The 144,179-nt window shown below is 47.7% G+C and overlaps 4 protein-coding genes across 4 annotated transcripts; 1 reads left to right on the forward strand and 3 right to left on the reverse strand.

Annotated features, from left to right (window-relative positions):
• Positions 1–4,791: 4,791 nt before the first annotated feature.
• Positions 4,792–14,491, reverse strand: LOC144145007 (uncharacterized). Its single transcript, XM_077676507.1, has 3 exons — positions 14,467–14,491; positions 5,535–5,828; positions 4,792–4,862 (listed from the first exon to the last, which is right to left on the reverse strand). Coding segments are annotated over exons 1-3 (321 nt in total). The 3' UTR covers positions 4,792–4,860.
• Positions 14,492–23,749: 9,258 nt separating this feature from the next.
• On the forward strand, positions 23,750–25,723 carry LOC144145008 (solute carrier family 13 member 2-like). The gene has a single exon (XM_077676508.1). It carries the CDS (start codon positions 23,750–23,752, stop codon positions 25,721–25,723), a length of 1,974 nt encoding a protein of 657 aa, XP_077532634.1.
• Positions 25,724–28,253: 2,530 nt separating this feature from the next.
• On the reverse strand, positions 28,254–30,783 carry LOC144144474 (uncharacterized). The gene is made up of 3 exons (XM_077675933.1): positions 30,673–30,783; positions 29,090–30,194; positions 28,254–28,389 (listed from the first exon to the last, which is right to left on the reverse strand). Coding segments are annotated over exons 1-3 (1,116 nt in total). The 5' UTR covers positions 30,682–30,783; the 3' UTR covers positions 28,254–28,387.
• Positions 30,784–46,631: 15,848 nt separating this feature from the next.
• On the reverse strand, positions 46,632–107,744 carry LOC144145009 (uncharacterized). The gene is made up of 9 exons (XM_077676510.1): positions 107,741–107,744; positions 104,184–104,284; positions 88,429–88,910; positions 87,920–88,374; positions 72,377–72,706; positions 69,148–69,178; positions 59,320–59,915; positions 55,877–55,896; positions 46,632–47,471 (listed from the first exon to the last, which is right to left on the reverse strand). The coding sequence occupies exons 1-9, from the start codon at positions 107,742–107,744 to the stop codon at positions 46,632–46,634; spliced, it is 2,859 nt and encodes a 952-aa protein (XP_077532636.1).
• Positions 107,745–144,179: the final 36,435 nt, after the last annotated feature.

A 144,179-nucleotide genomic window follows, 5' to 3' on the forward strand; every position in this document is an offset into this window, starting at 1 on the left:
TGTCTTGTTCATGTTCAACAAAGATGACAACTATCAACATATAAACCGGGCTTAGACGTTTACATTTGGCTGTGAGTGAATAAGACTATTGCGCAGTATAAGCATTCTACTTTGGCCGGGTGGCTGAATCGAGCCACAGACAGACGGACGGACAGACAGACAGACAGACAAACCAAAATTTCTGGGTTTAAGTAGCCCAAGAAAGAGAGAGAGCGAGACAACTTTATTACGCAATAATGCGAGAGTGGGTCCTCAGTCCAGGAGCCCATGTGCTGTCCAGGCAGGAGCTGGTCCTCAGGTCGACAGCTGGACAGCAGTATCTCCCACTGCTCAGGGGAAGGGGACGGGTTCAGAGGCGGAAGGTCCGAGTTTTTTGAGCAGTCGAATAATATGTGTGCCAGAGTTCCTGGTTCGTGGCATAATGTACACTTATCAGAGTACTGTGTAGGGAAGAGTAAATGCAGACGGATAGGGTGGGGAAAAGTACCTCCTTGAATTTGTCTGAGTGTGGTTTCTTGGCTTTTGGTCAAAGATGTGTGAAGACTAGGGAAGGTCTGTCTCGTGGTTCGGTAGTATTGGGTGATTTCTTGGTAGGTGAGGAGAGGTGCGGAAACATCCCCGGTCTCAGCTGCTCGGTGAGTGAGGTCTCGAGCCTGTTGATGAGCAAAATTGTTGCCCGTCAGTGCAGAGTGGGCGGGAGTCCACACAATGTCCACCCGATGGGCAGGCGGATGTTCATTCAAAAGTCGGTTTGTGGCGGGGGCCACCCGTCCCGACAAGAGCCTGCGGCAGGCGGCTTGCGAGTCCGTCAATATAATCTTGGAGGTGGTTTGGGTAAGGGCGGGCGCAATAGCTAATTCTTCAGCGTCCAGGGAGGAAGTTGTCCGGATTGAAGCGGTGGTGATGAGGGCGTTCTTAGATGTTACCACTGCCACCATAGTTTGGTTATCTGAGTAACTGGCCGCATCTGTGTACATTACGTCGGATCGGCTGCTGTAAAGTTTTTCGTGGGCTTTGCTTCGGGCTTCGTCGCACTGGCCCTGCTTAATCCCCCAAGAAAGACTATCGTCTTTAAAACACGTGCGTCCACAACACCATGTCGCGCGCCGCTTTCAACGAATGCTTGGAGGAGCGTCACGTGCGCGCATGCAAGCAAACGTGCTTCGCATGGGCTCTGAGATCTTTCCCTATTGTGGCGTAAATTCCACGACCAACCTTTTGAAAGCTCCGTTATCGTGTACCGAAGTCTTCCAGGTCTTCCAAGAACCAACTACGACAAATCCTGGCCCACCGGTAGGCTTTTTACACCCATTTCACCGAGCGGCCACGCCGCAAGAAGCTAACCATAACCAGCGCTTTGGAACCACCGCCTTGCCTGGTCGATGGCGCCGGGCGCCACGGGGCTTTCGGACGTGACCGCGGGGAGGACGCACCCCAAACCGCGCCGCGGACTTCTTCGTCGTGCAATATGGATGTCGTTTAAGTAGGGGGTGAGACTATTTCACCCGAAGACTTCGAAAATGATGCTGGTTGGCTCTCGAGTCACCGGAAAAGAAGTGGCAAGGCACTCGCACGGCTAAACCTAGCCCAGAACGACTCCCAGAGGCAACCATGCAGGCGCCGGTAGTGCCTCATCTGTCAGCAAGACTCCAGAGCCAAAGCGCAACCAAGCAATACGGTTGCAGCGCCAGCCGCGGCTGCCGAAAGAGGGCATAAAGATCGTCCTCACACCGCGGGCCGGATTTGACGTCGCCAAATTGAATGACGCACAGATCAGAGAGAGTGTTCTCTCCGCCGCAGCAATCAAGAAGGAAGAAGCCGGAGACTATTTACTTTGGACAAGCCCCAAACAAAACATCATAGTCGTCGGCACCCCAAAGGTGGCTCACGCCTAAAAGTACAACGGAATCCGACAGCTCCGTTTCGGCGAGCACAGTTACGAGATCACCGCATACGCCCCCCCGGAGGACACTACCAAGGGAGTGATCCATAATATTCCTGACTATGACACCGCACACGACATCACACGCAGCCTCGTCTACAAGAACTACAAGAAGAACCCAGCGGTTTTACAGGCCCGACGCATTGGCAAAACGAACTCAGTCATTATCGTCTTCGAGGGCCGCCGCGTCCCATACTAGTCTACTATAGAGGTGCAGAGTATCGCTGCTTCCTCCATTAGAAGAAGCACGAATTCTGCACGAGCTGTGGTCGACTCGGACACCGCGCAGATGTTTTCCCCCAACCGGACAAGCCCTTCTGCAAGAGCTGCAATCTCGATAACCCACCAGACAATCATATTTGTGAACTGAAGTGTGCAATCTGTGGCGAAGGCCACACGACTGGTGACAAGAAGTGCCGTAAAAGGTTTAAGACTCCTTTTCTCCTCAAACAGCGCCAGTGGGAGGAACAGCATCGTGGTTCCAGACAAGGACAGCTCCACGGACACGAGCAACATCGACAACTGTGCCGGCCCGGAAGGGCACCACCGGGAAGCAAGAATCGCGGAGAAGAGGAGCCGCTCTGGTTCCTTTGAATGAATGAATCAATGAATATACGAGGGTGTGCAGTTTAGGTACACTATGTCGTTCATATCGCTTGACTTTTTTTTCTCATCCACTCTGAGGTCAACGATACACGGAAGGTGTTCATAACATTTAGCATGTTTCCGTCTGAAAGTCATAATATTGCAATTTCAATTATAAAATATGAAACCCTTCGTCCATGTTCGCCTGCTCGCCCTTTTAACGCCCAGCTTTAATTACAAGGGTTCCGGGGCCTTTTCCTGTGAGCGAGAAAATACATCTCGTCGCAAAGTCAACTTCACCCGAAATGCTAGTAAGAAAACGGCTGTAACGCTAGTTTTGCCACAACAGTACGAAAAACAATTGCATGTTAATCGTGCGCTAAGACTACTGTATTATTACAAGGAGTTCCATTTGCTTGTCATAATTACTTAGAACACAGTAATGCTGTAGGCGTTTCAGAATTCCCGTCTGCTGTCGGCACATGGCCATCTACGGAGAGAGTATGGTTACAGAAAGTGGCTGTAACTGTTCTTTTATAAAAGATGCCCCGAAACAAATTTTCTTGGAAATAATTTAAACTATGTTTTAAGAAACGTGTATACGTGTCTGTGTTCGGTCAACATAGTTGGTCACCATGCACAACTCGATGTTATCCGCCAATACAGCTTCGCTGGTCTTCCATCTTCCTAGGGTGGGCTCTACATTTTTACAGCACGGTCAAACCCGGTTATGGTGAACGGAAATATGCGTCCCCATTAGTTCGATATATCTTATAGTTCGAAATAGCCGAACCCGCCAATAACGAGTTTTTTGTTACGAGTTCGCTGTACGCGGGACCCCTCCCCCCCTCCTCCTTCCATCCCCGCATGCAGAAACGAACATAATAAAGTATCCCATTACCATACAGAAAACTATCTTTATTGCAAGCAATGAAGCTGCTTTCCGCTGTAACTACCTACTTTCCCCAAAAAGCGGTGATTCTTTTTTTCACTTTCGTTTTGGTGGCGTCAACTAGCACAACATTCTCTACATGAGGCGTCATTTGCATCAGTTGCAGTCCGTGTCCTTCAATACCGAAGCAATATTGGTGGAACACATTGACTGCCGAGAGCGCCTCGTTAAGCATCGGACGGCTTCCGCTCGCGACATCCCCCGCCTCTACGGTGCTTCCAGCAGCGCCAGCAGCCATGACATCGGCGACGGTATCGGCGTCCGAGGGGCAACGTCGTCAGGCAATCCTCGAAGGGCACTCCTTTCAGCACCACATTGGGAACGTTGGCGGGTTCTTCCCACAGTTCGCAGATGCTTCCATGCTGGACCGGACTCGCTCACTGGGAAGGTTTAATCGTGGGTCAGTCACATCGTTAACAGTTGCAGAAAGTGCCGGGAGTCACGTCGCTCCATGGGAGGCTAAAAATCGCCATCGCAGCCTATCGACATCTCGATCGCCGCTCCGGTACCATGGATTTTGGTGGCAATTCTAGGATATTTCGAGCGTATTTTCGTAACGGATCTTTCTTTGTTCGATATATAGCATGATTCGCTCTATCCTGGTTCGTTATACTCGGGTTTGACTGTACAGCTGTATACCTCTACCGACTAACGGTTTTATCTCCGTGGGCGGAAACGCCAAGGCGCAAAGGCCTAAGACGCCGATCACATGCATCCGGCTAATCAGGCATACAGCAAATGGCTCAGAATTCGTTTAAGAAAACCACAAGACCACATATCCTACAAATTGTTTTCGTGCTGAGCTTCAACAAATGCAGCAACAGGGAAAAGTTTTACATTGAAAGAGAGGATATTTATTGTACTGGCAGTGGAAGGCCTGGAAGCAGAAACACTCGAGCCCACGCGGCACGCATGCTCTCTAGATGGATGGCGATGTGGACGCCGAAGGCGCATGTTAGAGGGCCTGGAAAAATTACCGCGTAATATCGTCGCAGTTGCAACATTAGGGTTCGCCTGTAGCCTTGTTCGGTATAGTGATGCCTGAACATTTAACTCTGAGTGTTGAAAACATTTATCCCCGTTGGTGATAGCTGACTAGTCGCTCATTTTAACTAGGATAAACAAATAGACGCCGCATTCGGTAGGTTAAGGGATAATTCCTGGCATGTGTACATATAGAAAGTATGCAAGTAATAACGCATTATCGCGAGCACAGGACCCGCGTAAGTACATATGAGTAGACACCAATTGTTCCTGTATATTTCAAGTTTCGGCTAAATTCAGAAGGAAAGAAAGAACACCAGACGAAGAGGGAAATATTGAACGCTTTATTCAACAGTAACAGCCCCGTGCGCCATGGTTTCTTCTATATCCCGTGAGTTCCTGCAAAAAATACAAGCATTAGTAATAACAAAAAAAAAACACAGCCGCAACTGCGAAGGGAAAGTGCAACGCGTTGCACGAAAGTGTGTTGTTTGGTCTCTAGGTTTACCAATAACATTCACTTCAGCGTCCGCCTGACTGAAGCGAAAAACTTTCAGCTCCTTGTTCGCTGTTGCTTCATAATTGATTATACATACATTTCTCCGCTTTGCCTTGTAGTGTTAACAGTGCGGTGTAAGCTTAAACTAGTACCACGATGTCTGCATAGAAAAAACTCCAGTGCAGCTCTGAATACGAGTACTCTATGCATTCGCCTTTCACCCATACTTAGCACTTATCAGAAGCACCGCTACATGTTTTTTTTTCCTTTCCTTCACCGTACTCTTTCGGCTACAAGCATCGCCGCAAGGAGGAACCAGCCACTAAAAGTAACCGTGTCACATGATCCCGGCGGACCATTAATATATTCCAACTATGGAATCATCGTCGCCAATGAAGCACGTGGTGGAGGAGAACCAGGCAACCTGCCAGAACTTTTTGCACCGCCCGTCACCGCTACCTGTAAACTTTGGTGACCCGACCGCTATCAGCCAGCTTTGAAGGAGTACGCGCCAGGTATTTAAGGGACATAAATTTTTTAGAAAATTCGACTGATAAAGGCGAATTGTTTACATTTCTTGCCCAGAAGGGTGGTGTAACCGAGCTCTAGGAGGCCGTATCCGTAGCTCAGACCGTAGCTGCCGAGTCCGTAGCCATAGGCCGGGTATCCGAATCCGTAGCCGTAGGCGGGGGCGTGGTGCACGGTGGCCACAGAGGCCAGTGGAGCGCGGTAGGCGGCATAGGTTGGAGCGGCCACGGAGTAGCTGTACGGGTAGCCGAGGTAGCCGGCAAAGGCGCACGAGGCTAGGGCCAGGAGGATGCAAGTGCGGATCTGAAGAAAAAAAAACAATAAAATAATTCCAGATTCTCAATCTTTTAATGAAACACTGTAAACACTCCTGCTAATCAATTTTGTATGCTTCTTTAATTTTTAGCAGTGCAAGCAATGCAAATAATAGATGGAGTTGAGTTAATTTCGTCTGGCCATCTGTAAATATAATTGAGCTTGGCCTTATCGCAGTAGTTCTTTAACAAGACTTATCCCATATTTTCTCTCAACCGCCTTCCTCGATGCTGGGGTAAAATTCAACTTTTCAGACTATTTTTCAATCCTAAGCTAGATCGCTCTGAGGATTGTCGATGCTACCTACAGCTTACATCTTAAATTCAGGGCGTTCAGAGCTCTTGCTAATGCCTTAAGGATGCACCAATCAACAAGTACCATCGCCGAACGTAATTACCTTCTTTCTTCCCGCGTCACTCAGCACTCTATATGCTAAGACTATATTTGCAATTGTTCGTTTCCATGGTTTTAAGGCACCTCGCCTATTAGCCTATTAGTCCTCGTCTTTCTTGCGCTGGCTATTTTCTATCACCATGAAATGTTAACAGTGGATAACGCGGGCATGTTCGGGAAGGCATACAGATGAATACGTGTTGTTGACCGCGACTGCAGTGAGTACGTCGCGCGGCGCTTATGTTTGGCAACGACCCCTGGCTGGACATCTCGATCTGCAGGTATGGAGATTTCCATGTACGACGGCGATGCACTTTGAACCTTCGGATTCTCGTCACGTCCCCACGCGATGAGTTCGAGTACTTAAAGTGCCTGTTTTTATGCCGGCGTTGTCTGACCGCGGAGCTGCAGCCGTTTAGGTATATTTCTGGTTTTTCTCTTTCAGTCTCTGCTCAAAGCCGGCAATGCATGAACAAAATTTAGGCTCTCTGTCCGCGCATAAGAAAACGCAAAGCTCTCCGCACTGCAAATGATGCGGTCGTGTTTTAGTAAGAAGTGAGCATGCAACGATACTGGCAAACGAAACTATTGAGTTTGGCGTAGCAGTTAAACTCACTCGTCGAATTACAACGAAGCAGCAAAAAAAAAAAAAAAAAAAAGTTTCGGACCACTGCTAGGATCTGTGCGGGATTACAGCTTTGTAGAACGCAGTTTATCTTGACCTTACGCATAAGTAAAAGCTAAACACTTCAGCTTTAGAAAATAATTAGAAAATGTTTTACAATGAGCTGTCACGTGGACAAATTACCGGACTACTCTCAGCCCAGAGAACCGAATCACCGTACGCTAGGTATTTGACGAAGCTGAATACGCCTTCGCTATACTGCCCAATCGTGGTGATTTTTTGTCACTCCATCTGTCACGCATTAAAGTAGGAAATATTAACCACTGTGACGCACTATTGATGCTGTAAGTTCAGTCAAATATGCGTACCTACGGGTTCCTGTTTCAAATTCAGCGCACCCTCAGACAGTCCCGTGGTCCATCTTCACCGCAATACACACAAGTCCCGAATTCATGCAGCCAACAATAAAATTTCCGCTAATGTAGGATATCGAGCATCGCATAGAAACAGCAGATAGAAGTTTTCGTAACAAAACTGCGAAATATAATTATTCATACAGTAGAACCTCGATATTGTGAACCTGCATATATTGAAGACCTGTATATAGTGAGAGCGAACCGCGGCCTTAATTTTACATTCCTAGACCTGTGTGTATTTTTTTCCCTTTATAGTGAAGACGGTTATAGTGAAGAAACGGATATAAAAACACATAAAACATCAATAATTCACTAAACTAAGGTAAGAAATTTAGAAGCGGTGTCCCCGTTAAACGAGCGGCAGGGTTTAGAGGATAAGACGCTGAGTCTGGCAGTCTGGCATCTAGTTCCAGAGCAATGAGAACTTGCCTGTACCCGCACGAAAGCCCTACCATTTTCAGATTTCGACCCCGTGAGCTGCGTCTGGGAACGTGCAAGTGAAGGGAAGCACAAGTACGGCAGTCGTCGTGCGGCAGTCTAAACACAGACGACCATTACAGGTTCGAAGCCTTCGTGCAATGCGGCAGGGAGAAGTAAACTTCCGAGGTCTTCATAAACAATGAAATATGCGATGACATCCCACGCAAGATTGGCAGCAGCAAGTAATCACGCCTGACAAAACGTGTGATGATGAAGCGACGATGCCTGCATTCAGAGCTCAGGTCATATCGGCCCATGGCATCAGAACGGCACTGCACACTCAACAGACGAAACGGGCTGACTACCAAGCCTTCGTACGCGTTGAGACACTTTTAAGAGCTCGTGATTGAGCATCTGTGCAAAGAACGATCCTGGAGCTCTCCCGACCACTGCACTACTTATGCCACATTTAATAAAATGGTTCTGTGTTGGGAGTCTAGGGAAAATCAACTATTCTTAACTAAAAGGAATTTCAAACGGAGTATCCATGGTAAAAGAGCCCATACTGATATAGCAAGGACACTAATATAGTGAACTCTTTTTACTGTCCAAGCCACTTCACTATATCGAGGTTCTATTGTAAAGGCTAAGCTTATCTAGCCAGGTGAGCAGTCAGACGTAATTGATTCGGAATAGTTCCGATAAAACCCGTTGTTTTCTGTGACAATACTCCTCCCGTGGAAGCCCATGTGTTGGCAGCAGACGGCGATTCCCAAGCGTTTACAGCTCTACAGTGTACTGACTAATCGCGACAGATAATATTGTTCGCGTGTTTCCGCACTCCTCCGTAAATGTAGTCTTTTGACGACATTTACAGAGAGGTGAATCTTCTCTTGCGATCTTCTACCGCCCCTGCCACGTAAATGCTTTTTCCTCTCCCGCTCACGTCTCGTGTTCTTTCTCGCCCTTTCGATCTTCCCACGTTAAACACGGAGGAGGTTTCCTAAAATCAATTCAATTTTCCCGCGTGCTACTGCTTGCGCCCTCAAATGGAACCTTTTGTTCCCGTTAGACTCGGACCCCGAGTTGGACCCCGAACAATTGCGTATCCAGAGATACTTTTCAGGGGGTGTTATACCCCGCCGGTAACAAAAATTTGAAAAGATAGTCTGCGCCCGAGCAATACCTTATTTTTGTTTTCTTATCTTATTCTAGTTGTTACGTTTAAATTTATAGATGAAGTAAAAAAGTATGGGAGGGAAAAAGCTGAAAGGAGGGGAGCATGTGCCACTTATAAATCTTCTGGCACCTAAACACACCCCCCCTGGCTAGGCCTTCGACCCAGAGTTACCGTTGGACCTCAAACCTAGACCATGAGGTCCGGGCTCACGCGAGCTCTTATTATATTATTGCGTCAAAATATTGTTTTCGACGGGTAATTCTTTGTTTGCCATTGCAAATATCAAGCACACATTTGTTTTCAATTAATAGAACACCACGAGTAGCACGTGCGCATTGATGTTTGGCTCAAATATTCCTAATGTTTTCTTTTTTCTTAAGAATATCGACAAGTACGAAGTATGTTTCTGGTTTTAGAGGTTCGGAATAGTTTTGGCTACGTAAACTTCTCGTTCAAGTATTCTTTTTACTTTTAGCCGGAAGGCTGAATCAAGGCCCAGAGACGGCCAGACAGACAGACAGACAGACAGACAGACAGACAGACAGACAGACAGACAGACAGACAGACAGACAGACAGACCAAACTTTTAGGACTTAAGTAGCCTAAGAAATACTATAATCTTGAAAATGTAGCTCGGTGATGTGCAAGAGCCATATTGGTGGTTAGTTGAGCTATATATTTTTCCAAAGTATCAATTTTAGATTGATAATTACGTAGCTTTAGGAGGATAATTGGCTTCGCCGGCGAAACCGCCGCAAAGCGTCTTTTGGTCCTGATGACGACGACGACGACAACGTGAAAATTCCGAACAACGCACCGCTAATAGCTCCGCCGTAAGGAAGCTAATTGAGGGGATTTTTATAGCTGCCTGACTATAATACTTTAAAACGATGAAGAAAGGTGGTTGACAACAAAGAGATAACCACATGTTTAATTCAATGTAGAACGCATAAACTTTAACTTAATGTTTTTAACCACAGAACTCAGTCGAACATTTTCCATTACAAGTTTACAGCCCCAAAAGGAAATTCGCACGCAGCTGCAAATACGTGCAAATTATAGAAGATATTGTGAAATCAGAGTAGACCAAGGGCCGTGACATCCCGGTGACACGGTGGGGTTGTACTCACAAAATGACTATATGCGAAAGACAAAGCAGCTCGAGCTAAAACTGCTCACGTGAGGACGAGCAGCGGTGATAATGATCTCATCGGTGCAGCGATTCTGACTACAGAGTTTCTACATGTCCTCCACCCAGAAAGAAACTGTGGTCAGTCCGCGTCCGTTGAGTACATCAAGTTTGTTCCTGTCGAATTCATTGAAGTAGTCAGATGTTGAGACGGCTGTCCCGTCTTTTGATCACACCCCAATAGTGTCCGTGCAGTCGACGTAGCCGGGTCTTCGCTGGTTGTCTTCGGTGCTTTTTAACTCTGATTCGAATTCAGGTTTTTTCAAAGCGGCCTCAAAACAGTGTCTTGGAGGCATCCGCATATCTCTAGAACTCTGTGCTGCGGTAATTAGATATTCTTCATGAAATTCATTCTGATTCTCCGAACGGTCCCTCCAGCGTATCATTTTCGTTTGAGTGCGTTGTTGCGTACGTGATGCGGCAATCTTCTTTCCACGTCTTTCAAAAACTCCAGATACGCATCTTCTGCCAGCTTCACGGGGTTCGATGAGCAGCATATTTCCCCCTCCATCATCCGGGGAAATTCTTGAAGCGAACACGAAAATAAGGAATCTTCCAATTAAAGGTCAGGCGACGCCAATAAGAAGGTCTTCCTTTCACATTCGGCTTTGGATAACAAGTCACACGGAGGCGAAATTTCTAGCAAGAAGGCTTCTTCATTCCAAGTTTTGAAATCACTTGGGTTATAGCATTTCTCTGTCAGTTTCAAAAACTCTCCGGAGTCTGTGAATGAATTCAATGCTTTAAGATCTGGCCCTGCTGTAGCGTGTCACGTTTTTTACCTTTCAATTGATAATACATTCACCCCATAACGAATAATTTCGCCTTCATATTCGAAGTTGGTGGCTAATTCCTCGTCTAAGTTATCGAGTTCTATGAACAGTTCAGTTGCTCGTTTAACAATCTTAATACAATTTTACTCTTCCATAGCTGGCGCAGAAAACTTGCCTACACGTCGCAAACATCACTCATCATTACGGTCAATCCTAATGTGGCGTACGTGTTCCTGATGCAGGCGCATCGTAGATTGAGAAACACTTTGTTCGTGCATCAAAGGTAATCTGTCTTTCATTGCGCGGTGAGCTGCGACATTACCCTCAGCTTTTGCAGTACAGTATAGCCCACTTATAGCGAACCCAGTTTTAACGATATAGCGGCTATAACGAACACATCTTCGTTTCCCGTTACCATTTGTATACATAGATTTTGAGTCCACTTAAAGCGAAAAGCGGATATAGCGAACTGATTTCAGTTTCCCGATGTATTCGTTATAAGCGGGCTCGACTGTATAGCATTCTAGACCCATCGAAAAAAATAGTCGGATAGTCGGAAGTGAGGATGCCGCGTCGCCTTGTCTGCTCATCGCGTCGGGCGGCCTCGGGTAGCACCATCGTCGATCTGGCCATCAAAACGGTCCGTCGTTGGCATCCAGGGGTCCAAAATTCGGACGGCTCCGAATCGCAGAGAGCAAACTTCCCGGGATTCGGCACCAAAATGTAAAATAACAGGAGACCAAGAGGCGTGGCATCCCGGTGACATGGTGGTGTTCTACTTATAAAATGGCGATGAGTGAAAGGCGAATCAGCTTCAGCTGCTCACATGATCACGAGTACCGATCATGATTATCTCACCGGGTGCAGCGATGATGCTTACAAAGTTTCGACAGATATTTTATTATTGCTGATTGATATAACGCACCGATTCAAGCGGCAAGACTCCACAGGACCCATCGCTGTACAGCGTCCCATGCGCTGGTTATAACACTGGTTATCACCGTTTATCACTAAGCGCACGCACTCGCAATTGGACGTCGATCATATGCTGCCATACATTTTTCACATAAAAATACACTTTTGTGTGTGGTTCATTGCAGTCTCGTAATCTCTACCCAATTATTAGAATTTCGCTTCCATGCTCTGCAACTTTATAAATGGCTATTTTTGGCTATGCTTGCTCGATGTAATCGTAACTTTTTAATGGAACAAATTGAACATAGTTTTGCCTGAATGTTTACTTAACAAGAATGCAGATACCGTGTGAAATGATGCCCGCCACCTGAAATAAGATACAATGCTTCTAGATTAAATATTTGTTCCAGGTGCGTGTACCCCCTCTGCCCTGTGCAGACGAAACGGTGCAGGCATCTACATCCACCAATGAGAAAAGCTTTCCTCACACCAGTCCGGCCCCTGTTTTGTGCGCAGCCCATAGCTGAATTTGTGCGCCAAGTTAGTTTCCTGGCGCCCGCGCATTCTATCGGCGCGAAGACGACACAGTTTACTCACTAGTTTCTTCCTGGCACCGACAGAGTGCCCCACCAGTCCTTGCAAAGTAATGCTGGCAAAATAAAAACGAAGCAGCGGCCGGTGGCCAGGCGATGGAAAACTGGTCTCTTTCCGGTGACGTTGATGAGGATCTCCCGGCCGGATTGCCCATGTGTGCAATCGTAAACAATTTGGCTCAGGATTTACCCGTGTAATTACACAAAGCTCAATCCGCCCTCAGCAACCCTGTCTTGCGCCATGATGGCTCAAAACGGGGCGGTAAAAAAGAAGCGCCAGCGTTGCCAGATGGTGAAATTCGGCACCAGATTTTGAAAATCTGGTGAAATTTGGGGGCGCCTGGTGTTTATGTCCCGAAATGGCTACACCAAATGATATTTGGTGAAAACTGGTGAAACATTTTGTGACATGGCTTGTCACCTAAACTATTCAAATTTATGCCGTTTTGTTAGCGGTTTGATTTGCATCCCGTAGCTACCGCTACATTCTTGCCCACATACACACTCGGTCGCACTAGGAAGTGACCATTGGGGGGACAATTTCCAGCGCGCATTTCAGAGAGGGAGACTCTTTCTCTTTCTCCCTCTTTCTCTCTCTCTCTCGCATGCTGTGCGCGCAGACGTGAGTTGGAGTGTGAGAGAAAAAACTACATCACATGACCTTTAAGGAGGCGTGATGTATGATGCCATTTTTTTTGCGTAAGGAGTGCGCGAGAGAGAAAGAACCACGTGACCTGGGAGGATACGTTTTGTGAGACGTAAGGCTTGTTATTGTTTTGTTCCTCTCCGCTGTTTCCCCGTTTCGGGCATTGTATTTGTGCCGTTTGTGCGCGGCGGTCAGTGGGAAGTTGGTGCTCCATCACATGTGGTAGTAGTCAAGCTTTCTATTGTCGCTTCTAGCTCCTAGCTCTACGCGCAGTTTTTGCTCGCATACGGTGTTGGTTATATTGTTCCCATCTGTTCCTAGCTATCCGTTCGGGTCGGTGCTTTACGTGTGCGCACGCGGATGGACGCTCTCACGTGTGGTGATTGTGTACATTCCAGAAAGCAAATACTTTTGAGGCTGACTAGCGTGGGGTCGGCAAACGGAAGGCCACCGTTCTGCAAGCTCTGCCGTAAATCCCTCAAGCTCCATCGTGGAACGCTGACACGACACGCCTAAGGAGCGCGACACAAGAATCATTGTAACAGTAAACTCAGGCGATTGTTCTATCCGTTTGTTTTTCCGTGTTCTTATGAATTATCAGTGGTGAATGTGCGTGGTGTCAACGGATATTTGATGTCTGTGTGACTATGAATTACCTGTAATGTAACTGGGTTTCATGCTTAGCAATTTTTGCCTGAAATCTTGACTTCGAACCCTTTCATGAACCGAACTTTGTCATTTTGTGTTTGAACTTCGTTCTTATGCGTTTGTTTTGCTTACTTCTGAACAAAAAATGTGTCTTTAAGTGTCGAAGCTTTCAATGTTAAGAACTGTATTCTAGTACGTGTGTTTGGACTCCTTTCTTATGCGTTTAGTATTTTATCGAGAAAATGATTTAATTTAGGCTGTAAGAGGGCAGTGAAAATGAAAAAAAAAAAACAGTAAGAAGACGTGATTTGCTGCCGACGATTAAAAATAAGTGAAGTAGCCGGAAATACGTCATATCTGACATTTTTTTATTGCTGGTGAAATCTGGTGAAATTTTGGCATAAAGCTGGTGTCGAAGCCTCTTTTCAATCTGGCAACGCTGAGAAGCGCTCCGCAGTTTAAGCAGATACGGTGCGAAATTTCATAACGCGTAATTCCCTGTATGCGCCCTGCCCAAACTCGGCTGGATGCTGGGCGTGGTTGCTGTTATGCTGATGATGTGAAAGACATAAACATATTCCGCACATTTAATGTATCACCATTCGCGTAATTCACAGGGAGAAAACAAACAGAGGCCTCGGTGAAACGGGCTGATCGAGAGGGGCTCTGGCCACATCAACGATGCGGGGCCCGTCCCGAGCAAAAGGAATCTTTGGCAATCGTTTTCTGAGTCTATAGATGGACAAACAGACTGTAGAGAATCTACCGAAAACACGAACGACCTTAAGCTCATGAGTAGGCGCTGTTTCAGTGATTAAAAAAAGCAACGTTTCACTTTTTATTTGTTCCGCGTAGTCGCATACCTCCGCAGCACTTGCACCGCTTCATGCCTTCTTCAGCAATGGCGGTATCCTTTCTCACTCGACGGATAGGTTCGACTGTGGGGTCACATACAGTAGTGTATTAGTACACTGTAGTATTAGACTATGTGGTCACATACAGCAATTCTGCAGTGTGGGCATGAGCTAAACACCAGTGGGGTGGAGGGTGGTACAGAAAACCGAAGAAATGTAACTAAAGGGTGCATGTTCTCGAACATATGTTCGAGAACATTCCCCCAATCCTGCAACAGCATCCAGAGTTGAGGCTAGCAGTATCAATAAATTAAAAAAAATAAATAAAAATAAAAAATTCCGTCATGTTGCTGTCGCTCTTTTCGCGATTTTGTTTCAGCGCGAAGAAAGAAGAACTTTCAGGGTGCCCACAGGAAGTTGTTCTCTTCTAGCGGACCCGCGTAAAAAAACTGCCCTATTTAGGTTGTTACGCAGTTTGAAAGTGGCTCCTCCCGACCAGAGTGTTGATTCTGTTAACAACGCCCCGGATGAAACACAAGATTTTCTCAACCGTACTGCTCTAGGATTGCATACGCGTATTACATCAGCGGTGCTATCCGTCCTCACGGTGATATGGACAGGATGACTAGGAGGAAGCCACCCTGACAGAACTCGAGGAGCGATTCCGTCGAGCCCCCAACTCAGCTCCAGGACCTGATAACATCACAGGACCTAATAACGTGCTGAAAGTTCTGTTCATTGAGTCCCCCGCCTCTTTACTATACATGTGGTTAATCACTCTTTACGGCATCTGAGGGTTCCACCTGAGTGACGGCTGGCTAAGGTGGTCCTCCCTCCTCCTTAAAAACAAGGTTTGGGATTTGTGATTGATGATATTAGACCCATTCTGGTCCCGTCGAATCTAGTAAAAACGGTAGAAAGAATTGTACTCACTCAAATCGAAAAAAAATTCGAATGTCATAATATCTTGTGCGGCAAACAGGGAGGTTTCAAGCAGGGCTGTTCAATACAGTCTGCTTGCAGTGATCTGCAGAGCCACATTCAGTTGGCATGCTCACGAAGAGAAGTTGCCGTCCTAGTATACCTTGGATGTCACCAATGCTTACGACAGCGTTGAGAACCAAATTTTATTTGATAGGCTTAAGCGTTACCCTTTCCCAAAATACATCATCTCATGTATTTGCAATTTTCTGTCTCGCAGAAATTTTTTTTTGTTCAGAGCGAAGCCTGTTCTCTCCGGGGCTCTGTTTTGTCACTGTGCTTTTTAATATTCTAATGAGCTCCGTTCGAACACATCCAGACGTTCAGGTGTACGCTTACGTCGACGTTGCTTTTTTTTTCTTCAGCCAGTCATTCACACATTGTACCAACGTCTGCAGACCAATCTACACGCCTTAGAGGCTTAGCGATGGTCTATGCTTTAACATAAATGTGGGCAAATGTGCTCTCCGTGTCTGTCCTGTGGGTGGTCTAGGCCCCGTTTTCCTCATTTATCGACAACGAAAAATTCCCCAGGTCCATTTCTTAAAATACGTAGGAATGATATACGAATACATTCTCAGTTGGCGTCCACACATTGACCATATTACTGCTAAGGGTGCGAAGTCTGTTTCGCTATTGAGAAGCTTAAGTCACAAGAGATTTGGTATGCGCTGTGACCCTTTATTAATGATCTACCGAATGTACGTCCGGCCAATCTTAGTATTTGGATGTGTGCTTTTCCCGAGAAGCCCAAATTACCAGCTTCGGCGGCTGGTAACGCTAGAACCGCAAGCCCTAAGACTGACTAAGTATGGGTCTTCCACGATATGCGTCAACGTTTTATACATGGAAGCTCGAATTCCCCCACTGGTGTCCCGCCGGAACGCGCTCACATTTGTTGCTTTTATAAGAGTAATGGAACCTTTCTTGCCTCTATAGTAATGGCGTCGCCAATACCCAGACCGCAAATTGTCTTTCTATGATGGCTGTCGTTGTTTTTCAGCAGCCCTTGGCCCCGGTTCAAACGCCCACAAGTGATTTTTGTACAATTCGTACTAGACCCGTTACATATGGCCGCGAACCATGCATGAGTTTTTTTATTTACTGTTTGTTTTTACTGCCCGGCCACGCCCGGGTCTGTTGTCCGTATCCCCAGCGAAGCGCGTCTTCCATGCTTTATTTTTATGCCGCACGGGCTATCTCATTCAGATAAGCAGACTGTTTCGCCCTAATGTCACTAGCCCAGAATAATCTTCTTTGATCTAAACACTCGCGTCGAAAGATAAAAAGCTGCAGAGCAGACGCCGCGGCTTTCTAATCAACGACGCTCGCCTTCGCACGTCACTTTGTTGATTGCTGCTTCGTCGCCTGTGTATTCTTTGAGTTCTTAGGGAAGCACAAGTTGGCTCTAATAAACTTGTTTTCCTTGAAGACAACTGCGTCGTCTCTGGCTTCGTGACCTCTGGTGAAGGTGCGGGGTATCCATCCCCGTAACGAACGCCGCAGGGTACGTTGTGCCGTGTATGGTGACGCGCGATGTGCACGTTCCACTTGGCGTCACGAGGTGGCCTCCTGCTGTGCGTATGTGCGGACCGTCCCATCTGGTCATAACTTTCTTCAGCTTAGACACGAATGATACGCTCATTACTGAGTAGTCGGCTCCAGTGTATATGAGGGCGACTACATCAAAGCCGTCGATTGACAGCTGAACGTCGGACGCCGCCTTCCTCGAGTTCCGGGTGCGTCGTGGCGTCGTATCTCTGCTTGGAGGTGTTGACGGTCGGCCACTATGCGTCGTCGTCTTCGCCGGATCGGCAGCAGCAGGTGCGGTCATGTCGGGTACGCGTCCCGCCGTTTTGCTGTCGTCGCGTTCGGGAGTCACGTCAGGGTTTGATCGGGCCGTCGGGCTGAGGGCATGGTGTTCAGCGAGTCGCTGCGTCGTTGGAGGGTTTTCATTTTTCCGCGATCGTGCAACATTACCTCCAGAATTTTCTGCTTTTAGTTTCCCCCGCGTAGGCTCGGGGACTTTCCACGTGAGAAGTCAGCAGTGCTACGGTGGTTCGGAGACTGGTACGGGTAGGGCGACGATGAAGGGTTGAAGTGGTCTGGTCCTCGGTTGGTGTTGGAGATTTATTCTTCTATCTCAGTAGGGCGCTGGCCGGGTCGGAGCGTGGGGTGTCGACGGAGAACCCTCGAAAACCGAGCCTCTTGTAGGGACAGTGATGGTATACATATGGTCGGCCTCTCCGCCGTGGTAGCACAGCGGACGATTATCGGGGGCTCGCCATACGTCCGTATTCCTCGGCGTCTGGTTTTGGGCTGCAGGGGGTCGTACGGGCGACAGTGGACGGCGGCACGGCGGGGCTTCTTGAAGACGCGTTGGAGAAGGACGGGGTCAACGAACAGCCGCGGAGTAGGTCATTGCTTGTGGTTCGCGGGGCGCGTCCGACGGCGTAGAAGTCCTATACGTTCACGGTAAACAATTCAAGGTTGTTACAGACCACCATGCGCTGTGTTGGCTCGCCAATTTGAAGGACCCCTCTGGCCGTCTTGGTAGGTGGAGCTTGCGCCTGCAAGAATTCGACGTTACAGTAGTCTATAAATCCGGGAGGAAACACTCCGACGCCGACTGCCTGTCCCGCGCTCACGTCGACTCACCACCACAAGACTCTGATGAAGACAGCGTGTTCGGCGGATTCGTGACAGAGAGCGACCTAGCCGTCCAGCAGCGTGCCGACCCCGACTTACGCGTCAGAATCAACTACCTCGAAGGAGGCAACGTCGCCGTGCCTGGGACCTTCAAACGCAACCTACCAGCAATCAGCCTGAAAAGCTCCGTTCTCGTGAAGAAGAATTTCAGCCCCGGAACGAGAATGAATTATCTTCTTGTCATCCCTGCAGACCTTCGTGACGAAATTTTGGAAGCGTGCCACGACGACCCGTCTTCCGGACATCTCGGCACAGCCCGCACAATTGGAAAAATCAAGGCAAAGTACTACTGGCCCCGCCTTACATTCGACGTCACCCACTACGTCTGGAGCTGCCGTGACTGCCAGCGACGAAAAACGCCACCGACGAGACCCGCCGGACTTCTGCAGCCGATGGCCGTCCCATCGAGGCCCTTCCAACAGATTGGAATGGACCTTCTGGGCCCGTTCCCTACATCCCGATCTGAGAACAAGTGGATTGTCGTAGCGACAGACTACATGACGCGCTACGCAGAGACCACCGCTCTTCCGAGGGGGACGGCACAAGAAGTCGCAAAGTTCTTCATAAGGCAAGTTGTGCTGCGACACGGAGCCCCGGAAGTCCTAATCACGGACCGCGGAACAGCCATTACTGCGGAGCTGATGCAAGGAATATTACGCTACAGTAACACGGATCACCGAAGAACGACGCCATACCACCCCCAAACGAACGGACTAACAGAACGTCTGAACAAGACAATCGCAGATATGCTGTCAATGTAAGTCGACGTTGGACACAAGACTTGGGACGAAGAGCTCCCGTGGCTATCCAGGAAACTACGCAGATGACGCCGTTGGAGCTTCTCTACGGAAGACGGCCGACTACGATGCTTGATGCCATGCTTCCGCATGCAGAAGACGGCGACCTCAACCTCGACATCCAAGGATACCTTCAGCGTGCGGAGCAGGCCCGCCAGCTCGCTCTACTTCGTACAACGGACCAGCAGCTGGCAGATGCTGGCGGCTACAATCTCCGACGACGAGACGCCGAGTACCACCCAGGGGATCGCGTTTGAGTTTGCACTCCCATCCGACGACGCGGACTGAGTGAGGAGCTTCTGCGATGGTATTTCGGACCCTACCAGATTCTACGACGTGTCGGGCAACTTACCTACGAGGTGATCCCCGATGGTGATTCCGGAACATCACGACGACGCAAGCGGCCCGAAGTCGTCCACGTGGTTCGCTTGAAACCTGACTTTGCACGATGACGAACGTTTTTGTTGTTTGTTCGGACTTCCTTTTATTTTAGCATCGGGTCGATGCACTCTTAGAATGGGGGTAATGCCGCGAACCATGTATGGGTTTGTTTATTTATTGTTTGTTTTTACTGCCCGGCCATGCCCGGCTCTGTTATCTGTGTCCCCAGCGAAGTGCGTCTTACATGCTTCATTTTCATACGGTACGGGCTATCTCATTCAGATAAGCAGACTGTTTCGCCCTAACGTCACTATCCCAGAATAATCTTCTTTGATCTACAATGTTCTGAATGTAAATCGATGGTTCGAGAAACACTTGCGCCGTAAGATAAACGCCTGCAGAGCAGACGCTGCGGCATTCGAATCGTCAACGCTCACCTTCGCACGTCACTTTGTTGATTGCTGCTTCGGCGCCTGTGTATTCTTTGAGTTGTTAGGGGAGGAGCAGAAGTTCGCTCCAATAAACTTGTTTCCCTTCAAGACAACTGCGTCGTCTCTGGCTTCGTGACAATATGGCCCTCTTGTCTGTTCCCGTAACTCATCATTCTGTCTCATCCTTAGATGAGTCTTTCGGTACAGTTTTTTTCTAGGAATGATAAATTACGTCAATTGAGTCTCTTATCAGGCCTTTTGCGGGATCACCTTACTGTTTTCCCCTCCCGTGTAATCATTGCAATCGACGCCTCTGTCCGGGAAGAAGGCAGGAGTGAGCATTTTCTATCCCTGTTTAGACTGGGCCTTCTCCCTCCGATTGTCTGACTTCACTAGTTCTTTTCAAGCAGAATATTTATCAATCGTCCTAGCTTTTCCAAAGCTAGATTCTGCTAAACGACGTGCAATAGTGCTTACTGACTCCCTCTGTACTTGCACTGCTCTTTCGTACCCAAACACATTTTCTCTACGTCGCCACCAGCCTTAGGCCAGCAGACACCACGCATTACTAGCCAACTTGCTTGGAAAATAAAGTAATTTCTCTCTCTCAAGGCCTTATTTATTGTCACTATCATTACGGTAACATCGGCTGGTATGGGTGCCTGGACACGCTGGAACCTGGTTTGACGAATCGGCAGGCACTCTGGCGGGGCTTTCGTTGGGTGGCCCGGTGGTGGAAATCCTACCGCCCATAAATTTCCCCACTTCGGCACGTTTAGAGAAGGTCTCCTGCAATGCATGGCTGAATCTGCGTCTCAATGCTCCGTTTCATACATCAAGTGCAACGCTGTCGAAGGTAGCGCTCTTGTTTGCGCTGTGTGCTTCCGTGACCAAAAGTAGTGGGTTGCTTGCGGTGAGCCAGAAACAATAAATGCTTCGCCGGCAACCTTAAAGCATAAATATTTATCATCAGCTTGACAAAAAACGCCCGTGCTGCCGGACAAATGGTCGAAATATGCGAGGTTGTATTTTATGTTTGTCGCTTTCGCATCAGGTTTTCGCTCCCCGCGCAACCTTGAACGCCGTTTATTGTTTACATTTTAAGGCAGCGTTGAAAAAATGGCGTTCAGTTTGCGGGCTTCGACCACGTCTCCTGTACGCATTTTTTAGAGGGTTTGCACATCAACGTTGTCAAAGAACGCCAAGCAAGTAATTGCAAATGTGTACGCCCGTACCAGGATGTGTTTCCCGGCGAAATCTGTGCAGGAAATACTGAGTGTTGTGAGCGAGGACACCAGAGTATCTCTTCGTGCCGTGGCGAAATTGAAGGCGGAGTGTCTGCGTGGGAAGTTGGTGTCTCCAAAGAGAAGACCTCGCTACGTGACGATATCAAGCACGCGAACCGTCAAGCATGACAGCTTCACAGTCTATGCAATCCGTCTGGAAGTGCAGAGCATGTACGCCAAAAGGGAGATTCCAACACTGGACAATGTGCGAAGGGCTGTCAACGAACACGACAACTTGCAGAACTTCACGAAACCCACCTTGTGGAGGTTAATGAACATGAGCTTTACCTATGATAAGAGAATACGGAATCTTGGCATCATTGTCTGGTGCCGCAGGTACCTGCGGGCGATCAAAGAATTCCGAATACAGGGCAGGGGGAATTGTTGATGAACTTCCCTGGAATGTGTGACCTGTCAGTGGCGGCTTTGTTCACGAGGGTCAACTGGCAGAGATGTAGCGTAAACACCTTTCTATCCAGCCTGCTCGCGCTGCTTCATGCGGAGCCGATTCCCCGAGAAGGCTTTGTTACCGCGACAAAGCAAACTGTGTTTCCTCGTCGTGTGGTTTCGTTTGCGGGGTTTAACGTCACCAAGTGACCCGTGCTATGAAAGACACTACATTGTAGTGCTGTCCTGTTCGGTCGTGAAGTGTATACAGCCGGAACAGTCATATAACTTCTGCAAAAACTGAGTGGAAGAAAGGAATGAAAGGAAGAAGTCGGATCCCACCAGGAAATAGACCAGAGGTGCTCTCCTATAAAAAAAAATTGTTTTTTAAACCGCGAAAATCAGCCTCCTCTTGCATTATTTGTGTATGACACAAAATCCGTATTGCCCCTGTATGCATTTATGTATGGCAACAAATCTCCATTTCATGAGCTAGTACTGTTTTTTGTCACAGCATTAACCTATACCATAGACATTTCCCTAACACAGAAAAACAGGCCATATCAAGGTTCCGTATGTACAAACAATTGACCGATCCATGATTCTCTTGCAAATAAGAGCCTAGCTTAAAGAACTCTCTTTTCACTCACAAAAAAAAATATAACTCTTGTTTCCGGGGTGAAACATTGTAGTGAAGAAATAAATAAATCACGCACAAGAATTCCAAAAATGTTGCATATATTCGCACTGGAAAGGGCGAATAACAAATTTAAAATATGTATTACGCGTTTCTGTGCCAGAACTTAGTATTATAAAGTACAGAAATCTGCTTTCTGGCTTTTCCCATGAATACCAAATGATACGTTATTCGCACCAAGTGCTTCGGGCTACTCCACAGTGCAGTGCCAAAGTCGGTTTCGAACTGTTTCGGTAAAAACTAAACCCGTTGCTCTGCTGGCGGCCCAGTATAATCAATAACATGCTGAGCATTTTAAGAGAGGCCCAGAAAGAAGTGGATCATCAGGGCAACGGCGAAAACGAAAGTTAAAAGTGAGCACCTATTGGTAATTCACCCTGGTTGGAGCAGCTGTGCTAACTAATCAATGAATTAAACGTGTTTTTCTTACACAAAGTTCTCGCTAGAATCAACAAGGTAAACTGACAATGCTGCAGAATCGCGACAAAATCGCCATTGCTGGTCAAACATCAGTGCGCGCTTGTTTCGGCCCGCACAAATGAGCACGGTATGCATCCAATGAACCCATACGTGCAGTTCATTCCCGCATGCGGGTAGTGTTTGAGTTACTGGGAACGAAATAAGATTTAGAATTGAACTCGCAGAAGATGTGATAAAAAATATAAAGAACCGTCGGAACGCGGTTTCGAACCCATGTACTGCAAAATTCAGCGCCTTCTCTCCAGAGCGACGCGTTAGACCACACGGCTACAAAACCGCGCGCAGCGATAAACCTTCTTTCTTTGCGGACTACTTGTGTAGCCTTCACAGCGTTGCACTTGATGTATGAAACGGAGTATAGGTTCAGAGCTTGAGCACCTCCGGTACTCATGGTAGTGCAGGATTGGTCAATCACGGGCATGCGAATTTACTTAACTAACGTTCGCTGTGGCGTACCAAATTTAAATTATTATTCGCACCGCTGCGATCTGGTCCCCTCACCCCTTTGTGCATTTTGTAACAAGTCAGAGATAAAATATTTTTTCCCTCTTCTGCGGAAGGTACACCTCTATACGAAAAAGGTACTTGAAAAATACTTTTATTCAACTGGCCCATCCACTGCCTGTTCCTCTAATATGATCATTCAGGGCGAAAGTCCTGGGTTTTTGCCGTCTACCGTGCTAGCCGGTAGAACGTCATGGCGGACTTCTCTAAAAAACATGCCAGCGCCTGTACTCACAGCTTTCACTGCTGTATCTTTTTGCTTTATTCCTTTACGTACTTTTCACGGTTCTCCTTCTTTCTATCCTTTCCTTATTTTTTAACTTTAATTTTATAGTTGGTTTACTCATTTTCATGCTGTACCTCATTTTCGGGCAGTTTACTTATTATCTTTTTTATGTCCGTTTATATTCACTTTTTTCCCCTAAACGCCAACTTCCAGTGCATTCTGCATAGATTTATTTAAATTCCGAGCGCAGTTTCTGTCTCTCAGTTAGCCCACATTTCCTCGCTAATCCTCCTAAGTGGGTACGAGTCATTCTTCTGGCACCAACCAACCAATCTGGCTGAGAGCGAAGTGAAGAAGAAGAAGCAGAACAAGGAATCTGCAACCTGGACGTGCCACAGAGCTAATGTTTCACCATGATGCAGGAGACCGAGCCGGTCTACAGCCGCGCTTTTGTGTGCGCTGTCTCCAGCTGCTTGGTGACGGTGGCCGCCACGCCAATCCTCCTGTTCCGGGACCAGAGCAGTTCCTGCGTGTACGTGGTCCTGGTGACGTCCGCGTGGGCGCTACTCGGTTCGGTACCGTCGCCCATCACTTGGTTCGCGCTGCCTTGCCTGCTGTTGCCGCTCACCGGCCTAGCTACCACCCCCGACATCGCCGTCTACTTCCTACAAGACAGCCGGGTGCTGCTTCTGCTCGGAGCGTCCATGCTGTCGTCCGCATGCGAGGACGCCAAGCTCTACTCCAGAGCCGCACTGGCACTGCTTTCGCTGTTCGGCTGCCGCATGCGCTCGCTTCTCGTCGGGCTCACCCTCGTCACCTTCGCCGTCTCGCAGGTCCTGCCACCGGGCGTGACCACGCTTCTGATGGCAAGCGTGGTGGAGGCAGTCATGTTCGAGCTGGAAAATGACCTCATCTCGGCCTCATTGGCTCGCGGCCTACAGAGGCACAGGCGGGTGAGAACCGTGCTCGATGATGACCTGTTCCAGACGGCTGTCTCGGTGCGCCTCATGTCGGCCGAGAACGCCCCACCTACTCCACCACAGCAGCAGGTGGGCTTCGTCCAGCCTCCGGGCGCTCCCGGTTCCAAAGAAGACCTGAGCCCAATACCAGGGTCATGCGCTGGATCTGATGCACCGGAAGGCTCCCCTGATTCTCCAGACGAAGATGAAGTGTCAAGTCCTGAGGAAGAGGAAGACTCGGAGGTCGTCCCCGACGGTAGCGTCCAAAATCTTCCGGGGCTTGTGCCTTTGGTCGTTAGCTCACCCCGCTCAGACGCCGGCATACCGCGGCACCGGCCTTCTGTGTTCAAGGCTCCCACAACCAAGTCTGCTGCCCTAGAGCCCTCCCGGTTGCTACACATTAAGAGAGCACTGCTGTTGTGCGTGGCGTACGCTTCTACTGTGGGCGGCATCAGCAACATCTTTGAGAATACGGCCAGAGGTATCCTCGTCAGGTTCTTCCGAGACCACTTTCGCTGGGAAGAGTCGAACAACGCGAACTGGCTCGCTGTGGCTCTTCCAGTGTCCGTGGCAGCCACTGTCTTCTGCGCGTGTGTCAGCTACTTCGGATACTTGAACCTCTACGACCTCATCGACGAAACCAGGAACAAAGAAGCCATACGGACACTAATACGCAAAAAGAAACGTGTTCTCGGCCAAGTTACGTTGAAAGAGGTAACACTTCTCACGGCTATTATCGTGATCCTTACACTCTGGTACGTTGTCAAGTCCGGGAACCATCGTGATGAGCAACACATGAAGGGAGCAGTTCAGGCGGCCGCGCTCTTCCTGATAATAGGTCTGCTGTCGGCAATTCCGGGTGGACGGGCCAATGGCTTCGTTTTCTCCAGGAAGAGCATGCCGCTCAGGCTGCCCTGGAGCGTCGCCTTCACAATTGGCGGTGGACTGAGCATCACCGCAGCCATGGAGACTAGCGGGCTGTCGTCACGAGTGGCCGAGCAGCTGCTGTGGTTCGACTTTCTGACGCCTCTGCAGACGCAGGTGATTCTCGCCACGGCCTCAACCCTGCTGACCGAGCTGCACGCGCACACGGCCATCGTCAACTTCCTCGTGCCCATCGTGACGCACCTGGCGCTGCACACGGGCGTCCACCCGCTATACTATGCCCTACCGGTCACCATGGCGGCTTGCGTGTCAACCGTCATGCCATCATCGGCCATGGCCATCGCTATAGTGTACTCCGTTGCCGACGTTGAGGTGCCAGACATCCTCTTTTCAGGCCTGGTGGTGAAGTTTGTGCTCCTCGTGATCATTACGGTCTGCGTGAACTTCATAGGCGACGACATCTTCAAGTGGGACAGCCGGCCACCCTGGACGTACGATTTCCGGAACGACTCACGCTTCGGGTCTGACGTGTCTCATGTGTAGGACTGTTAGTGGTCTGAGGGACGCGCAGGATACCGCGCTTGCGTGGCTTCGAATCGGTGTTACAGCAGACTCCCGACGCATGAAAGGCGGGGACACTTATTGTGGAATTGCCTAAGTGAAGGAAATTATTATTTTACGAGGACATTCAATTGTGTCCATTCTAATCCTATTAACTAATTTCATGCATCAACGGCTCGCACGTTCTGGCGACGAATTCTATTGAAAACCGCCAAATAAACATATTTTCTCTGCCAAGGTTCGGAACTGCTAAGAAGTGCTGTTTAGAAGCTCTTGTAGCAGACAATAATTCCAGGATATCAGAGCTAATCACAGAATGAGCTGTAACTCATCAATATAATTTTTTTTTTAAACATGGCAGTTTCGATACAAGCGGCCTTTTAATGGTTATAATGGTTCTGTAACTAGTAACCTGGGATGTTGAGGAATTCGCTCATTTGTCCTTTTCCTGAGGCGGTGGGTATTCCTGGCGTGGACGGCTTCCATATAGTGACCGTCAAGACGAAATATATATAGACAAAACGTTTCCAAAGTACTGCCAGTGTTGTAACAGCACAGGTGTACCTTTGCGCACATTTAGTACAGGACAGAATCGCTTAAAGAAAAATTACATCGTAATTTTAACCAAATTTACGTCGAATTTATTTTTATGAAAACCAGTAACCTTGCTTTATAAAACAGCTTTGGGGAGAGGTTAGGTAGCGGCAACGCAAAAACAGAGGACATAGATTCTGCCTCCTGCTGTATATATATGCTGATATGTTCCGCCCGTATTTGCAAATCAAGCGAGATCGGTTTTGCGCCTTTTCAAAGCAGTTTTTTCTCGCATACGTCGTGGGTGCCTGGCGCTAAGACACAGAAAAAGCTCGTTAATTCTAACTCGAAGGGGACCATAAAATTGTTCGAATTAAGGGCAGTTAGATTTAGCGAACGGGCGCTAAAATGAACGAAAATCGCGCCACACTGCGTGGGCAGAACACAAAGAAGCCACCTCTGGAGTCGTCACAGCGAATTAGCCGCTACTACACGTTTGTGGCAGGTGATTTTGTAAACAATGTTTCGTAAATAATAATGGCATACGCGGGAGCATTGGAGCCGCTGGCGCGGTGCCCTCTGTAGAAGTTAAATGAGCTGTTGATCTCTAGTAAATTTGGTTTAGTTTGGACTTGCAACACATTGTAGCCACTCTGGGCGACTTCTGCGAGGATCGATGAAAACCAGGGGATCATAGTTCAAATTAACCGTACTGGATACCGACGCTTTCGAATTATCGGGAGTTTTCCCCCGTCGAATTATACAGGGCTGTACTGGGATCAGCGCGTGAGTTCGAATTAACCGGAAGTTCGAATTGACTGAGTTCGAATTAACGAGCTTTTACTGTACGGTCTTCTTGACGGGGACGAAATAATAAAGCATCTCGGAGCATTTACGAGGGTTGCGTTCCCGATGGTCAGACAAAGTGACCCGCATACATTTCTCTAGCATGGTTCATATCCAGCTAGCAATTGGTTCAAAACATAGAGTTTCATACTAATATATACTATTAGTATGAAACTCTATGGTTCAAAACAAAACTACACTAATTTCAACCATTGGCTGCGCGTCACCAGCATCTATGCTAAATTCCATCAGTGGCTAAGATGCTCTTGCGAAACGAACGAGGGCCCAATTCATTTACCGTACGCAGGCGCCTACGTCAGGAGGACGAAAGTGGGGGGGGGGGGGGGGGGGGGGGGGGGGGGGGGGTAACTTTTGAAATTTATTCGAGAATTGTAAAACTACGCGTCAGAGTGTTATGAGGGACCGCACCAGCTTGTACGTCGTAGAAAAATGTGCTTTACAATAAAGGTTTTTAGACAGATAGGCTTTAAGAGACCCACTTTACGAGGTGGATGCTTCTGGGCAGTGCTCGTAGTAGACGAAGCCAAGGCGACGGGTTAATTTGCGCACTGCTTTCATTGAGGTGAGCAAAATTTGGAGCAGGTCCCTCGATCTACTCTTCTCCTACGTTAGAAATCCGTACGTTATCTGATTAACTGCTTTTCCAACCTTTGGAAAAATCCACCAGTGTAAATTTGGGCTACTGGGGTTGAATGTTAAAACGGAGAGAACCGGACGCCTGACACACCTGAGGTGAAATGCCGCTGGATTTACATTATTTGCTAGTTTCGTATGAATAACATCACATTTGCAATGGTGGAGGGGGGGTAATAATAATGCCAACGAATGAACCGGGTCATCACAGAAATTGGCCCATTCAGCTTCCCGCATAGTCCTATCCAAACCATATTCCATAGATGGTCTCTTTTTATGATCTACAGGGCCATGAAAATCTGGCCTGAAAAGAATACGCTGACAACGCACGCGTGTGTCGCTTTCTTGGTGTTGTAGCTTTACTATATTTATCAACCCTTTAAAAATTCCAGGATAATATTAATATTGACCACCGCAGTGACCACTGACTCATAATCCGCGGGGGGTGTATACTTGGGGTAAAAAGCACCACACATGATTCATCATTTTCTCAACTGTCAGTTTATTAAAAATACCAACTTGAGGGGTGTCGGTACTTTCAGAGCAGTGATAGGTGTCTTCTGAGCATAATTTGTCTTCTGAGCACACTCTGTCTTCTGGGCGTAATTTGGCTTCTGAAACAAGCAAGCCAAAATGGTATACGGGTCACACTTTTAAGACTTCAATGAAAAGTATTTAAAAAACGATATTTTCCTGGCTGTAGCAGAGCTCGGGAACACTACTCTGTCTCTCTTAAAATATTTACTTAATCCCGACATGGAAAACACAAAGAAATCCGCATGCTGTCATGAAGTTGCTTGTAGAAACAAATATCAACTGGCCCAAACCAGTAATTCTTCATGGAATGCCTTCGGGACGAATGAGTAATGAGGTTCTTTCCTAAGCCCAAGCAACGTAGCCTTTGGGGATTCGTTTAGCACATACAAAAGTATTAGCACGAGACCAAAATCTCTAGGCATCTGTCATCATCTTAAGCTCAAAACCATTCTTCCTCATTTCTGTTTTGAATGATGGAACTGCCCATCGGCTGTTTAGTAAAAAAAAAACTAGCTCTTATGTCTCTGTTTCCCATATACCTTTTACACTGATTTTCAATTTGCGCGATAATACGGGCAAACATGATTTCAAACTATTTGAAATATTACACCCCGAAAAAAAAAAAACGGGAATGACCACAATTCTGAAGATACCAGGGGCCTCACCGAAACTACTTTTTGCGAATTTCTGTTCGTATTCGTCCCCCTCTAGGGCATCGCAAGAATACCACGCCAAAACAAAGCGGAAAAATTAAGAAACAAGGTCACCGTAACTTACACTTCTTCTTGCGAAGGAGGTTGGTGTAGTCGAATGGGGAGCCCAGACCATATCCGTAGTTGAGGCCGTAAAGACCCAGGCCATGACCATACGCGACGTGGCCAACGCCGTATCCGACGCTACCGACGCCGTACCCGTACACTGGCGCGGTAGCGACGACTGCGGCTGGCTGGTAGGCAGCGTAAACCGGGGCAGCGTGGCTCACGGTGGCGACTCGGGCCACAGCTGGGACGGCAGCAACGGTAGCCACGGCTGGCGCAGCGTGGTAAGTGGTGTCAACGCGGGTCACGGCGGGAACAGCCACCTTGGCTACAGCTGGCGCCACGGCCACCGCTGGGGCGGCAGCGACGGTAGCGACGGCTGGAGCGGCGTGGTAGGTGGTGTCAACGCGAGTCACGGCGGGAACAGACTGTACAGTGGCCACCTTGGCGACGGCTGGAGCCGCGGCCACCACTGGGGCAGCTGCAACGGTAGCGACGGCTGGAGCGGCGTGGTAGGTGGTGTCGACCCGAGTCACGGCTGCGGGAGCAGCAGCGGCTACGGTGGCCACCTTGGCTACGGCTGGGGCAGCCGCCACGGTGGTGACAGCTGGGGCAGCGTGGTAGGTGGTGTCGACCCGAGTCACGGCTGGTGCAGTCTCAACAACCTTGGTAACCGCGGGAGCTGCGTGGTAGGTGTCGACCTTGGTGACGGTGGCTGGAGCAGCGGCCACAACTGGAGCGGAGTGGTAGGTGTCAACGCGAGTGACAGCTGGAGCCGCGGCCACCACTGGGGCAGCGACGGCTGTGTCGTAGCGGGTGACAGAGGCTGGCACGGCGTGCACGGTGTCGACCCGAGTGACGGCTGGAGCGGCAGCGACTACGGGGGCAGCGACGGCGGTGGCAACTGCTGGGACAGCGCTGTACGTGTCGTAGCGAGTGATGGTTGCTGGGGAGGCCACCGCAGCCACGGACGGCACGGCGTGCACGGTATCAACGCGGGACACAGCGGGAGCAGCAACGTAGGAAGCTCCGACGGCGAAACCCTGGCCAAATGCGACGCCAGGTGCGACCACTGGGTGGCTCACAGCACTGGCGACGAGAGCCAAGATAAGGCTGGCACGGAACTGCGCGAAAGATGAAAAATTAGGACAAATCTTTGGCATACGCAGTAATGTGCAAGCGTGTGGTTTACTCTGGGAGCTGCAAGTTCCAATATTTTTTTTCAATGATAATTTTCGGGACAAGTCAATTGAATGTGTAATTTAAAAGCTGTACCTAGCAAAATTGCTCGGCTGTGCTAATTGTGTGTTCATTCCTGTCTTTACCATTCCCGATTCTTTGTTAATAGGTACAACCAAACAGCCTCCAACGTATTTTAGCCTGTTAGTGGTTGGGAAAGCTCATTGCTTGGGATTATGACGTATTTTTTCGTGAACAAGCATGGGGGCGTTTTTGAAAAGCAAAACGTATAACTCGTGCCCTGAGACAGAGGCTTATTAATGACATCCCTTCCATCCTCAACACCAGCCTGCTGTACAAGGAAGCGTGCGTTACATAAACGCGCGTCTTTAAAAAAATCGAGGTAAAAGTCTTCAAACTCACGGCGACCATAGTTGCTGCGACCTCTTGTCCTGCTGAAGTGGAAAGGTTCTGCTGGAGTGTCTGGGCATCTGGGACTCTTTTATACTGTTCTCAGTCTAGAAAGCCCGTAGCCTGCGGGGTGAGCATACAAAAAAATGCATAAAGTATCCTCACAGCTAGGGTCTGGTTTCTTAACACTCGGTCAAACGCAAAAAAAATAAGTAGCGGGCATCTAAAACCCTTCCATCCGCTTTCGTTCCGACGACAAAATAAAAAAGTATTTTATGGGTGTGTACAGTTATGTATGTAAAATCTCTCGCTGCGCTTCTAGAACGTGCTTCCAATTTCGAAGAATCCAAGGGGCAGCCCCATCGTTCCTGGATACTGCTGGCGCTTTTCTTTTTGTTTTTGTTTTGTCGGCCAGTCAAGGCCAGTAACCACTCGCCACCTTAACTTGAGACCTCGCGCTAGTGCTATAGCATATCTCTTTCCTAAATCCGCGTCGTTTTTCGCCCACATTCCTCACTTATCGTATTCCCACATGGTGTCGACCTGAACCGATCTTTCCTTGCACTTTATTTCTAGCGCATATACGCAAGCACTTACTACAGTTTTTTGCTGATTGTTAATATCTTTATGCAAACAGGGTACGGCAATCAGTTTTTCACTTCGACACTTGGCTTTCATCATTTTGGAACTTCACAGCTAAATGGCCTGAATCCTCCCCCTTCCCCCCCCTCCTTCACAACACACTCGCTCCACGGTACAGCTCGATATATGTTAAGCTTTACAACTCGAAGTTTTTCAATCTAGAGGTTTCTTCGTCACTTCATTTCTTACGTGCGGGTGTACCCTTACCCACTGTCGCCTTGGTCTTTATTGTTTTTTCATTGATTTCGGGGGGGGGAGGGGGGGGCAACCTTTATTTTGCGATTATTCAGAGCTCCTTGCCTCACTAATGCAACACCTGGGCGTTTTCAGAGATATTTCAGCGGTGTGTCGCACCTGCGCGCCCACTGCGGATACGTAATCCACTCAAGGCCGTCGCACAGGCTCCCCCTTTATGAAAATTCTGCTCGCCCTTTTGGGACAGCTCTCCTTGAAAGCTGGCGAGACTGGTTGCGTAGGCCGCGCAATGATCGAGCGATAGGCAACCCATTGTCCTCTGGCGGCTATTTCCGCTTACGGCGCGCACTTAGCGTTTAAAAGGAGCAAGTGCATCACCAAACCTTTCCACGTCTATAATGCCGAGCTGTCGTTGCTATACCATTAGTTACTTTTTGTAGCGTAAGCTACACTGGCCGAGGTTGAGCAGTTTCGCGTGGACCCTGAAAGGCCGTGCTGCGCAAGAGCAAGTAGCATTGGATTGAATTGGGTTGGATTAAATTATATTGTATTGGATTGCATAAGAAATCCATTCCAATTGGAGTACGGGTGTGTTGAGAATTGGGTCTGCACATTCGCTGGTCTGCGCATTCCAGAGGAGTGACGTCATACTCGCGGCAGACGCACTGGCGCCGGCCCGTGCCCAGCTGTGCGCCTCCTTTGCGCAGTAGCCAAGTCTGACGCTGCGCCGGAGCCGCGTGACAGCCGTTTCGCGTGGCTCCTGGAGAGCCGCGCTGCGCATGCGCGAGGAGCAGTGACCGGACTGAACTGGACTGGACTGGACTGGACTGGATTGGATTGGATTAGATTGCTGAACCTTAACTCACGCTACTCATATCCTGGCATAGCCAAGCTAAGCCACTGCTAATTTTTTCTTACTGAGAATAACTGCCATAAAAGGGAAATCAACAATGGGCTTTTAAAAGGGCAAAACTACATATGAAGACCCCGCAGAGCATAATCGAAGATTGTCTTTATTTTCTTGCGCCAACCAGACTCATTGGAGACTGAATATGTAGCTTATAGGTGAGTGGGTGACAGGAGGGGGCTGTATACCATAAGAAAAACCAGTCTTGCAAGTGGAAAAAGATTTTTCAGTGCCGTTCCAGACGGGATGTGCAACAGTGGGGAAACCCAGTTTAATGCAAACTCTACTCGTCGCGCCTTTGGATAGCTTTAAATTTCCAAGAAATAAAAAGCAATGTAGTGTATAAGTTTCTCTAAGTATGTTCCCACTGGCAACTAGCAAGACGAATTCATTAAGGAATTATCTGCTTATTAATCTGAATTTTTGTTTGAGCAAATGAGGCTGCTATTTACGGGCGCTGTAAATGCGGACGCAATTCCTAGTCATTCAAACAATCTCATATATTCTTAAGATGTCTCAAAACGACTTATTTAACAGTTATTTATTAATGTACGTATTGGTTGTACATTTATTCAAGCTGCTTGGTCATTGCGTTTGTCACTTTCGGTATGAGAACTCTTACTGACCCTATGGTGATAGTACTGCCCATTGCGGCCCGGGCTCAGAAAGAGGTTTTTACAACTTTAGGAGGCTATGTCAAGGCTGTTAGTAAAAATTAAGAAATATACCCAATCTCGGAAAGCAAAGAAGACGCACTGGCAGCCATGGCTAATGAAGTCTCATAAAAAGGACCTCCAAGCTACATTCCAGAAGACACCATATTAATAATTTTATGAGCTACGATTACCAAGGAACAAATTTTTGAATTTTTTACCAGCGCTTGGCACTTATTTTGAGGCAACCCAGATTCCAACAAAATTCCAAAAAAGGAGGCCAAAAAAATTTGGGGTGGACTTCCTGAGGGCAGCATACGATGTGCAAGCTTTAAGAAGCCAAAATCAAAGTCCCTGAGACTGGAGGCAGTTATTTTGCTTCCGGGGGCCAACCAGCAACTAATGCATGATAGATTTACAGAGCAGCTGAAGATTCACCCCCATCCGTTCACTTCATTGCAACACGACATATCTTCGGAACTGTATCCACTAAAAGCTTCAACATTCGGTTTTTCGTCTGGCTGATCACCTTTTTTTTTTTAATTTCCTTTGTCCGCGTAATGTCTTGCCTCTGCAAATCGGTTTTATGCAACATTTTGCACAACAAACTGAAAGTTGGGACTTTGGATTTTGAACTGCGGGATTCGCCATTGCAAATAAATTTCATGATATTTCTAAGAAGGCTATCTTAAGTATCGCTTTTTGCTGTAAAGTAATAGAATGTATGCCACATACAGTAACCGGTGATAAATAATATAGGGAAACAAATACCGAGGGGCCAATAGATTAATCATCCTCATAATTATTGTGAACAGACTATTTAGGCCCAGTGCAGGGCGAAGGCCTCTCCCGTTGACCTCCAACCGCCCCTATCCTGCGTCGCTTAATTCCACTCTTCGCACCGAATTTTCTTATTTCTTCTATCCATCGAGTTAATTGCCTTCCCCTTCTTGTATTTCCTACTCCCGGTACCCATTATTTAACCCCTGTGGTCTATCGTTTGTCGGTTCGTCTCACAACATGGCCAGCCGAGTCCACTCCTTTTCGTATTTTGAACTCTGTAAATCTATCAGAGCTCTGTAAATCTATCATACATTAGATGCTGGTTAGCTCCCGGAAGCAAAATAACTACCTCCAGTCTCAGGGACTTTGATTTTGAATTGTATAGCCTTAGGCGCAACCTTTATAGCGCCCCATCTGATATAAAGTGCCTAGCTTACAAAACCCTAGTCAGACCTATTATCGAATATTCTAAAATTGTATGGCACCCTTACACACAGTCAAACTGCAATAAAATAGCAAAAATACAGCGACTTGGTGCGAGATTTATTTTTAATAAATATCGCCGACATCATTTACCTACTGAACTTTGTAGAACAGCGGGCCTGGATAGTCTGGAAATTAGGTCGAGAATTCAGCGTCTGAAATTCCTCTTTCAGTTAATTCATAATCATTTTAAACCAAACTATTCAGATTTCTTCCAGGTCAACATACAAGAACACTCCAGACATCGCCATAGTATGTACATACCACCCCTAGCACCACGTAACGACTGCTTTAAGTTCAGTTATTTCCCACGTGCTATTGAAGATTGGGGTATATTGCCGGAGTCTATAATTGGTTGTTCCTCGCTTACATCATTTGAACAGAATCTAAAACGGCTATTTTCTGAATAACAGTGACAAGTGCATTTCGTTGTGTGCATGCGTGTGTACTTTTTGTGGGTCGCATGAGACTGCTGTAGTTGTTTTCCAGATCTTCAGCGCGGTGCAAAAGTGCCGCCTCAAATGCGTCATGTACTGTTCTGCACGTATGTATTGCACCACATGTGTGTTCCATTTCTTGTTATGTATAACTTCGAGCTGCTGCTCACAATAATACCGAGAAATTATCTCAAGACCTGTACTGTACTCTTTTTTTTTCGCAAATAATTTTGTACTTTCACCCTGTAACGGCCCACTTCTGGGTAACAGTATAAATAAATGAAATGAAAATGAAATGATATCTTCTACTTGATGTTGCTGCCTCATCCATGAAGCTCGTTTCGTCTCCCTAACTGTTACTCCTATCATTACTCCTATAGTATTGCCAAACCCAAGGGTTGAAGCTCTATTATTAATTTTAAAAAGGGAGGTACTGCCGCCGCGTCTAAAACACAAAGCCAACAAAAAAATCACGTCCTTTGAATTACTTCGAGGGTGTTTGAAACATTTTTTTGGAGAATAGCGCTAGGTATTAAACAAGTACGGACTGGAAAGAACACGTATTTTGTCGTAAAGACAGCGCAGTTTGCCGTCCAGCAGGTGTTGGCTGCCCTCGAACGCCAGCGACCCGAAAGTGCTACCTCCTTCGGAGGTTCAGCATGAAGAGGTAGCAGGCGACGTGCGGCAGACCGACGCGACGTTTAGGCCACGTCTCATCTGCAGGTCTCAATAAAGTTGTTTCCTCCTCCTCCACCCAGCCCAATCCTACAAACTATGTTCAACCAACTGTCCCGACACCAAGCGTTACTCAAGTTTGAAACACAATTCACATTGTACGTAACTTATGGCGCCCGTATTTCGCCACTGGCTAAAGTGAAGAAGAATAAAGCAAAAAAAAAAAACAGGTACCGGTTCTTTAATGCTGCATTAAAAATGCTGGTCACTTTAGTCGTTTCCGTTCCGTTGCCCGTATAATAGTTGTGCCCATCTCTGACGTCTCGCGCAAGGCTTATGTGGGGTTACCCGGATACGTCCTATATTATAGTGTAGAAAGAGCTTGGCGAGATGTAGAGTTCTGAATTGCCGATGGCATCATAGGCTCTGTCGGCCTGTAGGCCATTCCGCGTCACTTTCTCTGCACAGATTGGTTTGGGAAAAGTTGAGAACATTCTTTGCCCTTTTCAGTTGCTTGCTTTTTGCAGGACTCAGTGATATATAGCTGAAGAAAGCACAAGTACTTGATTGGGGAGCCACTGCGTATCAAGACGTCGGTGGTTGTAAAATTCAGGTTACACGTGTGTTTTCACATTTCGGTATTGTAAAGCGAAGGTTTAGTGTCCTCACTGATTCCGTTGTACGGCAATACGCCCAGAAGGAAATCCCGCTTTCTCTGCATATTATGATGAATATTGGTGAAGCGAAAGAAAAAAAGCCGGCGTCTATCATATTGCTCTGTTTTGACATGGTCGAAACGAGCGCCAAGCAGAAGGTACCGATTCGCACCGTACATACACCCCAAGCCCAAACGTTAGGCCTTCGGAGTGCACACCTGAGAGTAGCTGGGGGTATTCTAGACAAAGTAATACTCGCAGTGTGGGATTGGCCGACCAAAGAGTCAATCACGAGAAAGCTTCGCGTTCAGCCATCGTCGTCGTCAGACGGAGGGGTGCATGATTTTTTTTTTTCGTATTTATTTTGATGAATGCGACCGCCTCCTGTCAGGAGGGTTGTACTGATCATGGAAGGGGAATGCAGAATTCTTGGTCTGTGCAAAAATTTTGATCCGTGTTGAGACGATCCCGTGTCGGTTAGTACTATTCTGTAGCTCCCCACACCACGACGCGTCTCATAGAACAGTTCTCTAGTTCCATTATATAATTGGGTAACCGTTTCCCCAATTCAATTCTACAGTCTGATAGTATAGGGCTGTGCGGTAGGCGTTTCGTCCCTAAAAAGCCACCCGGTTTCTTGGCCAATTCCCCACGTGGGTATGTGCCATCAGAAAATGCACAACAACACCAACAATAACAACAACAGTAACAAAAACAAGAACAAGTTGTAGCGGAAAGTTGGACAGATTGGTTTTCTGATAGCTTATATGTCATTTTCTAAGGCGAAAAAAAAAATTACGGAAGAGCAAGGAAAAACTACGGAGGGCATGCAAAGGCCAAGTGTGCCTTCGTGCGTTACTCACAATTATGAATGGAGAAATTTGAAACTCTAACTACAGGTTCTTTCACAACACGATCTTCAAATTTAATGGATGCTACTCGAATTGGTTGAACGATTACTGGAATTGTCATAACGTGTCGCTTCATTATTTCCCGAGGGCTGCAGATCAAGGAAGCCATAAAAAGTAGCTCTCTTGCTTGTTCTGCCGACCGGTCTTATCGTATGGCCGTCGTTTGACGGAGGGCGCATGATTTTTGGACAGCATGGTGGTCACACCTGCTGCGCGCTCGATGAAGTCCTCCACGGCGGGCTCTTTCCGGGGTGACTTTGCGTATGCGATATTTTACGGGCGAAGCTCCTCTTGCTCGGGCCATGTCCCGTCCCTCGTTGCTGCTGTATCTGGCGCATTAATGGTGATTGTCGCAGGATCCCCCTAGGGATTGGCCAACCAAAGATTGACCGAAGTGGTCAAAACGTTCAACGCGTTCGTTGCTACCCAACAAGGAGGAGAGGAAGAAGAAGAGGTTGTCGTTCGTCGCCCGCGAGCTCAAGAATCTAGAATTTGGATGTGTGCTATTCTCAGGGAGTCCCCACTACAAACTTCGCCCCTTGATAATGCTCGAAAGACAAGCTCTACGTTTATGTCTGGGTCTTCCCCGTTATGTACCAATTAAAATTTTATACATGGAAGCCCGTATTCCTCAATTAGTCTCACGCATGCATGCCCTCACCGTAGATGCTTTTTTACGAGTTATGGAATCGCCCATATCCAGGCCGCAAACTGCCTTCGTTACATGGCCTTCATTGTTCTTCGGTAGTTCATGGCCGCGGTTCAAACATCCACAGGCGGTCTTTGTTCAATCTCTGCTTGGCCCATTGAATGTGGCCCTCTTGTCGGCTCCAGTACTTGACAGAGTGTCGCAGTTAGATATTTCTTTTGATCAAATCTTTCCCTCTAACGCGAAATTACTCCCTCTGAACCTTTTAACAGGCCTCCTACAGGATCATCTGAACGGTTTCCCATTCCACGCCATTGTTGCAACCGATGCTTCTGTCCGGGAGGAGAGGGCAGGCGTAGGTATTTTTTCTCCCGGTCTAGATTGGGCCTTTTCCCTCCGGCTGCCTAACTTTACAACATCTTTCCACGCAGAATTTCTCGCAATAGTCTTGGCCCTTCGTAAGCTTGGTTCCTCGAAACGACAGGCAATAATTCTCACGGATTCATTTTCTGTTTGTTCTGCCCTTAATTCTTCAACTTCATCCCCCCTATGTCGAGTCCTTGCTTCTTTAGCGCCTTCCTCCCTTCGTGAACTTTGCTTGATCTGGGTACCTGGCCATGCAGGTATCTGGCTTAACGAATCGGCGGATGCTCTGAGCGGTCCAGTAGTGGAGGTTCTGCCGCCCATTTCCCTCATTACTTCGGCTCGCTTCCGAAGGCTGTGTTTACTCCAAAGTCTGCCTGACTCTACCTACGACGACTCGGAGCTCGAGCAACTCCGGTACTCATGGAAGTGCAGCATAAGCCAGTCGCGAGCTTGTGAAGTAACCCTCACTAGCTTTCGCTGTCGCGTGCCAAATTTAAATTATTACTTGCACCGCTCTAATCTGGCCCTGTCGCCGTTATGCGCCTTTTGCAAAGAACCGGAAACAAGCGACCATTTCTTCTTCTCCTGCCGACGGTTCTCCTCGATAAGACGAAGATACTTAGAAAGTACATGCAGCCGGCTAAACCTCCCGCTGTCTGCTACAGTTATTTTGTCATTCGGGGCGAAGGAACTGGGATTCTGCCACGGGGATCTTTGCAGTGCGTTGCACTCATTCATCCTGGAATCAGGCCGTCTGCCGTGCTAGACAGCATTTAGCTTAACTGGATTTTCTTGTCAAGAATATGCGCGCCAAGCTCACTGCTTCGTCTGTACCACTTTCTTCGTGTTTCTTACTTCCAATTTTCATTAAATGGTGTTCGTTTTTACCTTTTTTTTTCTTTCTCTAATTTCCTTACTTTTATTTCTCTACTCATCTACTGCTAATCCATCCTAATAATTAAAAAAATTTCTTTCCCTTCAAAAATTACCTAATTTCTTTCGGTAAGGCGCCCATTTCCTGGCCAATCCCCCTGAGTGGGTACGCGCCATTTCACTGGAACCACCACCACCACACGTACCGGGGGTACGCGACACAAGATGGTCTGCAGAAGGCGACGGCCAAGGTGGCTAAAATGTCACAAACCGAATCCGCCAACTTACCCATGGAGATTCTCATCGTCCCATACAAGCCCTACATAATCACCACAAACATCGACGTCGTCGACGTGCTTGTCAACGGAGCGGGGGTAAGCTTGACGTGTCGAGTCTTTATATGATGTGCGGGCGAATGTTTCAAGGTTTTACCGATAAGCATTTTAGCTTCGCCCCTCTCATCATCATTCACTTCGTGGAGATGGCGGGATTTCTTTTTCGCAAATTCAGTCCAACTTTTAAACTTTTAAAAGGAACAAATTCAAAGTTACGCTACACTTAGTAACGCGTTAAATTTCAGCGTGCCCAGTGCTGCGCTCGAGTGTAATTTGATATGGCTGAGGAAAGGGTATAGTCATGAAGGGAACGAATTCTTGAAATTACTGAAATGTGTTCCCGTCAAGGCAAAATAAAATGGAGGAGGCTGCCAGCAGAAATTTGTGAAATTTGGAGATGTACACAAGAAACATGCTCAAAGGCGAACATTCTTGAAACCGTTTTTCACGTTTACTAAAAAGTAAAGAAAGAAAAAAAGAAAGAAAGAAATCACGCAAAACCGTGATTTCTTTCTTAAGCCATGCGGCCGAAGTTGCACCGATGAGCACATCCTGAAGGTCAGATTATGTTCCCGCGGTCTTTATTATTCCCAGATAGATTATCGTAAAATTGGCCTGACGCAATTAACGCTTGCCACCGCACCAATCAGTCATTCGCGTAAGTTTTCAGAAAGCGCTTGAACCCTATCCCGGTGATCCCTCTGCTGAGCATGATTCTGAGCCGCATGCAAAAACGGGAGACCATGAGCTCACTTGCCCCCCGAAGCTGCGGCGTGTAGGGAATTCTCATAACTACAACTACCTCCGGCTTTCTCTTCGGCACACGCGCACGCCCGTTCTGTTGGGCAACATTCACACAGCCGTTTTTTTCCACGTCAAGTCACCGTCACGTCACCGTCTTCCATCATGGGCGACGGTTTCTCGGGCGATTTCTCGCTGAAGACGGTGCGACGGTGACGGGAGCCCGAGCTCTACGTTTCCGTTCCGTCAACGCGACGGGACCACGTCCCGCCCTGCGGCAAACAACCCAATCAAAAAACCTAAATATATTTCACGGCTAAATTTAGCGAAAAGTGTGCGCACGGTTTGCAAAGTAAAAATCCAAGCAACTATGTATTCTTGCATCACAGCAATTATAGTCACCTTGTATCGTATATATCAAGGCTTTTTCTTTACTTTTCAGATTATGCACGCTCAATGCTATGCAAACCGATCACAAGGCAAACTACCATGTACTCTGACGGAGAGCTCCTGTACTAACGCTTCTCTGTTACGTCTCCGTCGCGGTTTTGTGACGTGACGGTGCCGTGACGGAGAAGGTGACGGCTGTGTGAATGAAGACTTACACGTGTAAGCCCTCATTCACACAGCCGTCACCCTCTCCGTCACAGCACAGTCACGCCAAGAAACCGTGATGGAGACGTAACGGAGTAGCGTTCGTACTGGAGCTCTCCTTCAGAGTACAGGGTCGTCTGCCTAGTGATCAGTTTAACCTAGAATTGAGCGTGCTTAATCTGAAAAGTAAAGAAAATGGCTTAGATCTTTAGGTGTGCTCACTTTTCGCTACATTTAGCCGTAAAAATTTGTTTTCTTATTGGCTAGTTTACCCCGGGGCGTGGTCCCGTTGCGTTGACGGAACGGAAACGTGGAGCTCGGGCTCCCGTCGCCGTCGCACCGTTTTCGGCGAGAAATCGCCCGAGAAAGCGGCGCCCGGCCATGACGGAAGACGGTGACGCGACGGTGACGTGATGGGGTGAAAAACTGCTGTGTGAATGAGGGGTAAAGGGTACGTCCCGCTTTCTTTATTTACTATACTGGACACAAGCTGCGGGTTCCTAACTTATTTTTTGAGGATATGTAATCACATCATAGACAGAAAAATGAAAAATTATAAGCTTTCAAAGCTCGCTTCGCGAACTATACAGGCTTCTCTCCTGTTACTGCGTTTCTTGGCTGAGTTTTAAATAACAAATGCACGAAACAGCCGAGTTTCTAACTCTTTTAGTTCTTTATTTCCACAGGTATTATTCTGAATTTACGCGACAGTAACTGCCTTGTCCGTGGACAGAGGCACATGCAGAGGCAAGAAGCAGCTCTTGGTGCCTATGCGCCGGAACGTGGCGGCGCCTCTGCTCATTTGTTTTTTTTAACTGTTTTTCTATCCGCTGTGACGTGGAAATAAAGTGGAATAAAATTGGCTCGCACTCTCACTTGCGTATCTGGTCCCTTTCGTGACAACTTTAATTCCCGTGCGTTGTGAAGCTGTATCGCATGTCTCACGTCAAGCTCAAGTTACATGGCACCATCAAGTTCGCATTTTCTGTGGATTTGAGTGCTCATAGTCGATTCGCACACAGCCTGTGGCCGCCAAAAATACCACTCAGGCATTCAAAACCAGCATTTTATTACCATGTTTTCTCTTCATCATCGGCTGGAAAGAGAGTAGAAGCGGTTACTGTCTTTTTAAATTAAACTGCGAGGAAAAGCGCACTGTGCAAACACCATTGCCACATCGTTACATTTGCTGGAATACGGGTATCAGTCGTAAATTTTATGTTCTTAGCAAGCGCGGTGATTTTACTTGGCGTTCCCAAACAGGCTCCTGTTTCGCATTCAGTGAATGTGCGACGCAGTATCTCTCAATTTGTTTGGCGATGTTCGCCGTCTCTTTAGCCGCAAATACCGATTACCGAAATGAACACAAATACAGAGAATTCAGCCTGTCTCGATCGCCCACGCCATTTTTTTTTTCTTCGTCTGCCTTCCTTTGCAGTTGCTCAGTGCCGCACCCACCAAAACACCACGGCTTTTTTTAGAAAGAACGACAGTATCGATAGATCGCTTGTTTTGAACGGTACGTGATTCCCCTAGCTAAAATCCCGTTTTCTTTCCTGCATACAGTCAGTGAGCCAGCAAAACACGATAAGAAAATTCAGTTCCTGCGCACATCAGACAGGACTGGACATTGCAATGCAAGCTCACAGCATCGATGTGCCCTAAAACCTGCACGTGCGCGAGTAGGAAGCTGTGCTCAAGAGGGATGAAGTAGGGAAACTTTCAGAAACGAATATGAAAGAAACAACTCCAGTGCTAATGCGAAAGGAGAAAAGACACCCTACTTAGCCGAGGTTATCGCGGCCACGGCATTCTTTAGAAGCCACTATGGATAATTGGAGACATGGCTACGAGTGTGCCAATCCTTCCCGACACGACTTGCAGATCCCGCCACCGCTGCTTCGAGTCGATAACTAAGAGATTGTGGAAGTCTAGAATGCTGAGGATGACTTTGCATCCACCGCTCGCCGCGAAGACGACGACCTCTTCGATGCATATAACGACGATTACTAGCACCGCAACTATGCAAATAAACAAGCATACTGAAACTTAACTACGTTTTCGGCAATGCTCACCTGCAACAGCATCTCCATTCAAGACTTGCGCCTGAGTGCCAGACTCCCTGAATTATTTTTGTGTCCGTCCCTTGTAGTGCCCGCGCAGCAATACTTGTCAATATTGTTGAAGAACAACAAGACATTACGCATATATAAGACAAAACATAATTACAGAAGTGATATTTGCAGCGCTCCTTTATAAAAAATCGTACATGTTTGATTTTGGCGAGATTAAATACTTCATCAACTGAAGAAAAAAATATCCCTCCGCCGTCGCCTGCGGTCGCCCGCGCCATATAGCTTCTGGCGGCATTTGAAGAAATCAAGTGGCAACAGTTACAAAAGGTTCCACTAGATAAGTTCCACTTTCTGCTTGGAACGCACGTGGACTAGGGAAACGCGGCTCTATAAACGTTGAAGTAGGGCGCCTCGATTCACGCGCGTCTTCGCCGTACGGCAGCGTTGGCATTGAGACACCCGGTTTGGAGCAGTGGAACGCGGGAAATTTAAAATGATTTAAGCAAACCTTTGGCGTCTTTACCTTGCAAGGCGCGCGACGCAAGAGGAACAACATGAGAGGTGAGTGGGAAAGCGAAGGGAAGCATTTACTTGTGAAAAGTCGGTAAAGACTATCGTCTTTTGACGGCATTTGCAACGAAAGGAGCAGATACGCGGCCAATTTTTTTTTTTTTTTTTTGCTATAGCCTCTGCGCGTGCCGGAAACGCTCGGCGTCCGCAGCGAGGCACGCGCTCACGACGCTCCGCATTTTCTTGGTATTTTTAAAGACGATAGTCTTTCTTGGGCTACTTAAACCCATAAATTTTGGTCTGTCTGTATATCTGTCTGTCTGTCTGTCTGTCTGTCCGTCTGTCTGTCTGTACTCAATTCAGCCACCCGGCAAAAGTAAAATTTATATTGCGCAATAGTCTTATATACTCACAGCCAATGTAAACGTCTAAGCCCGGTTTATATGTTCATACTTGTCAACTTTGTTGAACCAGAACAAGACATTACGCAAATATAAGACAGAAAATTAGTATACAAGGGATATTTAGAGTGTTCCGTTATTAAAAAATTCGTGGATGCTTGGTTTTTCGATAGAAAATGGTAATCTACATCTACTGCAGAAAACCGGCGCCTCCTGGCGGCATATGAAAAATAACGCGGCAAAAGCAACGAAAGGTTCCACTAGCTAGGTTCCACGTTCTACTTGGAACGCACGTGGAGCACGGTCATGCGGTTCTATAAACCTTGTAGTCGGCCGCCTCCATTCACGCGCATCTCCGCCGTAGTGCAGCGCTGGCATCGAGGAACCCGGCGTGTAGCAGTGAAACGCGGTAAATTCAAATCGCCTTGCGCAAACCCTTAGTGTGTTTACCTTGGGATGAGCTTAACGTACAGGAACAGCATGAGAGGTAAGCGGGAAAGCAAAGGGGGGCATTTCCTTGGCAAATGTCTACAAAGACTATCGTCTTTTGACGACATTTGCAACGAAAGGAGCAGATACGCGGCCAATTTTTTTCCTCCGATACTGAACTGCGGGCTTGTACAACAGCTGCTAAAAAACGAGATGCCGCTTGCTTAAACTTTTCCTGGGACGGATTATGACTGCTGACCCCACCGCCTAAAACAACAAGCCTGGTTCAGAATGGTGTTCAGCATTAAAATTTTGGCGGAGCATTGCAGAACGCGAAGAGAAAAATCTGACAACCACCTGGAGTGCAGCCACACGGCTACGAAGGAAATCCTTGCAGCGTTCGAATAGCGCCGTGTCTAGAGTGCCGTGCGAAGGAACTCCATTTCAGTGCAGCAGCCGTCGCTAGAGCGCCGTCCTACATTGTTCCGACCAGGCTCTGGTTCCGACTAAGATGGGAGAGGGAAACGCGTTTTCTACTGCTTAGTCTAACCGTTCTGATACCACGTCCGGCTGTTGCCTCAGTTAATTTGATTTTGATTATAATTATGTTCGTTAGATTACGTTAGGTTTGGTTACGTTACGTTACTTAAAGAGAGCGAAGTATACACTGCGAGGCACTGCATTTCTTTCGCGAAACGCCGGTGGGCGTCGCTTTGGTGGAGTGAATGTGGTACCACCGGACGGCACTCTAGCAACGGCCTTCTCATTAACTTCGTGGCTGGAGAAAAATTCTTCTGAGTCGTGAACTCATCCTGGTCCGGTATTGGCACTAGCGTTGTCTAGCATTTGTAATACCTTGATCAGCATTCTTGAGCTAGATTAAGAACATTCCGCGACACACCTTGCGGCAATGAATGATCCACTTGTTTGACGGCCGCAATACTGATTAAGTTATCGGAAAGAACGCCAGCGCTTGAGGGCGGTTGCAAAGGATGGTGATGCGGTTTTCGAGACGGAGCGTGAGACCAGCGTTATCGGAGGTTCACTCGACAATTTTGACCCTTCGGCGTAATCGAAGTTGGAGTGCGATCAGAAGAATTAATCCTGCAGGGCCGCTACCTACCTTTCGAGGGCACCATGTACGTTCCAGGCCATGTGCACTAGCGACTGACGAATGCTGGAGCTAATAGAATTACAGAATTAACTAATTTGATTTCATTTAGGGGCTAAAACGTCGTTCGTGGACACGAAACCTTTTTGTATATCGGGTACACACCATCCTTGAGAAAGGCGGGGCCGGGAGTGGTGGCCGGTGAGTAATTGCGCCGGTTGGGGTCATTAACAATGGTTCAACTCTAATAGCATGGACCCATCACTCACGTACTACGACAAAAGACGAAACACTTGCGCATATCTGCAGTATTGCGTGAAATATGGAAACATGAAGATTCAGAAGTTCGAGCGAGGCTCGGAATGCTACCCAGGACAGAGTGTTTCGTAATAAAAAAACGCGCATGCGCTTTTTTATTGACCCGCATTGACCCGCATAAACAAAGCGACTGCAACGATAGCTCTTTCAACATATTATCTATGGTATGTGATTCTTCTACACTACGCACTGGTCCGTCACTGCCACTCAATTTTTTCCTCCGTTAGTAAGAGGACCGGGATAACGGTCGCTGCCTCCTACAATAAGACAATAAACATTTCTCGATCCTGTTGTCAAATATGGGTAAGCTTAACTGGACAACCGTTCGAACAGTTATCCATCATTGCGCGATATTTTTAATTCCCAGACGAAGGAAAGTAAAATGCAAGAAAGAATAACCCGGTGAGTCTCTCGATTTTTAACTGCGTGAAATTTATTGTGGCGAATGCTTTTCCGCATAACGGGCCATGGCCAAGGTACTGAGCACTTGGGTTTGTTGCGTAGACTCCAGTTTCTGCAAAAAAGAACAAGAACGGGTCACGCCAGATTTATGGTTCTGCTTCGGGTTTTTAGGTTTGGCGTCACTTATGTACGTTTTGTCCAAGAATATCCCTGAACTTGGTACTTCTCTTAGTACCTCACAAAAGCTGTCCGCATGCGTAGCGACATAAAATAAAAAATTGCTGTGATTAACTCCAACTCGAGATTAACTCCAACTCCAACTCCAACTCCAATTCAAAATTTCATGCATTATTTACGATCTTAAGGCGCTGTCGAGTTCTGGAACAACTTCAAGTGTTATCGCTTACCTTAATTTAGGCAACGAACCTGTCTAGTGAGCGAACAGCGAAAACAGAAGTTTCAAACCATGAGACCAAGGCATATTTTACGCAGCTGGCATCAGGGGCGCCACAGAATTAACAGGGCCAAATAAATCATATGTCCATTCATTTTAGATATTCTTGCAAGTCGTTAATTAGTAAATTGTAGACGGAAGCAATTATTCGTACAACACTGATCAGCTCTGCACTATTAGCAGGCCTAGTAATCTTTCCGAGGAGAGTTTTCCATGCTGAAACGCGAACCATTAGGTCAGCGTTTCACAGGACGCATGTAATATCAATATATTTTCCAGTGTAAAAGCTAGTCGTCTGTATCGATGTTCTTCGGGGTCTTTTTGCTGCTGGAGTTAGCGAAACAGAAAAGGAAATGAAAATTCATTCAGCGTTACTTACACTTCTTCTTGCGGAAGAGAATGTTGGTGTAGTGGAAGGGAGTGCCAAGGCCGTAGCCGTAGTTCAGGCCATAGCCGAGCAGACCGTGACCGAAGCTGTAGTGGCCGACACCATAACCAAGGGTGCCGACGCCGTAACCGTAAACTGGAGCTACACGGTAACCATGGTGGGCGACTGTGGCCACCGCTGGGGTGTGGTGCACGGTGGTGGCAGCGACAGCTGGAACATGGTGAACGGTGGTGGCGACAGCTGGGGCAGCAGCCACAACTGGGGTGGCATGGGCAACGGTTGCAACAGCTGGGTAAGTGGCGACGGGGGTGGCGGCGTAGGAGGTGGCAACCTTAGTCACAGCCGGGGCAGCAGCCACAACTGGGGCAGCGTGGGCAACGGTTGTCACGGCTGGGGCAGCGTGGTAGGTGGTGGCGACGTTGGTCACAGCCGGGGCAGTCGCTACAACTGGAGTAGCGTGGGCAACGGTCGCCACGACTGGGGTAGCATGGACGGTGGCGATGGGAGCAGCGGTATAAGTGGTGGCAACCTTCGTCACAGCTGGGGCAGTGGCCACAACTGGAGTAGCGTGTGCCACAGTGGTGACAGCAGGAGCATGGTGGTAGGCGGAGTAGGCCGGCACAGCGTGGTAGCGGGCGACGCCAGGAGCCGCAAATCTGTAGCCGTATCCATAGGCTGGATAGCCGTAGCCATAAGCGGGGAATCCATAGCCGAAGCCAGGATATCCGTAGCCGAAGCCTGGATAGCCGTAGTGATAGCCGGGGTAGCCGACGTAACCAGCAAGGGCGCCGGTGGCCAGTGCCAGTGCGAAGCTAACACGGAGCTGTAGGACGGAACAGGGAAAATGTGTGTTAGAAAGCAATGAATTATTCTTCCAGGCGGGATTTCACCTGCGCTAAAGAACGCTTGCTGTATGATTACCGCACTTCCCCTTTTTTTTTCTCTCCTTTGCCGAGTATTTTTAATGCGGAAGCATTCGCTTATTTTGTCGGAGGCCAGGTGTCCTGCGTAACCAAACAATTTCACACAAATTGGCCGATGACGAAAAGAGAATGAAATTAAAATGCTAGCGTTGAAAAGAAAATTATGTACAGTGGGGCCTGGGTGAAAATCAGCCCGGGTAAAAATCGTACCCTTATCCCCCCGAACGCGACAAGAGCGCGTACCCCAACATCACCGCAGCTAGATGACTTTAACCGAATAAAGGTTGACGCAGTTAATGCGAATTGTGGCCTTCGACTTGGAAACGTGCGTGAGAGACATGCTTATAGGCGTAATTTGAGCATGTTAATTGCAAAACTAACAACTACAAGAATAGCAAAATACACTCCCGTTGAATGCCTTCTTTGTTGGTGCTGTGAACGCGGGTGTGTGCCGCGTCATAGTAAGGACAAGAAGACGCAAAGGGGGAAGGAGATGGTGATAATTAGAGGAGGACACGGTCTTCAATTGTACACCAGTGGTTTACCATTCACTGCGTTCTAAAGAATGCTCAGGTGTACTCGAACGTTTTGCGAATTCTGCTACGTCAGGGACTCAGCCTTCGCGGTATTAGTATTAAAACAAGCCAGTGTGAAAAGCCAGTGTATTTCCTGCCCTTGTCTGTCATGACCTTCAAAAAGTTGCATGCGTAGGTGAATAAACAAGGTATGTAATAGGCAGTTACGTAATTCTACACTTGGCATTTGCGTCGTTTCACGGATCGAGCTGACTAGAACAACTTGTTCTTTTTATATATGGCATCGCTGCAGGTGTTTTTGCTGTAGTCGCTCCTTCAGAGCATGGCAGCCAGTGACAGTTTATTTGTAGCCAACAATTCACTCAGTTTGGATCGCTGCTGGCATATAACTAAAGACCAGCGAACGCCCTCTGAGAGGGATGTTCCCCTTTTCATACTCTTAAAATTCGACTAAAATAATAGATTTTGTTAAGCAGTCTTCTGGCATCTGTTCTTTCCATGACTACCTGATAGAGGGGACGAAATTGTATGAGCCGTAAAGAGTTAGATTATCGGCTGATTAAAGAAGGTATAGTTATATATTTCGAACTTCTTCCAACAAGCTACACTGCGTGCTACGTTTCTTCCCCCGCAGACTCTAGCTGCCTTCTTCTTATGTCTTTCTCCGCGGGGTTTAGTGCAGATTTAGTGGCAACAGGAAAAGACCCCTAGCTAACAAAACAAAGTTGGAGTCTGCGCCGGGGTATAGAAATCAAACCCAGCGTCATAACGCAGCGATAAGTAATGGTGTAGCGTTTACACGTCATGGGAATTTCTTAGTTGTCCCCCCAGGTTTTCGAAGTTCGTCGGGGTGGAGGGGTAGCTTTGAAACACCGGTTCAAACTGCAGAAAACTACAGTTTCTACTCAACAAAACAACGAGCCAGAAGTTGAAGCTATAATCGTTCCTGGAAGCTGTCCTTTCTTTTCGTGCTTATTCCAGGTAACGAAAATAATCTGCGTACTTGCATTACGTATGATATCGAGGAATCACCAGACAATGCGCCTCTTCGGTAACTTTCGGAATGAAGCATTAGTGCGAAGATACATGGTAAGCAAGGCGAAAGTCTTTGGAGAAGAAGCAAGGCATACTCACGGCGATCATTGTTGATGCTTCGAGAGAGGTCGAAGTGAGACTGCAGCTGATCTTAGGTTGCCGTGAGAATGCTTTTATACCTACCGCTGTGACGACCGAGAGAAAGGCCGCATAATTCACGATACGAAGCTATTTTGGCAGGGCGCTTCTGACGCACACCGCATAACAATATATTTCGCTGGACATAAACAGCTGCTGGGATATTACTGATACCATCGCTGAAACATAGATGTGTAAAAACGTCACCACGGGATGAACTCCTTGTAAAAGGTTTGAAGGCCCTCACAGGGGTACAGGAAAACATTATCGGCATTTGGTCACCGGTAGCTTTCATAGTGGACTGCTTCGACATTCTTATCGGTGAAAGTGCAACTAAATCCTCTGAACACTAATTATTGCCCGAAGGCCAATACTGCCCGCCATTCTAAAATGCGGTACTTGTTTCTTGTCGCTCCATTAGTCGGACTACATACGTTCGGGCTTCGGGTGCACTTCGCTTAAACAAAACAAAAAAAAAACATCCTTGTGAAAACGACTATTTTAAAGAACTGTGGTTATATTTCTAGGTAAATATAAAAATACTGTTAATGGTGGATACAGTAGGTCGAAGACCTTTTGACCGAACCTCCGTATGTGAGGCCCTGCCACACAAAAAAAAAACGATAAAAGGGCCACGTGATGTATCAAGAACCTGTTATTACGAGAGGAAAGGTCAATGGCAAATCGAACGAGGAGCACAGACACTGCGCTGGCAGACGACCAAGTTTTGATGGCATCACGAGGGCGGCATAGGCCTGTATTCTGAGTCTCTTTTCCACTCCATTTGCTCGCTCCACTCGGCTGAGAGGGAGAATTCCGCAATACTTATGCATGGGGAAATCGATTTCAAGAATCTCCTCCACTGGAGGCTCGAGTGGAGGAAGGACTCAGAATACCAGGGATGGCCTCCTTAAGCAAGGGCCATAAACTGGATTAACATAGAAATGTTGGAGAAAATCAGGTTCGTAAAAAAAACACCAAAATAAATTAGGAGTGAGGTAAAGGAGGTACGTTGTAGCGACTGTCATCCCCGATGTTATTATTGAAGGAATAGCGTAACGCACGATCACGCAGTTCGTAACGGACGTTCACTGTGCAATCTAAATAAGGGCTTTCGGAGGCGCATGTGTCCACAATACGGACTGAAAGTGCGACTTGTAAAATAACATCTGCTCAGCGTTTCTGTCTAACATGCGCGTTTTCCATAAACTGTGTGGGGCTACAAGAAAAATATAAAGCAGGTCATAAAGCAAATCATCGCAAGGAGGTACAAGTTACCGCACACTGTGGAGTGTTAAATGAAAGTACTTTTGTATGTTGAAGGACATCCCGAACAAAATAGCGTTGCCAGCGCAAACAAAGGTTGTTGTTGCTGTTCCTGTCTTCATGACACTTATACGAAGGAATCGGGAGCTCTGAGTGGCAATGTGCCCGCTTCAAAAAATTTGCCAAACTATGAATTTCAAACGTGAAAGTTGTAGAAGAATGCGCGCCCTGTGACACCTGAACTTGATGGCACGTGAGTAGACCAGGTGCCCAACAGCTGCGGAGAAACCTGAGTCTTGCGAAGCTGTGTCGTGTGCCAGCCTGGTTTTTGACGTGATATGGCCCGTAAGACGTAGAAATGAAAGCGAAGAATTAAGAAGGCGCAGACACGGTGTAGCGGAAAAGAAGGCGGACGCGGTAATTCGCGCCTAAAGACAAAGAACGAAAGCAAGAAAAGCGATGCAAATGCGATGTTGCAGCAAAGAAGTTGTTAATAAGTATCGCCAGGATTTGGCCTTCAAAGCACGTAAGCGGACTAAAGTGCCTCCAGGTACATTTCATTATTTTGAAGATTGCACTAGTGTGTCCTTGACCTTCCGTAGGTAGCGACCACTGAGTTTTTAAACAACTTCAATGTACGATGAAGTTATTACGCCTAGGTCTTATTGGGGGTGTCATTTGGAAGTTTAGCACAAGTAAGTCATTATTTGACTATTTAGCGGTACTCTAAAGCCTTTGTTTCTAATGCGTGCCCGAAAAGAAAACATTATGAGCCGTTCGTGGCTGAAAACGGGTGCAGAGGACAAAGTTCAACGGTAGAGAAATAGACAGGGCGTGCGCTTTCTATTCTGTTATTTTGTGTACTTCACGCTCGTCTAGTGACCTCGTAATTCACGCTCGTCTAGCAGCTAGTGCACCTGTCGTTACTCTACTACCTTACACTGGTTTGCAATGTGTTTTCATGCTTTACCAGCCTTCAAAATGTTGAAATCGATGGTTTGCTCGCTGAACATATGTACGGGCTAACAATGCTAGCGATCTGTTTGATTCAACCTCCCTTCCCAAATTTCGCCAGTGTCTCGTCCTAGTTGAGGTAAGCAAGGCGGTACGAATTATGGGGGGATGGAAAGCTCCCCCTTTCGCCCGCCGTGTTCTTGTAAAAACTGCGCGGAAATTAACGGGAAATTTTGCAACATAGCCTCATCCTTCTGTAGTTTAATCTGTTGAGGTAGTTAGACGTTGTTTACAACTCCTTCACTTTAGTTTCGTTTAGAGGTGAATTCATCGAATTCTCCCACCTGATGCCAATTTGTGGAATTTTCGTTACTGCATAATGCGGTGACTCCGTAGTTTACTGGCGAAAAGCAACAGTTACTAGTGGAGCTTTGGCTCGTTTAAAACTCCCGCCACTCCATTGTCTACAGAATCACATTTTATGGGGAAACACAGGGACGAATTTCTAACACCCTTTGAGAATCAACTCTAACGAGCATGGCGTGCCATTGAGATTAAAGCGTGGAGTCAGCTTTCAACACGCGTGATATCCTACAAGGGGGCGACTTAATCTTTCTGGGAACTTCCGACACTAGTCATGGCGCGAAGCTGACATTGTGGTTACCCAAAAAGTGCCGTTACTAACGGCCTTGAAAAAAAAAAGTTAAATGACTCAGTTTTGCGAAAATAGAAGTTGGGTGTGTTTTTTAAATATATTTTTACCTGGCGTCAGGCGAAATGAGGCGAATGATGTTTGACAGTGAAGCGTTCTATTCACATAATGGTGGCCACGACCATGACAGCACCGACCCAGTCTACACGCGACGGACTGCTTATTTTTCATCTCGGATCCACTGTGGAGCTACGCCCCACGTCTTCTTCCTTCTTCTAACAATAATTTCACTGATCGAACAGCAGTCATAATTTTTTTGTTTCTTACAAGTTTGCAACTGCGACGGGCACTGTATAAATCCGGCACATTACGTTACACTGAATTACTGTCCTTGAAGGGCCCATGGGGATTAGACTGGTGAATAAGGATGTTTCTAAGGTTCGGAAGCATTGGAGATTGGAGTCAAATGACAGCCTTTGGTAGGGTGTGTGTAACATCCTTAATCGAGTACTGGGACAAAATTTTTATGTTCCGTTTTTTTCTTCGTGGCTACCGGTGCCTAAGAGCCCACCAGTCATATATAATGGCACATAATATTGTCGAACGCAGCATAAATGATTTCTTTCAGCTCCATTTATTCGTGTCAGTTTCGGTTTCGGTGAAGCGAACACTGAGGCGGTAGCCATGACTGGAAAGCGCATTTAACGTCACTGTTCTCGTCGCACCACAGCCCATGCCGGTCTGTGCGCTGTGAACGCGCCAGACCGGCCCGACCGGCCGTAGTCGCACGTGATATCAGTCCCTTAAACTCTGACGTGATACACAAAGCGGAAAAGCGCGCGCCAACAGCACCGCGGCCGCCTCGATACGTCACGGGAGCCCTGACGTCAGCCGTTTGGGTCGACGCGCAGATGACGTCATGAGCTTGCTCGATGGCGCGGATGTGCTTTCTCTTGCAAGCAAGCATTAAAATAGGTTTAATATGTGTTCTACTGAGCGGTTACGGTTTTAACTTCCGAGGGGGTATCTGCATATACAGAGCAAGCTTTTTCCATAGTTTTCTGAGCTTTGAAATTTCGTGGCAGTACTCTTTTAAGTGCGGAACTCTGCACAGCCCGTTTAAAAAATACATGCAACGCGTCCGTTCAGTTGAGCGCATCACTCGAACGTCTATTTAGCGGGCTGAAGACGTCTTCAGGAAGAGTGGTGGCAAGCCCTGGAACAATAACCTCGAGGACCAATCGCTTATCCATGATATTGAAGGCTTCTGGTTCTAACAAAAAACAGAGCCGGTGTGTCTTTCTGCTAGGCTAAGAGGGTTTCATTTGTGGCTCACAACGTACTCTGTCTTTTCTTGCTACCACACACACATACAAAGGTACCTTGAAAGTCATTCACTACTTTTAGATGCGACGCTGAGAGGAGCATCTCTTGCCGGCGGCCATGTCCTGCGTGCGTCCGTCGTCCGCGTCCGCACAGCTGCGTCTCTCCTCCGCTCACCTCCTCTCCTCTCTCCGATAGCGAACACTCTCTCCCAACATCTGCGGTCGCGCTGCGCGCGGCTGCGCACTGCGCGCATGTGCAGTACTCTCTCTCTCTCCGCGGTCTCCTCTCCTTCGGGCGCGCTCCGCATATAAGCGTTCGGCCGGTCTCTCAGTCGACGGTCGTCCGCGCTTGCGCTTGCGCTTGCTCTCTTGCCGTACCCGACGATTGCTTGATGCGACGGTTCCTTGAGTGAGTGAACGCCAATGGAACCCCCTTCAGCGTCGCATCACACCAGGGTTCCCGCGAGGGGAGGTGGGCGTAATTTTTTTCGGAATAATCAGTTTTCTATTCACTTTCTACTGAATTTATATACTCAGTAACTTTACCTTTGCAGAGCCACATTACACGGCTGCTCATTTGGGGTTACACTGAGTGATTTTAGTCATGTACTTTTTTATTTTACCAATTAATGGTCCTGAAGACAGTTAGTCTTGTCTGCTGTGGTACAAGAAATAGAAAACACCTTGCACCCTTAGCGCCAACCCTGCGAGCAGTAACAGTAATGTCACGCTGGTCTTCAATATAACCGTCTCCAAGACGTAGATGTCTGTCTATTTCATAATAATTGGTGCCTTTTATTTTCGTCAGGGGCAAGTTACAGAGGCAAAACATGCTGGCAATCCGTACAACGTTGCCCTGCGCGCTCGCGAAATTGTCGTCACAGCTAACGTTGGCCAACCGTTGGAGAGGAAGGTTTGAGGGAAATAGTGTTATAATTTTCTTTCGAAAATGAAAATCGCGCAAATCAGCCGAATCAAGCTGAACCATAGGTTACGAATTCTAAACAATGTTTTTAACCCACCCTTATATCCCTCTAAGTGTCGTTTCCCGCATGAAAGAAATTCTATTTTTATATACGTAGTAAGGCAATCAGGGTGCCTGTCGTTTCACGATGGTGCTTACGCACGTTCTCTGCTCACTCGCGGATATTTTCGGCAACACAACATCGTAGTTGCGCCTCCGTGGTACGGCTTCACTGCGCTACAGTGTAGTCACCTGTAGGTACGCCATTACTTCCCCTGATGTACGTATGTATGTATGTATGTATGTATGTATGTATGTATGTATGTATGTATGTATGTATGTATGTATGTATGTATGTATGTATGTATGTATGTATGTATGTATGTATGTATTGTAGATCCACCAACAGGCGTAAATGGTCTCGCCTAGAATCGGACACCGGAACGCCTGCTGTTGTAGGGGAGGGGGTATAGGGAGGAAACAGTACATGGAATAGGTGGATATGATAGAGAGCTTACATGAATCATATATAACACACAGGCAAGATTAAGAAGGGACACCCCTGATGCCGCTTCTGCGATCACTTTGGGCGTGTCACTTCCAGAATGTATGTAATACCGGTTGTGTTTTTGAGACTATCGGTAATGATTTGCACCGGACCTTAGCCCCTGGCAATAGCGAAAACATTTAAAGACAGCGAATTCACAGCGCCCTTCAATTTCCCTTCGTACGGCCTTTTCTTCCATTCGATGGGGCCATGTTACGGACAAATTCATGTCGTGTATGTACGCCCGGAGATGGACATGGGGGTTCTATCAGGTTTGGATTGCTGCTTTGCTTTCAACTTGGCTTTCTGATTAGTGTTGGCTCGCGACAGCGCGTCTCTGGCGAGCACCAACAGGGTTGTTGCTGCTGCTGTTCGTTCGTTGTTGTTGTTGTTGTTGTTGTTGCTTCTGCTGTTGCTGTTGTTGCTGCTGATGCTGCTTCTGCTGATGTTGTTGTCGTTGTCGTTGTCGTTGTTGTTGTCGTGTTGCTGCTGCTGCTGTTGTTGGTGGTGGTGCTGCTACTGTTGTTGTTGTTGTTGTTGTTGTTGTTGTCGTTGTTGCTGCTGCTGCTGTTGCTGTTGTTGTTGTTGTTGTTGTTTCTGTTGCTGTTTCTGTGGTTGTTGTTATTGTTGGGTTGTTTATTGCTCGAAGGAATGACCCAAAATGCTCGAGGGAACGGACCCAGAATGAGTGGCGGACGTTGCTGGCGCTGCCGTTAAAGATCGTTCACGTCTGCTAGTGCACCAAGTCGCCCGACTTGATACCCACCATGAGGTAGTGGCAGTGATCTACCTGAATCCCATTGCCGGATCATGGAAGAATGTCACAGGTCTACATTAATTTCTGAGGAGCATTAATTTGTAGTGTTTACTACTGGGGCGACACCGCACCCGCTTCGTGACCGCCGAAGCTACACCCAACGAAATCGAGGAGGAGGAAGAATGGAGCACACGGGGGAATTACAGATGTCGTGCTTGGTAGGACCCTTGTCTTAGTGGCCGAGAGTATCGCGTTGAGTTCCGTAGGAAGAGGGTCATTTCGAAGATCGGAGTTTTCCGCCCGTGTGGCCGCCTCATGATTGGCATTGTCTCTGGGAACAGCCGAGGCCCGACGCACAACTCAATAACTACCATGCACGGGAAGTCATATGGTATGTAAGGAAGTGTCAGAACAGTATTCATGGGGTGTATTGATTGTTTCGGTTCACTAATGACTTGATTGCCAGTGAAAAGGGCGATATTAGAAATAAACATGTGTATTGAAGATACCCGGAGTACAGATACCCTGCGCTTTTAAAACAAACGCATGCAAATACGATACAAGAAATTTGTTTTCAGGGTGAGTGCGAGTATGATTTTGACTAAAAAAGCAATAGCACCCCCGTTGTCTGCACATGCAACGTCGGGGTATGAAAGGCAGTTATACGCGAAATTAACAGCGTGGCTTTGTGCCCAAACAATATGCTGGGTTTTGCTACGTCTTGTGATTATATATCTTCCCACTGCTGAAGCTTGGCAGCTCCAACCGGCATGCGTTGCTTAAACGCTTACAATGTGTTCAGGTGAATACGTGCCTGATTGGTAATCCTCGGGAAAAGAAGAGTTTTAGCAAGTATTCTGCAAATTTCTCATCAGGCATAACAAAGTTTCTGCGAAATTCGCAAATAACGTGAATGGCGGACTGTGAGAGCTGGGCCAGCGTGTCGCACTGTTTAATGAATTTAACGATTCTCAGGTGTCACTTTGGTAATAGTTCTTCCCACCTTAAAGTCGAGGTCATATGTGCCTAACTTCCTGCAGATTGCAGACTTGCTTGCGTACATTGTGACTTGGATTGGGATACAGCAGACTCGGGATAAGACGAACCCGGTAAGACGGACTCCGGTTAACACGAACAACACATTTACTCACTTATAATGTTTACAGTGCAAAAGACTCCGCTATGACTAATCTCCGATAATGCGAACAAATCGCGGTCCCTTCGAGTTCATCTTAACGCGAGTGTACTGTAATTCCAAGCCCGCTGCTTGTGCCGACGAAGGTTGTTAAACAACGGGAAACATTTGACGTGGGCCGGAAAGGTGCGACTGCGAAATAAAATAGCTAACTCCCCCTAAAGGTATATAGACGAAGAACATCGACGTTCCAGAACCAGTTCGGCTCTTTCCTCGGAGTGAATGGGGACACATTGTAGCAGCGTCTTCTTCAGCGCCGGTGGTCACCCACGGTCTCACGCAATGATTACGGGCTTTTACGGAAAAATAAACGAGATCAAATGAAAGCGCCTCGCTTTAAGGCACAGTGCACGCGTGTACAGAGTCCGGCGACCCGCAATAGAACGATTTAGATCCAGTGCTGCTCTCTGGATATTCCACGACTAAAGTATCACACTTTTTCTCCAATTGGTTTCCTGTGATTGGGTAACTCGGAGAGCTCGCCGACAGCGGTGCGCTCTGGTTTCGTTTCCGGACACCGTTCTTGTGCTTCCTGATTCGTTCCGATAGATTTTTTTGTTCTGCTGATGTATAATTAGGGGCACCCTGCATACGGAATCTTGTATACGCCACCAGGAGTTCCGTCTCTTTACGTACGGTCTTCGGGGCTGGGCTAGGAAGGAGTTGGTGTGGCATAGACGTAGGCTTGTGCACGCACTGTGGGCAGCCGTTCTTTTTCTTAATTTATACCGGAGTAATTTATCCAGGGGTAATTTATCCCGGCATACACCTCTTTGGCTCCTAGCTCTTGTGGATTCACAACGTGTTTGGGGTGACCGTTGCTTCGGTCACACCAAAACACGTTCCAGTGACCAATGCTTCGATGTTCAAAAAAATTACGCGGGCCGGTTCTTTCTGGCGTTCAGAGTCTGTGGAACATATGCTTTTTTGGCTGTGTAGTTTGAAATGCGCACAGGAGAGGCCTCGTGGCTGACTGAGTGACCTTCATTATGACTGCACGCATTCTCCATCCACACGGGTCCGTACAGAGCTAATTGCTCATGCTAAACGAAAAGCCTTCCAGTGTGTTCCTCATGCGAAGATCGAGAAGAGAGGCGAAGAGTGTGAGAGGGGCAGGCAAAGTAAAGAGGCGAAGTTTGGCGGCAGTGGAGTCTGACCCGCTTTCATGCGTCGACGGAGTTTTCTATGTTTGTATTACAGAGGAGCAGTTTTGATTACAAGACTTTCGCCTACATGTAACGCCGTAAAATTGTTTGTGGCGAACTTTAAAAATGCGTTGAATTGAATACTGGTTGTTTCTGAAAAGGGAGTTGCTACATTCGTATACGTTGTATTCACTGGCGAGGCATGCATGCAGGCAACCAGGTGAGTGCGCCGGCACTGGTTACGTAGGGCTCCTCGGATGCCGGTACTTGTCCGCCTTAGCATGCATGCTAAGCACATGATGTGTGTTGGACGTTCCGAAATCTACCCCACCGAACGCGAAGTAGTGCCTCGACTCCTATGTGAGTGCGATTAATAACATCTCTGTTGACACCACCGTTGAGGATCGGGTTGAAACGGAGCAGACGACGCACGCCGGTGTTTTTTTTTTCGTTTTCGGCATGCGGGCGGAGTGGCACACGCCGCGCAATATCCGTGGCGCTTCGGCCATGTCCGTGGCTGCTCCAGTTTTGCCAAGCGAAGAAATTGACAGCTTAACTTCTCAATGAATATCATGTATAGGTTCGAGAAATGTGGTAAGTCTCTGGTTGATATTATTCGTCTGTTCAAACTACACTAGCAAATGCTGTGAAATGCCACGCTCAAGCGCGTACTAATGAGTTTTGCTCTCAGAGTGAATGCGTAGCGTACTGTATCGTCACCAAAAGAAGAATACGTTGGTTGGCCGTGATCATATGTAAAATGTACAAATTTTATTGAGGCATAGTGCTTCGAGTAAACACGGACCCCCAACGGGCCATGTTGGGTGGATCCGATGGTGGCTGTCCAGTCTCTGCGAACACACAAACAAATCAAACAAATCAATGATTGCCTCGTACTATACGCAACCGATCCTGTCAGAAGCACGTTACGTACATCGTGTTTAAAGTGCCGCGTGGTACCATTAAATTTCTGTGAAACGATGTATGTTTACTTTAACATGTTCAATGAATTTTCAGCAACAGCCCTGCTGGAAAGGAAAGTTGCATAAAGGGTTCTCCGAATATTAATATCAATGACGTTTTTTAATGCAGCAGAAGTAGTTACTATAAAAAGAAAATGACCTTTTAACACTCAACAGTGACAGTAGTTTTGGGGGTTTCGCTGGGTGAGGGGAACTCAAACACCTATATCAGGGCAGACAGATTGAATACTTCTCGGTGGAAGGATACTTACACTTCTTCTTGCGGAGGAGAAGGCTGGTGTAGTGGAAGGGAGAGCCGAGACCGTAGCCGTAGTTTAGGCCGTAGCCGAGCAGACCATGGCCGAAGCCATAGTGGCCGCCACCGTAACCAAGGGTGCCGATGCCGTAGCCGTAGACTGGAGCTGCATGGTAGGCAGTGTGTGCCACGGTCGCCACAGCTGGGGCATGGTGGACGGTGGTGACAGCTGGGGCATGGTAAGCGACGACGACCGGAGCAGTAGCCACTACTACTGGGGTCGCATGGGCGACGGTTGCGACGGCTGGGGCAGTGTGGTAGGTGGTGGCAACCTTGGTCACCGCGGGGGCTGCGGCCGCAACCTTGGTCGCGTAGGAGTTGACTGCGGTAGCAGCAGCTACGGTGGCTACGGCTGGTGCGCGGTAGGTGGTGGCAACCTTCGTCACAGCGTGGGCAGCAGCCACAATCGGGGCAGCGTGGGTAATGGCGGCGACAGCGGGCACAGGACGGTAGCTAGCCACAACTGGCACAGCGTGGTAGCTAGCGAAAGCCGGAGCAGCGAATCCGTAGCCGAAGCCGTAGGCTGGAACTCCGACGTAGCCAGAAAAAGTGCTGGTGGCCAGGGCCAAGGCGAGACAAGCACGTAGCTGAAAAATGGTATTGAAGTTGGTCAGGTTGCGTTAGCATCCTTATTCCGGGGGAGCATTAGCATGGGCTCATCTTCTGGGGTCAAATTTTCCGCCCTGAATTCACTATGGTCTGTCTGGGACACAACCCGGTATTCGTATTGTGCGTATAACGGTGGGAACAGTCTTCGGACTACCCGTAGACTGTACATGGTGAGTCCGATGCCGCTAATCTAATGGCCCCACTTTTCTAACAAATATATGTAAATTCATGGCAACAAATGTAAATTGAACGAAAAATAAATAGGCGTGTAACTAGAGCTGTAGTGGTACGCGGGTACCGATGCGAATGAAGACTCTTCATTCCGGAGCCAATTCAATTTAGTTGGTCCAGTCGTAAATTCCACGGATCAGACCGAAATCGTCTCCTCGAAAATTGTGAAAAGGGTGCCACTGCCACTGTGGAGCAAGTGCGCCAACAAAAAAAAATATTCATAACCTGCCCATTTAATGCTTATTTGAAACAAGACCCTATCACCACAGAAAATGTTTTAATGTTTCGAGCAGATATATCGTTATATTTCAGCATGGCTGCATCGCACAAGTGGGACAAAAGAATTGCTTCTTTTCAGACCAATGTAACCATATTTGTTCACCCAAAAGTGGGCCAGTCCTGCCACATTGCGAGAAAATCAGCCCCGAGAAATGCCCGCTTATGTGTGGTATAAAACCTGCCCCATCACGGTTGCACTGAAACCGCTTGCCACAGCGCTGATGATATTGACGAGGGCGGCTAATTACTGTGCTCTCTACAAATTTAACAATAAATCGTTTTATTTACTTTACTCGATTAATCTGGCTCTGCTGTCCAACTGCAAAACGTGCCGGTCTATGTGCCAAGTAGCATAAGTGCTACTGCTTTCTAAAACCTGTCTAGCAGCGCCCACTGCGCTTAATTTTGCGTACATGTGCTTCTGTTTGTTCTAGTAAATAGTTGTTAAATACCGTTGTGAACGCTTTCCTTCTTGTTACTAAAGTTTTGGACAGATATTTACTGTGCCAATTGTTTTTAAAGAATTGCCATCCTATGATTCTGTGATTAGACAGTTTTTACAAGTAGCCTTAGTTTTACCAAAAGAAGTAATCCGCGTACAGTTCATGTGACTAGCACACGAAAAAAGTGGAGTTTCGTAATAGAAGCCGTACAAAGACTTTTAAAAAGAACTCTATCGACCATGCTCAAGTAACAGAACATGCGCTATCACTAAAGCTAGTTGGACTAGGTTAGATCAGAGCTTACTCACAGTGATCATCGTCGTTTGTTCGAGTTTAGTCGAAGTAAGACTGCAGCTGATCTAGAGTTGCTGTTAGGCACCTTTTATATCCTCCGAAAAGGCAGAGGCGGATATGACAGCTTATTTGCATTCAGTTGTGATAACGTACAACTCAAAACATTTGCTCAAAAAGAAACCCATAGTGCTCTCCGCATATGAATGTTTTTTTCACCACGAACGCTAATTTTGGCTCAAACGGCGGCCTTTTCCGCTGCAAGTTGAGATAAGATGAACGAAACAAAAATTCCCCCGCATTTCCCCGAGGGGGAGAATGTGAAAGTGCGAATGCACGGTTGTCGGCCCGCTTGCGGCGCTTGCGCTCGGCCCCCGCAGCCCACCGCCTCGCCGCCTTCTCTTCCATCTCTTCCATCGGGTTTGTAGTATCACGTGTACACCACGCAGTTATCAAGCCGCTATAACGCCGCTGAGTCGCCAACGCACGCCGCTGACGACGTAGTTTGAATGCGTTAAAGATATAAGGCGCGTTACTCACACTGATATCAGCGTGGCGTCCGTGGCTCATGAGTCTCTCCCCAGCTCTCAGAGGGTGCAGTCATGCACAAAGACGGCTCCTCGAGAGCGGAAGGCGCGAGTGCGCCGAACCGGTCCTTTGCGCCACCCGAAGTGCCCGCCGCTCGAACGGGCTACCGTACCCTGCTTCCCACCCTGCCGACGGGTAAGCTAAGTGAAAACTCGGTGTTTTTGCATGGCGACCCGTCGGCACGGCCGTACAAGATCGACGACGTTGCAGCGGCTCTCAGCGCTGTGACTGACTTGAAGAAGATCACCGGCCTAGGACCTTTTCAGTTTAACCATGTATGGATGGTTACGTTCCAGTCGCCCGAAGAAATGAAAGAACTGGCCTCGAAGGGGGAAATCGAGGCGAAAGGAAAAAGGTGCCTGGTCATTGACCCGAACAATCAGGAAAAGACAGTGAAGCTCCACTGGGTACCCACAACCGTGCCAAACGAACTTCTGGTGCACCACCTGGAACGCTTCGGTGTCGTCAAAAGTGTTTCTTTCGAGAAGTGGCGACGCCCAAACATGGACCACATGGGAAGCACCACGAGGGTGGTGCAGATCGTGCCGAGGGACGCGAACTCCCTTGATGCGATACCCGACCAGGTCACCATCTACGGAAACCTGGTCCTAATAGAAGTACCCGGCCGGCCTGCCATGTGCCTGCGCTGCCAATTGCGCGGCCACATGCGCCGGCAGTGTACAACGCCCTGGTGTCGCGTCTGTCGCACGTTTGGGCACGACAGCGCTGCGTGTGTGCAAAGCTACGCCGCCAAGGCCAGAGGCAAGCGCGCGGAACAACCTCTCGATGAGTTTATGGACATCGAAGAAATGCAAGAAACAACGAACCCACAGCCTTCCTCCCAGGAAAAGGGCGTTCAACCCGCCAAGGAAAATGAAAGGAATGAAGGCGCCGACAACGTCTCCCCCCCTGGCGAGACCTTGGATACAGCTGCGGGGAAGGAGGGAGGTGTCCCCGACTTGCCACTGGAGAATGACGCAGCCGCAACCCCCCGCCCCCTTCTTCAAAACGCCGCCGGAACCGAGCAAGAACAGGCAGCGGAGGTGGAAAACGAGCAGGAAACCAGCCGAGAAGAAAAGAACGCGGCGCCGGCGCCCATCAGCGACCCGTGCCCCTCCACCTCAGTAGCCAGCCAGGGAGCACCTCAAGAGAGAAGAGTCGAAACACGACGTCAGGCACGAGCCAAGCAAGCCGCCACCACCCCAGACGGTCAGGAGGGGAAGAGGCCCACCACAAAAGACGCACCACCGAGAATTCCTGAACAGCTCAGGGGGGAACAGAAAACAGCCCCAGCGCAAGACGGCAGGACCGCCTCCCCCACCGGCTGTGCGGACACGACACCGCGCGACAATGGCAGCGGTTGCGGCTGAGCGGATAATCGGTAAGCCCTCACCCCACGATGACAGCCCCCCTCAACGCGGTTAAAATAGCTACTATTAACGTAGTTAGCCTAATTTCTTCCAAACGTAAGAACTGGCTGCTCGACCTTTTAAACAACGAGAATATCGATGTTGCCCTTTTGCAAGAAACCAAGTTATCATCAATCGAAGACAGCCAAAATTTTGTACGCCTATTCGGCCACAAATTCTGGTGCTTCCACACCTTAACTTCAGCCCGCGCAGGCGGTACAGCCATTTTAATACGGAAAAACCCTTCCCTCAAAATTGTTGACTGCGAGCTCGCAGAAAACGCCCGTTTTTGCCTCGTTGATGTCCTCGTGGGGAGCGAGCTGGTGCGATTCGCGTGTGTCTACGCCCCCAATGAAACAGCAGCTCGCTCGGACCTGTTTAACGCCCTGCGGCCTTACTTGTGTGTGTCTGGGGCAGTTTTCCTTGGGGGTGACTTCAACTGTGTGTTGAGGGCTAACGACAGAACAGGGAAAGGTGGTGGCGTCGACGCATCGTCACGTGTTTTGAGCGCAGTCCTACGGGACAGCGACCTGTCCGACGTAGCCTTGGGCCGCAGCTGGCCAACCAAACGCTACACGCGCTGGCAGGGCTCGTCCCACGCGCGTCTGGACCGGATCTACGTGTCGGGGGAAGGGGTTACACGAGTGTCCGACTACACCGTCACTCCCATCTCGTTCTCTGACCACGGCCTCGTAACGTGCACCGTGGCCCTTAAAACATACACGGCTAAGCAGAACTCAAGTACCCGATGGCTAATGAACTCCACAGTACTTAAAAACGAGACATTTGTCGAAAACACTCAAAAAGAAATTGAAGCACTTCGGTCGGGAACCATTAGTGTGGAAAAGTGGGAAACTTTTAAAGCACGTATAAAAAGTTTTGCAGTCACCATAGGGCGCGAGGAGGCCGCACGAAAAAAAGAAAAAAAGGGCCGCCTCACGGAGACTCTCTGCGCGCTCATCGAGGCTGATGAAGAAAGACCAGGGGAGTTTAAAGACGATATCCGGTTAATTAAAGAAGAGCTCCGGGGAGAGCTTGAGAAGAGTTTTTGGGGAGCCCTGGTGCGGAGCAGGGAGCAAAAGGTAGAGTTCGAGGCAAGGCCATCGAAGCTTTTTGCAGCCTTCGAAAGGGAGAACTCGGCACAGAAAAACATCACGGAGGTCAAACATCCCGCAGGTGTGGCAAGAAGCAATGAGGAAGTCGCAAGAGCTTTCGCTGAATATTATGCAGAACTATTCTCTCGACGGTCAGTCCTAGATGCAATCCCAGCTGAAGTACTAAATCAAATTCCCAAAATACCTGAAGAAACCAAAGATTTGATCAACACCCCCATAACAGAAGCGGAAATAGAGCGTACCATCAAGAGCCTACCGCGGAACAAATCTCCTGGACCGGATGGTATCATCTCAGAGTTCTATATAGCCTTTAGAAAGGAACTGAGCCCCATCCTAGCCATGGTCTTCGAAGAAATAAGAAAACAGAAGCGCCTGCCATCCTCCATGCGGACAAGCCACCTGGCCTTAATCCCCAAAAAAGTACCCACCGATTCTATCCCCGACGTTGCCGATTACCGTCCGATCAGCCTTCTCTCAACGGACTACAAGATCCTGGCCCGAGTTCTCGCCAGACGGCTGGAGAGTGCACTAAGCGCTGTAGTTGGTCCTCACCAGACATGCGGTTTCAAGGGGCGGTCCATCAATTCCAACCTACATCGCATGAGGGTAGCCATCGAGGCGGCTGAATCAGGTCTGCTACCTTTGGCCATCGTTCAACTGGACCTGAGGAAAGCGTTCGATCAGGTGGACCACAATTTTCTACTGGATCTCCTCCAACACTGCGGAATCGGTGACACAATGATCGATTGGATCAAAACTTGCTACGAGGACATATCTACCTGCGTAGCAACAAATAGGTCTGTGGGAACGCCCATAGACATCCACAGGTCGGTGCGCCAGGGCTGCCCCATGTCACCCATCCTATTCACCCTCTATCTTGAGCCACTTTGCCGTATGGCCCTTGCATCCGAGGTCATCAATGGCCTGAAGATGGGAGACGAGGAGCTCCGTGTTCTCGCCTATGCGGACGACGTGGCCTTCATCTGCACTCGTGGATCACAAGTGGGCGAGGTAATTAAACTAGCAAACCAGTTTTGCCGCTTTTCGGGAGCAGAGATAAATTTACTTAAGTCGAGGGGAGCCTGGTTGGGTGATTGGGCTTCCAAACCAAGTCACCTATTTGGAATGGCCTGGGAAGAGGAGATGTCCAATTACTTGGGAGTCAACCTCAACCAAAGCGTCGCAGTCAAAAATCGGTGGAAACCCAAGCTGTCAGCTGCGGAAAGAAAGCTGCAACCATGGAGAAATAGAAACATTGCTCTATTCACGAGGGCTCATGTGTGCAATGCGATTGCATACCCCGCAGTGCTGTACGGGGCCCGCATAACTTCCATCGACGCAGACACCCTGAATAGGCTGCACCGGTCCTGGGCGGTGTTTCTCTGGCGGTCCACATTCGAGCCCATGCGCCGCTCAAACCTCTTCTGGAGCCTAGAAAAGGGTGGATTTGGGCTCGTCAACGCGGAGCTCAAACTCACTATCCAACGATTCTTGTACTTTCTGGGTCTACGCGATCCGTTCCTAGTGGCAGCCACGCAGTGCCTGGGCACCAGACACTTGGCCCCGTGGCTTGCCACGACAGCATCACTCTGCTTTGACACGCGCGGAACGAGGTTCTACAAAGAAATCGCGCTAGCCTTAGCCATGCTCGAGCAGCATTTCTCTTGGGATTATCTGCTCAAAACAAAACCCAGAAAACTATACTGGGACCTCGTGGAGAAGGTCCTGCCGCCCCCTCTCTACCGACAACCCCCAATACCTAACGATGTCTTGAAGCGCGTAAGACGACTCCCTGTGCCCACCGCCTCAAAGGACTTTTTCTTCCGCCTCCACATGGGGGTGCTGCCCGCAAAGGCACGTCTGGAGGATAAGGGCTTCTTTCTCCATGGCGGCGCGGGTTGTCTCCTCTGTGGAAAACGCGAGACGGCAGAACACGTCCTCACAGATTGTAACGCCGCGGCCGTCTTCTGGGACGAGCTGCAGACCGCGTACACCGAGCGATGGGACCTGTCGTGGTCAGGCCTCCGGCACCTGAGTGCGCCCACAGAGAACAAGGCGCTTCGGGACTGCGTGCTTGTCCTGGGGCTCCACTCGCTGTGGAGGGCCCGAGTGGATGCAGTGGAGTGCGCCAGGAACCCCAGGCCTACCTGGAGGCACTTCACGGCAAAGGCTGAATGGACAGTGAGCGTGTTGGGGGCATCAGATTCTGACACGGAGCTCCGCGACTCACTGCAAAAAGGATGCCAAGCACTGCAGCGCTTTAAAGAAAAAGAGATGCAGCGCTGGCAATGGCTGTGATCTTGCCTCACTAGTACTTTGTAGAGACGCTTTTACCCTCTGAACAGGCTTTGTACATCCTTGCCCAGAGTTTACACTCATATGTGAACATGTTACCTTCACACGATTCCCAGTTCATGTACTCTGATATTACACTGTCTCAGGATGTCATATTTTCCTGCTTGTTTGTTCGTTGTTGCCACCGCAGTCCCACTACGTTGCTTACTCTGCGGCTCAAGTGAAGGCACGCCTAAAGGTGATTGGAGTCCCTGCGGCGACAGTATGTACGCGTACCAGCATTGGTCACCGCATCGAGCGTGCCAGTGCATTATGTATATATGTACATCCTTGTAAATAAAAAATTGTGTTTGGAAAAAAAAAAAAAAAAAAAAAAAAGTGGCGTCCGTGGCTTAGTCGGTAGAGCGTCGCGCTGCGGCCGCAAAGTCCTCGGATCGAAACCTGGCGCCGGATGCTGTTTCTTTTTTAAATATAGAGGAGCACTGCGGACGCCGACGCCGCCGCCGGCGGTGGATGGTTTGGGGTCGCTTATAAAGTGCATTCGCACTTAATAATAAAATTTTTCGGCCCGGCTAGATTTTTTAGGCGAAACGTTGACATCCAGGCATGAACATATACCGGTTTCAAACAGGCATGCCTGTACTGACACCTGGTTTTCGGTACTGTTATCATCAAAAGTGCCCCAGAGATCTACTATCTTGAAATAACTTCTTGTCGAGCGCACCAGTTTTTAAAATACATTAGCCGCTCTCACTATACTCAGCACTCGCCTATCGGCTGCACAAAATTCACGCTTGGCTAAGTTACGGTCTCGATGCGGTGTCGTTGTAATGCTAACGAATAATCGATCAACACAAAAAAAGCCCATAAAATACCCAGTAGAGCTGCCCAAACTTGCCCACCGACCTCATTACTATGCCGCTTGATGATTGTTTTACTGATACTGACAACTCATAATAACGTCAACGAAATTGATAACATCAACTTGCACGTGGGTTAGGGTGATGAATTTTTATGTATACAGATGGTCAAAAGGTCTGGCCAGTGGGAACTTCTGTTGACGTCAAATCATACGGCGGAATCCGGTTAGACGGATGTTCAATGGCCTGAGAACGCCGTTTCAGAAGATCCAATAAACTGGCTGCTGGAGAACCTTACGGTTCAAACCATAGGAAGCTTTCGTTCTACCATTGAAAGGCCGACTACTCATACGAGACAATTTCATCAAGTCGATTGCTGTAACGAGCAATAAATAATACTCGATCAAGCAAATACCTAAAAGCCTTCAAAGTCAGTTAGAACTATACGAACTGTAATAATGACGTCAGACGCAAAACAAATATGACTTATTTTAAGAACCCTAAAATTGGCGATCAGTTTCTAAAATCAATACTATAAATTTTAAGTTATATACTGAAATCCAAAATTTCACTAATATTGGGATCGGTTTCTGTAATAAATACTATAAATTTTAAGGTATATACTGAAATAAAAGTTTTTACTTAAATTGGCGATCAGTGTTTAAAATAAATACTATAAATTTTAAGGTATGTACTGGAATCCAAAATTTTACTAAAAATGGCGATCAGTTTCTAAAATAAATACTATAAAAAATTTTAAGGTATATATTGAAATCCAAAATTTTAGAATCTCGATTGGCAAAACGGAGCAGGTATCCAGGTAGCATAGAAGTAGTTTAGTTTTTGATGTAATGTGTGGGTTGTAGCAAATTGCAAAAAAAGATGAAAGTATCACCAATAAAAAAAAGCCGCGGAAAATGACAAAAATTCATCTTTTACTAGGTTTCGCTCCCTACCGATGTGCCTCGCAACTGTGGGTGCAGAAGACACTTGTTTGTTATCACCCTTGCTCCAACAGTTGGCTACACGCATATATTGTCTGGCATGCTGCAAGCGGAATGAACTGCGTCTTTTCTGTTGTGTCAAACCTTCGAAGCACCATATAATAGATATTTTTGACGCTCCTTTATTTCAAGCTCAGGATCTAAATGCAGTTTAATTGTGCACAGATATCGCAGCACTAGAACAATAAACTATAAAAAACTACGTTAACAAAGTACAAAAAAGATCCCTAAAACTAAGGAAATATCAGCGAAACAGAAGAGAATTCTTAAGTACGGTTTATCAATTTTTGTCCTTTAATTGCTGTGTGGACTTGGTTATTTCGCAGCAGCGATTACAATGGTGTGAAATAACTTTCTAGAATTTTAAGAGTAGCGAGATTTCTGTTCCAAAATTGGTATTCTGTGCCAGCTATCTTCGTTGTCCAGGTGCCGAACGTACCAAAAAACGCTAGTTGTAATGTAATTTTAGTTTTCGCAGCGCGAAGAATCAAAATTTCGATTCGGCGGTAGCAGAAAGCTCTACAAATGTTGTACTGGGTATTGAAAGTGCGCTCATTCAACTAACAGTTCCTCAGAGGCGAAAATCGCTCCACAAATTTTTAGTGTCGTGTTGAATTTATACATATAAACGAAACCCTGAGGCTGCATGCGAAAATTTACCGATACTTGCTTGTACCGGCGGCAATGATACCTGCATGCAACAAAAACACCACATAAGGACAATTTCCTATATTTCTTGCAAACTTGTTATATTTGAAGTCACAACTTTGGTTTGCTGGATAAAATGAGCCAGAGTGTCTCTCATCGTATTAGTGCAAAAAGTTTCTTTAATATTGTCACGCCATGGGAAGATCTCTAAGAAGGCACGTAAAAACATTATTACGCATGGGGTAATTCATTTCGGAACTTTGGGAACACAGTAGCTTCTGTTGGTTTTAACAACATAGTTCAACTTCGCATTTAATTGTGATATATTCGATGCTGATTAGAAGAAGTGGACCGAGAAGAGCGAGCCTGCGCATGAGGACAGAAAGAGAGAGAGTATAGAAGGCATAAAAACTCTGCATTTGCGTCCTCCGTCTGTCTTCATAGCTAACCTTGCGCTGCACGTCTTCGTTAGTGTCCCGCCAACTTTTCTATGTATTTAAAAGCTGTAAGCTTGAGATCTAACATATCTTGCTGACATGGCTGAGAGGTTACCTAAGGCTGGTAAACGCGCGCTGGAGCGTATTTCTTACGGCCCCGATATTCAGGGGTGCTGTACTTTTCTAATATATGCCAAAGTTACCACGCACGCACGCACGAAATCTTTGCGATCGCTTTGCTACTGCTTATGACATCTTACCCCTAAAGGATGCAAAAAACATGCTTGCCGTGGGAGAGTCCTCTGGAAATACCTCCAAGAAAAGCTGCAGATTGAAAAAATACCTTGCTTCCCCCGCTTAGCTTAGCTATTTTGTCTTGCGCGCTGATGCAAGTGCCCGCTGCATTTATTTATTTATTTATTTATTTATTTATTTATTTATTTATTTATTTATTTATTTATTTATTTATTTATTTATTTACAGCAAACATGATGCTAGGTCCTTTGCCATTGGGCATTTTTAGTGATCCTGTAATGTGGCGCGCTGCTTCCTGCCCCTTCTACGGCAAGAACAGACACTTTTACTCTCCTTGGCCAAACTTCATCAGAGATTGGCGGATTCGGGGTTGGTTTTGGTTTGGTGAAGGGTTTTATTTTGGGAATGAAGCTACGTCGCTTACTTAGTCCCACTACTTCAAATTCAAAATGAAAACAAAAAGATATCCTTTTTGTTGCTGGTATCACTTCGTAAAACCTCACTGTATGGGTTTGTTAGATATTGAAAACGCTTTATTACGGCATTCAATGATATCGCTAACGAGGTCTCCCTGCCAAAATATGCTAGCATGGCGTTCTTCAATAAAACAGCTGCAGCTTTTGAAGAAGTTGGAACGATTTTGTCTACCCGTCTGAAAAAATTACAACGTCCAATAAACCAAGCTTCAGAAAAAAAAATTATGTACTTCCCAAGTTCTATGCATTCTCCACCATCAGATAACTAACTTTGCAGTGTTCCGTTTTGCTAATGCACAGTCTTTTGTCGTAAGAGGTATATACCGTTAAGGCTTCTTTTTTCATCCATAGAGTCCCTACTAAGTGGCACCTACCACAGGCACAAGCTCAATGAATAGTGACCCAGATGAAGAAACACAAACATGAAAAGGGTGCAATGTAAATCACTGTGTCGTCGTACAATAGATTAGTACAATATGTATACTAATCTAATGTTTGAAGAAAAATTGACTGCGTTCAGAAGTGGGTGGGGGCAAAAATGTACAAGTTTTATTATTTTATTGATGATGGGTACTTAAAATGCGATGGTCTTCAAGCTGTTGGAGTGGTTTCGCCTGTACTCCAAGGTTTCTGCAAAGTTAAAAATAAAATAAAACCATGTTATGATTGGCTCACATTTCAAAGTAGATTCTCAATGCATCGCCTCAAATGTGCTGAATCCCTACAAGAAGTTACAGCGGGAGACTTAAAGGGACCCTGTAAAACTTTTTTTGACCTTTGTTATACCCTAAATGTTTTCAGAACGTAGTAAAAAAACACTCAGGACTATGAATAAGGGGTCACAAAGTACCTCATCCAAAAAAACTCCCACCTCCCCTCGCGGGAACCCCTGTGTAGATGCGACGCATGGGGCTTCACGTTGCAGCGTTGGACAGCGGAGGAACGGCGCTGGAACGATGGAGCGGAGCGGCGCAGGCACCGCGTTTTATAGCGCGCATAACGGTGAGGGGACGCGCCGGCGCCAGTGCGTCTGCCGCGGCTATGACGCAACGCAATCCAACACAATCCACTTTATTCCAATCCAATCCAAATCCAATCCAAGCCAAGCCAAGCCAAGCCAAGCCAATCCAAGCCAATCCAATCGAATCCAATCCAATGCCCCTCGCTAGAGAGTGTTCGCTATCGGAGAGGAGAGGGGGTGAGCGGCGGAGAGCGCAGCTGGCTCGGCGAGGAGAATGGGGTAGGGGCGGACGCCGACGACGACAACGCCGGATGCAGGGACAAGGCGGGTGAATGAGATACGTTGCATCTAAAATTATTGCTCTGTGCCCATCAGATAACTTAGAAACTTGTTCAAAAGAATTTTCTATTTCCGGGTCTGGCGTTCTTCGACCGCTGGAATTACGTCATTAGAGCAGCGTAGTGGCTCTTGGCCGGCTTCTTTTCTGTTGTAGCAATAAACGTATCCGATAGACGCTGTAAAAAGAAATGCTACATAAGCACAGCCGAGACGGGAGGCGCATCTGCTACGACGCGCAAATCGCGGACTGCCGCTCCGGCCCGTGGTAACTGTAGTTTTCATAGTGCTTCCAGACGTCAAGGAAACAGTGAAAGCGTCTAAGGCAGTCTTACAGAGTCCCTTTAACAGCGATGACTGGAAACGCTGTATGTCTTCCCTTGGGAATTACACTAGCTATTACTGGCCTTCATTTATAACTCAGCGAGAAAACAAATTCTTACTTTCGGAGTACCTCATCCACAACCATGCGAAACCTAGGCACAGCAAGAGGATTAGAACAAAGTTTTGTTGAGGCTGCAGTTAACATCAAAGCTGCTTCCTCCCTTCCACTCGGTAAATGGGTATTTCATTTCAGAACAGGGCATCTGTAGGGGCTAGTTGGTTCTGCATAACTTGAATGGAGAGCGCTTAAACTTTGACAGTAAACAAGGACAAGAAACAAGGAAGTCCTGTGTTATAATCTTTCTCGACCTTGTTTACTGTCAAAGTTTAAGCGCTCTCCATTCAAGTCATTTCAGAACAGCCTGCGGCATGTACCTGAAGTATGTACTTACACTTCTTCTTGCGGAGGAGAAGAGCGGTGTAGTCGAAGGGAGAGCCGAGCCCGTAGCCGTAGTTAAGGCCGTAGTTTAGGAGACCGTAGCCGAATCCGTAGCCGTAGACAGGGGCGGCGTGGTAGGATGCAACCGCTGGCAGAGCGTGAGTGACGGTGGTAACGGCTGGGGCGTGGTAAGTGGTGGCGAGAGCTGGAAGAGCCGCAACGACTGGTGCGTGGTATGTGGCCACAGCTGGAGCGTGGTACGTGGCGACGGCTGGCAAGTGGTAAGTAGCCACGGCTGGTGCGTGATAGGTGGCCACAGCGGGGGCATGGTAGGTGGCCAGGGCTGGAACGGCGAGGTAGGAAGCTCCGTACGTCAAGCCATAGCCGAGGCCATAGCCGAAGCCAGTATATCCAGCGAGAGTGCTCGTGGCCAGGGTCAGGATAAGGCAAGCATGGAGCTGCATATGGGAAGCAGTGGAAATGGTTGTAATCAACAGTTGTAATCAACGGTTAAAATCTACCAGTCTAATGACTGGCACGGGTGTGCTGGCAAAGGCGTAGGATCCATTGAAGGCATATTCAAAGAAGAGTAGTAAACATAGAATTAATTAATAGGGGTAAAGTTTTCAATTTTTGGTCTATATTCTCAGTTTTTGAGGCCGATTTGAACTCATTTTCTTCTGCGGCAAGTTTAATTCAAATCTTCTGGTTCCCTCGCGCCATCGTCCTCGTCGTTTTGATGATGTAGACTGGGACGACACACAGGCATGTCAAAAGGGTGGCATTTAAAGAATTAGGAGCTTTTTGTACAAGCTTTTTGTACAGTACGGGAACTGATGATAATTCGAACTTAGCTAATAAATACGCAACCATCAGTACTTTAAATGCTGATGTAGCCTCTTAGCATATGGAAAGCAAGTTAGAAGTCACTGTGGTAGTTCATGAGGTGTTCTCGACCGCCACGTGGAGGTTCCTCTTACGAGTTTCGCACGTAAACTCCAGACTATGATTCTAGATTAAGCCCCCAGAATAGTGAGACGAAGAGTTGCATGCATAGAACTCGAGAACGCAGCAACAACAACAAAAAAAAACTTTCTTGATTACCCCTTTACTTTCATCGCGCGAAGGAAACTCCAAGGTGAAGGGGGGGGGTGATAAGTTTAATGCTTTAGTCTTGGTATAATTTGCGCGTTTCGCCACCTCCGTTTGCACTCACGCCGTTTTCTTTTCTGGGACTGTTTTCTTTGAAGAAAACTTATGTCGTTGTAAAGGACGTAGGAGTCGAGCTCATGATTTTACGTGGGATAAAAGCACGGAACTTTGGCTTGCTGGTCCATTTTCGGAGTAAGCCTAGACAAGTTGTTGTATTTGTTTCATGCGATGTCGAACCATAAACAGCATTTGGCTTAGACGAGGTATTTTCTACAACAAATTATAGCTAAAATGCCCGGGAAGAAAAACCTTCATTCAGAATACAGTTCACTGAAACACCGATTTGTAAGCCACCGAAATGAACACTAATATTTCAGGCCCCTCTTGTTCAATCTTTAAGTAGGGTTAAATCATATGCTGTATGTCGAATAAGGATACCTTGCAACGAAGACACTTTTCGGTAATATTATACTTAGAAGTTCACTGACGTCGAGGTGTAGAATTTTTCCAGGACTTTATGCAATGTATGTTTTCGAAAAACGTCTGAACTGGAGTCACTATATTGTACCTCTAGATAAACCAAAGTAGCTTACTTATGGAGACCCTGTCTTGGTTAAAATGGCGTGATCATTCTGTTTCACATTAACGCGTTGTAGGAGCCCCTTTACTACTCATTAGTGTACCTTTTACGAAAATTAATGTAACTCCTCGCCCCAAAAGGATTTGGACAGTATTTTGAACGGTTCGGTCGTTAAAGTCTCTCAATAATTACTGTTGTGTTTTTAATGGTTGCGCAGGTTAAGGGCTGTCGAGTCATTTCCTCCGATCTTTAGTTTGAGGTACTTGATTTTTTATCTACACGTTTACAGAAAACAACGCCCTGCAGTGACAAGCTCGTTTTTTCTGACGAAATTTCCGAAAAAGCGTGTTAAATAGGTGACTCTAGCTTTCACCCGCCGCGGTGGCTCAGTGGCTGAGGCGTTGTGCTGCTGAGCCCACGGACGCGGGTTTAATTCCCAACTGCAGCGGCCGCTTTTCTGATGGAGGCGAAAAGCAAAAACGCCCGTGTGCACGAGATTTCGGCGCGCGTTAAAGATCAAAAGGTCAAAATCGATCCGGAGCCCTTCACTACGACGCGGCTCATTGCCTGTTACGCGTAGGCTCGTTAAAACTCGTAATCAATGAATCAAGACTCTAACTACTCGTGAGGTACCACATTCCTTGTTATCAGATTTAGCTGCGCAGGCTAGTAAGCATATCGACAAATGCTGATGTGGCATGAATGTTTGAACTTCTCAATGGCACTTTCTATGAGCTTCCCAAACTGCGCAGGAAGCAATTAAATGTGAGCTTTGAGGTGCTGCCAAGTTTTGCTTTGGCTTTAAACCAATTCTAGTTCCCATACGGTGAACAATCTCTAAACTGATACGTCGCAGTTCGAATAATTGGATAGAATAGAGGAAATGGAGTAAATATTTGTTGTGTTATTATACAGTAGACTCTCGATAAACGGAACTTCAAGGGACCGGAAAAATTAGGTTCGTTTAACAGGAGTTCCGTTTACTGAGAGATATGTTCTAAGGTGCAAATTTATGTGCGTACACACTTCTAAGGGCATTTCATGGAACTCTAACCACTGGAAAGTTACTGTAGCGGATTTCAGAAAGCAAGAAAACTACAAGAAGCGTAGGCACAGCGTTCACAAAGTTGATTTGGCAACAATGAGTCGCTGTGCACTACAAAATGCGTCAATTATTTTTGTTTGAGTCCTTGCAACTGCATCTTCACGGAGGCTAGAGGCCTCAACTTCGCGAGTGCTTGCGGGCCGCCGAATTTAGAAGACGGCAATGTGGTAATGATGGACGAATAGCACAACGATGGCACAAACGAGGCGACAGAAGGTGAGCCCTGTAGCCTCGGCGTCTAGAATCGAGACCGAACGACTGGAACAAGAACTGCGATGTTGCATTCGTTGCGCTAACACGGCTAACCACTTACGAGACGAGGCTTACGATTCCAACAAGGCTAAAAAAGCATGGAGGAAGAAAAAAAAACAAGAACGAAACAGCCGGAGCCGTAAAAAGCTGATTCTCATGCCAGTGGATTTCACAAGAAATTCCATTTCTGGTTCCGTTTACACGGTGATGCGGAAATTTTAGTTCCGATTACCGAGAGTTTATTTACGTTATCTGAATACAAAACCAACCAAATTACAGGCAACTCTTCCGTTTAAGTGGTAATTACGTTTAAGCGATTTCCGTTTATCGAGATTCTACTGTATTTAAACCCTGAGCGGGCGCGAGTTAGCAAGCATCCTTCTTTGGATCGCATGCTCTTGGCGTGTAAGGAGAGGAATTTGCTAGAAGCTCTCAAGCTGGCAGCACTAAAACTCCGTTTGGTCGAAATTATGGCAAACTTAGTGGTATTTTACGAAACTTTGCAGCCTTCTTTCCCGTTGTTGATTTCATCCCATATAACTGCGATAAAACGAAGCTCTTGCATCTGTATGTCCTGCTTAGGAACCACTCTTTCAACGGGAAATAGCATTCTTATACTTCTTCAGGTGGCCAAACCTTTCAGGGAAAAAAAAAAGGCTTGGAAATAGCGGTGATTTGGGTTTTAAAGTAATATGATTGTAATAAAAGAGTGCCTTCTCATCGCATCACTGTTAAAACAGGTCGGTTTTGATGCAGGCTTTCAGTTTATTAAAATGAAACAACGCGTTGACAGCGCACCTTTACTGATTCCGCCAGACTGCATGGATCGAGGTCGATAAAATGTAAATGTGCTTTATTACAAGGGCAACATCGTTTTTCTTTGGTCTTGTAGGTCTCGTGGGGCTTAGGGCACGTATATACAGCCGCAGGTAAACGATCAAAAAGGCAGGTGAATTATGTCCGTATCATAAGCGACAGCGCAAAACCATCGCGTAATTCTTCGCTATCTTTAATTCACCGCATATTCAAACAGCATCCCATAAAAAGCAAAATTATCTTAGGTTTAATTCAGTTATGTTGAGTGCTGTTCCTGTAAAGCATAATGTAGCTTTAGCTAATGGCGTGTGCACGCTCCTGTACAGTGCTCAACATACCTTGTTAACGACAAGTTCTACTCCTAAAAGAGTTCACACCGACACCGAATGTTGTGGACAAAAGCGGTACACTTAGACTTTCGAGTGGTGCAGCAGTTCTCTGTAAATTAACAGCAAATGGGTCTATTTTGCGCTGCGCCATCTGCAATAGCGCTAGGAGTGACTACGATGAACGTGGCCGACAAAAGGACGAGGCGATATGCAAATAAATTACAGTATATTACTTGAGGTCATTTGCTACAGATAGCAGTAAGTACAGTACTGTGCTGTATAGCCAATTGCCTGCCGTGTGGCCAATGAGCTAAGGCCTGTTGTACGAATTACGTCCTGTGGCAGCTATGCGCCTGAAATCACAACTAGGTCATTGCGGCATACTTACTGCGGCCATAGTTGCTCTTGCTCCAGCGGTGTCGGAGGGGAGACTGCAGCTGGAGTTACAGTGGCACTTGATCGGCTTTTATGTCGTGGCCAGGGGAACGGTACAACTGCACCACCCATAAGACTTGCGTCACCAGTCACAGGGGCCAAGGAAGTTCCTAGTCGGGCAAGTCCTTTCGCAATAACAAACTGCGCTCCAAATGAAAACACAAGGACGGAACCGCTTGTGCCAGGTTCCCCGCATAGCATTCTGGAACCGGCGCAGTAAGATGCGATTGTCGCAGAACGATCAAGACCCCGTTGCTTGAAATATTTGCTTTTTATTTCCTGTCGAACAGTTTCCGTATTTGTTGAATCTGCGGAACTCTGCAAGACTTGCGTTTTTTTCCGCAGGCCTAGAGATAATTGTCACGATTGTTCACAGAATTAGAAATGAGAAACCCCAATATAGGTAGGTGTTGTGGCATCCGTGAGATGAAAGAAATCTGAGCCGAGAGCAGGCGGAAAATGAGATTTGAGAAGGGGGAGTCTACTGAAATGCTTCTCTTAATGGAATTAAAATATCAGTTCTACCTTCCCCGCTTCAAATGGGTGATCAGCTCCTGCATTCCAGGAATAAAATGAGCAATATACCAAAAATACCAGTCGCGCCAAAATAGCTTTGATTCTTCCCTGCCTAACGTAGATATTCAAGTCATAGGGTCCGTCTTATCTCTATATGCAGCCGCCAGCTATGCCTTCTTTTTTTATGGCGGGTCACCGTATACGCTTAAAACTCCGTCGTACTTCACCTTGCTGCTTATTATTTGTTACTAACGGCGAGCCCTCCGGGGCATAAAAATACTGGCACAAGCTTGCGCATTTTCGTAAAGATCATTTTTATTTCTTTTCCCCATGATAGGAATCGATAAGGAAGACTGACAAGGAGATTTATCATTTCACTTCCCCCCTGTATGCCGCACTTTTCTAACAAATGCCTCCTCTATAAATAACCATACGTAAGAGTAGTGGATGTCGGTTGCCAGCTGCTTGCAAAAAATAGATAAAAGACTTCTCTGCTCACCTTTGGTTGCGGAACTATTGTAATTGAATATGACGCATACATATCTTACAAATGTAATTTCTTTGTATGTACGTCATGACGCGTCGTCATCAGTATGACCAAGTCCAGATGGAGCTCCTCCTCATAAAACATTGCGGAGGGTGGTGACACTCCTCAGGTGAGAGTGTAGAGCGGAAGGAAGAGAAATTACGGCTAATTGGGAGAACGAGGAAATGAAAAAAAGAAAGTAAAAGAGAATATCGAAGATGAAAATCTATATGATCAATCAATTCAAACCTAAAATGCAAACCTTGAGGTTCCCATAGGCATGCTCTCCATAACTTTCCAGTCCTCTTGCTCGTTTGTGTTTTTCTTGATACGTATTGCAGAACGGCTGATCGTCGTAGGGTTTTGATTCTTTCAAAAGGCTCCACTGGGAGGGTTATTTTACGGCAAGCTGAACGGTTCACATTCTTCGCAGTAATTGGTTCCTGTTGCTCAGTGGAAATTTTCCCGCCTTAACCAGCCCCACTTTCCCGCCTTATTTGCGTGTATATTGCGCTCTTCCGTATAGATGGCGGCACCCGTCTTGACGAGAGGTAGGTGTTGGGCTAAGGTATACAAATTTAGCTCCTTTTTGAACTGCGTTTTGTTCAATACTCAATGCAAACCTAAAATTTTTCTGTAACAATTTTCAAGCCATTGTCTAAATTGAACTCAGTTTGCACATGTTATTTTCTTTTTGCTTACAAGCCAACAGAAATGCTGTTTGATATTTTTGCTTTTTTTTACCAACATGGGGACATATTTTATCCAAACGCACCCTCCCGTCACTAAGAAAGGCCTGCGTGGGAAGTTACATATTGCGTTGCTTGATTAGGAAATATATCTCACCAATAATCAAAATAAATTACGTGCCAATTGGAGCACCGTGTATTTCCGATAAGACCGCGATGACTGAATTATAAAAGTAACCTACCTTTGAAACTAAAGCTCGATTGATATAGCATATTTACATCAATGAAGGAGGCTCAATACTGCTCCTGCCTTCTCATGTGACTTCGCGGACACATGACATACAGGCCCATGACAACGGGGCGAATTGGGTGGAAGATAAGCTTTCTTACTCACCTCCCTTAATCGCTCTAGTGAAGACATGTTTAAGGTTACCTTTTATGGAGCTGCGATTAATTCACCTTTCCATTCATTCATTCATCTTTATTTGTCCGTTTCTACCAACAGCGCATGACCTTAGACGCTGGTGCACAAAATAAAAAAAGAACGAAATTAAAAAAAAAACCCTTCAAAATATAAGAAACATGAATACCAATATATGAGGCACTATAAATTCGCAAGAGCCAGTTTTAATACTGGAATATTATTGGTAAAAACATCAACATAATTTGACCTCACACCATCATACAAATAAAACAGTAGTTGCATAGGGGAACAAACTTTCGTTATTCCAAACACATTGAATTCTCGAAATGGCTTATAAGATACCCGCGAGTGTATTGGCTACGTCAAACTCTCGCACTCAGTCACATGATGCAAATATTTAAACAGAAATATAAAATCTGCATCCTTCCTTCTCTTGGACAGTGTAACCAATGCAATTTATCCAAAATGTTATTATACTGGTAATACACTCTTCCATCAAAATACCTATCATAAACAATTCTACCAAAACGTCGAACATCTTCAACCTTCGCAGTCTGGGTTGCATACAAGTTGTTCTATATTACAGACCCAAAATGGAGTTTCGGAATGACTAAGGATACAAACAAGCGTTTGAAGCACGACACATTATGCAAAGGACGCGTGATGCGGGATATTACTCCTAACTGAATGTATGCCTTTTTTAACAAAATTTTCAATGTGCACATTAAAACGTAGCGCTAAATCCACAAAAATCCCTAGGTTACGACACCGATCAACCCTTCTCAGGATGCATTGATCTAAGGGGTAATCGTATAACAGACTTGTGCATTGCCTGGCTAGACTCATTACATGCGTATTGGTAGGGTTTATTATTAACTTGTTAACAAGGCACCAATTACTTACCCATCAAATGTCAAACTGTAAAAGGGAACAGTCATCACGACAGTCCACTTTTCGAAACAGCTTGATGTCATCCGCGTAGAGAAGCATTTGGCTATTGCTTACTGAACAAGCGAGCTCATTGAACAAAAGTGGACCCATAATGGGTCCTCGAGAGACTCCTGTCTTGGAAAGAAAAAGTTTAGACAACACGCCATCTACGCGTACAAAGTTTGTTCGGCTATTTAAATAGTCGCGAATGAACATGCAAAGTCCACTGCAAACGCCATTTGCAGCAGCTTTTGAATTAGAAGATTATGATCCACCAAGTCAAAAGCCTTAGACAGATCAAAATACAGAGATCAAAATACGATGATTGGGTTAGTGCATACAACAAACGTTGTCAGGTTGGTGTAGACCGATCGGCCTTTTAGAAATAAATGCTGAGCATCTGTTATTTGACGTTTAAAAAGGAAAGATAAATCCCTGAATAACGCAATTTCAGAAACCTTGGAAAAAGGACCTGTCAAAGATACTGGTTGGTATATTGCAACATGACGCTTATCACCCGATGAAAACACAAGGGCAAGAACGCCCTTCTTCCACAGAGCATTAAAAATGCCCTTCGAAAGGAACATATTAAAGATATGCGTCAACAAAGGAACGAAAATGCTGCTCCAACCCTTAACAATGAAGCTTGGAATACCATCAATTGCAAGCGAGAATTTTGCCTTAAACGAAGATATCGCCACTTCGATATCCTGTACAGAAAAAGAAAACAAATGCAACACATTGCTCGTATCGCTGGTTGGAGGAGTTGATGAGCAAGAAAGCGCCGAGGGGAGCATCTTTTACACGTCATACAGAATGGAAGTAATCAGCGAAGCAGTCAGCAACGTCCTTCGGTTCGTTTATAGACATACCCTCTTTGGAAAGCGTGATGGTACATTGGGGTTGTAAAACTTTTTTCTTGACATATTGCCAGAATAATTTGGTATCTCTAGTTAGGTTATGCTCTAAGGACTCTAGATATAACTGGTTGTGGCGTTCATAAACTCGTTTCCCCAAACGACGGGCATCACAAAACTTTTGATACCAGTAGTCACTACTCGTTCTTTTTTTTTTGTACTTTCTGTGAAACCACAGTTTCTTACGCACCAAGCATTTTAGTTCGCGAGAGAACCAGGCTGGATAACTGCTCCTAAATGTTCGTTGTTACTTGATGAACAACTGGAATTATTCATGCATAACTCTTGTTAGTATGCCAACTGCCTCATTTACAGTGCTGGTGGTAAGAACATCTGACCAATCATGGTCACGCAGAAAGGAAAAAAGGGTGGAATAGTCTCCTTTTTAAAACATGAACTTCTCAGTTACGATATGTTTTCTTCAAGCACTAGAAAATTCAAACGATATTGCTAATGAAGCATGCCTTGCATTTGGAGGGACAAGGGGTTCAGCAGGGCTTAGACGTTCGCTGAAAGCAAAGTTTGATAAAACCAGTTCAAGTACATTACCAGCTAGATTTACCATGAAATTGTGCTGAGTGAGGTTTAGTAAAAAAACAAACTCATACATAGCGCCCTCTTTTGAATCAAAAGCATGTAAAGCGCCTCCAAAAGAATTCTATTCTAGCCCTGGGAGATTAAAGTCTCCAACTATAATCATGTGACAATCTTGGTCATTTAGAACATTTCCAAGATCACTGACGTGCTCACGAAATGTACAGGAGTCGTATTTTGGTGGGTAATAAAACGATTCAACCAAAACCTTCATGTGATCCTTTGTGTGCATTTCAACCCATACACTCCCGAAATATATTTCTAAATCCCTGTGGCGGACAGCATTCAGCACCTCTTTTACCGCAATAAGAGCACCGCCTCCGTATTGTGCGGAAACCAGATCGTAGTTACGATCGGCTCTATACACATTGTATTCTTTTGGAAAATATTCTGCTGGATTAAAGTTATGGTTTAACCATGTCTCAGTAATACAAACCACATCGTATTTATTTGATAACATATTTTCAAAAAATAACGAGACTTCCTCCGCACTCCTCTGACATTCTGGTAATAAAGGGTTATGGTCATGCTTATCCAGGAAGATCATGTATCAACTGAGTTATCAGCACTTCTGTTAGATTGCAGCTTACCAAAAAAATGGCCGAAAGATGCACCCATGGCTACACATTCGCGTCATTAATTAAATCAAAATGTTTGTCTTTCACAGAAATGCCAAAAGAAGAGTATGTAACATACCTCGAACGAAGTTTCGTGCAGTTTGCCGAGACCTCTGGAAGCGATGCACGGAGAGCGTCAGTGATATCTGTAGCTGTAGTCGAAGGTATCTTCAAACCCAAGTATTCATGAGTTTTGTACTGTGTTAAAGCAGTGTACATATTTCCTCGAGCTAACCTTCCAACTGATCGAGTATCGCCTATACAAGCACGCAAAGGCCGCAGCGTAGCCTCTTCTGTAGGTCAGGTGATTCAGTCGTCGAGCGAAACGTTATAACGCATACTTGAAGAAGTAGTCTATATAGGCAAATCTTCTCCAAACCACAAAATAAGGAAACGCACTTCATACATGCCAACCGTTTTCAGCAAAAATAAAACATCAGGCATATTTCATGCGAACCTTCAATAAATAACTAAAATTCGCAGTGTTCTTTAAATAAAATATTCATGTCTCGTTAATCTTTGCGCAAATAAAAAATATGCATTGAAAACACTGTTTTGAGCCACAAATACAAAGAGCGCTCGCGCCCAACCCGAGTACCGGTGTCGGCATTCCAAGAAATACAACAATAACGCAAGGCTCGGAACGCTGTGAAATGGAGTTCACTTGAGAAACCCTCCACCGTGTTTATCGTAGGATAAACAAGAGATGGGTGGCAGAGGGGGCGGGGAGCGTGAGAGGTAAGCGGGAAAGAGAAGAGAGGCATCTACGTGGTAGAGCCAGGAGAAGATTATCGTCTTTCGATGACATTTTTTGCAAAGTGACCACATACGCAGCCAATTTTTAATTCGCTCTTTAAACAAGGTCGGCTATCTAGTGCTTTATTTAGTTAGCTGTTTATTGTTACCGGACGTTTAAACTTTGTGTAAACCGCTGAGTCATCAATCATCACTTCCATGGGGACGATTTACGGAAGTTATTAATAACGCATTTTTTTCATTGCTAGAGAAGTACTCGCTCAAGACATTTCAGCCTCACATTCGCATTCCGTACGACGCGCTTTTATCCCAACCCCGCACAAGAAGTTTTCCAAGCGCGAGCATGTCCGTTCACTGCTGGTGTTGCCACGTTTTATAAAAGTGAACCGACAGCGTGCAAAGCCGCACCTGCATGGAGTTTTTTGTTGGAGGTTCCCCCTGTTTTCGAGAAGGTTCGTTCGCGCAAACTTTCTTCTCACTCTTTAAATAGGCGGCGTGCCGCCTTTATTATCGGTAGTTCGGTCGGCACGCCGTGTCACCGTCCTACGTGAATGGCTCGATCAAGCAGCCTGGAATCACGCCAGCGTACGTATATTTCGCATGCTCGGACACAGGGGGCCTTCAGACTACAGTATATTAACGTCTCTTAGGTGGCATGGTAGCGGTTGACAGTATCCGGTATTTGGGGAAAGTACCCAGGTCAAACTCAGGAGAAAGCAATTTTTAGCAGTCGGGAGCTTTTATGTCTCTGAGGGCGAGAACAGACATTTTTCGCTGCTCGAGACACCCTTTTGTCCGACTGCAGGCACTTGTCTGCGGCAACACTTGCTTAAATCGTGAGATAGAACACGCGAGAATTCACTATATGACAGCTTCCGAACGATTTTTGAGCGATCACCTAAAGCTCGTGTGTGTGTGTGCGTGTGTGCGTGCGTGTGTGTGTGTATGTGCGTGCGTGTGTGTGTGTGTGCGTGTGTGGGTGCGTGCGTGCGTGTGTGCCTCTGTGTGTGTGTGTGTGCGTGCGTGTGTGTGTGTACATGCGTGTGTGTGCGTGTGTGCGTGCGTGTGTGTGTATTTGCGTGCGTGTGTGTGTGTGCGTGTGTGGGTGCGTGCGTGCGTGCGTGTGTGCCTCTGTGTGTGTGTGTGCGTGCGTGTGTGTGTGTGTACATGCGTGTGTGTGCGTGTGTGTGTGTGCATGTGCGTGTGCGTGTGCGTGTGCGTGTGCGTGTGTGTGTGTGTGTGTGTGTGTGTGTGTGTGTGTGTGTGTGTGTGTGTGTGTGTGTGTGTGTGTGTGTGTGTGTGTGTGTGTGTGTGTGTGTGTGTGCGTGTGCGTGTGCGTGCGCGTGCGCGTGCGCGGGTGTCGGAGACGGATGCTCCCAAATACAATTCATCGAGAAATTATTCGTGCATTCAGTACCAACACATAAAAGGTGAAACAAGGTTTCCCATTTTTATTGCTTTAGCTGAAAAGTCACCCCTCCAATAAGTCTTTCGGGGCTTGTTCGATAATGAACGGTGTTGTGTAAATTTAGAAGTAAATAATTAACGCCTGTATTTGTTTATCCTATTTCCTTCCGATTTTTGTTATGTAAACGAGCCCGTCACGAAGGGGTAGTGCCCATGGTATTGTTTGGAACCGAGGGAGCACCGAGTTAACGCCCATGTAACAACCGAACTCCGGGCCAGCGTCGAAAGAGGGTGCAGGACATGGGCGCAGTGCTGCCGCCTAGGAGAAGTGGTAGGAAATACCCCAACTGTGGACTTAGTGACATTGTCGATTTCGCTAAACCGTCCGTCTTTTGGCGGTGACACAGGCTTTACCACGTGCAGTAGTGAGGCAGTAGTGAAGGATGGCGTCCTGTATTGCCTCATTGCAAACAAAGAAAGATCCGTATGCGATCCGAAACGTCCAAAGTGTGCATTTGACGAGTAGTAGTTAAAAACTGTGATAAGCGGGGAGTCGTTGTTCTGGAGGCCAAAAACATCTGGACATTCAGTTAGTGATTTCAAGTTTGTTATAAACCCACAACCTGACGAGAACGATTTCCGTCGAAGACTGCACTATGTGAGGTGGCCAGTTTAGGGGTGTTGAGTAGCTGAAATGTATGTATTTACATAAGCGTGCAGTAACAAGCGTTACCAGATACATTTATATTAAATTAACAGGCTCTACCTTTCTAATGCTTTATAAGCACTATAAAACAAGCTCCGCAAATCCACTTTGGTCATTATCACTTTGTCACCTCTAATTACATTGAGGAAATGTGTAATGACATGGTAACGCCTGTTCCCACTCTTCTGGCTTGTCCTGCCTTATTAAACATCTAAATACCCTCCTGATCACGAAGACTATTAAATGCGTCTCTCTCTCTCTCTCTCTCTCTCTCTCTCTCTCTCTCTCTCTCTCTCTCTCTCTCTCTCTCTCTCTCTCTCTCTCTCTCTCTCTCTCTCTCTACTGTTGCTGAGAGTGGCATATTTGGTTGTGCGATGGTGTAATCTAACGGTATATCTTCACTCGTCAAAATTAGGTGCCCCTCAAGAAACGAAAAAAAGACGACCTAATGTGTGTTGAGCATAACAGATTCCTTTATTTTAGTACTGTACAGCTGGAAAAAATGAAAGAGACCATGATCATCTCGAGTTTGGCTGCAAGATGACAGGCCAGCGTGTAGCTTTGCTCCTGCACAGAGAAAACGAAACCACGATGAGTAAGACACAAAGGACCCAAATAACTCCACTAGTACCAACAAAGAACGAATTGTGAGCGAAGAATTCCCCTATTCATGCTATGGAATGTGGTAATGTCCGAAATTCTCGAATTGGGTATCACATTCAGGTCACACTGAATTAAGGTTTGCGATATTTCAAAAGCAAACAAAGTTGCTTTAGGTGAAAGCTGTGATTGTAAATTTTCTATTACCTTGCTATAGCTATCGGCGGTGCCCGGTGGGTTACACTCACAAGGTAAATATTACAGACCCCCTTCACTGAGGCTATGGGTAAAATGTAATAATGAACTTTTGGGGACTTGATAAGACGTAGCGATGAGTGCCATTTCGCTTCCCTAGGTTACACGTTCCATGTTCATTTATTACATTCTAGGACTGTCGTCAAAATAGAGGGATGATTTAAAACACTCGGCCCAAAATTTAGGTACCCCTCGTTTTGTAGCGACTGTGGCGGAGGCGAAACCGTATTCGCAATATGGTAGGCACAACGGTTGCGATAAGTCCAGACGGTACGTGACTTGGAGCACGAAAAGTCGCCTCTTCCTGGTCTAGGAGGCCGGAACGGCTGCGGCAGCGACGGTAATCATCCATTGCAATGAATGAGATGAATCCAAGCATGGCAATAAAAAATCCATAGCGTTGAGACACCGCATAAGCTTTAAACTACGTGACTTGAAGCGCGGTTTACAGCCGGTTTACAGGACCGTAACCTTCGATGAGTAGCACATACACAGTTTCGAGCGGCACAAGAAATTTAAAATGTTCCGACAGTTCCAGTTTGAACCAACCATTCACTAGAAAGGCATTAAGCACGAAGGCATTAAGCACGAACCTCGAGTAGTTTCAGTGGTCCAGTGGTCAAATGTGTAATTGCTTTATGGCACCGATACCAGACCGCTGTTTTTTCGTGCTTACCGAGACGATAGTGCTCCGCCAAAGCAAGGTCCTTTTTAATAGCAAAATAAGAACATCGAAATTTGTATTGTTAATTAATCCAAACTTGGTATAATTTGAGTTTGGTTACGTGCTCAAAGCCGCAGGAAAAGAGAAAGGTTGCCATGCGTAAAACTGCCGTCTTGAATGTGTTCGGTAAGGGGTGTTTTTCCAAAATTGGCGCTGCCAAAGTGCAATACTGTTTCAAACACCTGGAGGGTATAATTGGCTTAAGTCATTTGCTGCCTTACTGAGATTTCATCCTTCGTCAATAATTAAAATGAGCAAAGCTTGGCCGGGGGCTTGTTGTTGCTTCACCTCGTCTTTTTTCGTTCTTCCTGTCAGTTGCACGCCTTTGTGGCACACAGTGCGCCTCTACATTTCAAGATTCTCACCAATAATAATGCCCATGGACATATTTTATTGCAACAAATAGAGATATCTGTGCAATGTGAACTGCCCCTATGTAACTGCTCATCTTTATCAACATCCTATTCAGGTGCACTGCACGACGAAGTCCTCCCCCATTGACCTCCAACCACTCCTGTCCTGAGCTGCTCGAGTTCATTCGTTTGGCTTGAATTTATTTATTTCGCCCTCCATCGAGTTATTGCTCTTCTTGTTCTAGACCTGACTCTCGGTATAAACTCTGCTACACCGGTGGTCCACCAGTGGTCGATTTGTCTAGCTTCGTGGCCAGCACGAGTCCATTTGTTTATGGTATCATCTACTTCAGTTTGCTACCTTATCCAGGATTTCTGTCCCTGAGTGCTACTTCAATCATTATTCGTTCCATGGCCCGTTGAGCCAATCTAATTTTGCTTTGTAGTCGTTTAATAAGGCGGACGTTCCCGATCCATATGTCATCACCGGCAGAATGCATTGGTTTTATATCCCCTTTTGAGTAATAGAGGTATCTCATTTTATACAAGTAGCAGTGTTTGCCGAAAGCACTCCGGATCATACCTATTCCTCGCCGAATTTCTTTCTAATGATTTGGGTCAGCTCTGACGACTTGTCCGGCATAGATATACCCTTCTACTTGTCCTAGGGTTTCGTTATAAATAAAGTGGACAGGGCGTTTTCGCCTTGTTTATTAGTCCTCACTTTAATTTAATTATATTTATCTTTAGTCCTACGGCTTTTCTTTCTGATTGTAGTTCCTCAAGCATTTTTGTAGGCGTTCCGCAGACTTACTTAGCAAGGCTATGTCGTTTGCAAACGTTACATCATTAAAAATGGCATTAATCGCTCACATTTCTTTTTACGCAGGAGAGCGGCGTAGTCGACAGCACCGAGGCCATAGCCGTAGTTGAGGCCGTAGGTCGGGAGAAGGCCGTGTCCCAGGCCATAGTGACCGACTCCGTAGCCGAGTTGGGCAACACCGTAGCCGTACGCCGGGGCGACAGCAGCCACGGCCGGGACAGCTGCCACAGTGGCGACCGCCGGTGCGGCTGCCACAGTGGCAACGGCCGGTGCGGCTGCCACAGTGGCGGCGGCCGGGAAAGCATGGTAGGCGGACACCCGCGTAGTTACAGCGACAGACGGCGCGGGGGCGGCTACCACTGGGGCAGCAGCAGCGACCGTGGTGAAGGCGGGAGCGGCATGGTAGGTGGCCACATTGGCCACGGCTGGGACGGCCTGCACGGTGGCTACAGCGGGGGCGGCATGCACAGTTGTCACAGCGGGGGCGGCGTGGTAGGTCGCCACCCTGGTGACGGCCGGTACAGATACAGCGGCCACGGGAGCCGGAGCAGCGACGAACGCCGGGGCTGGGGCCACCGCCGCAACAGGTCGGGCGACGTCATAGGCGACGGCTGGAGCAGCGTGGAACGTGTGCACCTTCGCGACCGCTGGAGCGGCGGCCAACACTGGTGCTGGTGCTTGGTAGGCTGCCACGGCGGGGGCGGCATGGTGGTAGGTGACGGCTGGAGCTGCGGCGACTGTGGCGAATGCTGGCGCGGCGTGGACAGCGGTTACTGCGGGAGCGGCGTGATATGTAGCTACGGCGGGCGCAGCGTGGTACGCAGCCACGGCCGGAGCAGCGTGATAGGCGGTGACCCTTGTGACGGCAGGCGCCACGGCCACCGGTGCCAGAGCCGGTGCCGCGTGAGCAAAGGTGGTCACGGCGGGGGCGGCGACGGCATAGCTGGCAGGGGCGAGGCCAGTGACGGCGGTTGCGTGGCCACCACCAAGGAAACCAGCGAAGGCTCTGCTGGCCAGGGCCAGGACAATGACCGCACGGAGCTAGAATAGCGGGTGTAGAAGACAGTGAGTTCTCGCGATTGGTTTTGTGGGGTGTTAGGCATATTTAATTCATTTGGTTCTCTATGAGGTGCTAACAGAGTAATCTGTACAGCTTCGTGCTTGACGCAAAAATTAAGGGACTAAATATTTCGAGCAAGAATAGCTATCGAGAATAGCTATCGAGAATGAGAGTGTGGTTCGTTCGTGTGTTGTTATTTTTCTTCACCCATGGAGCAACGACATTGAAAAACCATGTTTCTCCTGTGAGGGAATTCCTTTTGCGGGTCTTCTTTATTGCAAGGGTGAGTTGTCAATCAGTTCTGTCCGCAATGTGGCAGGGCTAAAACTTTGGTTAAATACATGCGCAATAAGTTTACATTTTTAGAATCACAGCCATGCAGAATATTTTATTTGTTCATGGGCATGATGTACAGCATACTCCTACAATCATTACCGCATTTATGTCGTACTTATCGGCATGAGGTAGATATAACCCCCCAATTGATCACAAATATCGCAAGCCACCTTAAGCGCTTGCCAAGAAACGCGCATGTACATCTCCTTGTACAGCGGCTAGGGAATAACTTTGCACAGAAAGTCGTCTTATACAAAAAAAATAACAGAACGAATACCACGACTCGATAATGTGGAAACCTTCCGACGAGTAGAGAGGCTGGTGTTATATAATGCAACCAGCTCTTCATTGCAGGATGTGTCGGCCCCGAAATAAGTCATTGCACTCGTCTCCTTACATCCCAGTGCTCTGAACAACGCTCTGAACGTGCTACGCCCAGAAGGGGAACAATCTTCGGAAGAATTGTTCCGGGAAGCATTCACTCCTTATGTAGATACAACCGACCAACTTTAAAAGAAATTCAGATTCAATTAACCGTTTAGAAGAATTGATGACAGGTGTATTCACAAATGCACAAACACGGCGTCTGCTTCTCTTTGTGAGGATCGGGTCACGGCACTATCAGCCTAGTTAGGAGGAACCATAGCACTTCATTCTTCGCAATCAACTCATCAGTGGTTGTCAGAAATGAGAAGAGTGATGGACCTTCCCAACTTTGCAGAAAAGAGGAATACATCGATTCTGATGAGCGGATCTGAAAACCAGGTGCTCAGCCCACACCTTCGCATTGGTAAAAGAGCGGACAGTCATCATGGGGTGCTTCTAGACGCATACGTATGTAGGTACTTGCGGGTCTCAAATTTTTGATATTTTTTTAGGGTGTTATCATCATAAGATAATGGGGTAGTTCTCTAAATACCAAGCTACCTATACATTAAATGGGCGTTACTAAGGCGAGTTACCAGACTCAGGAGGAAGGGCGAATGTAAGGCCTGTTGGACGGTGGGAATAGCGCTGGAGAATGGCCAATGAAGCGCAAACAAAAGAAAAAAAGCCTAGTTAGGATAAGCGAATTTCCGTTCAGAGCCCGTCCAGATGCAATTTCTCTAACTTGATATTTTTTACACGCGCGGCGCGTTGAGACAGGTAATCTCGGCCAACCAGCCCAGATGTCAGCAGTTCTATGGCAGTGCTCACCATATCGGCTGAGGTCGTCTTTCGCTCGTGCCGCACCAACACACACTCTGAGCAGGGTGACGATTCCCGCCGGAGTGTTTTATACTTGTCCGTTTGCACAAGTAGGACGAGGAGACAAACCGAAGATAAGTTGGGGAAAAAAATGAATCGAAGTGGAAACGAAAGCTTGGCTATTTGAGAAACTAGAAGCACGCACGGTATCATACATACCTTGCGTGGGTGAAAGGGTGGATCTCGCCGGTGCCGAAACGTCCTTGAACTAGAAGCGCTCGCAATCGTTGCTCTACTCGAAGCAGATCTGATTGCTTCCGACTTAGCCCCATGTTTTGTAAGCACGCCACAGCTCCATTTTGCACCGCTGCTCGCTGGAAGGTCGTTGATACGCTTGTTCGATCGCGCATACACGCTTAGATTCACAACATCGTGACTAAACGGCAGAAAAAAAGAAATGGAAACTACACACATAGTGGCAATCTTTCCCTTTAACACAAATCCGACGAAACACGTACTGTAAGGCTGAGATGTTTTCACAAAGAAACGTTTTAAAGGCGCCATGAAGACAAAATGCAAGTTTGGTTCATTCAAAAGGTTGTCTCGCTAGAATCATGCTGACACCACTTTTAACGTAAACTTCGCTCAAATAAGCTATGTAATTAGGAAAAAGGAAATGACCATGCGACTCACTAGCTCATTTCCCGCAACAGAACCTATGATGTCATACCAGCCAGCTCTGCGATTGGCGGAGGCCGGCAAAAGCAAACGCAAATTAGGCAGAGCTTATAAGCTTGCCGAAAGAGATATTTGCGCTTAAATTTAGGGCACATTCTGTTTATATCAGTAAGAATGGTGGGACAAACAGTCGAAGCTACGAAAGCACACGCAAACATAGAGGTACCGATGCGTACTGCTGTTGGTGCTGCGGGCACTATGCTTGGTTTTGATGCACAGTACTGCGGGGTTTTGGGCTTGTCTCAGACGACAGTGGCCTACTGACGCAAGGGACGGTGTCTTACGTGATCATATTTGTCGAGCGAGCACCATGTTTCAAGGAACGATTATTTTCTCCATGAACAAAAACAAGCCAGGCTTAAATACGGTCACAAACAAAACAAAGGTAGAAAAGGGCTTGGCACGGTGTGGTGGCGCCATCTAGGTTGACTAACAGTAAACAAGTCTCCGCTCCACACCAAGTATAGCTGAAAGACCTGTTCTTATGATGTCATTTCAAACGTCGTTCAAACCCACGTTTTGGCGCGAGGATCAAAATTTTTAGCTTAAATTTATTAATTTCGCAGTAAATAAAGCATCGTTTGCTTCCGGACAAGCGTTGGGGGCACTATAGAACACGAAATCTTTCGAATAAAACAAACTTGTATTTTGTCTTCATGGCCCCTTTAAGCGCACACCTGCGTCTGCGTGCGTTAGGAAGGCGAAAGGGGTTGCAGTTTGTAAGTGTCCACAGGCAGATGCGCCTAGGTCTGACGTTCCTTGGGCGTAGTAAGAACTTCCCGCGGGTGCAGAAAAACATTGCTGGATACTGCGGTACGCACAATCTGTGCCATTATGTGTGAATGTGATATTGCTATAGAGAGCTACGTTTATTACTGGCGTGATTTACAGCGCTTTTTTGCGTGGTTTCTTTCCAACTTCTTCAGTTTATTTTGGAGTGAGAAAATGTTTCTACCGAATTGAATCTTGGAAAGAATAAAAGTGGCGCTAAGCAGACGAAGACGAAGTAAAGACGCACACCAAATGCAGGCGCCTGTATGTGGTGTGTGTTTCTACTTTGTCTTCATATGCTTAGCGCCCCTTTTATTCTCTCCAATACTGATGACCCAACTAGCTCAACAAGTCTTGTTAAGTCATATGAATTGCATCTTACCACTATTTTTATACGTCTCTCTCTCTCTCTCTCTCTCTCTCTCTCTCTCTCTCTCTCTCTCTCTCTCTCTCTCTCTCTCTCTCTCTCTCTCTCTCTCTCTCTCTCAGCACCTTCACAAAGAACCAGGTCTTGGTCTGAGAAGCTATCTAGCTAGATTAAAAAACTGGGACTTGCAAACATTTCTTCGGGTAATGCATTTCCCCTTCCTCTCAGAGACTAGCCGCCACCGTTCGCACTTTCATATCCGTCCCCTCGGTGAGCCGCTATAACGTTGCCAAAAGCTCATTCACATAACAAAGCCGCGTGGATTAAAGTAAGACGGGAGAGACGGCCCGGCTGCGCACTCACGCACTCGTGCCTTTAAAAGCTTCTCACGAAACCGGATAAGAGCTCCCTCGGTATCTATCTTTTTTTTCCTCTATTGCGGCTCTCCGGGAGCTTAAATATTAATACCCCTAGCGCCGTCTACACGCGATGATAACAGCGAGTGTCTACGTGGCGCGCCTGCGGAATGTCCGAAAAGGCTCGCAAGGCGCAGGTCGAGGGAGACATCCAGGGGGAGGAACCCAAACATCGAAGGACACAAGACGTTTCGTGACCGTCGAGCATTCTCTTGCGGTAGTTGCCATCACCCGGTTCTTGAGCGGGGAACACATATATGTATGTACACAAAAAGGGCCGCTTCTACGCCCTCCTTTTGCTTTATTTTCAGATTCCGCGTGTTCTAAAACAAGTGGTTAAATTTTCTTGGTCTGTTCTGAAAGATAGAAATGAAGGTAAGAGGAAAAAAACGTTGAACGTAGTTGAAAGTTGAAATGAGTTGGGAAAATTCGGGGGGGGGGGGGGGGAGGCATAGACTCAACTCGCACGCTATAGGCGTGGCTAGAAATCTTTGGGAGAGGATTTCGTCCTGCAGTGGACACAAACAGGCTTATGATGATGATGATGATGATGTGGAGGAGGAGATGGAGAAGGAGGAGGAAGAGAACGTAGTTTTCTTACCAACTCGTAAGCTCTAAGAGTACTGAAATCAAAACTAACAAAATTGTTTTGGCACATACTTATTAAGTTCACGGAACTGTTCCACCTGAAATCACGGCCACCATTAAATATTTACCAGATGATGGATAATAGAATGCCTTCGGCCTTTCGCCTGCTTGAGAAGCTGAAGCCGTTCCACAGCATAAAACATTTCGTTTGAATACCCCATCATGCATGTTGATGTCTCATTCACAGGAATTATTTGTTTTTTTATTATTAATAAAGCGTAGCCTTGCGTGACGATGAAATGCGCTCCACTGGGTGTGCCCTACACCCTTCCTGGCGAAATAAGACGCGCGCGGTAGGTTTATTACCGTTTCTTACTCGTGTCGTTCTCTGTGCCTTTTTTGCATCCTCATAATTACAGCTTCACAGAGATATCAAGCACGCAGAAATTAAATGCTTCACTGCGGCGGTAGACCAAGCTCTTCATCCTAGTCTTGCTGGTATACACGTCTAGAATTTCGGGGCACCGCACTATTTTCAGGACTGCCTACGATTTCTTAAGTGCTCCACAATGCTGTGCACAGTTAGCATTACCTTGCTTTTCATGCAGTGTTTCCGGTGTGGTTCTCTCAGGTTTCGAAGATATGGAAATCTCTGGGCGTAACACTACGTGTTGCATGGCTCGACGGCTAATTGCACAAAACCCAAAACTGCCCAAGTTACTTACAAACCAGCTTATAAAAAGAACATTTGCACCGCATTTGGCCTTCCTTGAGTGATCACGCATTCATCTGTCGGGTGATCCCGTATCATAAGCTGTGCAGCCGTTTTATTACAAAGAAGCAAACACGCTATCACACAGGACGAAAAAGTGAGCAAAAAAAACAATGACAAAAAAACCAAACCGAAGTTACACAATGATGCAACCCTGATGTCACACCATAGTTTTGTTCGTCTAACTAATCTAAACTCGACGAGTGCTATATAAGTCACCCAGAACCATTTACCCCGTGTATATATATGGCACTCGTCAGCAGAAGACCAAATCCAAAGCGAAGTAAAGTACTATAAATATAAGAGCTTTATTTGTACAGTGCCCACTTTAGTCTTCCTATACTTCATCGTCGGCCGTCCGCAAACTCTTCGTCGACCGCTCCCTCGCCGTTGAAGGCGTGCACTTATTTTAAATGCAGAGCATTTCTTTAACTCACGATGTCACCCGGCGTTGTCGGCGTGCCTCGGCGTCCGCAACAGCCGTTCCAGGTGCGCCCTCTCCCCCACTCCTCCTCGCCTGCTCTCCGCTGCTCCTCGCGTGTTCTCTGCGTGCTCGGATCGCGTTCAGCAACAGGTGGGGCGCGCATGCGTCGTAGTTTGGCGAGGGAGCAACAACAGTTGTGGCGTGATCGTGACGTAGTCGTGACGTGGTCGTGGCGCGGTCGTGCCGTGATGGGGCGGTTCTCGGCGTTCGCTCTCGCTGTCAGTTTCTTTCGAACCAGATAAAATCGGGTATGTGCGCCCCCCGAAAATGCTCTGCATTTGACCGTGCCCCTCGCGAGGGGGATGTTTTTCTTTTTCCGTCTTCACGTTAGGGGCGAAGCACCTTGGGGGCTAGGGCCGTCAGCATGTCCTGTCGTTTTCTCGTGTAGCCACAGTACTAAAACACCGGGACACTCGTTTTTCAACGCCTCGCACTGGAAGGTTTCATCTCCGTGGGCAAAAACGCGTACTAAAAGAACACACCGGGACACCCGTTTTCCAACGCCTCGCGCTAGAACGCTTCGTGCTTAAAAGACACGAGACTTCACACCAAAGCTGTATACCTCTACCTGAACTCGGCACGATCTACGACTTGGTTGCGCAGGAGCCTCAACAACACCAGGAGCATTAAGACGAGGGAGGAGAACTCAAGAAATATATTATGCATATTGACTGCGATGAGCTGCGCGATTGCGGATTGTATATAATAAATGTAGTACATACGCATATAGTTGAAACAAAATCTTCTTTGTCTCTCATTGCCCGTTAGCAGCGATTTGGCTGTGGGAAACGCCGGCGAGCACTGCATGCTTCGCCCTTCCTCAGATTTCACGTTGGTGGAGATAGCCTGCGATTTTTTCTTCTGGGCGATTGAATTCTCGCAAGGCAGTGCGGCGTGTTTCCTGATAAGCCGCCTCTTCCTGCGGCGCTCGGATCTGGTGGGAGTGTTTCCTTCGCCGCCGTGGCTGTCCGAGTTTTATGAACGCAGGTGGTCGCCCCTGGCAACGCGGAGCGAGCGACGTCAGGAGCAGATGACATTCGTTTAGTCGGCGACGCTGTTTGCTCAAACAGTGACTGGCACGTGCGCATAGTATTTTTTTCCCTTTTGTAAGCCCCTCACGTGGGGCAAGCCCACGCGCAAGACTGGATGAGTGTTTCCAAGCGCTTCGCTGCACAGCGCCCGACGTGACATGCGTGATGTCACTGCGCGTTATATTCTACTGAGCACCTGATAAATGGATTCCGCCGTTCCGGCACTGTGGCCTCGAGTTAGAGGTCTTGGTACTGGCGCTGACGGCCTGGCTTCGAACTTCAGGCGGTCTACTTTTGCTATTGCAATATTTTTACTGAACTCAACTCTTTTTTTATTGCGGAATCTCTCCATTCTTCATGTTATTTTTGTTGTAAATAGTACTTTGGTATGTTTTAGGTGGGTTCGGGTTGGGGCGCAACCTATGACCACGTGTAATTAACGTTTGTATCGTGCGAAGACACATGTCACGTGGGGTTTTGTGCAGCGAAGCGTTTGGAAATACGCAATCTGGATACGTATCTGACACTAGACGCCTAGCTGCCCTGTCATCTTTTATTCTTTTCCTGTTCAAAAAGCTTATTCATTTGTTCCAACCTCTGCTTATAAACTGTCTACCAATTGTCGCTTGGGATTATACGCTCTTTCTTCATTCAAATGCTTGAGTTTCTAATTTACTGTTTTCTGTAGCGGGCTCATTATCCTTACGCCCGGTTCCTGGACCATCCACCGAGAGCTCAAACAGCTCTTCTGTTAAAAATTGCGAGCCACGCTACTCAGCAAATGTAGATATCCAGCGAAGCTTTTCAGCTCTTTACACAGATGTGGCACAGAATTCCGAAAAAATGTTGAAAGCTATTTATTGTTTGATCGGTGGCCGTCGTGGCTAAAGATACGCACACATAAAAATCTTGCCTAGAAATTACATACATTCCCGTGGACGACAACCGCAACCCTGAGGAGCCAGATGACACTAGACACCTGTGCGGCTTTGACGTGTACGCCAACCGGCTGAAAGTCGATGATGATGATGATGATGATGATGATGATTGCTATTGGTTTCCGCTTTGTAGCGGGGTCATGACATGTCATTTTACCAAAAAGGACTAATATACCTATGTTTTATACTCCTGGTTTAATAATAGGGCTGCTTAGGGCAGGCACAAAAGCTTATTAGGCACAAAATACTTTTTTTTTACTGTTACAGGTGGTAATTGTCGTAGGCAATATTCCCCTCTCTGCTTTTCGTCCACCAGCATTCTAAACTTCTTTTCGTCACCTCGACAGCCTTGCAGTTAATTTCCTCTGTGCTACCCTTAAATCCTAGGGCTTCTGGAAGCCGGATATTTCCCTCATGTAGATTTCGGTGGATATCATCGCATTCTAACACTATGTTCCGCATAGTTTCTGTTTCTTTTCCGCAGACCACGCATACCCCATGATTTTGTGAATACTTCCTCACAAAGCTCCTAGTTCGCAAGCAACCTGTTCTGGCCTCAGAAAGCAAAGCACTGCCCTGGGAATTATCGTAGAAATTTTGCTTTCTACGACACGCAAGCAGAGGAAACTAGGCGCGCATGCGCTTGGAACGACGACAACAAGGGGTGACGATGACGATAGGAGCGTAGATATGACCGATGCCGGTCGCGCAGCGGCAAATTTGTGCTAAACGTTTCGAGTTAAAGCAAGTGTGGACCCAAGGAACAGCAGGCAAACACCGAATCAAGCGCACAAATGCACGCACTAACGCCTCGCACTATGGAACATCCCGCGTGTCGAAGTCACGCGGAGCCTCTGGAGTTTTTGCTTGGGCACATGTAAATCCACGGAACCCTATACATAAACAACGTCCCTGTAAAATGACCGCCTTCTCCTCTCTCACCCTTCAGCCCTTACGGCTTATATTGTGCCGTTTGCGTTCTCACTGACTCGTTATTAATTTTTCCGCAACGAGATGCCTTTGCAGGCTGTTGTTATCCATATAGCGCACTGTCAAAACGGCACATATTTACTTAATACAGTGCATGAGCGCCGCTCAAACGTGGTTACCCCTCTCAAATGGCGATCTTGCGCAAGTGGTGTCTCTCGCCCAATCTCAGACCCACTAGAAAAGCCTTTCGTCTTAAAAATGCCATATGGTCCTGCAGCTTCCCTGGCGTCGTCTGCACACACCGAACAACAATTTCGGCGCTGTGGTACCTTGAATCCGCCCAAAGTGAATCGCTGTTCCACAGAGTCAGAGTACATTTTAGCTATAGCCTTATTGCACTCTGTCTTGATGAAACACCGCGATAAGACGCTGAAACAAAACGTCTCCTCCCGGGGAGGACGGAACGTTATGCAGCCAACCTCGTGCGCCGACAATATTGGTTGTTGTACGCACTGTTGCCAGAATACGCGGCAAACTTGAGTTGGGAATAGTGAAGCCTGTCGCGTCTAAATTGCGCACCAACGCGCAGTAACCCCTGTGCGTGGGGCAGCCTTTCCGATTGAATCGGTTTCAGCTGGGGAGCGCAGCGTGTCGACACTTGCTTTACAACTTCTTCTGCGTTATACAAACAGTTCCTATCAATAATTACTATGTTGGGCCGTCGTTGAAACAAGCTCCCCTATCCACTCGCTTGTGCTACCGGCGAATTTCGTCAGGGTGAGGAGAAAGATCCGCAGACGCGGGCATGCGCACGTTCGCATTTCGAAGGCCGTCAGTAAAGATCGCGACGACTGCAACCGCGTTGCTTCGGGCGTGCGTGCTAGTCGTGAAATGCATGTCAAACAACTTGCTCTACCCGTCATGTGTATTCTTTAGGGTGAACAGAATACTCCGGACACTGGGTGTTGATAACAGAGACCACCACCTTCGCACCAACAGTCCTTTTATTTTTTCCGCCCTTCGGGAAGCTAACGGGGATCAACAAGTTCTGTACGTTGCTCCGTATCGGCCCATGACGAGGACAAAACGGGCGGTCACATCATAAATACGGAAGCAGAGAGGGATGACCCCGTTATTTCGCGGTTCCAGGGAATACTACGTGCGTAGGTCGACGAGAAAGATCAGCGCGTGAGGTCGAGAGCGTTCATTTCTATTCTCCCCTTTCTTTTTCTTCCCCGCGGCGTGTATCTCGGGTGGGAAAGGAGGCTTTCTGGCGCAGGAGTGGGCGAGAAAGTCTTGACACCGATGTATTTGTTAGCAAGCAAATAAAGGCCTTACCACTTGTGCAGTGCGCAGAGAGATGAATATCTCATACTTTGAAGGGAGCGGGCATTGCACCGAAATGATCTAGTTTCACATCGCCACTCTGCTCCCCAGGTTTGACTGAAGCGATTCTCTTGTTTGTAATACTGAGGTGTAGTCTGAATGTCCATACTGTAAGCTGGGGAAGGGGGTGAAATGGGCGATATATGTTTCCTGGATATAAAGACGCTGTCTCTGACGATGTCATCGCATGTTGTTTTAAGGTTTCATGTACCTTATATAAACGATTAGCACGTGGGACACAAAAACAGTGCTCATAACAGAGAAAGCAAATTGAAACAGGGAAATATAACAGAGAAAGCCAATTGAGCCTATCACGTACGGAACTGCTATAGGATACCGCTATTGTAGTATCAACATATTATCATGTTTGAATGTTATGAAGATGATTTTGGAGAAACCATTACCGCTAACGCAAATCTGAATGTCAAATACCGTTACAACGCGTAACCAGCAACACGGAGAAGATCACGTTATTCCTGTGCACTGTTTGAAAACGATAACACTTTCTACGCGAACAGTTTCAGAGTGTGCGGCGCGTTTAGCGGCTGTTTGCACAGTCCGCGGCCGATGCAACTAACGGCGGACGTATAAAACGCACACGAGGAATATCGCGAGAACGAAAGAGAGCCCAGCACTTGACATACGGTTGTTAAATTCGTGGTTTTCCCGCAGGAGCTCAACTATGTAACGATTGAAACGGCGAAGAAAACAAGACACTCAAAATCAAAATAGCACAAACAACAGCAGGAAGCAAACGAATACGCAGAGGTACTAAACATTCAAAATTGGGCTAATCTACGGCCGTATGGTGCACCAGGTCGCGTCGGTCATTTGGTGAGGAGGAATGGTTCATCTGTGACGCATTAGTTCTCGTTTGGATGCGCTTATCCAGTTTAGCCTCACTTGTGCCCAGGGATGTTTGTTTTTTACCGCTCCTGGCAGCTCTCCAGACTGGGTTGCTTGGCCTGTTTTGTTTTAGTAAAAAACGTACACCACCACCACTATTTCAAAGTTCGGTACGTACAATCAGCCAGTCTCTGTCCTGAGTGCCGCCCTGCGCCCATTTCTGCATGCACTTCGTGATTTTATGAAGAACAACGAAACAAATTCGGTAGAGCAGATGCTATGGTGATGGTGTTCGAATATTGAGTAACTATCTTGCTATACGATGCGTTGCTTTAAACTATAATATCCTTTTCTGATGGAGGCGAAAAGTAAAAAAAAAAAGTGTGCAACCAGACGTGGCGAAGACCGGAGATGCTGAGCGGAACGCGTTCCGCTCCCCGCTAGAAGACGACGCTCGCTTTCCTAGCGCAACTCGCAACCGCAGCGCCGCGGTGGCGAGAGTCGCGGCCGGCCGCCTTCTCTCCACGGCCGCGGCGCGGAACATTTCCGGGGGCGCACGACGTTAAGTAGTTTGCGTTACGTTAATGTTGTTGCACTTGTGGCAACTGCTGACGAGAGAGCGCTCGTCAGCAGTAATTCTTGACGTAGTTTGAATGAGTCAACGATATAAGGCGCGTTAGTAGCGTCCCACTCTGTGTCGGCTTTGTGGCGCAGTGGGTAGAGCACCATGTGCATTGCGTTCCGCCCGCAGGGTCGAGGGATCGAAACCAGGCGCCGGATAGTATTTTTTTTTAATAGTGTAGGGGGAGGGGTGCGGACAACGACGGTGCGGACTACGACGGACGTCAAAGCGGGTGACATCGTGAGTTACTGAAATGATCTGCATTTAAAAAAAACGCCCGTGTGTAGGACATTTCGGCGCACGTTAAAGATCCCCAGGTGGTCAAAATTATTCCGGAGCTCTCAACAACGGCGCGCCTCATCGCCTGCATTGCATCGGCGCGTTAAACCCTACAATCAATGAAAATCAATAAAACTATAATTACCTGATTTCTCCCCGCAATGTGTTGTAAACGCATGGCAAAGGTTTTCTTGGCATGCCAGGCAAAACATATTCCTATTCGCTCCCCATTATAATCAAGGAAAGGAAATCTGCTCAAGCACGTGCAAAAGTAAGCCTTCTTTTGCATCATCGCTTCTCTATTAAACGTAATGCGAAAAGTAGAGTTACCAGAGCACAATGTCTCTCAAAATATCACGTTTTGTTTGTCTGAATTATTTATATCTCTTATTCAATCACTTTAATGAACTAGGAACACATTCTCTAAGCGATGAAAATTATTGCTTTCTGTGACCAGGTACAAAAAATTAAGCCCGATTAAATGCACACGCATGCAATCACACAACATCTCAAGGATGAAGGACCGACATTTTGGCACACACAGCGGCATGCGATGAGTTCTTTTGGCTGTACGCTTCTTTTTTACGTTCAACAGAAAGTATGTCGGCACGCTTAATGTACCGGTGTCGTCCGAAAATGAAAGCGATGCGACAGCAGAGAGCAGGGGGAGGGGAAGAGAGGAGACGGTAAGAGACCCGGGACATTACTCCCTCATAGTTCGTTCCTCCGTAGAGTAATCACGTCTTCCCTCGCCAAAGAGAAAGCATACACTCTTAGCGTGCCGACAAGGGAGCCAGATTCGAGTATTCAGGAATAAAATCGTGAGAAATGAAAACGAATTCTTTTTGAACTTTGAAGCATTGATCCGGAGTATTAAAACGCGGAGGCGTACGTTTCGCCATCATTGCCGATGAGGGGGTATGGTGAAGGGAAGGGCGACGAAGATGATAGAGTACACCTGGCGGATTTTCCTCATTCTTGTTATTCGACATCTTTAAAACCTCTCGCAAAAGTTCCGGCCTGTACCGAGTATCACATATATCAGCGGGTGATGCGAACGGTTTTCCTCACGGAACCTCACGCAGGGAGCTCTGATTACAGTTTGTTGCTCATTGCCCTTGTGCGCACCCATGCCTTTTCTGTCGCAAAATAACCAACGTGTGGGAGGGAGTCTCAAAAATGAGAAACGAGCGAATAACTAGTTCGTGACCCACTGAACTTCAGATCCCGGTGAAAGATTATAACGGAATAATACTTCGGTGCAGCAATATTTCCTTGCTGCTCATCAAGAACCGCATGATCCGCGGAGTCGTGCGTCATGATAGCATTTAGCCGTGTTCTGACAGCACAGCAGGTTATTTAAATGTTATTTGTAAAATCCAAGCACATGTATTTTGAAGTGTAGCTGATGGTCTGTATGCTATCGCAGCTTTTTTGGCGTCCGTATACGAGCAAAAATTCACATAGTGTTATATTGCCAAAGAGCAGTGCATACCCTCTGAGATGTACTGGCCAACGCTTTCTAGTTATTTTCTTGACATTAGGCCTGAAATTACGATTTACGGTCTCCCGACGTTAACAGGTACCGGCAGCTTGATGTACAATGGGTTCGATGTTATCGTAAAGCTGCATTCGTAAATTCAGCGCGAACGACTTCTAACTGGGTGGAGGGAATGGATTGCTAAAGAGTATCAACTATGAGTAGGAATACATAAGGTGTCCACTGTCTGTGTGACTTGTTTTGCACCTTGCTCACGGGCTCAACCTCTGTCTCTTCCGCACCATTTTTGATACGTCCTTCTATCAAATCCTTCTCTTTCGTTTTATTTATGTCTCCCTATAGTCCCTCAAAATCTAGTTCGTATTTTTCGTATATTAATTAAGTGCTTCATCCTTCCACTTTTCATTCACTACTGCCCTCTTCCTTAATTCTGCCGTCGTCTTTCAGGATCCCGCTTATCATTCATGCACCTCGTAACACAGCGTCCCCCTCGAAAAACACGGGGCACACCAAACGCGATTTTATGTCTATTGACTTATGAAAGAGTACCCTAGTGGAGCGTTGGCGCAGGAATCTGCCAATTGAAACAGATCCAAACATGTGCCTGCGCGAAAACTAATACATGCCATATACCAACCGGACTATATATCAGCTTCTGGCGGTGAGGCATACAACCTTACGGCCGATCAATACCGCAGCTTAAGACTCGATACCAGAGTATCTGCACACGTGACGTGAGACCACGGGAGAGGGCTGCCTTCCAGGCCGTTTCGCACCTTGAATCGCACGGACGCCTGACAGGCGGGCGCCGCGGCGGTGACGAAGGCGGCCACGTGTGTTTACGAAAATGTATCAAAGGACGCGCGTATGGAGACGAGTCAAAGCGACGGTGAAATCGACGTTCCTGCCTCTGAAAGCTTCCTGGGACACTGGCTGCCATTAGCAGGGGAACGCAGTGGCACCTAATAAAAAATGATCACTGGACAAAAGCTGTGAAAGCTGCAAGATATAAATAAATCATTTCGCGCACGTTGCTTTGACGAAGATGAATCGAACGATCAGTCTTCGCATCATAGCGAGCGATAATGGCATTTGGTAAAGCGGTTTTGTTAGGAACAGATCACCGCGCCATTATCACGTGTGTAATGCATCAGGAAGTAAACACGGATGGTGAAGGGAAGCGGATGAGACGGCTACGTTGAGGATGTCAGAGAAAAACCCGGGAATAACCAACCGAAGGAAGACAGTATGTTGCATTGGTTATATGTATCCAAAGCAATCTGCTTAAACCTAAAACTTTTCTAACATTTCAAATGAAACAGATTTTGACAAATTTGCAACGATATTAGAGTAAAACAAAAACTAGCTTTCTCAAAAACAGAAAGCTTTCTCCCATGCAACCTGAGTCAAAGTCCAAAATCTAAGCTGCTGCGACCGCGTCGGATTGGCGCAATCGTACAGACGTCGGCTTCATAACGCGAGCGACATTTGTTCTCTTCCGACTACCGGATAGCAATGTTTAAAGATGATAGCCTTCATCAAGTTACTTGAATAGGAAAATTTACGCCTGTTTGTCTCTATGTCTGCCTGCACATCGATTGCGACACCGAGCGAAAAGTATGGGAGAATATTTGGAAAAGAATTGGAAACAAATTATTGGAGAAGTTTATGTAGGTAAAGCTTTTGAGAAACAAACCAAACCTGAAAACGCACTCATGTTGGCCAACATTTCTAAGAAAAAATGAAACCATTGGGCATATTTGAAGAATAATGTCGATACAAAAATGGTATTTTGCAGCGTCTAATAAAAGACGTGGCTGATTGATCTCGGCGATTGCAAATAGAAAAAATACGCGTTGAAAAAAATATTTTGACCCAAAACTTCAAAAAGAGTATGCGAAGGGTTTGGACCTGGTGACGGTGTTCCAACTTCTAGAGAATTTTTTTGCGAGAGACTGCACTACGGCACAGGAAAAAGTTTTCACAGGTACAACACTTTACCCGTTTCGCGCAGAAATCCAAGAAAATACCCGTGCTTGGGCCCCCATATCCAGCGCTTACGATCTGTGGGTCTCCCAGGATGGAGCCCTGTGCTTCGGAGGTGTTTTGTTCGGGCGTCTCTAAGACCTGGGCAAGTCCGCAGCAGGTGTTCAACGTAGCTCCTGAAGCAGGAAGCACACAGAAGTGGCAGGTGTTCGCAAACGTCGCGTGAGAGCTGGCAGGCCAAGCGTGGGTAACTGCTGGGGATAACGCCACCTCAACTCGAAGCCTCCACAGCACGTCCTCCTCCCAGCGAGCGAGCCCATTGGGTAGGCCAGTTTCACGCGGTGGAAGTAGTGCACGCGTGGCGCGGCGAAGGGTTTCCTTTTCCGCCAGCAGTTCTTCTATGGTGGATACGGGAAGAAGTGGTAGTGGCTGTGGGAGGTCTCTGGGGCAGGCGCGATCCGCCGCTGTGTGGGCAGGAAGCATGTCCCAGTGAATCCAGAAACCGCGGACAGGGCATGGACAAGGGATTAAGTGTCCACAATCGCGTGAATGCATGTGGCCAGGCTTGTAAAATGCGCAACGCGATGTAAATCCCGAATAGCTGCCGTTGAGACAGTATAAATTACCAACTTGACTTCACTTTATAGTCGCCTGCACACCATCCGGAACGGCAGTAAGTTCTGCTAGGAGGCTAGGGAGCGCACGGAGTGTCTCGTACGCGCAGCTTGGATTTATGGTAGGGTAACAGGGACACGTAAAGGTCATGGTGATTAAGTATGTCGTATGGCCCGGTGTCCATTGAAACCTGGACATTTAGCGGTTGCGTCGCAGGCGCCCAGTCAGGGACATTAAGTGCGGCATCTGGGGGCTGGTGAAGGTCAGAAGTACGGACATGTAGCCGTGTCAGAGGCTCGTTGTCCGTCACCTGATGGTACAGCCAGGGCGTCCTCGCAGCGGAAAAAGCTGACATCGTATCAGCCGGCTTGCCCATGTACGCGCCGAGAGCTGCTTCGTCTGGAACCAGCCCACGTTTCAGCAGGAGTGTGGAACGACGCTGATGAATGATTTCATCTAGCGTGTTTAGCTGGGTTTCAGCTTGGAGCTGTGGAAATGGCGTTAGGCGGAGGAGACCAGTAAGGTTGTGCATTGCGGTTCTCTTAATCGTTTCCAGCCGATCCCAGTCCACTTGCGTCATGTGCTGGAGCTGTGCCTGGTGCACGAGCCTTGGCTGTAGTACGGAGCGGAATACGAGGCGAGCAATCGTCCAGCAGCCCCGCCAGACTTCTGGGAGATGCGGCCAACAAGGTAGAGAATTTGTCCGACTGTCTGTCGAGCGGATAGGAGCTACTGAGCTGCTGACCCTGAGGCCGATATCTCCAATCCCAGAACCCGAAGGTGTCCAACAATGAAAACAGCCGTCCCATTAAGCTGAAGTGCGACCGGAGATAATGCAAGGGATCGGCGGCCCCAAGCGTTCGCGACGGGGAGTGCAGCAGTCTTCTCTTGCGAAAGGGTGAAGCCTGCATATTTACACCATATCTGGCAGCATGTTGAGGCTTGCTAGAGGCACTCGGCTTGACGTGGCAGGTGCGGGCGGAGTGTCCATACAGTAATGTCATCCGCGTACATAAGCGAATACAAGCCTTGGATAGTAAAAGTTTCCAAGCTAGCGGCGAGAAGACAATGTTAAAAAATAGCGGAGACAAAGCAGAGCCCTGTGGTACGCCGCGTGCTGGTGTAAAGGAGCCGGAACTTTCACCGTTGATGCGTATGGAAAAAGAGTGGTGTTGAAGAAAGCTTCAGTTAAAGTCACAGACTTTGTCTAGGAGGTGAGGACAGCTTACGACCTATAAGATTGCAGTGCCACTAACGTTGTCATACACCTTGCATATATGTGCATAGCTAGTGCAGTCCTGACATGGAGAAAACAGCCTCCCACAAAAACTGTAGATAGGTAATCCAAGCCATCCTCAGTACCAAGATTGATTGACTGATTGCAGGGTTTAACGCGCCGACGCAACGCAGGCGATGAGGCGCGCCGTAGGGGAGGGCTCCGGATTAATTTTGACCACCTGGGGATCTTTAACGTGCGCCGAAATCTCGAACACACGGGCTTCTTTGCTTTTCGCCTCCATCAGAAAAACGGCCGCCGCGGCCGGGATTCGAACCCGCGTCCTCGTGCTCAGCAGCACAACGCCTTAGCTACTTCGCCACTGCGGCGGGTTCAGTACCAAGATGAGGCCTGAATCCGATTTGCGTCGGGTGATACCATCGAAGAGTGTCAAGCCGCCACTGAAGACGTGTGGAAAGCATTCGCTCTAACAGGATGGCAAGTTGGGCGAGTTGGTGCTGATTCATATCGACAACAGGCGCGGAAAGACGTAGACTAAGAAAGAAAGCGCGTCGTCCTGTGTATTTCTTTCTTAGTCTACGTCTTTCAGCGCCTGTTGTCGATATGAATACGCTCTAACAGCTTGCACAGCGTAGATGTCAAAGCGATTGGACGCAAGTTGCGAAGTTCGTGCGATGGTTTCCGAGGCTTCGAGATCGGAACAATAGCCGCCCGAAGCCAAGATTCAGGGAGTTTATTAGATAACCACACTTTATTTACGGAGTCCAGAAGCATCGTGAGAGGTTGGTCGTTAATGTTTTGGTATACCTCATATGCAATGCCGTATAGCCCGAAGCAGCCCGTCCGCGTCCGCGGTTGATCGACCGCGGCCAAGAATTCAGCCATTGTGAACAGTAACTGAATTCCAGAAATGGCATCATGAGTTGGCGGTAAGTCCACAATGCTCGATAGGGGTACGGAAACGGCTTTGTCGCTGGAACAGCATTAAAAGCAGGAAACAAAGTACGGGCAACATCGGGGGCGAATGGCGGTGGATTTGAGCGCGTCTATCCAATTGCTCCATTTCGACATGGTCAAAGCGAACTCAGAGCAACATGCAGGTGCCGATTCGCGTCGTACACCCCAAACGAAAACGTTAGCCCTACGGAGTGCACACCCGAGAGTTTCTGTGAGTATTCTAGAAAAGTGGTCCGTACCTTCAGAGTAGCACATACTCGCACTGTGGGATTTGCCAACCAAAGAATCCATCACCAGAAAGCTTCGCGTTCAGCCATTGTGTCGTTAGACGGAAGGGTGCATTTCTTGATGCCCCTGATGTGCCTTCACTTACATTGTCATCGTTTTGTGAAACTCCCTGTGTAAATTTGGCTTTTCTGCAGTGAATTTAGGTGGCGGAATGGTCGCCATCAGCGAGGCATAGAAAGCGTCGGTTTCACACGTGATAGCACGAATAAAGAAGTATACATCATGCGCAAAGAAACGAGATACCTACAGATACCCACTGATACCTACTTTCCGGCCCTCGTATATATCATCCCGGGACACGTTTCCGACAGGCCTGGAAGCCACGGTGTGCATCTCCGAAAAAACTAACACAGGTAGTTTAAGGCTTCGGGTTTGTGAGGGCGAAAACCTCACGTGCCTCAAGAAACACAAAAATCCGGTGTGTTCGCCTACTTCGCCTCAATCTTAAACGCAGCCTCCGGTGCTGGGAATCGCGTGTGTGCGTGCTTGTGTGTGTGTGTGTAGGTGGGGGGGTCTTTGGCGCTGCATGACTGACCCATGTCAGCGGTTTTGGTAGTTTGAAACGTTTTCGCCAGTACATACCTCTTGTGAAAGCATTCCTTGCCAAGTGGGTGAATGGGGTCACAGACAGACTACCGACAGACAGACCAAAATTATCGCGGTAGGGCAGCCCAACCAAGAATATCGTCCTTGAGAAGACCGAAAGCGACGCGGGCTCACGTTAACGCCATCGGCTCGCATGTATATCTTGTACCAGACCCACCACACAGGCAGCCCGTACCCCTTTTTACCCCCCATACCCTTTTTTTCGCGAGCAGCGTCATGTCGGTTTCGGTCTTTCGTGGGTCTGTATATAAGTAGAGACGGGAAGGCTCATGCGTTGCGGCAACGAATATGGCCGCTTCGAGAGAGGACCGCTAGGTTGCCCAAATCAAGAAGGGTGAAGGAGAACTCCCACCCGACGAGAAAGTGCAAGGACGAAACTAAGAATGCGCCCAGACCAAAGGCTTCCCGATCATTAGCTACTCCGCAGTGCTTGCGAAACTCTGGGTATGTGCAGCTAACAGGGCCCCACGATCGGAAGAGGAGAACGAGAAACAACATTCCTGCTTCCTCGATTGTACACCGGTAATCTGCACCGGACAGCGCGCAAACTCCGGGCATGTTGTGCTTTGCCGTGTGGTCGGCGTGTTATTCCCAAACGGCGTGGTCTTTCCCCGTGCTCTTGCGATGTCGCCGTGTTCTGCTGTCTGCGTTAAACGCTTTCCGTGTCTTCGCAGAGCAGTCCGGGTACCCAGACGAGTGGATCGATTGCAGCGACTTTTCTCTTCCAGTGCTTGCGTGAAATTTCCTTTTCGCGTCACTTTCTTTATTGCCTTGATGTAAACGAGACAGTGAGTGCTGCTCTCGGGAAGTACGTGGAAGAGAGCAAAACCTGGATGACTAAAAGTCGGTAAGGAAATAAAGGCTGGTGGCCCTCCACTGTCGTGCGTTCGAGCATGGCCAGTTTCGAGAGTCGGCTGGCAGGGCAATCAGCCTGATCACCGAAGGGCTAATCTAGAGCGTAGCTAGGTTCGAGGCTATGCTAGCGAAGGGCCCTGGGCTCGAGAGAGTGAGCGGGTTGTTTGCGATGGCTGCTTCTTAACAGTCCCTGCCTCGAGATGAGCAACTTGGCGGTGGCAGTCGGGGCTTGCTTATGAGACCAGAAGTACATTTCGGGAAAAAGAAAGATGTCACGAATATTAACAAAGAATATGTTTTAGTGACGAGTTTGTTTTTCCGTACACGTTTAAGTTGCCTGCGCACAGGCGGGGAAATATTAGACAATAAAAAAGTTTATTTTTATTTTTAGCTTAGTATAAAATGTCATACCGACAAAAAGTTGTTGTGTTCAGTTAGCGTTGCCCCACTCTACGAGTGTTCCAATCGGAACGTCGAGCATACCTAGTGGAACCTCTCGTTACTGTAAGCGGAAGCTATACATACTGAATGCCTACATTGCGCCCCGAAATTCCCGTTACCTTACACAGCTCCTCCAACAAGCCCTCCACACATGCCATGGTCATCCATTAGCCATCCCGGGGGATTTCAATGCATCACACCGCGCCTGGGGATATGCAAGGCCCACAAAAAAGGGCCAGACATTACAGGACACCATACAACAATTCAACCTGACAATTCTGACAGACCCCGCCCATTCCAAGAGACGAGGTAACAGTGTCCAACGCGACACCACCCCTGATCATACCATCGTGAAAAATGTCTCCGATGCGCCGTGGACAAATACGCTTGAAGGCTTAGGCAGTGACCACTATATAGTGGAAACCGCACTCATTGCGGGTCCGCCAAAGTACAGCGGCCGGGAACAAAAAATTATCGACTGGGATGTTTCCCGTAATATACGGAGGGCCGAGATTTCAAAAGTCGAAAACTCCGGCATTGAAGATCTAGAAAAATGGGTCGAATGCTTACAGGAACACGCCACCATGGCTGCTCGAATCATCCCAGAGGAAGCAAACCTAGACTCAACTCTCGCCTTCTTCACATGTGGGAAGCGAAGAGCAGCCTTCAGAAACGGCTGTACGGGCAGCGACACAACCGGTCTTTCGCCGCCGGATAGCGAGCCTAAACAAGGAGATCGAGAAGCACGCGGCATATCTTACTAACCAACACTGGAATGCACTGTGCGAAAGAATGGACGTACAAATGAATACGCCTGAAACATTGCACACCATCCGCAGCCTTCTGAACCCGGACGGACGGCGGGTAGCCCAGCGTAGCAACCTTCTGACCATCCTACATGCCAATCAAGGGGAGGAATCTACTTTACTGCAGAAACTGCAGGAGCTTTACATACAAGAAGCCCCTCAGGAGTCAGCAGACCCATATGCTGGTAATCCCAATCCCGAAATGGGCAGGCCTATTACCAAAGCCGAAATTTGTGAAGCCATTACTAAACTGAACACCCGCTCTGCGCCAGGGCCTGATGCCGTCACCAGCAAGCTACTTACCAATCTGGACGACTCATCCATAGAAGACCTCGCAGCTTACATGAACAAAGTGTGGGACAACGGCCGTCTTCCTCCTACGTGGAAAAGCGCTCCCATTATGTTTATTCCCAAACCCGGAAAGCAACTGAAGCTTGAGAACCTTAGGCTCATTTCTTTGACCTTGTGTTTGGAAAAACTGCTCGAACACGTAGCGTTGAACCGCCTGCACCGGTACATGGAAGAACACCAACTATTCCCCCATACAATGGTGGGCTTCCGGCCATCACTATCAACGCAAGACGTCATGCTCCAGTTAGAGCATCAAATCATCGATAACTCCGCTGTATCCCCACTAGACACTCGAGCAATCTTGGCCTTAGATCTTACCAAAGCTTTTGACTGCATGCAACATAGTGCTATTCTTCACAAGTTGAGCGACCTCCACGTGGGCAAGAAGGCCTATAACTATATAGCGGATTTCTTAGCGCAACCAGAGTCTACAAATTCTGGATGTAAGTCACAGCCTTTATGCTGATGACATCCTGATTTAGACCGTAGGAAGAAGTGATGGGGATATACAAGAACGCCTGCAAGCAGCCGCTGATATGGTTCAAGAATACGTAACCCAAAGAGGCCTCGCATGTTCACCACAAAAATCGAAAGTCCTCTTCTACAATCCAGCTAGGCCCCGCAGGAGACAAAGACATGACCCCAACATAGAACTCCTGCTGCAGGGAAACCAAATGCCCAGAACTGAATGCATATGAATTCTAGGGCTTAGAATACATGAGAAAGGAACCAACACGGTTATCATACAGGCCCTGCACAACGCAGCTGTACAAATTGGCAAACTCATCGTCCGGATAGCCAGTAAACACCATGGCCTCACGGAACATAATCTCTTTCGGTTAGTTCAAGGAGCCATGAAGAGAAAACAAAAGTTTGTTTTATTCGAAAGATTATGTGTTTCATAGTACCCCAAGCGCTTTCCCGGAAGCAAATGATGCTTTATTCACTGAGAAATAAGGCAATTTAAGCCAAAATTTTAAATCTCCCGCTAAAATTGAACATTCCGTGACGTGTACAATGGCGTCATAGAGCCGGTCCATGAAACAGATACTTAGTATGGCGACTCCATATAGCACCCACACGCGGGAGTCGATCGAGACGGCGGCCATTTTAAAAATACTAGTAAAACCTAGTGCACCCGCAGCCCTAGTCATGGAATCGCCTGATCCGGAGAACAAAACTCTCGCCGAGGAGCTCGGGCTTGCATTTAACAACCTCACACCACTAAAACGCTCAATGCTTCTAAGTGCACGAGCGGCAAGAGTTGTGGGATACGCGGTGGACGGGAAAGCGACCACTCCGCGATAGCCACAACAGACGAACGCCCAGCCGTCGGCACCGCTGCCTCGTCAGCCCCGTCGCGACGGACGAATATAGACTGGTACGTATGTGCCGTATTTTGATTACGGTTAATAATAGTTCAATTTCAGTAGCAGTATAACTTATGCCAGTTGGCCGGTGTCGTGTATGGAAAGCCGTTCACGCGAGCTCTCTGCTTCGACCAGAAAGATACGAGCGTCAATGCGCGGTGTTTACGGCATTTTTTTCCCCAAGGTCAGAGCGATTTGACGAAGTCGGCGACGAGCGCCAGCATGTCCCAGGAGTGAGCTAACGTAAGGGTCCCTGCCGTAATCACTTCCTCGGAGATGAAGCGAGCACACTCGTACTTCCTTTAGCTCTCTTTCTCCTCCGTTTGCAAAGTTCACAAAACGTAGCCACTTGCTTCGCCTAGGTTCGTCGTTGGGCAGCACATGAAAGGAGATCTCCTCACCGGCGGGGATGTCGCACTCCCTCGACGATTTGCCCGTACTACATGGGCATTTCAAAACGCAGCAACGAAATTTCATTGTAAAGTACTCGAACAAACTGAAGTTTTCAGTGGTTGTAAACTGGAAACGAGCTCGTAACGACAGCAGCAAGCCAACACCATTCGAAACTTACGCGACGACTGGCACTATCTCGTCGCTTCTTGCTGTTCCTTACTCCCCTCGTTTCTATTTTTACCTTTGCTGGTTAGCGATATGACGGCCAACCTCCTGTGAAGGGATTACGATACGAAGCAAGGTCGCGGCTGTGCGTGCTGGAACGGTTCGTTGGCCCCGAAGAGCCTCGAACCCGAAAATTCGTCTGCGCGACGGCGAGATGTCGAGCTCGGCCGGCGCTAGTTTCGGATGCATTGGCGCACACGCTTGCGTGTTCGTTCGGACCTTCAACCGTTTACTCCACCGTTCTTTGTCATAAAAAGAATGTGCAGTATGTTTCACGGGCATTTAGCTCGCTATGCAAACTGTAAGCCCTGCCTAAGATGCGTTTGCTTTTGCCGGCCTCCGCCAATCGCAGAGCATTCCCAAGTGACATCACAGGTTCTGTTGCGGAAAATGAGCTGGTGGGTCGCATGGTCATTTCCTTTTTTCCTAATTATGTAGCTTATTTGAGCGAAGTTTGCGTTATAAGTGGTGTCGTTATGGTTCTAACGAGGCAATCTTTCGAATGAACCAAACTTGTGTTTTCTCTTCATGGCTCCTTTCAAGCCTTTATCATCAGCAAAATAACTTACGTTACTCCGTACCTGAAACTCAAGAAAGCGAAGAAAGAGAAAATAGACCTAATTATTCGCAAAGCCACCAAGGCGGCTGTAGGCATTCCAATGGCTGCCTCCATAGAAAAATTACTGGAGATGGGCATTCACAACACGTTGGATGAACTTAGAGAAGCACAACGCATTGCCCAATACAACAGGCTGGCGACCCGGTACCCCAACTGGGCGGGCCATTCTAGAGTCGCGGCACATACCTTTCACGAACCAGAATGGAACCAAAGACGTCATTGAAGCGGAACTACGACACAAAATAAGTGTGGCCCCAGTGCCTAGAAACATGCACCCGGAGTACTATCAAGACCGATGGCTTTCCCGTGCGAAGGCGCTCCACAAGCAGTTTACTGCAGTAGAAGGGCAATGGCCTTCTGCACAAGCTTCGCGCATTTGGTGTTGGAGCATGACCGTGACGCTTCCACCGCAGCGCATGGGGAAGCAGAGTTAAGTTGAACCGCAAGGGGTCGCCGTCTCAGTTCGAATTTTTGAAAGTTCGAAACTAATGAAAGGGAACAATAACAACAGTGCACTGCACTTGGGAAGCAGTATAGGGCATGCCAACTCTTTCATGTTTGAATAAGCCCGGGATTGCGGCCTGTCGTTTGTCCTTAAAAGCGGCAGTCATCATTTTTTCCACTAACAAACTAGTGTAACGGAAAGCCTCATCTTCGTTTTTTTGAAAACTGAAGAGGAGACCGGCGGCATTCCATCCGGCGATGTATTTTGAACGGACGGCAGCGCTATCCTTCGTCCTCGTCATCACTCGTCATTGGCACCGACAGGTTCTGCACTCCGGACCTGAGATGTGATGCCGCTTCGGACATGACATGTGACGCACCGCACACACCACTCAGTCGTCAATGACATAGTTTTCAAAGAATGCATCTTCCAAAACGTCCGCCATAAGCGATTTAGATTGGTTTTACCCTATTTTGCTTTCTACGTTCTACGCAACTCTGTGTATAGGCACAGGTGGCGTTTGCCTGGCCGTGTACCAGGGTCCGATTCGCCGAGGGGTGCCGTCTGGGGCGTAACCTACTCGGGTTTGAATTAACGGGCTTTTTTATGCGTAGAATTCTACTGCGAATTCGCCGGTCAGAACCGCAAATGTCGAATTATACAAAATTCACAATATTAAAGTCCGAATTAACGAGCTTTCACTGTAGCTCCCCTGATAAATGCGAGGACGTGGTGGGCCGCTCCGACACTAGCTCCACAAGGAGCTCGTTACTGGAGCGGCTGAAGTCATCACGACCCTCAGCCCAGCGCCCACGACGCCTCAATCCTTTATGTCAAAGGTTATTTCCTTAGCAGGTGTTATGGATAACCATCGCTCACAGTTTAATAAAAATTAAAATGGCGTTCTACGGGAGGCGTGTGGTTACGGGAAGTCGCAAGAGATGGCGAGGGTATTCGAACCCGCAAAAAATTAAACTGAAAACCTCTTCCTGGGGTGTTGGGTTCAAACATCCCCTTTCATCTTTTTATATGCTTGTTATAGCGAAATTGTGAATTTGGTTTGGGATCTTTGTATGGCAAGCATTTGTAAGCAAAACCTAATTGCTAATGTAATGCGCCGAGCAGTCGGTGAGAAATCTATAAAACCACGTAATTTTTCCAAAATCCTAATGTTTTCTACCAGGTGGGCGTTGTTGACCAAATCTTGTAAAACAGTTTTTAGACATTTGTTTTGGATGCCAATATCAACAAGAACATTCTTGCTTTCCTCCTACACCAGAAAAGTGGTCGCCGCGGCCAGGAATCGAACCCGTGACCTTGTGCACAGCAGCACAATGCCAGCCACTGAGCCACCGCGGTGGTGAATGACATCGGTATTTCTTTGTGCAATTCAGAACGAATGCCCTTTTGCTCAAACTTCCCGTATTTGCAAGTTGCAGATACTCGCGCAAGATTTTGAATCTGCCGGGAATTTCATCTGTCGTGTGTTTGATGTCACTCAGTTGTTATCACGCAAAATTTTTCTTCTCACAGTGGCGAAATTTTCTTCCCTAACTGCGGTCACGGGGCGCCCACTCTTTCTTTTCTGTTTTTTTTTTTTTGTCTTTCAAAAAGCTCCACTACTTCTAAATTTTTTGCAACCGAAAGAAAATAGTTGCGTGGGAAGGTTCTAATACCTCCCGAAAGTTCTCTGCAAACGATGAAGGCTTTCTGTTTCATTCAAGCCGTTTTTTTTTTTAATTTGAAAACTTCGTAGCGATAGAAAGCTACGAAGCTACAGTGCTACAGTGCAGATGGCGACCAACTGGCATGCACATGAAACCTAGTGATGCCCTGAAAGGAACAGGACAAAGGCTGGAAAGTTGCAACTTCCCCGGGCGAACCGGGAAGGGGTTTCGTATTGACAGTGTTTCTAGGAAAGGTAGCAGTGAATTGTAGTATGGTCTTCCCGGGAGTTTTCATAGTAACCGTCGTACCTTTCCAAGTCTCTGTCTTGCTATTGTTGCGCTTTTCTTTGAAGGGGCTCTCGAATGCTTTAGACTCTGGAACGGAAAGGAATCCGGCCAATGGCGGCCATCTTGGTTGTGTGGCGTCACATTAGCAACAAAAAGAGGCAGAGAAGGTGCTAGTTTATAGACCGCGGGACAGGGCTAAAATATTTTCAGGCCAGTTTCTAAGCTACCTGATGTGCGTAGAGCAGTGATATCCGGCCCAGTATTTAGTGCCCCCTTAATCTAGGGACTTGGAGTTTATACCAAGTTTTCATGTCCCCAAGCACAAGACATGTTGAAAAAGCTTGAAAAGTATTGGAGGGGCCGTGAAGAACAAACCTCTGCATAAAATTATAAAACTTGATGTGTTTTCGATACGGAAAATTTTAATCGCTACAAAATTTCCTGCGCTCTCTGTGCATCGTAATAGCTGTTTTGGTGCAAAGCGCTAGGGGTGTATATACTATCTATAGAATACGCGCAGCTTGGCGACGGGCTCACCTTGGACACGTGGCATAGGAGCACCAAACAGACTTCGCTGGCTGGTATCCAGAAATATATTTTACGTGTCTTGCTCGGTAAGACGGGAACGAGACGGCTAGTCGCTGGCATTAGAGATTTTTAGCATTGCGGCTAGCGTACGCTACGCTGCGGTTGACGGGTATCGGAACCGAACAGGGCAGGTGCGCACTCGTTCTGGGGGGACAAGCGGCCCGCCTCGCCGAGCCCGCCCTTTCGCAATGGTGAGGGGCGACCCTGCCCGCCGACTTTAGTGTAGCTTACGCTAGCCGCTATGCTAATAGAGAGTTTTAGTGAGTTTTATTTTATTTTATTAACGCCGTATTAGAGAGTTTTATCGTATACCGTCCGCTAACGCTACGGCAGCGGGTACCGTACAGCGGGTACCGGGCTCGACTGGGCAGGTGCAAATTCGTTACGGCAGGGTGGATTAGTTCCGCGGGCTGGCCTTCGCCATGCCCGCGCATTCACTCGGCCGGAGTCCTTCAATGCTTTTGAAGGACTCTGGCTCGGCTGAGGGGCAACCTCCTCGCCCTCCACGCGCGCGCCTGCGCAGTCGGGTCCCGGCAACCCGCCGCCGTAGCGTGAACCTCCGGTAGCCACTATGCTAAAACTCTCTGATCTGTCTCGCCAGCGCTGATTCCACAAACCGAAACGATTCGGCGTCGTCTTCTACCGTGGCGGCACATTAGCAACACGTATTAGGGGCCTCTCTAGCGAGAGAGTGAGATGGGGGGCGAGAGGGGGATGAACGACGCGGCGCGGAGAGTTGGGGCAACGTTTATAGAGTTGGGGTGCGACGCGCACCCGGCGAAGGGCCTCGGGTGGTGCGGTGGTGTGGTCCCATAGCGGTGGCAGGGCATGCGGCGGCGCCCGTGGCGACGGAGTCGGGGTCGAAGAATGCGGGCACGAGGCGGTGCTCGGAGGCCGTGTCTTCCCGTCCGTAGATGGGCAGCCGCAACGATTTGGCTGCATGCTTAATTGTGCACCGAGAAGGGACCGTCGTAAGGGGGCCTTAGAGGAGGGCGCACTGCGTCCTGGTGAACAAATGCGTGCGTGCATCTCTGAAGGTCGGGGTGGACGTAGACACGCCGAGAAAGAGCGCCATGACACTGATCCTGATGACACAAACTGTCCGCACTTGCCAAACCGTCCTTAAACGCTCCAGAATATTAATATTCGATGTCAAGTACAAGGACATTTGTGCTGTAGCACATCCTAGTTATTTGTGTTGACTACAATCTATTTTCTACCAATACGTTTATTACTTACTTGCAGTAATTGTTTTCCCCCCGTCTCATCAGTTGCGCTTAAAAAGGCGCAAACCATCGCCGATATACAGCTCCCTGAAACTGTACAACGACGCTCCGAAATTACGCGAGCAGCACCGGAGGGGGGCCGAATGCGGCTCAATACAGCCTTCAGCTCGCGGCGTCCAAACAGAGCGTTTAGCTCGGCGGTGTAAGAAACTGGATTTAGAGATTATCGAAGGAGATTGGCTTTTCAGCCCGCGTAACCTTTCGCTCCCTAAGGGCAAGCGCGCGACGCGCCGGGAGTTACGCAAACTGCTGCAGGCAAGGGTCCCTGGGGACCTCGACTTCCGCCGCCGTTTCCCATCGATCCTCTTTCTCGCGGAGCAATGCAATTACGTTCCATTAGCATGGCTCGGCGCAGCCCACGGGGGACCGAGGCGCGCGAGACGAGTGGATTCAGGTCGATGCACGTCTCGCCCAGGCCAAGATAATACAATCCGGCGGCTTAGTCGCTGGACAAAAACAACAAATTTTGCACCAGAATTGCCTTGGACGGAGACCTCTACTTGACATTTTGCTCAAGCCACCGGGGTACTTCTATCGCCATGGGTGGGTCAACTGCTCTGTCCACTGGACTTGGGTCAAAAGCTGTAACAGACTTTCAAGGCCGCTCCAGTGTTAACCCTTTGCAGACGACTGTACGTAAAGTCTTCGTAAAAATTTTCTAGGCCAAGCCGAAAGTACCCAGGCCGCAACAAATTCAATCTACAAGCTTACGTTCCGAGCGCGGCTTAAACGTTTTGGGCCGGAAAGCTAGAAAAAACATCTTTCTTTTTTACTGTCATAAAATGGTGTTGCCACATTTAAATGTAACACTTAGTTTTTCAGTTCTTTGTGGCCGAGAATGCTCAGGATTGGCTTTAAAATTTTGACAAAGGGTGTACGCCGCAATTCGTACGTTGCCTAATTGCAGTCTATCCGTTCTCACGTCCATCCGTTAATTAATTAATTTTATATCAGCCGTTCGTACAAGCTAGTTCTCTGTACTGCGAGCATGCAGTTCAGCTATTGCCGCTGAACAGCAACTGCATGGCTGAGATTTCGCAACTGCGATCTCAGTGAATGTCTTCGAAAGCGCCCAAGATGTCCCAGACAGACTACAAGCACCTCCTACCTTCTACACACCAATCTCCCAACCCTGCGCTACCCCCTCACTCCTGACATAGGCATGTTTTCTCGCTGTCTAGGAACGACTGTACGTGTATGTGAGTTTTTATTTTGAGTGAAGGTCGGAGAGATGTTAGGCGCCATGTTTGGGCAAAGTTTGAGCTGTGCTTGTCAGTTAGGAGTTTGGGGAAGGTTGCTGAACGCGCGCTTTGGTCATATTGTCACGAAGCGAAAGACGACGCCAAAAAACAACAACAAAAAAACACAGGCGGCGAAGCAGCAGCCGACATAATGACTTGCGCAGGCGAGTGCCAGCGAATCGAATACCACGGCATCTGCTCTGCGGGCATTTATTTTTCGGTGTGGGTGTTTCTCGAACCGTCGAATTACACCGAGAACACTGTGTATCGAAGAAGACTATTCTAGGCTAGTGAGGTTAGGGAGAAATATTTGCTCTATCAAATGAGATAACCCGTGCGGCATACTAACGAAATAATGCAACATGCGCCTCCCTTGAGACACAAAAAAAAAAAACCTGCACAGCCGGGCGGTAAAACAAAGCACAAATAAGCAAACCCAATGCATGGTTCGCGGCAATATTTAGGGGAGTTATACGAAGCACCTACAGCGTTTGCCGAACTATCCTGCAAAGTCTGAACGCGGCACATCCTTCAGGTTTCCAGGGAATGCGCGATGAAAGTTTTAAGTGCTTTGCCAAGGTAAAGCCTCTCGTGAAAATACACTCATGTGCTCCTAAGCATTATAACACCTGCTCTACGAAGCGTGTTCGTCGTTAGCCCGGTGTGGGAAAACAAATGCATGCGGCATCAAATTTCAACTCGCAGTGAATTGTGGCCATGATTAAGCTGTGTGCAAACCACTTGCAGGAGTTTGTTGGAGGTGAGAGCGTTTGGTAGATTTAGGAAGATGGAGGCTAATCCCAGAAACAGTTTCGCAGTAAACTGGGCTGCGATTGACCTAGACAGCACAAGTCTGCCGTAATTTTTAAGCCGACGCACGGGAACGTTAGCTCTGCTGAACCTCTTTTCGGGTGCAGTCAAGTCTTTTTTAAAGCACAAGAAAATCTCTACTTTTTTGTATTTTCAGATTCTGTAACATTCTGTGTCCCGTGTTCAGGCTGCAGCGAATTTATAGCGCCTTTCCTGCGGATGTCTATATCCCATCGACTAATATATCGAGTACTGTCTTGTACTCAGTAATGCAACGGTGCTGTTGCCTTGCAGAACGACACCAATATGTTCTGTAGGCATTTTTTTAGTTTCGCCGGTCAGCGTTTTTCGCTCAGGTAACGAGGTTGAATGCTGGAGCGAAATTTCATACCTCACAATAGGTGATGGGTCAAAATAAGAAGCCCATTCCCCGACTTGACAAAACTTCCTCTCACCCCGCCCCACCCCCTCACAGGAGTAAGAGAAATTTTAGCAGATTTCGCATCTACCTGTGCAATATGATACTGAAAGCTGAAAGCACTTGCTGCGAAGAGTGTTTGTAAAAAAAATGGTGTGACGATTGGCCTTACTGTTCAGGTTAATGCTGAGTGAAGTGTCGATTTGGGCCATGACCCCGCTTTTTATGCCGCTCTGGTTATGGCATGTAGTATCTCGTTTTCTTTAAAAATAACGTAGAATTTTTCTACCCACTCACCCAACTCCTACGCGCAACCATCGATTAATTTTAAATTGAGTCTCTGCACTCGAAAATCAACTCCAGATGCTTGTATGAGCGCGTCGTAATGGAGATCACCTCCTGAAAGAAGTTCTTAAACCATCATGCACAGGCTGCAGCCCCTGAGAGCGTGCCCACCCATGCGAACCTTTCGCAAATGGGGCTGGCTGCCGGAGGCAATTTTCTCCACAGGCAGGCAGCGAACTTATCCAGCACGGTTTCGCGACGCTTTAAATGGATCTGAAGGAACTTTATCAACACAAGCCATGCAACCATTGCTTTCAGCACTTCACCAGTCGAATGCCGCAGCCATGTATTTCATATTTTTGTCCGGTGGTGGCATGTGGTGAAGCCCATATTTGCTGGCAGTACACTGCTTTGCAGTACGAGTACCCTCGAAGGCGTTACCACAACGTTTGGTGCGAAACTTTGGAGCAGAACCGGGTGTCGTTGATATTTGATGTTTTCCCAAATGTGTGCAGTTAGTGCAGATCCAGGGTTGGAAGCTGCAATTGCCTTAGGTGCGATAACCCGATGCAAGGCCGTGAAAAATAGCGCAGTCACACAAAGAGCCCAAAAGTGCTCCGGCGCCTCACATACAGCGCTTTGCTTTTCCGGCTGAAAATCAGAACGACCATTCAGCTGGCAGTTTATTTTCAAGAAGTGCGGCTTTAACGGCCTCAGCTACACCAACACACCTTTTCACTCAGAGAACGAGTCATTACACGTGTACCGTTTCGCATTCCGTTCTCACCTGCTTACTTCTGCGCGAGACAAGGTGGTGTACCATTCCTGAAAGCTGTTTTAAAGCGAAGCCTTCCTCGTCTCACTGACGGCGACCGCACCGTCACGAAATCTCACTGCAGCAAAGCCAATTTTACACAATGGGTCTCACAAAGCGATGATGATGAAAAATGAAGGTACATCAAGCCCATCAAAAAAAAAAAAAAAGAAAACGCTTCCCGTGATCGGAATAGAACTTGGTCCCCTCGAATTAAGAAACCGACGTCTGTATATGAATGCGCCATTCCGGCACGGTCGAAGCACCTTGGATTTTGGACTTTAGTGTGACTCAGGTGGCTTGGGAGACAGTTTCGCGCTTTAACCATCTTTTCCTTAAAGGGGACATGCAGACAAAATGCAAGTTTGTCTTATTCTAGAGATTTTGTGTTTTGCAGTTCCCCCACCGCTTGTCCTGCAGAAGATGATGTCGTATTCACTGAGAAATTAGTCGATATAGGTTAAAATTTTGATTCTCCCGCCAAATCGTGTGTTTTTGTGACGTCAGCAATGAAGTCATAGGTGCACGTATTCAAACGAACTTCCACTGCGTCATTCGGCTCTGCAGCCTTGCTTGACGTCAGTCGTCCCACATGGCGCTACCATACTCATCCACGCACCGTTGTTCGCCGCTTTGTTTTTTACCGTATTTGGACCTGGATTGTTTTTGTTACTCCAGAACGTAATCGTTTCGTGAAGCATGGGGTATCCTCGACAAACAGAGTCACCTAAGACAACGCCGCTTACGCCAATCGGCCACTGTCCTCTAAGACAACTCCAAAGCGGCGGACTGCTGTGCAGCTAAAACAAGCCTAAACAAACATGCTTATGTGTATTTTCGTAGCTATACTTGTTTGTCGCACCATTCGTACTGCCCCAAAATGAAAATTTGTTATATTTAGGCGCGCATAACTCGTTCGGAAAGTTTATAAGCCGTGCCTAATTTGCGTTCGCTTTTGCCGACCTCAGTCAATCGTACAGCTAGGCACATATGACATCATAGGTTCTGTATACGGAAAATGATGTTGTGGGTCGCATGGCCGTTCCCTTTTATCCTGATTATATCGCTTATTTGAGCGAAGTGTGCGTTAAAAGTAATGTTAGTATAATTCTAACGAGGCAACATCTCGAATGAACCAAACTTGTGTTTTGTCTGCATGGCCCCTTTAAAAAAATTGGCCTTGATTTTTACTGAGCCTTTCATCTGTCGGCTGGAGTTATCGTTATAGATTAGGGCTCACACACCAATAGTGCTGAGAACAAAGCCAAAGCCGAAGTCGAAGCCGAGTTAAGCACGTTTCGTCCTCAAGTAGGCGTACGCAGTTTTAACGATAACTACATATTCCGAACGGCTTCAAGAAGAGTGACGTTATAACATTTGACATTGTAAAGCGAACTCATTAGTGCCACGTTGGAGGGAACATAATTTTTTCTCAGCCGAATAATAAGCTCTGGGGCAAATACAACTTTATTATAAAGCGCTCTGTAGCTTTAAATCTAATGGAGATATCTTGGAAAAAAATTACAGTGTACTTGACCGCTAAGACGACTCTATCAACGCGCCGAGTTTCGCTTGCTTGTCATGATCAGTTAGTTCGCAGTGGTCTTGTAAACACTTAAGAATGACAGCCTACTCTCAATTCATGGTCCTCTACGGAAAAAGTACGGTGCCAGAAAAAATCTGTCGCACGTGTTCTACTAAAATTCCCCCTATACAAATTACATCCACTTTAGATGCGCAGACGATTACATAACCATCGGAAGCTTCATTTCAGCACGTACGGTGTAAAAGTGTAGGTCGCTGTGGTAATATAAATAACGTGAACCCTCTACTCATATTCCAGCCCTTTCAGAAAGCAACAAAAAACAGCCCCTCCCGTGTTAGTCTGCTAGAATAAAACTGTTGTCACTTCCAGTTTGAGTAAGCTAATTAGGTCAGGAGTATGTAAAACGCAAATTATAAAAACAATCGTATTTTGTTTCTTGCGCTCACTTGTACTGCGGCCCTGTCAATACTCTGGTAAATAAACTATATTGTTAAATTGCAATTAAGAGTGCACTGATAGTTTATTTTGCAATACTATTTCATTGGCATTAAACAATTCGCTGTCAAATTATTTGATTGGCAACTATTGTGTAAATATTTTTCTTTGTTGGATTAATTGAACTTCATTTTTTTTTCAATTTTAAGAGATTCGGGGGCAAATGTTCCGCAGCCATGTCGAAAACTATGGACTTTAAAAGGGCCATGCAGACGAAATACAAGTTTGTTTTATTCGAAAGATTTCTTGTTGTATAGTGTCCCCAGCGCTTGTCGGGAACCAAGCGACGCTTTGTTCACTGCGAAATTAATCAATTTAAGTTAGAATTTTGATTCTACCGCCACATCATGCGTTTTCAGGACGTCTACAATGACATCATAAGAACGAGTCTTCAAGCTAAACTTGGTGTGAAGCGGAGACTTGTTTACCGTTAGTCAACCTAGATGGCGCCACCATACTGCAGCAAGCCGTCTTCTGCCTTTGCTTTGTTTTGACCGTAATTGTACCTGGCGCGCATTTTTTTTTTTTCAGGGAGAAAATAATCGTTTCGTGAAACATGGTGTACGCTTCACAAATATGGTCCCGTGAGATGCCGTCGCTCACGCCAATCGACCAGTATCGTCTGAGACAACCCCAAATCCCCGAAGTGTTGTGCAGCTAAAACAAGCATAGTGCGCGCAGTACCAACAGCAGCACACATCGGTACTTCTATGCTTACGTGTGCTTTCGTACTTGCACTGTTTATTCCTCCATTCTTACTGCTATAAAAAGAATATGCCCTAAGTTTAAGCGCAAATAGCTCGTTCGGCAAGCTTATAAGCTCTGCCTAATTTGCGTTTGCTTTTGCCGGCCTCAGCCAATCGCAGAGCTGGTGCGTATGACGTCCTAGGTTCTGTTGCGGGAAATGATCTAGTGGGTCGCATGGTCATTCCCTTTTTTCCCAATTATGTAGCATATCTGAATAAAAATTTGCGTCAAGAATGGTGTCAGTATGATTCTAACGAGGCAATCTTTTGAACGAACAATACTTGTGTTTGTGTCCGTGGACCTTTTAAAGGGGCAATGAAGGCAAAACACAAGTTTGGTTCATTCTAAAGATTGCTCGCTAGAATCATACTGACACCATTCTTAACGCAAATTTCATTCAAATAAGCTATATAATTGGGAAAAAATTCACAGCATATCCACGGGGTGAATGATGATGAGTGGGCGAAGCTCCTGAGGGGAAATCATCGGTAAAACCGTGACTCTTCAGTGAAAGTTCGCCCACTACATCTGTGTCCGGACGTAACGTCTAGAAAGTCTCGCTTAAACCGCGCGTCGGCACCTTGGGGCTGAGCTCGCCTGATGCGTTTTGCAGACGCCTCACGAGCTCTCACTGCATCGGGGTCTGCCTGCCGATACGCGCGCTTTCTCGCCGCTTCCCGTTCTCTGACGTTTTGGAGATCCTCTTCGCGCCGCAGCCGTGCCGCTTCGCGTACGGCAGGGTCCTCGCGCCGTTGCCGTGACGCTTGGGCCTCTCGTTCTCGAACGCTGGGATCTTGGCGGCGTCGTCGCGCAGCCAGACGACACGCTTCGGCCTCCCGCTCTCGTACGGCAGGATCTTGGCGGCGGCGTCGCGCAGCTTCACGGAGCGCTTCTGCCTCGCGGGCTCGCACATCTGTGGCCTTATCCATCGGGCAACTCCGAGCGCGCGCCAACAGCGAACGGATTTTATTACAACGCTCCCCGCCATCTAGTAAACAATCCATGAACTAAACTATAGGTAGCTACGCCATCTAGTAAACAATCCAAGCGCATCTTTTCATCATATATAAGTACCGCCATCTAGTAAACAATCCAAGAACTAAACTAGAGGTAGCCATGCCATCTAGTAAACAATCCAAGAACTAAACTAGAGGTGGCTACATACATACGTCGAGGATGGACAGACCCACGCCCTAAGGAGCTTCGCCCCTAAAAAGGGAATGGACATGCGACCCACTAGCTCATTTCCCGCAACAGAACCTATGATGTCATACCAGACAGCTTTGCGATTGGCGGAGGCCGGCAAATGCAAACGCAAATTAGGCAGAGCTGGTAAGCTTGCCGAACGAGTGCGCTTAAATTTAGGGCACATTCTTTTTAAAGCAGTAAGAATGGTGGGACAAACAGTGGAAGTTACGAAAGCACACCTAAACATAGAAGTACCGATGCGTACAGCTGTTGGTACTGCACGCACTATGCTTGGTTTAGCTGCACAGGACTGCGGGGCTTTGGGGTTGTCTCAGACGACACTGGCCGATTGGCCCAAGCAACGGTGTCTTGCGTGACCGTATTTGTCGAGCGAGCACTATGTTTCACGAAACGATGATTTCCTCCCGGATCAAAAACAAGCCAGCTTTAAATACGGTCAAAGACAAACCAAAGGCAGAACACGGCTTGCAGCGGTATGGGGGCGACGGCCAGATTCACTAACGGTAAGCAAGGCTTCGCAATCGACTGCAGAGCGGTCGGTTCCTGTGATGTCATTGTAGACCATGAAAACATATGATTTACGGGGAAAATGAAAATTTTAACTTACATTTATTAATTTCTCAGTGAATAAAACATCCTTTGCATACTGATCAGCACCAGGGGTACTCTAGTACACGAAATCATTCGAATAAAAGAAACTTGTATTTTGTCTGCATGGCCCCTTTAAGCTGCAGAACGATAGGGCATGTTTCACTGAACAAAAATAAACTAAATCCATTTTACTTATCACCGAGATGGCGGGAGCTTTTTTTTGGGACCAATGCATGCCTTTCTCTAAATGTCCGGTGAACCCAAAATAAGATCCCAGAACCTACAACAAACACCTTATTGTACTTCGTCGGCATTAAAAATTCCCTTCTGATGAAGAGCTGACAGGCGGGAATACTATCTTCTGCTCGCTATTATCGCTGGCATATTTGGTATATCTGACGCGTTTTGCCGAACACAGGTGATAGCATAGTCTAAACGCATCAAAACCTCTACGACCCTGCTGGCAAGGAAGTCTGTGCTGACACCACGACCAGGTCTTTGAACTTGTGGGGATCGCGACTTCCACGCGAACCCCTCTCTGGCTAGATTCCCATCGCGGCCGGCGCACAACGCGCCTCGCTTACGCGACGGGAACCATACGGGAGGGCGCCAGCGACCGGATGGTTTGTTGTCGCCCCTGGTGAAGGCGTTGACCCTTTTCCTCTCTGCCTTACCCGAGAACCAGTTCTTCCTCGATACTAGCGCCACCGTAAGGCGAAGTCTGGTGGGACGTAGCATGACGAGGGGACGCTCTCTTGGTCTTGGTGGATCCGGTAGCGCGCGGACGTTTCGGCGCGCTTGTCCTGACCTGGGGAACGCGCCACAATGGGACGCGTCCGGACGAGCTGGGAGACCGCAACCGCGTTCGCACTCCGCAGCGCTCCGCTGCTCCGGTATGCCATCGGTGAGTCGAACCATCTCGATCTCTAGCGTTGTTTAATGCCTCGCATCCCAATGTTACCGTTATGGCCTACGATTAGTCTGTATGCAGTGTATTTGATTTGCACTTTGCAATAAATGCTGCCATTGATGTTTTGCCCTCGCCGCCTCCTGCCTTTGTCTGTCTCCGCAAACAACGGACCCGTCCGCAGCCGGCGCTCGCAAGGCATGTTTGCTGAGCGCGGATGGCTGCGGTGTGGGAAATAACTAGTGTGTGAAATGTAGAATCCCACATCTGGCGCCCAACGTGGGGCCTTGTTTGCGGAGACGAGCAGGAGGCACGGCAGCATCCTTTGTTCTGGCGTCGGACGATCCGAGCACAGACAACAGACTTCAGGCCTAACTGATTGGAGCGAGTTATTAGCAGAGGCGAACTTTCCTGAGAGTGAGGCGAATGATTAATTGCTGCAGCGTTTTTATTTTTGTTAAGCGCCGAGTTTGCAGCAATCGTGTATATGGCAGGACATCGGTGCCAATTAACACGTGGTCTCCGAATTTTTGTCGGGACGTTGTTGTTTATGGAAACGAGGGTTTCCGAGTTTGCATCCACGCGAGGCCGGGAGCCCGCGCCGTTGTGTCAGCCCGAAGTGAGTGTGTACGGAAGCTGCAATTTGGGTCCGAGTTTTTCTTTGTTTTGTCGACTCCGGGAGTCGAGGCTCTGGGAGCCGTGTGGCTGGGCCACGTGTGCCGCAAAAGGCTAGCTGGTATTGCAGCCTGGCATGGGCGCTCCGATACCGCGGAATGCGGTAGGCGCCGCTCGCTCATAAGCTGCTTGTGTTGCAGCGAGCGTGTAGGACCCTAAAAAGTAGATGTCTCCTCACGGCTGCACGTACGGGCACGTTCAGGGTTTCTTTCGTTTGGTCTGTTTTATTTTGTTGTGTTTTTGGATGCGGGTCGTTTGCCGAAGTGAGTGACCCGAAGGCTTTCACAGCCGGTCCTCCCGGAGAAGGCACGACCTTGGGAACAATGCGAGGGCGCATGGAGCGCTCCCCCTCTTTTGTTGATCGCCTCGCGCGAGAGAAAGGAATCTCTCCCGCCTCAGGAAAGACTTGCTTTGACCCCTCGCTGCTTGAAAAACTGCTTTCCGCAGCGTAGTTGTTTTTGTTGTCGCGCCACGCGGGCGACGGGACTGAAGGGGGGCCTCATCCCTCTTCCACTGACGGGGAGAATTACGCGAGGCAAACTTTGCGCCCGCTGATTGTAACGTCGCAGGAGCCTTCTTGTTCGGCTCGAGAGACCAAGCTCTGTTCACGTAAACTAAGCGCCAGTGTGTTGAAACGTATTTCAGCATTTTTACGCAAGCGGTGTTCATGTGTGTGAACATAGGGCTGTCGTTGGGAGCAAATACTGTTTCCGCGTTCATGTGTATGAATGAAGTGTTACTGATGCGAGCAAATACTGCTTTCGCATTTGTGTGGTTAAGCATCGCGCCGGGCGGTCGATGCGACCGTGTGTGTTCTTTGTGCCCTGTACCGTATAGGGTTAGAACAGGTTCTAGCTCTGTGGACATTTCCAGAGCGGTTGCATTGCTGAGAAACTTAGCAGCTGAACCATCGGATTGTGTCACGTTATCGATGCAATCGAGTTCGTATTTTCCCTACCCTGCACGCTGCAGGGTTAGGACAATTTGGCGTGCTTTGTTGACGCTAACAAGCTGGTAATTATGCCGAAGCCTTGGCAGTTGTGATATTCGACATCGAACCACATGATCGATGGGATCAAAGGGCTACTGCAGCCTGTTTGTCCTGCCCTATACATTGTAGGGTTTGGACTATTTATTGGGCTTTGTTGACATTAACACAGCGATGACAATGCTGACAACTCGGCAGTTGTCGTTAGGATCGCGCCACAAAGGCGGTGCGATCGGAGAGCTATTTTTTCTGCCGTACACTGAAGGTGCGGGGAGTTTCTTTGTGCAGCTAAGCCACCCCGGCTTGGACCACATGACGGAGCGTGTTTATGCTGCTGTCTACTGTTCCGGGCGAGCTGCCGAGCCTGCTGAAGCGGTGCGGTGCGGCATGCCGCCACCAAGCCTGGCTGAGAGAGTCGGCAGTCTCTGGTCGCTCGGCGGCCACGGGCCATCACGGATATGCCGCCACTTGAGCAACGCTTGCTTGGGTTGGCTGGTGCGATTCTTCCCGGAGCTACCTGCCTGCAGACATCAGCGGGCGACGACCGGGCCTGCTGGTACACTACCAGCGGTGGCATTGGACGAGTGGAAGCCGGCGTAGGCAACACGATGCAGTGACTAACGATTTAATCGACGAACGAACTTTCCGTCGCCTCTAGTCCTGTAGTCAGCTCTCACCGGCGTACGCAAGGAATTTAGGAGGGAGGGATGTGGGGATCGCGACTTCCACGCGAACCCCTCTCTGGCTAGATTCCCATCGCGGCCGGCGCACAACGCGCCTCGCTTACGCGACGGGAACCATACGGGAGGGCGCCAGCGACCGGATGGTTTGTTGTCGCCCCTGGTGAAGGCGTTGACCCTTTTCCTCTCTGCCTTACCCGAGAACCAGTTCTTCCTCGATACTAGCGCCACCGTAAGGCGAAGTCTGGTGGGACGTAGCATGACGAGGGGACGCTCTCTTGGTCTTGGTGGATCCGGTAGCGCGCGGACGTTTCGGCGCGCTTGTCCTGACCTGGGGAACGCGCCACAATGGGACGCGTCCGGACGAGCTGGGAGACCGCAACCGCGTTCGCACTCCGCAGCGCTCCGCTGCTCCGGTATGCCATCGGTGAGTCGAACCATCTCGATCTCTAGCGTTGTTTAATGCCTCGCATCCCAATGTTACCGTTATGGCCTACGATTAGTCTGTATGCAGTGTATTTGATTTGCACTTTGCAATAAATGCTGCCATTGATGTTTTGCCCTCGCCGCCTCCTGCCTTTGTCTGTCTCCGCAAACAACGGACCCGTCCGCAGCCGGCGCTCGCAAGGCATGTTTGCTGAGCGCGGATGGCTGCGGTGTGGGAAATAACTAGTGTGTGAAATGTAGAATCCCACAAACTTTATAGGCCCCACGTGCGGCTCGTCGTCTTCGGCGGAATAAGAGCACAACAGATCATCCCTCTTGCATATACGGTGGTCGTAATCGAATTTCTAAAAAAATTACATCTTAAACGCACGATATCCCATCTACTTATCAGGCGCAAGCACGGTATAAGTAGTAGATTTCACATTGTGGGAGACATGCATTGTCCTTATTGCAATAAAGCTTAACACAACTACTTCAGTATTGAGGGGGCAACTAATTCTGCATTGGCCGGGTGATATCTCCGACAAACCTCCGCCATACACGCCGGCTACGTAAGGGGAAAAACATTCCACGGTTCCTTGTGCAATGACAATACTTATCGTCTTTCACTTCTGGCTTTACGTTCAGTGCCTTTAAGTTCAAAGCATGGCACTCTGAGGTTGTGACTCATAAAACGCGCTTTAACGGACTTGATTTCGTAACGAACGCTCATTAATGATGCTCATTTGATCTCTCAATTGAGCATCGAAGCTTCGCGGTTTCCGCTTCCAGGCCCACACGCAATGCTCGCCATCCCTGGCCTTCCTCCAGAAAGAGGGCCACAGGAATCGAGAGCACAATGTGTGTCTCCCATGTGTGTGCGCCCCGTTTATACAGACTAGACAATGAGAATGATTGCAGCCTTAAGTTCAATCTCTTATTATTCCCCTAGCCTCTTCCTTCACCTATCTTTATCATTGCCTTCTGCTATTTTCTTCTGGTTAGGGGGGTTGCGGGCCGCAGTAACTGGCTATAAACGAGAAATTGCAGATTTTTCGAGGACTGTGTTCCGACTGACGCCCACCAACACAGCGAAAAATAAAGACGCTTCTGTGGGTATGGGGATTCACTGCTGAGAGCAGAGGGAGGAGCTATGAGCGCTAACACCGGAAGTAGCGCCTGCGGGGAAGTGCGACTCGGAAATCCAATTTTCCGTAAAGCTCACTGCTCAAATATTAATAACAAAACATTGAGACCGCATTTTAGTTTCGCCAAATTGGTGGTCACCACTTTTTTTTCGTGAAAAATACAGCGCTTGTGGTAGTATATGGCCGGGCGGGGCAAACTTTGAAAGCGGCGATTACGCCTAGGTCCTGGCCTAAAGGCTCCACCCTTCTTCACTTGAACTGGGGTTTCATATTTTTAGCTCGTTTTACAAGAATGGTAGCGAAAGTTTGGAGCCATCGGCAGACCTACATACTGTGAGTACTTAGTCGGCTTTGACACCAGTAATAACTGCCCAAAGTTTCTCTGGAGAGGGGAAAAAAGACGAAGAAGGAAACCTAGTACGGTTACGAATGCGATGTTAACTTGCAAAGCACCTATATCGCCACCCTTAAAGATCGAAGCAAAGACAAAGGACGAACTGACTTAGTCCTCTTTTCAAAGAATTGAAAATAATGAATAACAAGCCGCGGTGGCTCACTGGCTAAGGCATTGTGCTGCTGAGCACGAGGAGGCGGGTTCGATTCGCCGCGGCGGCCGCTTTACTGATGGAGGCGAAAAGTGAGAACGCTTGTGTGTTCGAGATTTCGGCGCACGTTAAAGATCCTCAGGTGGTCAAAACTAATTCGGAACCCTCCACTACTGCGCGCGTCATCGCCTGCGCGCATCGGTGCCTTAAACCCTAGCATCAGATAATAATGAATATAATTACCCGCCTGATGGTAACCCTAATGATTACAATAGTATCTAAATATCATAGCTCAGCGTTGCTAGTGCTATTGACGTCGCAGGTGTAGTGTATAGAAAATATATATAGTGCCTGTTCTCTAGTCGCGCGTTCATGGAGCGCTGCAACGCAGTAGAAAAGAACACATCGAAAAGGAAGCGCGGTGGAGACCATTCAGCTGTGAAGGCCACAACTTTATAAGCGTGCCACAATAGGAAGTTTGGCCCGACGTTTTTTCTTCCAAATCTTGGGTTTTATGACTGGCTTTAAAACTTGTACAGAAAACCGCAAAAATTCGAGCTTCCTCCTTTCAGAAACCGACGGGCCTCGTTTTGAACGTTAAAACCAGCCAACTGACAAAATATTTCTTCTTTTTTCCTAAATGTTCTGAAAACACCCGCAGACACAGGCACGCACGCAGAAAAGTTAGCAGATGGCCTGAGTCACTGCTAAAAGCGTTTGACATCTAAAATGCACAAAAAAATTTTTGAAACAACGTTAAGCGTACCCCCCCCCCCGCCCCCCCCCCCTTCAATAATGCGCTGCTGAAAATACCGCATAACCATGATGCGTCACACCTGCGTTTGAGTTTGCGTATCGATCCCTACTTTCTGCTTCTACTCTGGAGCAAAAAGTAGCCATAGAGGCGTTGCGTCGCTCCACATGTGTCTCTCCATGGCGCTCCACATTTTTTTTTTCTTCGCAAAGTTTTGTAGTTGTTGGGCGCAAGGAGACTAGCGTAAGTAATCCGCCGACCTTCATCGCAAGCGAGGAACTCTAATAACAAAGCTGGCTTCTGGTTGATGGAGCTGAACGCTGCACTGCAGAACGTACTTGCTGATAAAATGAAAGGTCATTAAACAGCCTATTTTAGTGCGTGCCTTCTTGCAGTATTGCGCCAGGATCACAATGTTGTCGCAATTCGTATAATACTTGTAAGCAATGACGTAATTTCTGGTCTCAGTCAAACGAATTACATGAAGAGCCCCTTATTACGTCCATAGCTTACAATATTTCTGTTTTTGTCAGTATCCTGAAAATTCCATTATGCCCTTCCTAATAAGCGCCACCTGTGCAATAAGTAGTTGGTGGTCTCAGGATCGCACCATCCTGTGTAATGTCGATGTTCTTCGCAGGGTGGTCTTTTAGCAGACGACCGGTTCAAGCATTTAGCTCCGCCGTCGAGCGTTACCAGAAAACTCAGCCCAGCCGAGTGCACGCGAGCGTGTGCCTCGTGAGGAGCGCTCGGCGTCTTCTAGGCTTGCGCCACGTGAGGAGCTCGCAAAACATACAAGAAACTGGCGAACGCACGTGAGCGTGCACCTCGTCAAGAGCTCCCGGCCTCAGTCACCTCGACCTTCCAGAACCGTGGCGTGACCCCTCGCGTGCTGCTCTCCTCGCCAGTTCACGAGCGTTCGCGCATGAAGTCGGGAGCAAAGACGCCGAGTTCGCGCTGCAGAAGCCGAGTTCGCGAAGCCGGTTGCCGTGGCTGCCAGCGCGTGCTAATGCGGTCCACTTTGGGAGAGATGTGAAAGGCTGCGGACAAAACGATCCGGGCCTGCCAGTAATGGAGAACTTTCAGCGGCAAGTTCAAAAATCCATGTGAGGGGCAACAGCCGGGTCTTTGAGGAAGGGAGAGGGGCCGCAAGCTTTGCTGTTTCTCCAGCCTTGCACAACTAGTGCAAGCTGCGGCAATTTTTTTTATTGCTTTGTCTTAAAGTATACGTCTCCCAACAACTAAATTTTGCTGTAGCCATGCAGATCGTTTCAATAATGTTCCGCCAGGCATAAAAGAAAGCACCAAAAGTCATGTAATTTAAAACCGAGACAGAAGCAACCTGCTGTAACAAGTGGCTACGGGAAAGTGTACCTACATCATGTTCAAGCTTCAAACTCTGCCGGCCTCACGTTTTAAATGGTTTTTTTGCGCGCCCACATATTCGAGTTTCACTTTTTCCACTACAGCGCACAGCGATCCCCGGTTGTTAGACCGTATAATTTCTGGCAGAAATATGCTTCGTGCTCTGGTTGTGGACGTCAGTCAGATCTGACTCACCTGTTTTCTTTTCCTGGTGGGTTTTACGTTCACGATCAGCCCGAGGAAATAAACACTCTGGAAGGCTTACGGGGACTTAAAGAGCACATGTACTTGGTTGCCATCACAAGTATACCCACGGCCTAAAGTCGCCACTCTGCCCACAGTGTGATGTGCGAGAAACCCTGCAGCACCTGCTCTGTGAATGTGCTCGATTCAGTGCTCAAAGAGTGTCCCTCGCAGTGGCTTTGGGACTGCCGCTTTCCGTGGACAGGCAGCTAAAGGACGTCTTAGAACCATAGGCTTGTCCCAAACGTGCTTTACGGGCTACCAAAGCTCTGATAGAGTACCAGCAACACACAGGTCAAGACCAGTCGCTGTGAATAACTCGCCGTATATGTACGCATCAACATCTTGAACATCATCGCCATCATCTTCATCGCGTCATCAACTGGCGTAGCAAGTTAGGCACTTTAGCCCAGCTAACATCGCCAGACTTCATTAAAGATCTCTCTCTCTCTCTCTCTCTCTCTCTCTCTCTCTCTCTCTCTCTCTCTCTCTCTCTCTCTCTCTCTCTCTCTCTCTCTCTCTCTCTCTCTCTCTCTCTCTCTCTCGAAGAGAATAATATTTTTGGTAAGATTATACCATACGACTTCTTCTGCCTTCTTCTGCACGTTTACCTCGTTCTTTGTAGTGTATTATTCAAAGTTCTAAGCGCTCAGTGGCTCCAGAATTTGGGTCACGAGAAACCTTGCAGTCATAGATCCTGTGCAGCTTCCTTAATCTTTAAATTAGTTTTTGCTGTAAATGTGATCGCTATAGCGCAGTGCTGTTGCGTGTGTAGTTCATATAGCGTCTACGATGATTCGCCGCAAGCGTACGTCCGGCGCCGTAATGAACGGAAGCAGCAGAGGGCGTCTGCTTCCGCGTCCTTGGTCCCTACATCCTGTTCGTCCGTGCCGGCCTACGAAAAAGTGAGTGAGCTGTGGGGACTAAGGAGGAAAAAAAACTAGCGGCTAACAGAGATAAATAGCCTTTCTGTCTTGCCCGAGAAAGGGTGACCTTTGGGAAATTACCGGGTCCCATAAAACGATGCCGCACCACGCAGCAACAACACCGACCTTTGGGGGCACCATGGTTCCAGTTGCATCGCCTTATCCTAGAATGGCCGCTGATATGGGTCCTAGGGTTGTGTAAAAATGCAAGAGAAATGCAGCGAATCCTCGAGTTTTAATCTCCAACGTTAATCAGAAAGAAAAACTACAAGCGCAGACGGTATAAGACACTCGATTACTATTTTACGAAGAAAAATACGACAGTGGTAAAACCGCGTGAACTTGTGACGTGTCGGTGGTGTTTCTATGAATAGTATTTCAGGCTTCTTATGGGGGCTGCGAATATGTGAAGAATCGCAAAGAGAATATGATGGCGTCGTGGTAACAGGAGAGCGTTTTTGTGCCATTCTCTCATCAGCGTAAGTGAAACGCAACATAGTTTAACTTCCTGGGGAAAGAAATAGGAACACTACTCTTCGCTACGCCAGCCAACCCTGACTTCGATGAGAGTGACAGCACCCAGATTGGCGGGACCCATACATTCTAGGTGTGTGCCTCTGTTTCGTGCGGATTTAAAAAAATGGAAAAAAAAATGATGGAAGCTGACACCAACGCGAAAGACGTGAAGGTATAGCGAAGCTGTGCGCAACCTTCACGACCATCAAGACGGTTTAAGTCCACGATTGCATCCGCTTTGCTTCTTCTTCGCTGCCGCAACGACCTTTAGCTATGACGTGTCTTTCGAGGTCAGAGCAAGTGTTGCCACAATTACGGCGAACGCTGGAGTATTTTTTTTTTGGGGGGGGGGGGGCAATTTTGGCCAATCTCCCTAAGTGGGTATTCTTGGCTTCACAAACGTTCGCAGGGGACGCTGAGCGGTCGTCGCGAGGCACGCACACACGAACGCTGGGCATTTTCTTGGTTTTGTTCACTGCCGGGCGATCGCCGCGAGGCCCGCACTCGCGAGCGCACGCTCTGCAATGTCTTAGTATTGTTAACTCCGGTGACGAAAAATTACGACTTGCTAAACAACTTCTTTGTTAAAAAATTACGGAAATTAATTAACAAAGTTAAATGCGCCTTAGAACATTAAAATCGATCAATAAATCACTGAATGAATGAATGAACGAAACAAAAAATCGTGTCACCTGTGGCTGCTTCACTTTCTTAGCGAACCGACTGTCGACGAAGACGATGACTTTTTTTTTGACGGGGGGAGGGGGGTCATATTCATTACAGTTGACGCTAATCAGCATCCTTTTTCCTTTGCGTCCTTTCCGCCTATCCGTTAGCATAACAAATGGCCTTGGGCAATTGGCCTAGTTGCGCCTTAGGCCCATAATGAGGCTTAACGGCACATATCCCTAACGTTAAGCCTAGCCACATTCCAAGAAAAGCGAAAATCAGTGACCTCAAGCTGCAGGTACCGCTTTAATAACACGTTAGACCTCAATTCGTAACGTTAGGCCTAACTGCAGGCCAATGCCTCCGGCGTGTCGCGAGAAGTTCTGCTGTGCCCTTTGCAACGATGATGTCCTTGCTTAAGAGCCATCTTTTGTTGACCCGTTTCGCTGCTATACCCGTGCACAACTTACGAATGACAACGGAAGTTGCCCATTGGCCGCATCACCGCAGCCGGCGGTTTCTCCGCGCGGCGCATGAGCGGGTGCGTTACGACCAGGATCTCGGACGTGACACGAGTCTTTTCGGACGCAATCTCCTTATGAACTACTGTAGCGGCGGCAAACAAGCTACGTGGGAAAAGGCAGGCGATGTCACGAATAAGCGCAATTACGTTTCAATACGCATGCGCGCGTTGACATCCGTGTCACCCGCTTGGCGGAGTGATACACTGCGTGCTCTATGGCCGTTCTTAAACTGTACGCGTATAAGAGCACGAATGAAAGATTTTCCTCTGAATGGGTCATTTATTGCTATATGTTCGGGGATACACGTTCTTTATGTTCGGAATTACACTTCGCGTCTGGCAAGCATGAATCTTCTCACAACTATATATTACTCATTTTATAAGCTTAGTTGCAACTGATAAAAATAGGCAACATGCCTAAACACGCGACAAACGTTGAGGGTATCAAGCAAGTATCGTTAAGGCGATATCAAAAGCGGTTTTAAGTTGTCAACGCATAAGCACTTTTGGAACCTCTTTGTTGTCCGGTGTAATTGGGGCATAAACGGAAGTCGGGTGTTGGGACTAATTTCAGGCAAAATTCTTCAGAGGATATAATTACTTCATGCGTTAAAATGGCGATAGAGGCATTTGAACAGAAACAAAATTCAGCAATATGGGACAGCCCAAGTGCAATATATATTGCCACCCCCCTCCTCGTTTTTTTTTTCTTTTTTTGCCATGCAGTGGTGAAATATGGGTGATGTAACATTCTGATTCATGCCCCTCCATGGAAATGCTTTTGACCTGCCAACCCCGGCTCAGCGACGCTACATCACCGCACATATGTTCCGTATTTTTTCCTTCGCGCAGGTTATTCAAAGAATACCTGAGACGTTAATATCCACGCTTATTGCAAACGAAATGACGTAGTTCTATGGCCCGCATATATTGTCTGCAAATCTTAAAAACCCAGTTTCAATCGGCAACAAAATTAATTCCCGTGACCATCGAAATTTTTTTTTCTCCGCCGTACAGTGTACGGCGCTTTCACGATATGTTGGAAGCTCAGTAGTGTCCACAGGGATCGACCCATGACTTCTCCTTTCAGTTATTAACATGCCGTCGGTACGTGTGGTCGATAGTTGAAGACGTAACCTGCGGTAAAATATGGCGCACTGTTTCACCTCTCCCACATCCCCACGCTTTCAATGGCACGTGTCCTTACCCCCTTCCAACTTTTCCGCTCCCCAAAGAAAAATAAAAAGGAAAAACCCATTGCCTTATCTCGTTGTTTTCGCCTGAGTTCTCACGCCTTTTAAGAATCTTTCAGCCGACTTCATCGTACTTGGAAGCCGTAGTTGCGACCGTTGAATTTATTCGATTTACCGATGAAGAAATGTGCACGCCATACCGGTAAGTTCCAGGAGCGCCGCTTTTCAAATCCATCTACTAAAGCCACTTAAGTTGCACTTCTGGATCACCTTTTCTTTTTACGGTATACAGTGTTGCAACTCGGTAGCCAGCTTTCAAAGTCGTTGAAAAACTGGCTTTCAGAGCCCTTCCGCCCGAGTCAATTTGGGGCGCACTTCAGCCTGACTAAATTTATGAAACCAGTCGGCTAAATCCTTTTATAAATTGATGATACCAGACCTGCAGAAAGAACTAGGAGAGAAAAAAAATCGCGGGGTAGAACCCTGGCAGGGGTTCTGCTTGGTACCCGTAGTATTCACTTTTCGTTGCCTCTGTTTCGTCGCTGATCCCCCGTGGTTGAACCAAGGAAGCCGCTGTGCGTTAGTTTCGCGGTGCTGTGTTTTTCCTTCTTAGGATTTCGACGCACAATTATTCTGAAGCCTGGATCAGCAACCTCACTGTTCAGTTGGCCAAGAGAACTTCGAAGATACGGGAGAGATGCTAGACTGAATGTACGGATTTTGTCAACACCTCAGCACCCGAGACGCGTTCCTTCAACTGAAGGAAGAAATAATCGCACCAGCCACCCGTCACTACCCTCGCGCCATCCTTGCCCTGGATCTTAAGGGTGCCTTTGGTAATGTCACCCGCGTGGCGACACTTGGTTGACTTAATCAGACTTTCTGCGGGGAACAAACCTGCAGGTACATCACCCATTTTAACATGAAAGTATTTTATTCCCGGATGCACGAAGATTTCGCTGACGTCATATCCTTCCCGGATGGGACGTCACTACAACGAAGCAAGCGGCCTGTAAAGGGTACCCCCCCTGCACACAGGATCTTCTTGCGGGGAAGCAACCTCTAGTACTAAAGAGCAGATTATACTTAGGGTTGTTCGTTTTCGGGTTTTATATTTTAACACGAAAGTGGTTTATGTCGGGGCACCCCAAGATTTCACTGTCGTCCTATCCGTCACGCAAATGACGCCACTACGCCTTTGCAGAAGCGACCCGTCAGCAGGACGTCGCTCACCAAGCACACCCGCAAGACAGCCGCCGATCCGCAAATAATGCTCACCAGCAGACTTCGCGGCACATTTCACTTTCGTGTTTTACCGATTCCTATACAGAGAAATCAACCGCAGCTTTTTCTAACACAACCTCGAGCCGTCCTCAAACGTGGGGCCCTCACCTCTGAACCAATCCAACTCGGCGGTCGGGACATGCCCCAGGGATCTGTATTGTCTCCCATCCTGTTTAACATCTCATACAGCAAATACGCAACCTTCGACAAGCCCTTTTATGCGAATGATGTTACACTGCGAACCGACACGGACTTTCTCGGGGCATCCCAGAAGCGCTCCAACGTGCTGTATACATAGTGAACGCACATGCCCAAGCCAAAGGGTTCCGCTGTTCTCCTCAAAAGTCGGAATCAATCACAGTTCGCAAGCATAGCCTCAACTATGACCATGATAGCATCTCGATTACCCTCGACGGACACGCTATCCAACCGGCTTGGGCCCTGAAGGTTCTTGCTCTTAACATCCTAACCAACACCAGAAATGACCAAACATTATACAACCTCAGTAAGGCGGCTGATCAGGTAATACTTACAATTCGTCGCATCACCAATCGCCTTACTTGTGTATTGTCCGAACTCCAACTGACACCGACAAACTCAATAGCCTCGTCCGGAAAGCCACCAAACGAGCTTCAGTTCTCCCGATGAGTACGTATACGCCCAACTACATAGCATGGGGCTCCACAATACGATAGAGGAGTACGGATTCCTGGGAGAGTTGGTGTTGCGATGCAGAAAAATTCATAGCGCATGCGGACGAGAACAAGGAAAGAGAACGAACACCACGGAGCGCTCCGCTGTGTCCGTTCTCTTTCCTTGTCCTCGTCCGCATGCGCTATGAATTTTTCTGCACCAAAGGGGAGCTCATCAAAGGACACCTTTCCAGTCAACGCCTTCAACTCCCCCGAACCGAGGCAGGCCGTGGGTTCCTTCAACATAGCCAATGGTCATGCCCTGAACAGACCCACCTGGTCCACATGCTCGACGCTTGGTGCCAGTCCATCTTTCTGTGCCCTCTTCCCAGAAATATGCACCCGGTCCTCCACCCTGGTCGTAGAGAAGCCCGAAGCAAAGCGTATGAAAAACTTTACGGCAGCCACTCCTACGTAATATACACAGATGCGGGCAGTTACCCAGATAACCAATCTATGGTGGCAGTGGCCACTTATAAGAACGCCCTCATAACCGGCCCATTAATTAATCCAGACAACCTCCTCTATTGACGTAGAATAATTAGCTATTGTGATTGCCCGTATCCAACCTACCTCCAAAATTATACTGACTGATTCTCAAGCCGCCTGCCACAGGCTCCTATCGTGACTGGAGACCCCCTCCACACTGCGACTTCTGAAGTAACATCCGCTCGGTCATCACGTGGACATTGTGTCAACACCCGCCCACCCTGTGTTGACGGGCAATAATTTTTCTCAACAAGCTCAAGACCTCTGCCATCCAGCCGCACAAAGCACGGGCCGGGTCGGTGGGATGGATTGGCGTGGGGAGCAGCAGACTCGCAGCTCTACTAGACTGCTCGTGCAACGCTGTTGTTAAGCGATAATTTTGCACTGAGTGTGATAGTAGGGGAATATGGGCAGTATGAAGGCTTATGGGAATTGAGAAGTCATTTGTAGGGGGTGCGAACGCGCCATAACGCGTGAATTTTGGGAAGAAACAGATGGCATGGTCCAGATCGGATTTGGTGGCATTTCACAATTAAGGGAATTTAGGTGTTGATGGAGGTGCGTACCATCATCTTGAAGTGTGAACGTTGTAGCAGCCGTTGGGGGTGTATTTATTGGTGATAGCCCAAGAAATACTATCGTCCTTAAAAGTAATTAGTGGCGCGCATTCGAGAGCGTTAGCCCCTACGCACGCACAGCGCCATGGGTGGACACGCATGCCGCCCAACCGGCTACAACCGGCCAGAACCGCCCCCAACCACCGTTTCCTTTAAACGTGACCGGTTGCTGCTGGGCGGTTATGCACAACGAAATAAACTGGTTTACAAGGCTATCGCAAATGCTGCCTTTACTCCCGCCACGCTGTTCAAATGGTTCCACTCGGAGTTTTCAGCTCCACCGTACTGCACCTGTTGCCACCGAAATGTTTTTTTCTGACGACCTCAAACACCGAACCTGGCTCTTCCCTTCTGTTTAATCCGTGTGCTCTTCCCCCTAACTCATCTGCCGGTGTCCCCTCTTACGAAGACTCCACTTCCTTGCATGCTGTTGGGCTTTTCTCGCTTAGGAATGGCCTGGCGTGGACATGGCGAAATATGGTCTGCATACCCCTTTCCAAGATACCCTGCATCGCTCCCAACCATCCCTATCATGACTGACTGATCGCCACCTCCTCTTCCCTCCTTGCACTTCGCCAAGTACGGCCATGTGCACCCGCCCCCCCCCCCTTATCTTAATGAAGGTTATTCGATTCGATTTTATCCCTATATGTACGCAGCACATCTCGTTAGCGACGTGCAAGTGAACCCACGCCACGAGAACACGCAAGCCTCACACTTAGCCTTGGCAGCTTTTCGCTGTAAATATCTGACTATACCCACAAACATGTCTCTTGGCGGTTGGAAGTAACATCATCTCGTACGAAAGGAACACAGAATACATGCGAGAAAATAGTTACTGATAAACCGTCGATCACTGCAACTGGAAAAGCCGGAAGCTGGCGTTTCGTGAAACCCATTACTGTAGCGTGAGCAGTTGAGCCGAAGCTGATTTCGGTTTTATTGTTCGCGAGATGGCTATGCTTGCGTTAAAAGACAAAACACACTTCACTGCACTTTCATTTCTTTTTTCTCGGTTCGCTTCCGTCTCGCGCTGGCACCAGCCTAAAAGCGCTGCTTGAATATTTAACTTGGCAATCCAGCCAGCGCGTCCTTTTTTTTTCTTTTCATGAAATTGTCTCCGCAAACTTGTACAACGCTTCCTCGAAATGGGACCTTTCAAGGCGTGCTTGCTGGAGTGCCTAGAAAATGTGCTTCGTGTTTTCATCTCGTTGTAGGCATCTCGATTGAATTTGCCGGTGGGCAACTTCTTTTCCTCCGCCACTGGGTACGCCGCAAGGCATTCCTACAGATTCACGAATCCTTGAGGCGATTCGCATCTACAAGTTTTACGAAATAGAAGATAAGACGAGCGGCGAATGCCGTCCTCACCCGCAACTCCCGAATACCGCAGAGCGCGATATTCAAACCCCACAATTCGACGCGTCTGGCGAAGTTCAGCATTCTTCCTCTTTCTTTCACTCTCTTTGTGTCTCTCTGATGCTCACGCTTCTGCGTTCATCTCCGTCTGTACCGCCTTCCGAAGGCTTCCATTTCCCCTTAAAGAGATAGAATCACTAAACTGCGCCTGTCAGCCGCACGTCGGGCAGGTAGCTTCGTCCAGAGGGTGCGTATTGCGCATTTGTACGTTACTGCGTGTGAGTAAAACTTTTGTGCGCCCCTATGCTGAAAGCGCGTGCGTTATAATTAAACAAAATAAGCTCGTGCCGCACTCACGGTGGTAATGCGCTTTGCGAAATGGGCATTCGCTTTTCCACGAGAGCCTCGCAGGCACATTCAGTGACGAGACAGTCATACAAACAAAAAGGTCGAATCTAAGAGATACACCCCATATGTTGCGAGCAAGCAGAAGAATAAAATTATTCGGCAGTTTCGTAACATAGCACCCGTGCGATGAGCAATCCATTTGGGTGGTTCTGTCCGCTTGGCGCGTTTTTTAATTCCTAGTAACAAGCCGTCCCGCGCAGATTCGTCCGAGTTCTGTCGTTTCCAGAGAATTCACAGAGATCAAGGGGAAAGACCTCGCTAACAAAGAGTTTCGTAACCTTCCGTTGGACGCTGCCTGGGTACGGATTGTATACCTCGTGGCGTAACCGAGTAGTAGTGAAACTCCATGGCAACGGAAGGGGCGCAGATTGGCGCTTGGAATTGTGATTGTTGATAGTAACGTTTAGTCTCAGTCATGGTATTTTCTTTTTTCGAAAAAGAAGCTGAGTGTTACCTTTATAATTATGAGCAGCATTGGATGCTCAAAAATATTTTCTGTCAGACAAATAACTAAATGGACACGCCAGTGCGGTAGCACTGAGTAAGTGCTGATATATTGATGGTGATCACGTCCATTCCGACATTCAGGCAATGGCCCTTTTCGGCCTTGGAAACTGTTTCGTTTCCTACTTTACCACCCCCATTTTTCACAATACTTTTTCCGTAATAAAATCGCATTAAATACGAGTATTTTTCCTTTTAGCACCTAGTAGAGAATTTAAGGGGCCATATAGACAAAACACAAGTTTGGTTCATTCGAAAGATCGCGTTGTTAGAATCATACTGACACCCCTTCCAACGTAAACTTCACTCAAACAAGCTACATAATTAGGAAAAAAGGGAATGATCATGCGGATTATTAGCTCACTTCTCGCACTAGAACATATGATGTCATAAGCACAGCCATGCGATTGGCTGAGGCTGGCAAAAGCACACAGAAATCAGGCATGGCTTATAAGCTAGTAGAACGAGCTTTTTTCGCCTAAGTGCAATGCATATTCATTTTATAGCAGTAAAAATGGTGGGGTGAAACAATGGAAGCTACGAAAGTAGTAAGAATGGTGGGGTGAACAATCGAAGTTATGAAAGTACACCTAAACATAGAAGTACCACTGCGTACTGCTGTTGGCACTGCGCTAACAATGCTTGTCATAGCTGCACAGCAGTGCGGCGCTTTGGGATTTTCTCACACGGCACTGGCCGGTTGGCGTAAGCGACATTGTGTTACGTGACCCTGTTTTTCGAGCATACCTCATGTTACGCGAAACGATTACTATCTACCCTAACAAAAACAATTAAGAAAGGTTCAAATACTGCCAAAAAGAAAGCAAAGGCAGACAGCGGTTCTCCGAAGTATGGTGGCGCCATCTGGGATGACTAACGGTAAAAAAGACCTTCCGTGTTCCGCTGCAGACTAAACAGCGCACTTAAAGTTCGCTTGAAAATCTGTCCCTGTGACGTGACGGCAGACGTCACATGAACCACGCTTTGGCGGTAGAATCAAATTTTAACCTATAAATATGTTAATTTCTCAGTGAATAAAACATCGTTTGCTGCCCCACAAGCGCTCGGGTAACTATAAAATACCAAAGCTTTCCAATAAAACAAAGTTGTATTCTGTATGCATGGCTCCTTTGAGGAGCTTTGAATTCCCTCGCGCGATTTCTGTTTACGGGGGACTGAATTTGGCAATTTCAAAGCCAGGTTCCGTATGGGTGCCGTCCAACTTCGACACGCAACAGGAGACAACTTAATGCATGCATGCCGCCAAGAGCTTTACCCAGCCCGTACCACTATGAACTGTATCCAATCTAGATGGGAATGAAGGGGCGGAAGGGCTCTCTCTCTCTCTCTCTCTCTCTCTCTCTCTCTCTCTCTCTCTCTCTCTCTCTCTCTCTCTCTCTCTCTCTCTCTCTCTCTCTCTCTCTCTCTCTCTCTCTCTCTCTCTCTTTCAATATCACGCACGCGCACACGCACATACACACACGCGCGTGCATGCACAAACGCACGCAACTACTCACACGCGTACGCAGAGGGCGAGAGTGGGGGATAGATATATATAGGGAGAGAGTCGAGAGAAAAATTACCGGTCGACTAGGGACTGTGCTCAAGATGCGGCAGCGGCGATAAAGAAGTGGTCAGCTGGGTATTACGCCGGACGCGCTTAACTGTATTAGCGCCTCCTAGCTCCCTGGTACTCCTCTGCTTATACAGCAAGCAAGCAAGAAAGCCAGCCATTGGAGGTGCCATGTAGGAGAGCCATTGGCCGAGACAGCGAGCGAGATAGAAAGCGCTCAGGCGTGCAGTCCCTGTTACGCTTCCGTTGCAGACTTGGCTGGATGCGCTCTAACCGCCTGTAAGGCTGGTTGGTATACGTACATTACCAAGAAAGCTTTAGCCGGATGCTATAAAGAGGAAAGACATGTGAGCGTGCCATACATGCCATCTGCTTCTTTTCCTTTTTTTTTCTG

The sequence above is a fragment of the Haemaphysalis longicornis genome, unplaced genomic scaffold (assembly GCF_048455015.1).
Source record: "Haemaphysalis longicornis isolate Haplotype H1 unplaced genomic scaffold, Haemaphysalis longicornis Haplotype H1 scaffold_7, whole genome shotgun sequence".
NCBI classification, from domain to species: Eukaryota; Metazoa; Arthropoda; class Arachnida; order Ixodida; family Ixodidae; genus Haemaphysalis; species Haemaphysalis longicornis.

Excerpts from the sequence above, each read along its gene's own strand:
- LOC144145008 (XM_077676508.1), top strand. The coding sequence starts at position 23,750 with ATGATGCAGGAGACCGAGCCGGTCTACAGCCGCGCTTTTGTGTGCGCT.
- LOC144145007 (XM_077676507.1), bottom strand. The coding sequence starts at position 14,491 with ATGAAGCGGTGCAAGTGCTGCGGAG. Across the intron at positions 5,829-14,466 it reads GCGGTGCAAGTGCTGCGGAG|AATCTGGAATTATTTTATTG; the intron begins GTATGCGACTAC and ends TAAAAGATTGAG.
- LOC144145009 (XM_077676510.1), bottom strand. Across the intron at positions 88,911-104,183 it reads TCCTGGGAGACCCACAGATC|CTCCGTGCGGTCATTGTCCT; the intron begins GTAAGCGCTGGA and ends CCGCTATTCTAG. Across the intron at positions 72,707-87,919 it reads TCTCCTGCGTAAAAAGAAAT|CCCTGGCCACCTACCATGCC; the intron begins GTGAGCGATTAA and ends TCGCCGTTCCAG.